The sequence below is a fragment of the Plectropomus leopardus genome, chromosome 23 (genome assembly GCF_008729295.1).
Source record: "Plectropomus leopardus isolate mb chromosome 23, YSFRI_Pleo_2.0, whole genome shotgun sequence".
NCBI lineage: Eukaryota > Metazoa > Chordata > Actinopteri > Perciformes > Serranidae > Plectropomus > Plectropomus leopardus.
The window spans coordinates 16,070,131-16,181,754 of NC_056485.1; the positions used below are offsets into that span (position 1 = coordinate 16,070,131).

General features: G+C 40.0%; 3 protein-coding genes across 5 annotated transcripts; 1 reads left to right on the forward strand and 2 right to left on the reverse strand.

Annotated features, from left to right (window-relative positions):
• Nucleotides 1–34,934: 34,934 nt before the first annotated feature.
• On the reverse strand, nt 34,935–44,392 carry rbm14b (RNA binding motif protein 14b). 3 transcript variants are annotated; one of them, XM_042512151.1, is made up of 4 exons: nt 44,280–44,392; nt 40,373–40,725; nt 38,629–39,670; nt 34,935–38,282 (listed from the first exon to the last, which is right to left on the reverse strand). In XM_042512151.1, exons 2-4 carry the CDS (start codon nt 40,719–40,721, stop codon nt 37,961–37,963), a joined length of 1,713 nt encoding a protein of 570 aa, XP_042368085.1. In that variant the 5' UTR covers nt 40,722–40,725; nt 44,280–44,392; the 3' UTR covers nt 34,935–37,960. The 3 variants fall into 3 exon arrangements, with proteins under 3 accessions (XP_042368085.1, XP_042368083.1, XP_042368084.1); XM_042512149.1 differs by having other exon boundaries at nt 38,629–39,691; XM_042512150.1 differs by lacking the exon at nt 44,280–44,392 and adding an exon at nt 44,210–44,230 and having other exon boundaries at nt 38,629–39,691.
• Nucleotides 44,393–47,530: 3,138 nt separating this feature from the next.
• LOC121962185 (copper chaperone for superoxide dismutase-like) lies at nt 47,531–55,845 on the reverse strand. Its single transcript, XM_042512399.1, has 8 exons — nt 55,711–55,845; nt 55,408–55,480; nt 53,405–53,542; nt 52,010–52,184; nt 49,765–49,825; nt 49,322–49,399; nt 49,072–49,175; nt 47,531–48,205 (listed from the first exon to the last, which is right to left on the reverse strand). The coding sequence occupies exons 1-8, from the start codon at nt 55,843–55,845 to the stop codon at nt 48,136–48,138; spliced, it is 834 nt and encodes a 277-aa protein (XP_042368333.1). The 3' UTR covers nt 47,531–48,135.
• Nucleotides 55,846–64,597: 8,752 nt separating this feature from the next.
• gal3st3 (galactose-3-O-sulfotransferase 3) lies at nt 64,598–101,574 on the forward strand. Its single transcript, XM_042512541.1, has 3 exons — nt 64,598–64,867; nt 98,477–98,579; nt 100,094–101,574. Exons 2-3 carry the CDS (start codon nt 98,497–98,499, stop codon nt 101,430–101,432), a joined length of 1,422 nt encoding a protein of 473 aa, XP_042368475.1. The 5' UTR covers nt 64,598–64,867; nt 98,477–98,496; the 3' UTR covers nt 101,433–101,574.
• Nucleotides 101,575–111,624: the final 10,050 nt, after the last annotated feature.

The window sequence follows — 111,624 nt, forward strand, 5'->3', positions numbered from 1 at the left end:
AGGGAGAGAGGGGAGGAAAAGGTGCTTCTGACAGAAAGAAACTACATGAGTGACTGAGTGAGAGCCAGCGGAGTAATACAGCAAAGAAAAAAGTGCGCTACACCACATCTCTACATGCCAGGGCTGTGTGTTGGAAAGAATCTGGTGCTACGATACGTGTCACGATACAGTAGAGTTGCAGTGATATACCAATTTCAAGGTATAAAGTGTTATGAAAATTAATGGTTATCTTAATAAGTAAGTTTGCTTATCTGTGGTATTGAAAAAATGCATACCTTTGTTTTAGTTATTTTCAAAAGGGAGACTTTTTACTCACTTTTACTTTAAAAAAAAAAGGTATACTTAGCCAGCTAGACTTAATCCGATTCTGTATGAAAAGAAAACATATGTTTTATAACCATAGCTGAACTTGTTTTTTTTTTTTACATATTTTTTTCCTAATTATACTCCTATTTTTTCTGTGTCATCTGTTTAATGTTGAAAATAATAAAGACATGATTGAAAAAAATGGTATAAAGTTTCATTTATAGAAATAAAATGTGAAATTATAACCCTGTAATAGTGAGATACCCTGACACTGTGATATTTTCTGAGGCGGTTATTGTACTGTGAAAATCTCATACCGTTGCAACTCTACGATACAGGGGTTACGGTTCAATATTTTGTAGTATGTTGTTATACTTTATTCAAGGAGAAACGTTGTGATGATTTTTTTAATCTAATTTTAGGACCTAGAAATTTGCCCTTTATGATTCTGCCTGTTTCATAAACCTTTGTTCTTCAAGTTCATGCTCGTGATTAGGGATAGACATTTGAAGTAATTTTAATATTCGATTAGTTGCATTAAATTACTTGAGTGGTTGCAATTAAAAAATCTGACATGTAAAAGCAAATTGGTCAACAACATAAAATAAGTAGAATATAAAATTCATTTATTTGGTAACCATGCTTGAAAATTCAAAAGTTAATGTAAGAAAAATTACTTTCTGTTGCTGCCATTACGGCAGACTCAACACTGAGAGACCGTCTCTGGAGCCGCTCTCCTCCTGGCCAGTTCAACATCAGCTCCGTTAGCACAAACTAACACAGCTACAGCAGCTAACATCCAACTATGAGCCGGTCCCAGAAAAACTAATTTAAAGGCCAAAGAAAGACACTAGTCGGAAGAGAAAGAGCGAGGCAGCGAAGTGGAGAAGTGAGAGGAGTGAGTGGAGAGGCAGGAATGCCCAGGCCCCGGTGTAATTTGATGTAAGGGTTTGGAGAGGAGAGGAGGCCGCCTGTCCAACCAGCCGGGGTCCCAGCAGGTGCATGTCTCCTTTGCCATGCATGACCAAATTTAGACAGGCTCCTAATCCAGCACACACAGGCCACAAGGCCGAGCCGGAGAGGAGACAAGGAAGGAGGAAGGAGGTAGGGAGCTGAGGGAGTGGGGAGGAGGGGGGGCTAAATTAGGTAGAAGAGGGGGGGGGGGGGGAGAGGGGAGGAGGGGGGGGGGGGGGGGGCGCGGGAGGCTAAATCGGGTTGCTATGAGACACCACGGGACAGCTGAGAAGGCAGGATTCCTGAGGTGAACTGTAAGCGTCCAAGACGGAGAGAGATAAGAGTCGGAGGAGGAAGAAACGGATCGAAGAATATGACGATGTATAAAATAATAACTTGAGAGAGTGCGGGTAAGACGAGAGGGGTGAAGTGTCGCCGACATCAAAGGAGAGCTGTTAGAAACTAAACTGTCGGTAATTGAAACTGAAGATTCGCTTAACCTAATAAAGCCGGAGATACACACATAATCCAGAATTCATTAAATTCAATATGATTAACAGAGTTCCGCGGGATAAAAAAAACAATTATCTAGAAAAGCTATTATTTCTTGTCCCCTGCATGTAATACTCCACTATCTCATCCCTTGGGTTTGTTTAAATGCCTGTGGTGTTCTAAACAAGGTTACTACAGCTTACGGCAAGTCAAATTTAAGACTTTTTTGGACTTTTTTGATGCCACTTGAAATGAAATTTAAAACCATTTTGAGGTCTTGGTGGCTTAGTGGATTAAGCAAGCGCCCAATGTCTAATGGCAATATCTGTGCCACAGGGGTCGCAGGTTCGAGTCCAGCTTACAGCTCTTTGCTGCATATCATCCCATCTCTCCCCCTTTCACACTGTTAATCTGTCCCATCTAACAAAGCAAAACAAAACATGCCAAAAAAAACTATTTTTAAGACCACTTTAACAGGTGTAACATGAGTTATTTATGAATTTATTTACTCTGAATGTTGGATTCCACTGTTTTGATTCCCATCATGCCGAGAAAACTCAGGTCATGTGTTCATCTCCTAGTACTGGTTTCAACAATACAAAATCTGCTGTTGTTGTGGTTTTATTGTGCGAAGGGTACAGTGACAGTCAAAACTGAAAAATTAAAGTCTTATTCTTAGATAAAGGAATTCACAGCTTTTAAAGCATTCACAGGACCCCTATAGAGTCCAGTGGCATGAAGTCACCCTCCATCCTGGCATCACCCCCCTCCCTCCTGTCCTCTCTCCTCTGTCTGTCCACACCTGTCGGTCTGGCCCGGCTCAGCTCGGCCTTTTTTACAGGTCCTTCTTGTAAAATGAGGTCACGGTGGCCAAGCGAAATGCCTGTCATAACTACGCCCCCCCAAGGGGAATTAGGGCTGCTGACCCTCAATACAGCTGACACGCACATGTTCCCACACACACACACACACACACACACACACACACACACACTCTTCCCATCTGAACAGGCTCAGAGCTCTTAATAATGTCGGCTCGCTCGGCTGTCCGTCAAAGAGCTGATGCAACCGCGGCGCCGCCTGGAGTTACCGCAGCTGGCCTCAGAGGGGAAGCCATGAGCAAGATACAAGTCCTGAACCAATCTGTTCAATATCTGCACTTCATATTTCATTTCAGCACAGCCTTGTTGGAGTTTGGTTAGAGTAGAAACTAATAATATCTTAAGGTGGGAGGAAGTAATATTCTGCACCATGGAGTTTTTCGAAAGGGCAAATGCTGCCTTCTGATGTGATTTCAAGAGACTTTGGCAGAGACATATCCTCCGGTCATGCAGTGGTTAAAGGCGTTTTAACCTTTTGAAACATAAAATGACAAAAGTTTTCTTGTGTTCAGACACCTTTTCTCATGCATTTACACAGAGGGAAAAAAATATTTAGAAGATAATTGTAAAAAAATAGGTCAAAATGTCCAGAAAATAGTAACTTTTTCTAAAAATAAATGGGTCTTACATGGTGTCAAATCACTGAATAAGAATCTTTTGAGTGTGCATGGTTTAAATTTTAAAATAAATTACTATGAAGTCAAGACTGCATCTCCACTTGGTTGGCTGGCTGCTTTCTCACCAGGGATTACATTTTGTTTACCTGTGACATAACCTTCCCCACAGAGTATAATGGCCTCCTGCAGCTGACCGTCTCCCTGTCTCGCCGCTATATTACAGGTTATGCACCCCCCTCCGCCCTCTGTGGTGCCAGTCCAACACTTTTCACACATACACACACACACACACTGTCAACACACACACTTCAGCTGTGGCTGACCTGATGATTAGCCAGGAGTGAGTGTTACTATGTTGCTATGTCAAGGTGCTCTTTACACGTACAGAGCTCAGTTTCTCTGTCTCAGACCGTCTTCTGACACAGATATAAAACCCACAACTTTACATCTCAGCTAATTAGGCGGATAATTATATTAACCTGCAGGACAATCTTCATTTACACCTAAATCTCTTTGCAATACTTCCTCACTGGCGTCCAGTCTGCCGCCATAGAGGACTGTGCAGATGTAATTACATAAGTAGCTGATTTCCCTAATTAGCACCTTCAAATCAGGGACGGACGGTCTAATTAGGGAAATATGCTGGTGTAGTGTTTATCTGGAATAACTTTCATACTGATCTAGCTTACAGGGAACGCTGTTTGCATGTATCCATCTACAGTTTCCCATCATGTCTCTATAGTTTGTGCATTTTCTGTCTTTTGACACAAATACTGTTTTGGTTTTTTTAATTAAGTTTAACTCCAATTTTCTAATAACCCAAATTGAAGGAAAACTGCAGAAATGTTTAACATGACTTTTGTGTCCAGTGAAAAAGTTAGATTTTTTAAGTCAAATGTTGTAAAACCAAGATTTGGAACACATGGAGGACAGTTAACATATTATATTACTTTAAAGTATCTATTTAGTTTACCAACAGAAGTGTAAAATATCTGGCATTTCTGGCCAATTTTCTGTCTGATTTTGTGTTTGGCAATCTGCATGTGAGATTCCTCTATTTGGATTCCCATTATGACGAGTTTAAATAAGGGACTTACTAAATTTAACACAAAAAAGAAGCTATTATCACTTACTTTTAGATTTTACAATGAGACATCAGAAAAAAAATGATTCATAAAATCCCACTTTCCATGTCTGAGGATTTTTAAGAGCTTTAAAAGATGAACTTAAGTCAATTTAATACCAATTAAGGTCTCATTTTTAGATGAATGAATTCAATGCCTTCTAAGACTTTGTAAGGATCAGCGGGAACCCTGACTTTGGTGTTCTGCTGTTGCAGGAAATGATGCAGAAAACAATCAAGCTTATAAAACAGCTCATTCTTAAGCACCCGGGGGCACAATTGTACTCTAAAAATATCTATTGTCATTCTTTTTATGAAGCCTGTATTATCCGAGATAAGCATCTTAGAGTATCATGCTGTCAGCCAGTGATGGACTGAGACAGGACATTTTTATTGAAGCTTTGAACATTAAGCCCACAGCCTCTTTCTATCAAGTCTAGTTAGTTTAAATAAAAGTCCTGATGTATACTTAGCATGCACAAAGTGGTATTCTATTTCATTGTCTTCTACTTGTGTTTATTTCTTTTGTCCTTTTTTGTGTTTGAGCACAAATTCTCATTCTTTTAAGCCTAAAATTATATTTATTTTACTATTAGTAAGTAACAACAACACATTGTATATCTACATGTATGTCTACATTGTTAAAAATGCTTGAGAAAGAATAAAAATAATAAAAAAAGGATCTTTATTTGTGTTGTATCGGCATCAATGAGCTGCAGGAGAGTACAACAAGGGTATAAGTCAACGCACAGCTGGTATATATACTGTTTATGTGCCTTATCTCAATGTAACACAGGTATTTATGTCTCACTGCCAGTGTAAAAATAGTCTGCCAGCAAGGTTGACATGGTTGACTCAGTTCACACCTGTCCACTACAGCCACCTTGGTCACGCACCTGTTCAGAAGTCATGTCCTGGACTCTCTCTCTCACACACACACACACACATACACACAAACACATCCATGCATGCCACATAAACAAATGACAGCTCACTCACATGCACTGACAGCGCACACAATAATAGCAGCAGCACATAAAAACTGTGCTCTTTTGTTTATAAGGTCACTGTGTCTGTAATGCACGAGGACACACGCTATTTGACTCGGAGCAATAGGACCACAAATAGATACACATGCAGAAATGTTTTCAGATGTATATCAATGAATTGTAAGAATGATAATAGAAAAAATTTTACTTTAGACTCAGAATCATAAAATATCACATACGATAAATGTGGATATAAAACTATAACCCTACTTTCAACACATACTCCCAAAATTTCTTCCGATAAAGTGGACTGTAATACTTTTAAAATGCGTGCTACATGACCAGAGAAAACAGAGAAAATTGTGGCATTTGCTTTTGCTCAAGAGGTAGAAAACCTACAACTACCAGGAAGCACTGCGCTGCAACAAACCATTAAATGCTCCTGCTGGTGGTTGATCTAATGTGAGCTTGGCTGGTTTTCCACAGGAAAATAATAAACAGTAATTACAGTTAAATGCTAAGCTAAAATATGTTCATAAAAATATTTTGGGAAAAAAACAGGCAACACGGTAACAGAATTTTGGCTTATATTTGATCAGAACTGCTTAGTTTTACAGTCTGATCTCAGTATTTTCAGCCTCCATTTTTATGATACATAAAACAGTATGGCACCTGCTTTTTGTTTATAAATTCTCATGTTACAGCCAAACAGTCACTAAAATATGTTTTTTAAGACATTTCAGGCAAGACATGGGCAATACTGACAGAATCTTGGTCTGTATTTGATCAGCACTGCCTGGCTTTACTGTTTGATCTGAGGTTGGTTTGAGTAAGAGTGAGACAGATCTCCACTGATCCACGTCTGCGCTCTTTGTATCTGTGGTGGAGGGCATACACAAATCCAGAAGCACAATCTGTACTTCTAGCAACAGCCCTAGAGCCAGAGAAAATCATCTTTCAGCTGATTTGAGCTAAGAGATGAGCAGCGAGATCTGGCTGCTGGTACGATGGATTCATTTACACATACTAGCCACATTGCTATAATACAGAGTTGGTTGAAAAGACACACTGTAATAATAGCTCCATGATATTGAACCATGGCTACTTCAGTCCACGTGCCTCTCAGTATTTGTGTACACAGAGGGGGAGATGTGCACCCCTCCCCCACAATGAGAAAAAAACTGCAGCTCCCAATGTCAACAAAGCACAGGTCAGGTGTTATTAAAAACACCGACAAAAAACTCAAAGGGCTCCAGCTCCCCTGTACGGTTATGCCTGCTCATCTCAGTTATTGGATTTTTTCCAAGCCTAAGTCTTTGAAATAAAGTGATACTTTTTGCACCATCACATATTTGTGTATGTTTTATAATGCTATTAGTTATTGTCATTTAAAAAACACATAAAAGTTAACAGGACATACTGTAGGTATTTCTGTTAGTAATGATGGACTACAGACCATCCTCTACAGACACACACTGTAAACATTATTACACATAATGTTTACTTTAGATCTTATTACGTTTACTTATAATGTAGCTATATTTACTTCATTTTGTGACATTACTGCAACTTAAAAAAGTCAATTCAATAATTATCTTGTTCTTTCTAAGTGTTAGCAACTTCAATAAACCAAGTTAGTCTGACTTAACTTTATCATGAAAAAGAGGATTTTGCCAATGATGAAGTTAGTTCTATTGTGTTAATATGTTTAGGAAAATACAAACATGATTGACTTGCACCGAGCAAAGTACAGACATATAAAATGAGGTTAGATTGATTTAGTTAAAATTGTCACTTTTAAGTTGCATCAACTACAGAAAATTAAGTAAATCGAACTAATTCCATAAAGTTAACATAAATTAAGACTAAGAGTTACATTTACTAACATTTTTCATGGTAATGAGGTTCTTTTTAAGTAAAATCAAGTTGTAAGATTGCAGGGAGGTAAACTTTTAGTAAGTTTTTTCATTTCAAAATTCATTAAAATTCTGTAAAGCCTCCCACTCTTTTAGTGTCATTTACATTGCTGGCTGACTTCCCAGGCACTGTCAATGGCCACTCAAAGTCTCAGTAGGACTCCATGAACTGAACAAAGCTACCAGACAGTGTATGAAATGTAACCGGCTCTGTTCATCTGTCAGCACATAACTGAGTGGAGGAAAAGAGCATAATTTGCTCATCTGTCAGGGCTGATGGAGTGAAACTGCTCCACTGCTGAGCTGCTCACATCAGTAAAATCTCAAACATATCAAAAAAATATCCAACATCGATCCATCTCAGGCTTACACTAAAAGAGGGATGTCAGAAATATTCAAACATAGATGCCAATAACTGTTCACATCAGAGAAAAAAAACACCTCCAAAAGCTGCTGACATTTTTACAGATTTGCAAAATCTTGTGCAGCACACCAACACTGTGACAGCACTTATGTAAGTCCTCAACCATCACGCTTGTGACAGATTTAAACGCTGTAAAACCACATCAGGTCTGAGCTGACAAATACTGGTGGACTCCCATCAACACTTGTCATTTCAGAGCAAGGAAAGTTTGCTGTGTATGTGACTTTTTCGGATGATTACAGCCTCAACTTGTCGTGATGGCTGATGTTCCCAAACCAAATCCACAGTGAAGTTTAAATGTGAAGACACAGTGTCGGGCTGAATTTTATGCTGTTGGACCATTGAATCTAGATCAAGTAGTTGATTCATGGATTAGTTAAACGAAAGAAAATTAACCGTCAACTATTTTGATAATTGATTATTTCAAATTTTTTTTAAGCAAAAATGTCCAGGACTCGTAAATGTGAGAATTTGTTGTGTTTTTTGTCATTTATGATGAAGGGTCTTTGGGTTTTTGACAGTTGGCTGGACAAAGGAGGCAATTTGAGGGCGTCACTTTGGGCTCTGGGAGACTGATGAGCATTTTTCACAGTTCCTTTTGACATTTTATAGATTAAACAACCAATTAAGTAATCTTGAAAATACTCGACAGATCACACAATAATGAAGTTCAAAAGTTATATCATGACTTCAATTATAGCTTTTATATTGGGCTTGCTATATGTTAAATCTTTTGCTACTAGTGTGGATACGTCTGAGTTTCTGAATTAATACTTTTTTGATATCTTGCCTCAAGACAGAAGTTTTTCGATAACACACTTTTTCTATTTTATGGAAGAAAGAAAATCTATCAAATGCTAAACATCTGAAAACAAAAAAGTCTAAAACTGGCAGTCCAAAAAAAAAACAACCAGAAACCATCTGATCAAAGAGTAAGTTCACTTCGGCGGCAGCTTTTAGTGCTTGTATCATTCACATATCATGTTTGTTTTTTTTGACTGACTTCATGTCTGACATCACTGTCTTGCGTCAGGGGTCTCTGTAAACAATAATCACCCTAAATTCCTCCACCGAGTTTCAACAGCCGATAAAGTGACAGGACCATCGTGAAGGGAAAGGGGAGAGGAGTTACAACATACAACAGGTGTCGCTGATATTTAAGGGCCATCACCCCCCACCCTCTCTCTCTCTCTCCCCTCCAACTCCTTCTCCTCTTCCTCTTGTGGCCTTTAAATACCCCCGAACCTCAAACAGACCCGGAGCCCTGAAGCTGGGTGCCACAGGAAGATTTGATACAATGACACAAGAGCCAAGAGCTGATCTCCCGACCAAAACCAACACACACACCTCCAACGGGCCGAGCTGAACTCTCTGCCCCGTAGACTCTCCTCTAATCCCCCCGTAACGTCAAAACAACCATTAGGATCTGCTGCAAGTAACTTACAACTTCCACTGTGCACGCTAGAAATAGATTTGGTGATGTCACATCTGTTGCGTCATATAATTTTACAGTTAATCCTCATCTTTAAATAATTAAACACTACATCTGGGGTCTTACAAACCAAAATTGCTCATAGACATTTTCACATCTGTGAAAACTGAAACATTATCTTGAGATTGTTTAGAAAAAAAGTATATTGTGGTTTTCTAGTTATGAGTCAGCTAAAGTCTGTGGTTTCCATCCACTAAATCTTGTGCGAGATGATCACAAAGATCTTTCTGTAGTCTTAGTTTTATTTTTCATAGTTTCAAATCTTTATGCTCCAAAAATCTATACAAATTAAACATCTAATCTAATATCAGAATATCACTTTTTGGCAGGGATTACCGCAACCTATATGTATGCTTAGGTTTTGACTGAGAGCTGATAGTAAACACTGGTTGTCCAAAACACCATTTTGGGGGCGTCGCTATATGCAAAGCAAGCGCTTTCATTCAGTTACCAGCCTCGGAAAACTGCCTGCAATAGAGTGTACCAACGACTGCTGCGTTGAAGCATTCAGTTCTGCCCAAGATACGACTTTGCGTTAAAGGATCACAAGGGGTCTGGCTAAGATTTCGTGCTGTTATTTGTATTTTTTTTTTAATGGCTTAAGATTTATCAAAAAAAGTGTTACAAGGAGGATTCTGTAGTGTCTTAAAACAAAATTAATAAAAAGGATTCAGACATTTCTGTAAGAGTATAAATGAAGATCGCAGTGCAAAACTTGAGAATGATGATACTCCCGGTGACAAACCTGTTCGTAGAAAATGCTGCAGCAAAAAATAGATTTGCTATTAACAGCAGGAACTACGTGCAACAATCATCAGCTTCATTGAAATAAACACAACACTGCACAAGCATGGCAGTGCATGAAACTGAACTGACTGAGCCTGAGGGGAATATAAAGACAATTATTTAACTCTTATTTAAGTAGGAGGAAACTTGGCAGGGGTGAAAATGGAGAGAAAATCGGGCAGCTTCTCCATATTCAATATAAATAGTCAAGTCAATTCAGAAAATATTTTTCTTTAAAACTTGGTGAGTAATATGTGAGCAGTTGTTTCAAGTTATATTTTCAGCAGGTTGAACTGTGAGTGAATAAATCCCCAACATCAATTTATCAGCTTTTCTTTCCGACCTCTTCTCTATGAAGGATTAACGGGCTAATATCCCAGAGACCCTGCTGACAACAGGGCCACCACCGGCCTCCAATGCGAGGCCCAAGTCCAAACCCACGGATTTATGTCAGTGTTTAGAGGATAAAAGGCCTAGGACACCTCTTCTAGTCAAAGCATGTGTGTATGTGTGCATCAGCTCTGTGCCAGATGCCAGTGAGATACACTGTAGGCACAAGGGATTTCGGCTGGTTAGAGAACAGGTGGAGCAGGTGGTGAAACACGACGGTCCTCCACCCACAAACAGCGAGAACAATGCTAATGTTTTTAAAGATTTAGGGATGAGTTTTGCACCAACAGAATATTAGGCTCAGTTCTGAAATGTGTACACAAAGCCATGCTGTGTTTACACATTAGATTTCCCGAAAATCACCTGCAGCATTTTAATGTGGACAACTACTCTGATTTTGATTCACAGCACACAAGCAAACCCACAACCACACAGGGGAGTATCACTGTGCTCTAGGGTTGTCAGAGGAGAATCAATACCGGGATGCTAATCCATACCAAAAAGCAGTATTGGATATGATATTCATTTGCAACAGTATTGACACCAACAATGTCTTCTCCACCTCCTCATTGATACACAACTACACACACAGGAATTCTAAAAGTTAGTAAAGCTCGCATTCAATATTATATAAGTTTTATATATTATATAAGTATTAAAAATGTATCATAAACTTAAACTTGGCCGGCGGCACGCAATAACTTTGGCCTTTTATCATTAGCCACATTAGCCGTCTGTTACGCTACCTTCAAGCTAACGGCTAATAATGAAATGACTAACGTTAATGTGCCAGCTAGTATTAAGTATTCATTTCCTTGACTTAAGTAAAAGTACTAATACCACACAGTGAATATACTATGTTAAAAGTCCTACATTACAAGTGTTACTTAAGTAAAAGTGAGAAAGTACCATCAGCAAAATGTACTGAAAGTATGAAAAGAAAAAGTATTCAAACCAGAAAAATCTAGAAAAAAACACACACCGAAATTTGGAACGATCAAAAAAAAAGAGAAAAAAGAAAATGTTAAAATGTTTGCAGTAATACCCTAAAGTGGTCAAAGTTACACCACTGGTTCTGCCATCTATAACATTAATCAGCAGTGTTCATTTAACAAGTCGACACATTTTTTTTGTGTCTGAAAAGTGTTTTGTTTCTCTCAAAGTCCCAGACTGAAGCTGAGAAAAGTCGACCTGCGACTAGACAGAAACACCTACACTACCAACTCTATTCAATCAGCAACAAAAATATGGTGCCAAGTCACCAGAAGCACACAACATAAGCAGGGCTGTAGCTGAGTACGTATGCATGTCATTGTTGCTGTTGTTTTGTGTATTTTTTTGTTTGTTTGCAGTACCTCAGACAACCTAAAAATACTGTTTTCATTTATATTTACTATTTTAGTAAACTTGCTGGGGGTTTTCCGCACTACCTGAGGCAATTAAAATGTATTTTACTGTTCTTATCTTCATTTAAAATATTTTTGTACGCCTCTTCATTTTGAGTGTTTTTCCACCCCATGGTATTGAAAATGGCATTGAGCGTGTATTGTGACAACCCTACTGTGCTCTGAGAAATAAGGTTATGACAAAAACAAAATGACTGGTGCCACATGGATACACAGGTACTGCGCCTGACAATCCTGCACCACATTATCTACAACTCAGGTACTTCATTTATTTTCCGTCCACGACTGAACAACTCATGGGAACGGATGGCTAACCTGGTTCAGTCAATCACTTGTTTTGACGCGACCATCTGTCTGCGTCATCATATTAATTGCTTCGCCTCAGTGCGGGGAAACATTGCGTCCTGCTCTGCTCCATTATGCCGCCTCACATTGTGTTCCACCTCGTTCCAGGTTGCTGTGCTACCAGATTGAAGATGCCAGCCAGAATTGCAAGCCAAAAATTAACAATGCCTGCTCCTCCAGCACTGTCTCTGTGTGTGAGTCTGTGCAGGTGTTCTCTTGTCAGAGGTGCCAGAAATGCTGACAGCGATCGAAGAGCAGGAGCACAGAGGCGCAGCTTTCAAATTTTGGGATTTAACGATTGTAAGAAGTGAAGGCTTTGGCAATTATTTAAAAGGAAACAACTAACCGATTTTTGGCTTCACAGTGAAAGAAGTGGCATTTTGTTTCTTTTCAGAGATGTAATTTCAGTTCACCAGGAACTTTCTGGAGTTCAGTTTGGGGGCAGCTGATTTTGTTTGGTAATGTGATGTTCACAGTAATATTGTGTTCACGGTGACACTACACCACCTGGCTGAGGTACATGAGATACAGTCTTTCAGCGAGACAGGGATAGCTGCAGGCACAGGCCTCGGTTAAAAAACAATGCTGCTGCTCAGGTGCTCGTCTCGTGATTAACTACACAACAGAAACATCACACTGGTGACAAGGTTATTATTATTAAGGTGTAAAAGTTTGACACACAAAACGTTGAGACAGACACTGCTGTTTTGTCCGGTAGATAGTGCCGGGAGATAGACGAATATGTCAGCTATCAGCGGTTGGCGGAGTACATCGCTGGTTGCTTTTTGTGAGGGATTGGGTGATTTCTGTCATTTTACTTTGCTAATTTACTCATCTGCCTCCAAAGAACAAGTGGGAGCTTCTGCTCAGTGAGCAAAGAGAGACAGATGAGACAAAAACAGACAGCATAATTTCACATCTGACTCAGTGAATTCTGTTTTTTTTTTTTTGGACAATACCAGAGTTGTTGATTGTCGAACAGTGGAAAGATGATGTTTGTGGGTTTTAACTTTGTTTCTGTCATGTTTGAATAAAGAGTGATTTGCAAGATGTTAACAAGTATTAAGCTAGTCTTAGTTCGGTAAAAGAAAGAAACTTGAATTCAGAACACGTACGGCTGTATTATTATGTTTAATAAGGAAAATACTGTAGGTGTAAGCAGGGTGGCCAAGTGGACAAAAAAGTAAATTTTGCACCCCGGGTGTAAGAATATTTCCTATTAACATGTTGTAGGTTTGTTTATTTATTGGGCAACATAAATAATTTCATTAGCTTATGGGACATGGCTAACTCGGTGATCAAATACATCTTCCAGCTAAAAACCTTTATGAATACATTGGCAATCGCCGTTTGTTGGTCTGACGAAAATTTTAACACATCGCTCAATGCTAAAGCCAAGCTAGCTAAACTAACAAAGACAAACGTGAATAGTAGTCGGCACACTGCAGCCAGCACGGCAGGAAACACTGCTGCTGCCCTTCTGCTTTTTGACACTTCAACAGACCCCTGACTCTGGAATAAATAGATGCAAAGGTTTAAAAATTGCACCACTGCAAGCAAAGATGCTAGCAGAGATGCTAGGCTTTAAAGCACTATTGTTTCACTTAGAAGGAGAACATTGTCAGGAGCAGCAGACAATGGCAAATACGCAGACACGAAACAGAATTTATCTGGACATTATCAACATCCAGTATTAACTGTAAATCTTCATAAAAAAACAAACACGCAGGTACCTAAGAACATTTGTCCACCCAGCTGACTGCATGTCTCGCTGCCTCATTCCATCTCAGACAGGTGCAACAAAAGCTGCAGATGAGTATGTGAACTTCATCACAAGTCATGGAAAACTTAAAGCTATGACACACACTGAGATAAAGACAGACGCTTAAAGACCAAACGCTTCAAGAGGTCAGTGCTCAGGTCAGACACAGCACGTGGCACAAAACTGACAAGTCATGATGGACTGACATTAAAACATCTCAGAAAAGTTAGCAGCAGTTGCCAACATCACATGCATGAGACATTGTACTGAAGTAGTGATTCACTGTCTCCTACAAGATAAAGTGGTACAGCTGGTTCATGAAGGATGCCAGGTTATTGTCAAAGTAAAGCAATACTCAGAACTAAGGTTTGGTTTCCAAAAATCCATTTTCTCTGGTGTAGAAATGTAATTTTCACCGGCATCTGTTTACATTCAAGGCCATTATTTGTGATCTTTCCCCTTACATCTGCACACTGGTGAACTGGTCCTCTGGATCTTACCATACATTTACCATATAGTTCCAGTTAACACCGAACTTGGGAAGTTCAGTTTTAGCTTCTCTGTCCCCAACACAAGTTACAAACCAGTCGAAAAATCACTTTACTGGTATCCATTGGTCATCTCAGTTCTCATTTTAAATTACAATTATCTTGATTCATTTCAACTGTATGTTTAAAATGCTTTAACCCGGTCAGATTATTTTATGACTCTTCTCTTCTTCTTCTCTTTTCACACAAAGCTCTCTTGCATAAGCATTAGCAAAAACTTCAGTGGACCATAGAGCAGCTGAAGAGTGCTTGCTTGCCATCATGGATGCTTAAACCTTATATTCTACTGTAAAACACTAATAAATGTAACGATAATGTAATGTTATTTATGTTACTGACACTGTAAAATAACAGCAGGATGCTGGCAACAACAGCTGACAGTAGTTTACTGTAATTTTACAGTGCAAAGTTTTCTCACTGTTTGGGAACCTCAGAGTGATGACAACTGATAAAAGTCTCTCATTCAACAGCAACCAGTGCTCCCAGTTTGCACACTATCTCGAATTTCATCACACCACTCAGGCCTCAAGCCGAATCCAGAGCTGATAGATGCGCACACTTCTGGATGCTGTTGATGTGGCCAAAACACGAGAAATTCCCCGGAAAAAACTGAAGATCTTCTAACGTGCGTACTGATCCGTACCTGACAGCACAACAGAAAGTTCACCTGCCAAACTGTTGTTCCAACACAATGTATACAAAAAATTCCTTTATTCGCTCAAACTGCAAATGACAGTTCAGACTCTGAAGTGAGAGCGATGGATAATAATATCATGCTACATCATACACTCTCACTCCAGGTGACAGAGTCGTTCATCATCAAACAGAGCATCTGACAGCGCTATGATGACACGATGCGTCGCGTAAACAGAGAATATAGAGGCCAGGTTGCTGGAGTGTGGCTGTTTTTTTTTGGTTTTTTTTTGTTGAGATAGACCTCTGATAGTAAACAAATTTAAACAAATCTTCATTGCCAGACCAGTCTACAGGGACTGAGAGGCGGTTTTATTTATTTTACACATAGACATATATGGAGTGAAATATGTCATTGTCATTAAATTAAAATATATATATATATAAATAACTAAGAACAACTACTTTTTGCGATTTCCAGTACATTGCTATGAATGATGAAATGAAAACCAGCCAGCAAGGTCAAAAGTCATTTTTCATGCCACTGTAACTTTCAACTGTCAGTGAGGTCGTACATATAACCCTGATTTTCTGCTTGTACTACATGCACACAGTCACACACACACAGCACCCGAATCTTTCATTGTTCACTCTAATACTGCTATCACCAGATTTCTTGTTACACGAGTCAACAGATGAATTGACTGACTGCATGATCGATGGCGGAGAATGAAGTTGAGCGTGCAGGTTCATGGTTGACGGCAGCAGCATGCCGAGTCATTTAATGAGCTCTGGACTGCAGAGACTGACATGAGAGACATAAATTGGTGTAAGTGGTTGCGGAGGATTTATGACAGTGCGGCTGGCCTGAGAAGGAGGACAGGGTGTGGGGGGGGAAGGAGGAGGAGGAGGAGGAGGAGGAGGAGGAGGAGGGGGGCTGTGTCTAATTTCAGAAGGCAAGTTCTTTCTCTGAAATAAGACGCAAAACAGTCCAGGCAGATCTAGGGTCAGCTAATTCCTCAACAGGAACCATGACCATGAGGACCTACTGTATTTAACTGATGTAAGGCTGGCTATAGTAACATGCAAACATTTCCTACATTTCCCAGCATTCATTTAGCCAAAACAAAGTTACTGCCGAGCTTGTGATTCTACTTCTGCCTCCAGTGAAGAATCACATAAACGTTATTTAATTCTGATCTTATTACTGCGATGTAATTTATGAAGAACTGAAGTAACTCCAGATTAACCATGTTTGCTGCGGTACGCCTCGTCAAGCAGGAAGTCCTCGTTTAGCTGACAGCACAAAGCTGATAACATCTGAAGCTCGCCTGAGGCGACAGCTAATAAACATATCTACCTCTACATGAAGCAGCTCAAACTGTAACGATGCCGTCATCGACTGCACATAACCCAAAACAGGACTGTGTCACGCTGAAATGCTCCATTTACAGGGTTCCTCCAGCTTTAAGTAACTCAGACTGAGGTCATTTGAAGACTTTTTAATGCCACTTGACGTAAACATTAAGACCTACTTTAAAATTTTCTTTTTTTTTGGTCAAGGTAAAAACATTGTCTGATCTGCTTCAAATGCTGAAAAGATTTAAAACTTTTTAGAGTGGATTATGAAAACAAAGACTATATTATGCTATGAACATTTGCCTTGAAAAAAAGCATCATTTTTTTATTCGACTGGATGTTGTACATGTATACGAGTGCCGTTGGTGCCTTTATCCTGATCTGTGTGGTGTCAAATTTGGTAAATTATGTTAAAAAATAATTACATTTCACGAATTATTTTTAGATTTCCCAATGCAATGACAGAAAAAATGATTATAATATCCCTCCTCCAACGTTTCAGCAATTTGAAGACTTTGAATGATTATTTTAAGACATTTTAATACCAATTAAGGTCTTATTTATTGAGAATTTAAACCCTTTTAAGACTTTTGAAAGATCTAGGGAAACCCTGCCTTTAACTGTGAAGTCAACCTAAAGTTAGATAAAGACAGCTATCATTTCAGTTTTCAGCCATTATAAAGTACATAATATCGTCACGACCTCAGTCCTATTATAAGAGACCCATCGTCTCAGCAGACGTCCAACTGATGACTGTAACTTCTGTTACCAGCTGCCTATAAATATCTACTGCATGCAGCCAACATTCAGCTCCAACATTATGAGCTTTTTTTTCTCCCCATAAGACAGGTTCAGTTTGTCTCATTACTCCAGGAGGCCGGTCAACATAAATGCAGCGTTTGAGTCTGGCACCGTTAAGACCTGAGGTGACATTTCGGAGGTGTTCGGCCGTGTATCCACTGTGTGTCATTTGTTACTGAGGTCACAGAGTTGGCAGCTCGTGGCTTCCTCATAAACAAGTCTCCATTTTCAGCCCCGGCACTGAGCCTACAGAATAATAACTAAAACTGTGACAACGTTGTGTATTTGTTGACGACAGATTGCTGCACAAAACTGCAACTGCGTTGGAAGTAACGCCACTGTCAACCGTGCAACCTTTAACTAATCCAACCTTTTATTCCATTTACAGACCCTCAGGATCACTCTGATCTGATCAAGATGGCTGCTCACACCCCATCAATCGTCATTTCTACTTTCGCCCGCTGGATCCTGACATCGCCGTTATATCGTGTGTCTGCTTTCGCCATTACAGCACTCTGCAAGAACTTGTCTGTCTTCAAACTGTGTCCCAATGCTCTTAAGAAATCACCAACGGCACTCAACGGAAACACACTTTCAAGCTAATAAAATACAGCATGTAAAGAGTGTGTCACACACACACACACACACACACACTCCTCAGCCCCCCCACGGCCTCTCGAGGCTCCTGCGCCTGCACTGAAGCAGTTTATAGAAGCCTCCCTACATGGACACGGCTTCTGGAATAGCAACTGCTATTTGATCTGACTGCAAGTTCTCTCACCTCTCCACTTACGTTTAACCCTCGTACACCTACTGCCCACATAGATCACACAGCACAGAAACTGCACTAATTCATTTCACTATGTTATATGCTGAGCAAATGCGCTCTGTGACTTAAATGTATTAGTTATTTGTAAATGAGATCCTATGAATTGAAAGTTATGGAAGCATTTTTTCCTGTTTGAAAGCTACATATATTATTATTTTTATTTATCCATTTATTTTCGTACTGTATGTTTTGTTTTTAATTTTTAACTTTTTGTATTTTTACTTTTTTTCTTTTCTATTTGGATTGGTAACTCCAGTGTTATTATATCATATAATTTCTTAAAATGCAAAAAAAAGAAATCTAATATTTTGACACAATTCACATGGGAAAAACTTCAAGGGGCTATTTTGTTTTATCAATGTCAAACTAATGCCAGACACTGTTGTTCGACTTTATTCAAGTGATCAATCATTTTTCATAGTTTATTCAAGTTTCAGACGGGTTGCATGTATTTTTAAAACAAGTAATCTTGTCAAATGGAAAAACAAATTTTTCTCCCTATTGTTCTATCAATTTTTATGTTCCTCCAGCACAGTGCTCCCTCTAAGTCCTGTCTTTTGTTGTGTTTGTTTACAAATATTAAAAATATCAAATATTAAAATCAGGAAAAAATCAAACTTTTTTTCTAGGTGGTTTCATTTTAGCTCGAAGAAGTTAAAAATGCTCAACCGGTCTGGTGAGTATAAAATATGCAGAGAGGTCTGGAGATCAGCTCGGCAGGTTCCTGCACTGGGATCACATGACCCTGACAGAATGAATCATGGGAGAGAATCTAAGACCCCCCCACCTCCCCCTCACCTCCGCCTCTCAGAGTTGCATCTTGGGATTACTGTAGCACAGGCAGTGAGTACAAATCAGTGGAGCAGGTCTAATGCGGAGAATTACAGATTAGTTCTGCAATTTCCTCACTAATGGTACAAATTAAGACTGAGAGGGGGGATATGTCCCTGAGCTTTCCCTCGTGCCCTTTAAAAACTCCTCACTTTCTTCCTTTTATCAGCTTACGTTAAAATGATGTGATCTAATCCTCTAAAAAGAAACTTGGATGAATACATATCATCTCAGAAAAGAGAGCAGCTATATGTGCAAATTCATTTTAAATGGTAACATTATGTCACTGACACAAGTATTCAAACCTTTGAACCTTGAGCAAATTGTTGTTTATTTTCCAAAAAATGGGGGAAAAAGGCAAACAGCAAGTTGGCAAGACATTTGCTGCAAATTGCAAGAAATCAGAAAATATAAAAAAAAAATTCAAAAGCTAGGGAAAAAATAATAACAATAAAATAACAATTTATAATATTTACAATGATCTTACTAATGATCATTTCTGTGGGATGTTTTTAACTCTATTTTTTTAATTAAATTTCAGGTTGGGTAATTTCCTGTACTTTTTTACTAATTTCTTGCAAATTTTTGGGTCATTTCTGCTTTTTTTGTTCATACCTTCTTCCTATGTTTTTTAAAAGACTTAAAGCCATTTGCTCAGGTTTCAAAGGGTTTAATGTAAGATTGATTTGATAATGTTTTAAAAGCACACCACAGTGTCTAATTGAGGACATCGGGAGGATGAAAAAGGGCGAAGACCTCCACATTGCCAAAGCAAAGTTTTTATGTAAAGCTACAGAAATGTGGATAACAGTATCGGCTCCTCAAGGCAAAACTTTCTTGCACATGGAAAGATTTGAAACCTCTTCTTCGAACAGCTTTTTCCTAATATGACATTTACAAACAACATCTACAGGCTGCTCTTACATAAAGCCATCAACCTGCGAGGAAAGAGATCCTCACAAAGCTACCCTCGAGACAAATCACTGCCCCTGCACGTCCTGAAAGACAGCCAGTGTTTTAGCATTGTCTCACGAAACATCAGGTAGTAGGTGGGGATCAATGACCCCGTCTGGCTGCTGCACTACTGGCTGAGTTGTTAAAGTGCAAAATGAGATTAGACAAGAATAGATTCGATTACGCAGCACCCTAAGATCTCTCCTCGCCCACACAGAGGGACATTACATTAGGTTGAGTGGATAAATATCCCATTACTGAATGTAACTTTATAACTCTTGAATCTGACGGTGATCAGTCTTTTGGCCACTTCATTCATTTTGCACCCTGTGGAATAAAACAGAGTAGAATTGAATAAAACTGATGTTTTACTGCAGAATCAGGATGTATGATGATTACTGCGGAACAAATGTTCATAATGAGGTCTTATGCAAAAAATGACCTAAAGACTGACGCATTCGTCACATTCACCGGAATTTTAACATCTACATAATACTTAGACGAAAACTGTTTTTTGATTTAATATTTTTTCTATGGATTTGATCGTACTGTAAGAAAATTCTCAAAATTTACAGTATATTTTCTGCAAAATAACACAATTTTGTGAAATAAAACACAAAACCTAACTATTTAACAAGGAATTTTCACCTCTATAGTATATAACATTTCATATCAATGTTGTCACCCCTCCTTACAAAGTTTAGAGCATATACAACAATGCATTACCAAGATAAAAACACTGGGTGACTATTTTTACACTTACTTAGACAAACGTCAACTTAAACACGGGAGCAGACATCATTTTTTCAGTGCGTTTGTGGCTGTGTGTATGTACAGTAGGACTAATGAGTCAGCTGCACCCATAAGCCCGTTGATAACCCTATGTAATGGGTATTTATAGGTTATTGCTAGCATAAGCTTCACTGAGCAGCCACTTAATCACTCCATCAGTTAGCAGCTGAACTCTTAAACTATGTGAAACAGAAGATGACATCAGTCACTGTGGTGAACTTTTGAGATTTTCTATTTACTTATATATATCATACAAAAAGAAAAAAGTAGCCAAACCAAAAAAAAAAGGATGCAAGTCAAATCATCAAGTGTCCACAGAGCACCAGCACTCATGTGTCAACTATAGGGCTGCATACTGCAAAGATTCGGGTGATACGATACAGGGGTTACAATTCAATATAGTGCTATATATTGCAATACTGCAAGCGAGGCAATTATTTTAAATCTAATTTTAGGAGCTGGAGGTGCCCTTTATGACTCAGCCTGTTTCACAGACCTGTGATCTTTGTGTTTAAGCTAGTGATATGTTGTTAAGTTGGAGAGGAAGAGTCAAATGGCTAAAGGTGGATTACGACACTGCTGCCTAGTGGTCGGAGGTTTAAACCACACCAGCCCACAAAAATGACTTGGCCCCTGAAAATATCCAGTGAATGGGTCCCTAGTCCGCAGGAGAGCAGCTCAGTCCTCAATTCAATTTTTCACAGTGGCCACATGCGGTATTGCAACAAAAAAAAATCCCCTGCGGCCCAAAATTTCTTTTTCCCACAGACCACCATTGTAAAAGAGGCATCAGTAAAACTGAATGAAATGGAGGTTTTGTATTTTCAAATTTTTTCTCAATCAGCAAATCGGACACTTAATAACAATGTAAAGTCTATGAGCCGAGCGGGAAATCACAAGCCGAGCCAACATGAGAAGTACTACGGCGCAAAAACTTTCTATATAACTCTTCACATCAGTGTTACTCATAAATGCATGTGCATGCTCTCTCTCTCACAGTTCAGATACGTATATTTCTGCAGTTTTTTTGTTTTGTTTTCAACAGTGATGAACAAAAAGTACATATTGAGATATTGAGTGATAATGAGTTTTCATTATGCAACAGGTTACTTTTTACTAAAGCAATAATCAATACAATGTTTACGCCTGTTGTTTTTAAAAGTAAACTTGAAGTATTTGTTCTTAAATTGCGGATATCATGGCTATATTTAAGGATGATTATTGCGGGCCTTTCCCCTTTTTCCCCCCTTATGGGCGGCCCTGTTTAAACACAACAAAATGAACCACTGCCACAAATATTTGCATGTGGACTATCAATTAAAAAAAATTTTGAGAATCAATGCAGTATCACACAAAATAATATCGTGACACTCAAGTGTAGCTATATTTCCTTATGCTCCTAATCGACTACAACATATAGCAGTATTCCTTTTCCTTATTAGTAGCCATATGCTGAGCATCACAGATAATCTTGCGAGTGCTCTGAAGTGAGATTTAATCTTTGACAGCTATTGATCACCCGTGAAATGATCACAACTCTTTTCTTATAAGGCCCCTCTACGCCGCCTTGAGCAAAGCAGACGTCAATGCGCTTTGGGAGTTCAGGGAAACATCTACTTCTGGCCTCTTTGCTGACTTAAACTGACAACCCGGCCCGTCTTATTTCTAGAATTACAGTTGCTTTGAGGAAATAATATCACCAAGACAAGATGAATCTCAGCGCTCTGTCCTTTCATATCTTCCATCTGATACCGTTTGCTAGATGCAATATCTAACACGATTTCTGCCAGCTCCTATTAAATAAAATTCCTGGTCCAAACCGAGCCATGAATCATTTAGCTCGCAATCTGCAAGAGCTGCTCCATGATAAATATAAACCAATGTGTCAAGATGCACAATTCAGACACGCACACAAGGACTCGACACACACACACACTAGAGCACACCCTATTTCTAATGTCCAGTATCAGATTCGGCATCACTGTGTGTTGACAAACACTTTACAACTGCGTCAAGTGGTGAGCGGCTTTTTCCACTGAAATTTCAAAGAGAGAGAACAGGTGGCGCAAAGTTTTCCTTTCATATGCATTACATGGCAAAATGATGCACTGGCTATATTTATGGGCTGATATCACCTCCTTAAGCTTGATTTTACATGCCGTGAAGAGCAATGGAGTACGATGACCTACTCCCCCGGGAGGTTGAGAGGTGAGGACTAAAAGAGAGGGGTTCGCTTGGCTGTGCGAGGTTTTTCAAGGCCTAATATATCGTCTTACATCCTAAAGATTGACAAGTGCGTGCCACAGAAAAAAAACTCTTCTTAGACGAGAAAAACAAGACAAACAGGAATAAAAGAGAAGGTGCAAAGGGATTTTTTATCAATAGTGGCAAGTGGTTCGACCTAACTGGAGAAAAAAACAGAAAGACCGCAGGAGATGACGGCAGGGGAGAGAGGGAGGGAAGTTGAAGCCGAGCAAGTTGAGAAGTATTTTTAGGAAGATGTTTATTTGCAGGTCTGTGAAACCAACCCCGGGTGTATATCTACCAGCCTTGCCATCTCTCTCTCTCTCTCTGTCACCATCTGTTGAGGTCTCTCAGCCTGTCACAGCGCTCTGGCTCTATAGGTGGGGGACATTTCGCACTGACAGAACAATTCTGCAGATTCACTACAAAGTAACATAAAGTGCTGCTGTCGTGCACCACAATAGTGCAGATTGGATGTTATTAGATTAGGTTAGATAAAATGAGATTAGATTAGATTAGAGTAGATTATCCCTACGTGGAAATCGTCTTGTGGTGCCAGCAGCACACAAAAATAGAACACAGCAAGGAAAAAAAGAAAACAGAAATTGCATTCATTTATCACTATACTTTTGAACTTTAAATATGTTATTAGTCTGATTATTTTCACTGCTAAAGTTTGACCCATTGACAAACTACCCTTTCTGATGAGAAGCATGTAAATTATAATTAATAATAGCAACTTTTTTAGAGTTTTAAAAAGGTAAAACAACTTTTGTTTCTCTCCAAAAGACTGTAAAAATTACATATTGGCATCTGTATCATTTCAGCTTTACCCAATATTAAAAGAAACAATAATTTTACATACAAAAGCATGAATATAGAGGTACACTCTTTGGCACTATTTATTTTGAACCTGTTTTCCAATTTGTGGCTCTTGTTCAGCCAACAAAAGATGGCAGAATAACAGGAAGTGACTGTTTTTACAGGTATTTTTAAAGATATAAATCATAACTTATATTTTTGTATGTCAGGGGGGAAACCAAGGAGGAGGGGTTATATTTAATCAACTGTAAAGGGCAGACAAAACAAAAAACTGACATTATTTCTAGATTTCAATACTTAAAATTAAAAACTTCAAAAACCATGTTAATGGCAATATACTTAATTAACAATATTTGGACATGTATTGAATATAGTCACTCTGTTAAATGATAAGTTGTTTTTTTTATTAATTTCTGGATTGGTTTATAATTTACAAGTAGCCATTTGTCTGTAAAAACAAAACAAAACATGAGCTTTCCTTTAATATGTATTACTGATTTTAGTCAAAAATTTCACATACACTCCTTTGGTTCACCTTTCAATATATTAATTTGTAAAATCTTGTTTTCAATCCTCTTTACAATCTAAATTTTCGTGTTTTTATTGCACAAGATGCCATCTGTGTTTGGTTAAAGTCACAGTTGTAACTTTGATTTTGTTGTGCCACAGACTGCAAAAAAAAGCCTTTAAATTACTTTAAAACGCACAAAATAATGGGAAATGTTGTCAAACGGCCTGTTCAGATTATCTTTTCCTGTGTTTTGGATGTAAAATTGCTAACTAATAAGCTAACTACTAAGCTAACTAATGATCAGTGTAGCGTTTTAGCACGATAACATTGTTTTTATCGCTACTTACCGGAGAGTTTGAAGCTCAGAAAAACATGTAAGTTAATGGTTCTTGGAAACCAAAAGAAATACGTCACCGGACAGCTATTTTCAGCTTCAGCTTTGGGATTTCTGCGGTGGAGGACGGCGACTCTGATCTGTGAAAATAGTCATCCAACATGGCGACTGCGGCTAAACAAACAGTAAAACTACCGTTAAACTAACAAATATCTTTCCACGTAACGAAAATATGGCGGCGGAAGAACAATGTGTGTGTCGGGGTGAATCTTTACAAAGATAATAAAAGTTATTCACGTTTATGGATGTTGATTTTGTCGCCGTTTTGCGATGGCGGACGGCAACTGTGTCCATTGACTTTTAGCTTTGACAGCTTACACGCACCTGTCATACTCGTCCTCCGCGAGGCCAGGCCAGCTGGTCGCCTAGGCAACGGCTAGCACTGCTGACAATTTCCGGCTGAAAAAAAAAAACTATTTCCGCAAAAAAAAATTTAACTTGTATTTAAAAATAATGACAGAATTAAAACATTAAAATCAAGAATTAGTAACGTAAACAAAATACAGAATTTTATGTTTATAATTTAAATATTTTAGAACTGCTTTTAAACTATGTTTTTTATTGTAAATTTAACTGAATGTAAAGAATGGCAACTTCATAAATAAAGGTATTATTATTATTGTTGTTGTTGTTGTTGTTGTTGTTGTTGTTATTATTATTACTTATCTCTGCCTAAATAGATATAAAATAATAAAAATGATTTAAGGTAATTTTCTCTCTCCCATTTCTTGTGTTTTAAATTGACCCAGGTTCTCTTAAAGGGGAACTATACCCATTTTCAAAATTCATCCATGTTATTCATATGGTCTAAAACAATGCAAAATATTAATAGACATTAACAACTCTATCCCAAATCCTAAAACTAGAGTACTAAAGCTTTAAAGTGCTAAACTGTGTGATGTCATTGGGTATAAAGTCTGGATCTGCTCCATAGACAATGAACTGCGAAAGATGACACCTAGAGAGATGTTATGAGTATATAAGTACATTTTCTGTTTTATATCGGTTCCTTTTTTGTTTTCTGAAATATAATAAAGCTCATTTTGGTATCACAAATGAAAATAAACATGTTGGATCCACAAAGTCAGGCTCCCATTAACTGACTATGGAGCAGCTCCAGACTTTATACCCAATGACATCATACATTTGAGACTCACTTCTCTGGTTTCTAGCTTTGAGAGGGACAAGTTCATGTTCACAAATATTGATTGACCTTAGGCTATGGAATTAACGTGTTGGAATTCTTAATGTAAGTGGTTTTCCTCTCATGTTTAAACCTTGATAAAGTTATGTGTATTTTATAAGTTATGATTCAAATGTAGGCAGAAGACTGGGGAGGGTGGTATTATATTTAGACAGTCTTCGCAAGGCAATCAGGGGTAACTGAAAGACAACACTGAGAAAGTTCCACGGCCTAAAATATCTGCCCACACAGCTTCCAGCAGGACTGAAGTGCCAGGTGCGAGGACAGCTAAGGCGCAGATGCCCAGTTTCATGTTGGGCTGTTATAGATTTAACACAATCGAGGGGAAGATCAGTGACTACAAAACCATTTATCATGTTAAAATGCATTAAAAGTCACTCATTAATAGTGTGAGGGCGCGGGTCATTCTGTGCGTAATTACGCACGACGGCACAAGCCTCTGGCTCCAAATCCAAACGTACCTTTCTCTGCTGCTTCTCCCAGGCAGGGTCCAACAGCAGGTCCCTGTCCCAGTCCTCCTCTTGGGTCATGTACGCCTCTTCATGGTGGATCGTGTAGGAGTTGCTGTATGTCATTTGGGTTTCGACAGCTGTCATCTTGCCGCCTTTGTCAGGACTTCACGTCCCCCTCAGCTTATAGAAAGAAAAAAATAATCAGCAATAGACGACGCCGTGAGGGCAAGAACCACCTTGAGACGAGGGGTCTCGCTTTCAGGGGGAGAGATAGTAAGGGGCTGCAGAGACCAGTATCCACTGGTGCGAGGTGCCTGTGCGGAGGTGGTGCTCCCACTACCAGAAAACCCTGCTGGCCCGGTGCTCCTTTCCTGGTCAAAAGTGGCACACGTGACCGCACCCCAATAAGTATGGGAACCGACAGCTTGGGTATCAGGTTCTGAACCTAAAAAGGTTTAAAAGGCGGGGTAGTCCCCCGCAGGCAGGGTTAACTGGCTCCAGAGTGGTGTGGAGGGATGTCAATTACGCCCCCTCGCAGCAGAAAGGTTTTTATGGCCTGTGCAATGCACCTGTTGCTGTTAGTGATCCTCAATGGCAAAACCAGGTCCCTGTGGTCACAGCTACCTCTCCAAGGAAACAGGATCGAAGAACTAAACCTCAGATTCTCCAAAAAAAGAGTTAAAGTTTCTAAAATGTAGTCGTTTATATGTGTGACATGTAACATTTAACATCTTACACACATTGTGAGCTATATTATATATATCCTTAATGTTCTTCTTATGTATTTATCTGTTGAGCATTGTAGCATCGTGCACATATTTTATATTTCTAACTTAGTTTTATACATTGCATTGTAGCATAAGGCACATAGTTTTATATTTATACACTCTTCACACACTCAGCACATTATGCATTTTTGTTATTTTCCAATATTCATATACTAGTGCTAATTGTTTCTTATTTCCCTATTTATATTTATATTTTTACACACTCAGAACATCATGCATATTTATAATTTTAAATATTCACACAATAGTGCTAATTATTTCTTATTATTCCTGAATTTATTTTTTACACACTTTAAATGGTCAGCACGATATATATATTTAGAATTTTTTAACATTCACATACTAGTGCTAATTGTTTTGGTTTGTTTTTTGTTTTTTTTTTACTGTATTTCTATTCTATAATTTTACATAGTTTTGCTGTTACTTATTTCTACTTTCTATAATTCTCTCTGTTTGGCTTAAGAGTGATTGTAATGAACCACAATGTCCCCCTTGGGATCAAAAAATTGACCATGTTTTTGTGTCTAAGTGAGTGATCGAAGCAACATTTTTTTGAAACTGGTCCAGTGTTGCACAAGACCGGCACAGCCAGCGGTGGTGAAACTGACTGCAATGAGATCCTTGAGGGCAATTAAGCAACAGCAGCTTGTTTTTGACAGTCTCAGATTGATTTATGTTATCTGACAGCATTATAGAGAGGATCCCTAAGGAAGAACTTTTTGTTAAAGAGTAGGATCCTTTTTTGTTTAACCAGAGACAGCCCCAAAATCACCATAACCAAGCTCATCAGACTAAAATAAATAGTAATTTTAGTGTGTATAGAGCCAGCATGCTTTCACATCTAACTCATTGAATTAAGGGTTTGTTTCAAACTAACCAGAGCTGATGATGGTTGGGAAAGAGTTGATGAGTTACATTTTGCTTCTGTTGACTTTGAATTAAGTGTGTTTTATGATGATAAAATACTATTTATTTTTGTGGAGTTTGATGGGTTTGACAAGAATGATTTTGGCGCTGTTTCTAGTTGAACAAAATAATCTTACTTCTTAAAAGAGGTCTATTTCTGTAGAGATAATGTTGTCAGACACTTACCATATTAATATGAGCCTGTCAGTGGCAAAGTGGCACTTTTAGTGGACATACATTGATTGGCACCTGTGTTCCCACTGCAGCACTCTCGCATAGTACATAGTCCATCAGGGACTTAAAATATGGAAAAATGGGGCCAGATTGAAAAAATTCTGTCATAAACTGCACTGTTAAGTATCCCGTCTATAAAGAAATATTCACGGCATTCTGTATTGTCTCAGTAAATAAATCCCAATAAAAGACACTGAGGCCCTGTTATGAGAAAAAAAATGATTTTATTCATATTTTGCATGCAGACTGAAAAATGTCTCAGTACATTTTTAGAAATACAGTTAAAAGGCATATATATGCATACACAACCTTACAGTATTATTTGTGTTTATATAAGGATTTGTCATTCACAGTAAACATGTCGACGCAAAGATTTCATCAAACATTCATCAACTAAAACCCCCCACCCGCCCCTTCATCCCACTCGATATTGTGCTGGAACAGATTTTCCTTGAAATGAGCAGATTGCTATTCTCTCGAGGTGACACGTTATTATCACCCCTGACGTGTCTTTGGAAACTAGAATAATGTATATTATAATTAATCAGCATTTACATGTAACTACACTCGGCTTGGTCCATTAACCTACTTGAGGACGCTTAGCTACTGTGTGACTATTTGTGGTTATCATTAGGTACATTACTGTGCTACTGCTGAGCTGAGGGGATTGGATGATCACTGTAAACATAATATGAGAGTTTTGACAATAAGATGGACCACGAAATAATACTGACTTGGCTTCTGGTGGTTCTTAAATGGGGGCTGGACAAAATAACATGAACACCTTAGATTGTAATGCAAGTCAATACGCTGCAGCATCAAGAGTCGATGTTTCTGATACCAAATCTCAACAGAAATGAACCCTTTCACACCTGAGCAAAGTGATTTGATTTCTTTCAAAAACATGGGAAGAAGGCAATGAGCAATGGAAGAAAAAAAATGACCCAAAAATTTGCAAGAAAGTAGTAAAAGTAGATGAAAATCACAAAATTTGTAAATAGAATGAGGGAAAGAAAGAAAGAAATTGTAAATGACCTGCAAAAAAAGCTTAAAAAATAAAATAATTTTATAACATAATTCTAAATATTTACTTGTGATAATTTTAAATATAGTTCGAGACATTTCCCTTCTTTTTTAAAAGAATAATTTTCAAAATTTACTAATTTCTTACAATTTGTGGAGCATTTCATTCAAATAAATTAGTAAAGAGTATGAGAAAATTATCTGAAAATTAGTACAATAAAGAAATTAATTAATAAGAAAGAAAAACAAAGTAGAAAAAAACAATCAAGGCAAACAAGACAGGGAGAGATGTTTGACAAATGATCATAATTTTGTGACATAATTTTAGATATGTAATTATGATCATTTAAAATATTTTTCCCTAGCTTTTTTCTCTTTTCCCTAGACATTTTTCTCTTGCTTTTTAAAAATAATTTTCTACATCTAATAATTTCTTGCAATTTGTGGGGTATTTCTTAAATGCACCAATTTGCTCAAGGTTCAAAGGTTTAAATACTTGTGAAAGACGTCTTAAAGCAGCACAAGAAAAGTCATGTTCCTCTAAGTTTTGAAGGTTTAAATATTTTAAGTTTATTTTTTTTTAATGTGGGGGCATTGCATGGAATTGCATTAAATTCTGCAGGTGCTGATGTTGTGTCAGTCCCCTGTAGATGAGGTAATGGCTGAGGTATGACTGTGCTGCTATCGTATTTATGTGAAGAGGGGATGAGCAGCAGCGGAGTTCGATACCTGTAATTCACATCTGTGCTAGAAGAGCTAGAATAGTCAAGGTCACATTGGCTAAACCTACTGAATCTCAGCTCGCAAACTAAAAAAAGGCAATTCGGTCAATGGTGTTGTGCTCAAACCAAACTGGAATGTGTTCCACTTGCACAGACGTAACCTGTGGGATCCCGTCAAAACAACACAATACAGAGATGTGTGCATGAAGAGCATCAATAGTTCTTCAGCTGCCCAAACCACAGAAGGCAGGGGTGGGGAGAGTGGGTGAGGAAGAGGGGGAGGAGGCTGCAGCGAGCTGTGGCTGTCAGTACAGTGTGACTGTGAATTCATAGCAGGGGGTTTAAGAGATGCGAGGCTGCATTCACCCAAGCACGGGAAGCTCAGACTCGCAAGCACCCAGAGAAGCTTAAAGTGAGGAGCTGAGGGAGTGGGGGATGAGGTGGCTGGAGGATAAAAAATCTGGAGCATCACACGCCCTGATCATGGAGGCCGGGAGGGAAGTCGGCCATTTACCTACTCATTTTAAAGGGTCGTCCACACTAAGAACAATAATTTATAAATTATTCTAAATCAACTGAATGGCAGAGTGCATAAAGCAACTACAGCGACAGCGGCAAATGATATCATTGAGATAACTTTCAGAGCAATTTCACAAATGATAGAAAAACTTTTAAGTTCCACACAAATTTACTGCCGACACATCTGGAGGGAGCAAGCACATGATTGGCACAACTGTTTACAGAACGTTCACCAGTGTGGGCGTTCACATCCTCATCCTTACGGCCCAGACACACCAAAGTGACATCAAAAATAAGTGGTAATGAACGCTGACTGCTGACTCACGTTGCCTGTGTCTTAGCCAAAAGTTGTACTGAACACAGTACAAAGACTACAGCTAACGGCAAACTAGCATGTGTGTTTGCCATCTGTGTGAGAGGAAATAACTCCATACCAGCAGGTGGCGGCTGTCTGTATTTGTCATTCAGAAAGGAAAACCAGAAGACGGAAAAGGATGGATTGAAGATGCTAGTTAGCCAGTGTGCACAAGAACAGAGGATATTCAAAGTACACTGGCAAACAACAACACAAACAATTATGAGTTGAATTTGTTTGTTTTGATCTCATATCTTCTTGACTTAAGCTGTTTATTTGGTTTCCTTATTTCAGTTTCTTTTATTAAGAACAAGCTGAATTGCCTATCAGACTGATTTCTGTCACTGCCGGGCTCTGCAGTCTCTGACGCCAATTCAGCATGCTAAATATGCTGAAAAAACAGCCAGCAAGGGCCAGCAATGGCCAACAAGGGCCACAAGGGCCGATTAGTTCCTGTGGTGCAGGACACACCGCAAAACAAGGTAAACAGATGTTCAACAAAGGCACGGCATTGACCTTCGTCAGCTTGGTGTGTCAGGGCTCTTATAATTGTCATTATCCTCATAGTTCTTGGTGTGGATGACCCTCGTCAATATAGTTCACCATTGTCATTGTCTTATAGTTGTGGTAAGGGATGGATTGCTAATCAGACCTACGAGGCACAAGGCCAGGGGCCCAAAGTGTCAGCCCCTCCCCCCCTCTGGCCTTCACCAGCAAAATGCTACTCAAATGAAAATGTACGTAAAAAATCACAAGTCTCTTCCCAACCAGGGAGAGACACAACATAAACACTAAGAGACAAAAGAAGGCCAAAAAGAGATGCAAACATACAAAAGAACAGCAAAGGGACATAAAACAACAACAAAAAAGGGACTAAACAACCACAAAAATATACAAGATGACCAAAAAATAGACACAAAATCCCCTCAGAGACATAACCACAAAAACATGTCTCATAATCCACCCATGGTTATGGTGTGGACTATTCCACTTCAGTTAGGACAATTTGTGAAAAAAAAAAAATATTTATAGTAACTGTTATCATTCTTGGTGTGGACGGGCATTTAATCAAACAAAAAACAGGCCTGTAATTGAATGGTTTTTCTGATTAGAAGGAAAACATTACATTTTCTTTTATCTAGGGCTCATTCGTATGTAAATGCAAATCAGTTTTGGTGAACACAAATGAAGTCTACCCCAGAAATGGAAATCTTAGCATTAAACCTGAATTATCAGGATACACTATGGACAATACAAGATGTCCAGTGTATAGAAGGTCCTTTTTAGAATACGATTATGTCCATCTATTACAGCAATCAAGAACAGGGTCCTCCAAGATCAGGAGGGTGAGCAGCTTTGGACAGGGGATCCTTCCACTACCTACTCACCTTAAAATCAATTCATCTATTCACCCCTCTCCTCCTCCTTTGCCCCTTTCCTTTGTTTGTTAGGCAGACAGAAGGCAACGCCCTCTTTGTGTCTGACTCCATCTTGCAGCTGCCGGACAACTCGTTCGACAAAGTGAAAGCCCGCAAGTGAGGGTTAAAGCTCTCTATCTCAGCACATGGACAATCGTAACAGTAAGAGCACATACAGAGCACGTATCCAGCCAGTGGTGCTGGTCCCAGTATTAGAGGAACAGAGCTGCCGTACCAGAAAAGTCCTATAGGAACCCTGAGATTGAGAATCTACAGGTCAGACTGGCCTCATACCTCGGCCTATCTTATAGGACGTTTCTGATTGGCACACAGGCTGCAAGGGACCCAAAAGTACGGAAATTGAGCTTGATTTAAGATTTTGGGGGATCCCTTCCACAGCCGTGTGGCGCAAAACCCAACAGTTTTAGCAAAGCGACTTGTCCAACAATGAAGTCTCTCTGTGTCATGTTACTGAGTCCGGCGGGCGAGCCACCACACATACACTGTCCATTGGCACACCCAGGCCTCTACGGCAACACAGGAGGGTGGGGAGGTTGGGTCAGGTGGGTGGTTCTGGGAAGTTGAGTCCGAGCCAGAGCCACGAACCCAGATCCAAGGTGGCGACGGCGGTGGCGGCGGAATAAATAAAGCGCTGTGTGTGTGTGAACGGCGGAGAGGAGAGGCGCATAGGGACAGTAGGGGGGAGGAGGAGGAGGAGGGAAGAGGTAAGGGGTGAAAGAAGGGAGGGAGAAGGGGGTGAGGGCGGCGAATACGGCGGTGGAGAGGAGTTGACTAGCGGGCAGGGGAGGGGTAAGGGTTTGTCCGCATGTGCCAAGCCTCACCAATCAATAAAACACCACCCAAAAAGTTCCTCAGACATCCATGCTCTCTGTCGAACACACACACTCGATCACACTTCCCTTTATTTACTACACTGTCGAATCTGACAAGTTTATCTTACTTTAAAAAATCTGGGAAACCGATTGCCTCGAAAAAATAAAGCAATTACAACTGTTAATCTTAATATGTTTACTTTATATCTAATTGTTAAATTTACTTAAAATTGAGCTGTATTTACTCAATTTTGTGAAGTTGTTGCAACTTATAAGTGAAATTACTTTGTTAGCAACTTCACGAAGTTTGACTTAACTTGATCATGACAAAGTAAATAATAAAATAAATAAAACTGTCATTTATTAGTTGCAACAAATTGGCAAAATGAAGTAGGCAAAATCTAACATCATTATGTACACGTAACTATTAGATATAAAGTAAACATAAATTAAGTCTAATAGTTATATATACTTAAATTTTTCAAGACAATTGGTTTACTAGATTTTTCTAAGTAAAATCAACTTGTCAGATATTTCAGAGTAGTTCAGACACCAGCGGGACAGAGAGGGCCTTGTGTGCTGATGCGAGACAGTCTAGTGGATCTTGAGTCTTGGGCCTTAGCCCCACCCCAACCCCACCCGCCACCCCCCACCGATGGCACTGCCATTGCAGCAGAGGAGGAGTTACGGAGTGGGGAGAAGAGGAGGGAAAGTGTTGATGGCGGAGGAGAGGAGGGGGTGTTTGGTCAAGGCACAGTCAAAGGAGGGGGCGGCAGGTGGGGGAGAGGAGAGGTCAGTGCTTTTGTTGTTTTTGTTGTCGTTTTTCATTTACCTTGGTGGTGAGGAGAGAGAGAACCACTGCGGTGGCGTCGCGCTAAAAGTCGTCCCCATGGCTCACGCCGCCACGCTCACGCACGGCTGCACGCTGGCCGATCCAGGTGGCCCGCCGGTGACCTAATTCAGTTGAGATAGTTAGTTCAGAGCTGGACTGTCGCGGGGCTTTTTTTTTGTTTGTTTTGTGCGGCAGAGTTACAGATTATCACACATGCAGGTCTGAGAGTAGAGTGGACACAGAGACACACGGAGGGGGGAGAATTTGGTGCAGCAGGGGAGAGACCAGACCAGACGCACACCCATCAACCCCAGAAACAGGACTGCTCCACAGATCAAAATGCACCCAGGCCATTCTATCTGTGTGCCTCTCCCCAGCTCTCAACATGATGCCACAGTGTAAAAAAATCAATTTAAAAAGATAAATGCCAAAATTAAATACTGAAGTGCATTTTGGTCAAGTGCAAACCTCTTTGTGAGAATTTTTGGTTTGCACCCAGTTTGAGAAGCTGGAGAGAGAAAGGAGCACCAACCCGCACTTACCCTGACCAAAGAGAGCAAAGCTGGGCCAGCATCTACACCTGTGTCCCCCTGGGTCCCCAGTCAAATGGGTCTGGTGGTCATTTTACACAAGAGAAACAGATAGTGGAGAAGAACATAAACAAGAAGGGGAAATGTCCAAACCCTTTGCTTTTCTTTTTACCACAGTAGTCAGCCAAACATTCTTTATTATAATAATGATTATAGTATACATATTCTCAATAAAAAGCATGCCGATTTTTTACTTTTTTGTCTTTTTTCTTAAAAAAAAAAAAGAGGCAAAATTAAAATACTTCTCTAAAAAATACGGTCTCAAACATGGCAAACAAGACATTTCGCAAACCACATAATTCTACAAAGGATGCAACTGGTATGTGTTCGTATATACAACACAGAGAGATTACACTGTGAGATGCAAAAGTCACTTAACCACTAAAAACCACAGGGGGAGAGGGGGAGGAGGGAAACAGCGAGGCAGTAAGGTGATTTCAGAGGGTATGTCTGTGTGTGCATCAGACCGCTGTCAAATAGTAGTTGCAAAAAAGAAAATACTCCCAAATGATTGTTTTAAAGGTACTGTATGTAACTTTTATGTGCATACAACAGATTGTAACTCAAAAACTGAGACCTTTTCTTGGGTTCTCAGTTGCCTAAAACAGCCTGTAAACTGATTTCTACATAACGGACTACAAACAAATTTTTCAGGGAAAATCCAAAGAAATCTCTTCCTGGTAGAAAACCGTCTATGCAAACTCCCAACAGTGTGCTGCATCTCTCTTCAGCTTCCCTACAGCGCTACAATGTGCAACAGGAGCTAATGTTAGCTAAGAAATGGAATCTGCTAACATCAAACTACTGGCCCCCCACCTTGTCCCATCTGTGGTCTGAAAACAGTAAATTCATTAAACTCCTCCATATCAAAAATTCAGTGCCCCGGTGCAAAAAAAATAAATGGAAAAAAAAAATCCCAGGGCAACGCTAACGGCTAACCCGGCAGCTAACCAGGTAACCGTCACATAAGCTAATGCTAGCTGTAAAGCTACACTCCATGGATCTGCTGTTGGTTGCTATGCAACATCAGCTAATAAAGTAACTTGTGAACCTTGTTAATACCATGGAGCAAACAGTCCAAATGAAATATGAGAACATATAGTAGATAGCAACTTTATTCTAAATAGAATTTCAATTTATTTTTCAGTTATCTATTGGCAGGATGCCGGTCAATTATGGTCAGTTTCTTTAGTCACTGTTGTGGCCGATGCAGGTGCTTGCTTGCAGCTATGGAGGACTCAGAGGCCCCTTTTATGCTGCCTATAAAGGCAAGACTGTTGTGCCATTATGTCGCCTTGCTGTTCTGTGTGAGTGGTTAATTGTTGAATGGGGGAATAGAGTTGTCTTGGTTTTAAGCCAGCAACCAAGGTAGTAACAGCTCTGAAACAGTGTCTGTGTCAAAGGGACTGCAGCAGTGTGGGATTATTGGTGAGACAGATCTGTGTTTTGATGGCCTGTTATGCATGCAACCCAACATGGGGAAAAAAGCACCTGATAGCAGTTAGTGGCTACATCAAAGATGAAAAACAGCAGCCAAAAGTGTTTGCAAATTGAGAAAACGAGATTCAGGAGCTCCTTACTGTTGTCTCTTTACGCCTCTTTTGATTCCGCGATGCCAGCATGCTATCTTATATCACATACTGGAGCAGCATGATGTTGCAGTTGTTTGGTTCTGTGTAAAAATGCAAAGGTGGCATAAAGAAGAGACTTCAAGGCTGACCTACAGCGCAATCTAAAAAGGGCAATAGAGAGGTATCACTGAGGATTTTTTGAAAGTTACATACAGAACCTTTAAGTGATTGTAGAACCAAATGGGCAGAGTTTGCCACTCGGGACAAGCTTGTAAATGTCGAAAGGTACCATACCTTACAAGTTTTGCCATCCCGATGCAGCAAACCCCACCTACCACATCCAATAACCAGATTTAGACACACAGTAACATTTCTTTGCAATTACAATCTGAAGCAGGTCTGGTATTTGGAAAAAAAATTAGGACAGTCGGGGCAACTGGAAGACACTTCCCCATCTCTCACTTCATTGGTGCTATCACTGTCGTTCCTGCTTTAAACCAGCGGCTAATTATGAACCAATGAGGCTCAGTTTGTGGCTTTTTAAAAACCCTACGATATGAAATCTAACACGAGTGCAAGTCCACGAGAAAGCTTCACCACTCGTAGCCTTCTGGATACTAAACTCTGGAGGGCTCCTGTTAACCCCCTCCTTGAAATGATTAAAAAGCACTTAAAAACGGGAGATCCCTCCACTTAATGCACTTCACTCAAAGCTTATAGGCACATTATTGAGCTTGTCACATTTCATGATTCCTAATAGGACGCAGTGTAAAGATCCCTTGTAAACAGCTCATTCAGTAGTCACACATGGGCTTTTTTTCTCAATTAACCATTCATTACACCCCAGGCTGACTTGTATCACATGTAAATACACTAAAACAAACAAAAACACATACGCTATTTTAAAAAAGGCCTCTGGATACATATGAGGACTTAATACAGAATATCTACAAAAGTCATTGTCACCGAAATCCGGCTCCTCCCTCCCTAAACTGCTGATGCTGTGCCTGTACGAGGAGCAGGAACTCAACTGCTGACCGGGTGAAAAGTGGAATAGACTCTACGCTGAAATTTACTGTCAGAGGTAGGCAGCTGTAGTTAGAGAGAGAACGAGAGGTGAGGCGGTGTCTTCCAGTGTTGTAGTTAGAATACAGGTGGGGATAAAGGGTCAAGGAGAGATCCAAACATACATTACAGTACGTATTATGTGTGCTTTACGTTTTTTTTGTTTTGTTTTCTGCAAAGCGCAGTCTTAGCTGCTGCGTTTGTGCGCTGCAAGGTCAGGAGCCCGCACATATCTCTTCACACTTACTACATCCATTCAAGACAAACACCCCTCCCCTCCCCCAAAAAAAACCTTGGTTCTGTTGGACACAATGCAATGCAGCCTGGACACAATATGTGTTATCTCACCTCCCCATCTGGTTACATTACAAACTCTCCAACATAAGGCAAAAAAGGTTTCAAATTAGCTGCCCTAAGTGATCATCTAGGCCTAAGGAGGATGGCTGATAAAACCAATGTCTTTTATCGAAGGTTTGGCCGTAGAAAATCATAACTGGGTTGCGGAAATAAAGGCATATGAAACGACCGACTGGGTCAGTCTAATACTGGCACAAGTGTGAGACTGGCACGATAAAAAAGAAGTAAAACTGCACAAAGAATGCCCGTGCGACAGATGAGAGCCTCCCTTTCATGGCTGCGCTGCGTGTGTGCAAACAGGATCAAGGTTCGCTGTCCAAGTCCCTCGTAAAGCAGGTTAATAAACCCCCAGTCTAAACCCCCACCCACCAGACACACATTCACATACACACACATACAGCTGCTGTAAGGTGGTCAAGTTTGGGGTGGAAGAGGAGATGGGGTTCAGGGCAAAGAGGGAGGGGGGGGTGGGGCAGAGAGTTGTGTGCGACTATCGGAAGGGGGGCTCAGGCGTGTGAAGGGAGAGTTCGGGGCGGCGGAGGATGGCCTCCTTGCGCGTGGGCGGCGGCAACGGCGGCTCATACACCCTTGGCGCAGCCATGGCGGCTGCCACTGCCGCAGCGGTGGGGACCACTGGCCTGAGAGCATCCAGCGCGGCGACTGACTGGGCGGACATCGCGGAGACGGTGGGGACCGCTGACACAGCTGGCACTCCCGGCATGCCAGGGATGGCAGTCACTGCGCTTGGTGGCGGGTAAGCATACTGGAACTGGGGGTACTGCTGCAACTGCTGGTAGTACTCCGCATAGTACCTAAGAGAAGGGAGGAAGGAGGAGGGATAAAGAGGGATGGTGGGGAGGGGAGGGTTTTGGTAGGATGAGGGACAGGATGGGCGACACAGTGGGAGTAACAGGAGAGTGATAAAGTGGGAAAAAAAGCATGAAAATGCAATAAAGCATTCGCCATGAGAGACATGCCGACAAGACTGCAAAAGTAAAACCTAAAGGACATTTGAAAAGTATGCGCATGTTTTAACTGTGGCGGGCTGCCACAAATAAATAAATGTGTGGGAAACCCTGGTAACAGAGAAACTGAACCTCGACTCTGGGAACGTCTCCTTGGAGCTGCATAACTGATGGTAAGGAGATCATGTCCTACCTGGCCATGGGGTCCTCTGCAGCCTCCACTGCCTCTTCTGCCGCTCGGCCAGCTGGCGTAGGGAGCAGGGGTCGGCGCGGCTTGGCTCTCTGGTACATGAACGGCTTCATCACAGGGTCTGGCAGCAGAGGTACTGACCTCCGTAGGGGACTCCGGTCCCTCTCGGACTTCACCACAGCCGCTGCTGCCGCGGCAGCCACTGTCTGCTGGTCAGCCACGACCTGCTGGCCCTGGGCAAAGTAATGTGCCTGTCTGGCCGCCTCAAAGATGGCTGTAGTAGGGTCCGCTGCTCCCATGGCGCTTATGTGAGCGTACGCTGGTGTGGCAGCACCATAAATTGCTGGAGATACAGTGTAGGCGGGGTTGACTGCAGCCGCTGCTGTTGGCATTTCTATCCCATGAGCCGCAGTCAGATAGACGTGGGAATTGGCCACTGTTGGGGTGTAAACTTGAGATGAGTAAGCAGCGGCGGCAGCAGCCGCAGCAGCCGCCGCTGGTGTTGCAGCCATCTGGCCATAGATGTTGGGGGTCATTGAGCTGTACATTTGGGTGGCGCCAGATGTAAGAGCTGCCTGATTGGCCATCGTTCCATAAAGCTGACTGGCGACATTGGCACCGTACACCTGGCTGGCAAGGGCACCATAAACAGCTGGATTCACCGGGTTTCCATCAGTGCGTGTGCCTGTGGTGATCCCAGTGAGAGCCGCGTATGTGGGATCGAAGGTGGAGGTGTTGTAGACTGAATTGTGCACGCTTTGTTGGACCTGTAGTGGCAGGCCGGCGGCTGCAGCAGCAGCAGCAGCCAGGACCGCCGCCTGACTCTGGTACTGCTCCAGAGAAGGTTTCCCCACTGGACATTCTCCAGCATAGTGGCCCTGCTTCCCACAGTTTACACAGGGGATTTTTCCTGTAGGCGTCTGCTTGCTGGGCTGGACCTTGGACAGCTCTACAGACAGCGGGCGGCCCTTAAACGAGGTGCCGTGCAGGGCCTCGATGGCCTGGAGCGCATCCTCCTTGTTTTCCATGTGGACAAAGGCATAGCCTGCAGAAGAGGAATGCCTGGCTGTCATTGAGCGCAGGGACAACAGTTAGGATCACAGTGGCATGGCCACCAGCACTTACTTATTAGTTAGTTATTAGTATGATTTGCACCAAAGGTAACAACCTCGTTCATCTTTACAACAAGAGCGCAGCAGATTCTTGTTTTGCAAACAGAACTTTGAACTGGTGCATCATAAAAAAAATCACATGGTTAGATGAACTTAAGCAGTAAAAGTCAAAGTCTCTCAACAACTGGAATAAGGGCTCATTTATGCTCAATGTTAAGCCTCATTCACACATGCTGCCTTTCCCAGTAATGTTCTAGCATTTTCCTAGTAAGGGGTCATGTATGAATGAGAGTCAGAATTGATTTTCTGGTAAATCTGCACTGCAATTTCCCACCTCAAGACCTAGTAAAATCACAGGGAATATATCGGTAAGTCTGTGCTGTGAATGAAAGCAGGAATGTTACTGTGAAGGGCATGTTAAGTCTGGGACAAAAGACGGGTTGTTGGCGCCGCACATCTAAACCATCATATACCCTATACTCCGGTGAAATTTCAGGACATTACGACGGTATGAAGTAATACATACTGCTCAAGCCTACCAGCCATACAATTTCACTAAAATCATGCCCAACCTGAGGGGAATACATCTGCAAAAATTAACTAACACTCTAAATGTTACTAGTGTCTTCACTCACCTTTGACTTTATCACACTCGAGAACTTTCCCAAACGTCTGGAACAGCTGCTGTAGATCCTCTGTCGTGCACATCCCACTCAGATTACCCACAAACACCTTGGTGGAGTGCAACGGCCGTCCCCTCGACTCCTCCACCACCAAGTTCCTTCCACGAAACTCTCGTCCATTGAGCTCCCGGATGGCTCGCTCGGCGGCGCCTTCGCCCTGCAGGTGGACAAAGGCAAACTGTCGCAGCACACTGCAGCTGACCACCTGGCCGTAGGGTTCGAAGATGGCTGACAGCTCTTCTTGGGTGGTGTCCAACGCCAGGTTGCCCACAAAGAGCTTCACTGTATGGCTCTTGTCCATGGCGCTGCAGAGGGACAGAGGAGTGGTGTGCTTGAGTATTGTTAGAGATAAAAGAAGCGATTAGCTACAAAAAAAACAAAGATCAGCAGCCACAGATGTAACAACTACTGAGTGAGTGAGAACAAAGCCACACCTTTGGCTCTACAGCAGTCTGATGAGGAGAGGGAAGTATTGGAGAGCAATTATCTAAACACAGGGTGGACTGCAGTACAGAGGCACAAAGCTGACACAGCTATTTAGTTTCTCTTTCAGGGATGAAAAACATCTGAGGAGGAAGAAGGGCTGCTGACTTTAAAAGCTCCGTTTCTTCTCTGAAACTTCTGCTAATCATCCTGAAATAGGGAAATAAAACACTAAAAATGCAAAGATGAAGCAAACAACGTAATAAACTAATGTAGTTATTTACATAGAGGAAACGGTTACACATGCATTCCTGATAAAGAACCTCAGTGCGTGACTGGGCAGCCACATTAACCCTTTAAAACCGGAGCAAACTGGTTGGATCTCTTTCGAAAACATCAGCAAATGAGGAACTTAGCAAGAGATGTGCAACAAATTGTAAGAAATTAGGAAAAGGTGACAAGAAAATGACGTGAACATTAGTTTACAAAACAAAGAGAAAGAAATGATCAGTTTAAATTAAATTATAAGTTAATAGAAAAAAATAAGTAAAAGTTTAAAAAAAATAAAGTCTGGAAAACTATATTAAGAGATATTACTGTAATTATTTATGAATATTTAGCTACATTTTTATATATTTTGCTTGTTTGTTAGAGAGAGAAAGACTGAGAAATTATTATCATTATGATTATTTGTAAATATTTTATCAATATATTTATGTGTTTTGAGAATGAGAAATTATTAGTATATATATAATTATATTATAGTATATATATATATAATTATTGTTATTATTCTTAAATCTTTTTATCTATAAATTAACAATCTTGTTTGTTTTTCTTCTTTTTAAAAAAAACAAACAAAAAAACCCTTTTGTTTCCTTTTTTCGTAATTTTGTCGTCCTGTGTTTTTTTTAAATACATAAAGCTGATTTGCTCTGGTTTCACAGGGTTACCATTCAAATATCACGATTAAAAAACCACACAGACTTCACATTTGCATGCAAGCTGGCCACTCGAGTCATATAAATTCAGATTATGTAAAGCAGAGCGGGGGAACGCGTGTCTTTGGGGTTAGAGCAAAATATTTTCAACATATATCATGGAGCAAAGGCAGTGTGAAGGAGGACCTCATTAGAGATCTCTGCCTCACTTGAGAGGAGGCTGTAATTACACATACAGCGATGACTCACACTCCGACAGCCAGAGAGGAACATTCACACCAGCACCTTCGAGTGAGGACACTGTGTATCTATTCACATGGCATTTATAGTGATGATTACAGATACAGAAAAGGCCCTTTTGTGTTGAAAAGGGTGCCTTAAAGGGACAGATCACCCCAGAATCCAAAACTGTGTGTTTTTACTCTGACCTACCATGCTGTTTATCAGTCCAGACTGTTTGCATTGGAGATAAATAGATGGCACTTGGCTTGTGGTGCTTAAAGTGCCAAATAAATACATTTTATAAACTCCACAGCGATGTCTCTCTCCAGAAATCATCACCTCGTTGTGAGCACGTAGGAACTATTTTCTATCGACCAAACTACACTTGCCAACCGTATCTCCATGCAGAGGGAAGGGTGCATCTACTCATAAACAAGAGGCTCGTGCTTAGGATATTGAATGGCGTCCACCATTCGCACACCAAACAGAATTAGTGGTGACGAGGGTGGACTGTTGCGTTGCCTCACGTCGCCTGTGTGTGCAAAAAGTTGTGCTGAACACACATCTAAGATTGCACAAAAAGACACCAAGGGGGGTGACTACTTTTGCAAGGCACCAAACATAATAAACATATATGTCTGTGACTTTCTCTCTCTCTCACACACACACACACACACACACACACGCAAGACTGTCTCACTTCCCAAAAGAAACGCAGCCACACTATATCTCTCTCACACACACATACATGTCAATATCAATAACAGGGACTATAATTCTTTACTATTCAAGTGGGAATTTTATTAGCAAAACTGCAATGGAAACACTTTTTTCTTTGCCTTTTATTGGTCTAAAGATGTACAACAAAGAATCATAACTCTTCAAATGTTGAGTGGATTATCTGAAGTTTTGAATCCACAATTCCTCTATGAAATCGTGGACTATCACCTCCCAGAAACCCCTCGTACATGGCCTTTCCATTATTGCTGTCATAACAGGCCTACGTTGCCTTCGATGGGAAATAATGACAGCTAGTGTGGTGGTAGAAATAAGCATCCTTTGAATGTTATCGTGAGAGGAGAAGTCACATAACATCATTCAGCGCAGTCATCTCGCAATTGTGTTTCACTGACATTTCAGAAATATCGCCTAAATTTTGGGCAAATCTTGGGTACGAAAATCAAATAATGTCAGCAACAGGAAATAAACTTGATGAAGTGGATTATCCATGGAAGATAACTCAAACAATTACAAGATAATTCAACAACTTTTCCAAAACTTTTTTTCCAGGCCTGGGAAATGAGATTGTGAAATCCTATGACTTTTCTGGTTTTCCATGACTAGAAAACACTGCAGCTCAAACTGAAGAATCTCTACTAATAAATAGCACAATAACAGTAAGAGAAAAAACGTGAAATTTTGATTCTTTCCCTTTAACTCTTCCTTCTCAGTCATTTCTAAATGTACACGTAGAGCTGAAAGTGTTTCTACAGGCTGGTCAACACCTTCTCCTCCTGAACAACCCTTATAGCTGGCTGTAAATCAAAAGGGCAAACTGGAACATGACACCAGAGAATGACATTTCTATTTTTTGGTTTTGACTCCAGTCAGCTGCTACTGACTGATCACCTCTCGTGCTGCTCACAGAGAAAAAAAAACAGATAACCATCCTGAGTATTTGCACTGTATCTGATGAACCCCTCTGTTACATATGGCTGCTGCATTAACACTGGGTTCATGTGAGGCATAACAAGGGGGAAGCTGGTTTTCTGATGACGCAGCACGACGCTGAGTCAACACATTTTCACAGCTCGGGTCGTTTAAGAGCGAAAAAAATGGCGAAAACACACGAGTTAAGTTGTTTTTAAACGGCTTAAATGTCTTTTTAAAACAACAACAACATGTGAATGAAGAGACGGGATGCGTGTTGGTTTCGCTCGGGTGTCCAAAGCAAACAAAGGCGAAAACAAGCACGAGGACACACAATAAAACACTTATTTGAGTCGGAAATGCAACAATGTTAAACACACAATACACAGCTGGCTCCTAATAGATCGATAGTGTAACAACATTTTCCCGCACAGGAATGAATACAGTGTAACACCGAGAGATTCCCGTGCAACAACACGGTCTAATAGTCTTTGTCTCTTAAATAAACCCGTTAAAAAACACCTGAGCTTTAAAGCGAATTGGAATTAATTACCTCCCATGCGGCTCGGATGACAATAATACTGCAGAAAAAGGCGATTAAATAAAAGGATCTACCATCTTACCTAGGCGGTGCTGTATTTCAAAATGGTAGCGCCTGCTTCCGTTTGCATGTCGGGCATTCTGCTGGAGAGAGGCTGCAGAGGGGGAGGGCTGCTGCTGCCGCCGCTGCAGCACCCGGAGGATGCTCAATCCTCCCAAAAAAACACACACTCACACAGCACACTAAGCCAAGGACAAGGCTGTTTAATTCATCAGAGCCACTAAAGCAGAAAACTCAACTCAACTCACTTTGCTTATAGGGGCCACTTTTGCAAAAAAGACAGGGGGGCCAGGGGCCAGAGCAGAAGCCCCATGTTTGTAGGATTTTAGCACACTTCTAGGATTTAGGACTTTTTAAAGAATTTGCAATGCTTCTAGGATTTAGGATATTTTTAAGATATAAGTAAGTTTCTAGGATTTGGCACCTTTCTAAGATTTCAGGACATTTCTAAGATTTTAGTAAGTTTCTAGGATTTAGGATGTTTTTAAGATTTTGGGGTGCTTCTAAGATTTCAGGACATTGCTAATATTTCAGTAAGTTTCTAGGATTTAGGACGTTTCTAAGATTTTGGACATTTCTAAGATATTAGTAAGTGTTTAGGATTTAGGATGTTTCTAAGATTTTGGGACGCTTCTAAGATTTCAGGACATTTCTATGAATTTAGTTAGTTTCTAGGATTTCAGGACATTACTAAGGTTTCAGGACATTGCGAAGATTTTAGAAAGTTTCCAGGATTTTGCATGTTTCTAAGATTTAGGACATTACTAATATTTCAGTAAGTTTCTAGGATTTAGGACGTTTCTAAGATTTTGGACATTTCTAAGATATTAGTAAGTGTTTAGGATTTAGGACGTTTCTAAGATTTTGGGACGCTTCTAAGATTTCAGGACATTTCTACGATTTTAGTTAGTTTCTAGGATTTAGGACATTACTAAGATTTCAGGACATTGCGAAGATTTAGTAAAGTGTTTAGGATTTAGGCATGTTTCTAAGATTTAGGACATTACAATTAAGGAATATTTCTAAAATATAAGTACGTTTCTAGGATTTAGGACATGTTTCTAAGATTTTGGACATTTCTAAGATATTTTAGTTAGTTTCTAGGATTTAGGATGTTACTAAGATTTTGGGACACTTCTAAGATTTCAGTACAGTTTTACAATTTAAGGACATTTCTAAGATTTAAGTACGTTTCCCAGATTTAGCATGTTTCTAAGATTTCAGTACATTTCTACAAATTTAGGATAGTTTCTAGGATTTTGTACTTTTCTAAGATTTTGGGATGCTTCCAAGATTTCAGGACATTTCTAGGATTTAGGACATTTCTAAGATATTAGTAAGTGTTTAGGATTTAGGACGTTTCTAGATTTGGGACGCTTCTAAAATTTCAGGACATTTCTAAGATTTTTAGTAAATTTGTAGGACTTAGTACATTCCTAAGATTTTAGGACGTTTCTAGGATTTCATGACATTTGTGATTTTAGGATGTTTCTAGGAATTTTGCACGTTCCTAGGCTTTCAGGACATTTCTAAGATTTAAGTACATTTTTAGTATTTTAGTACATCTCTCAGACTTGAGGACATATCTAGGATTTTATGGCATTTATCAGATTTTAGGGCATTTCCAAGGATTTTGATGTTTCTAGGATTTTTATAGTTTCTAAGATTTTGGGATGTCTCTAGGACGTTTCTAGGATTTTAGGAAGTTACAGAATTTCAAGGTGATTTCAAGATTTTAGGACATTCTGGGATTTTTGGACGTGTCTGCATTTTAGGACATAGGGGGCTCAGCTAGGACTATTTTTATTATGAATTAAAAAATGTTTGGGGGCCACCCGGCATTCTATCATGAGCCAAATCTGGTCCCTGGGCCATACTGAGTGTTGCTGCACTAGAAGAATAAAAGGCTGCCTAAAAGCTACAGGGTTCAGCTTCAGAGGGGACAAAAAATAACTGTGAGTTCAAGTAGACCTCTGCAGATAATTCTGATAAAAAAAAAAACAAACTCCTGAACGTCTGGATCTTCAGTTTCAGAGACAAAAGTTGAGCACACATTGAGCTAGTAGCCCATTGTGACGTGCCAAACAGCACTGGAAAAACACTGATTTGTAACATCAAACTGCTTTATTCAGTCTAATTTCTGCTTTAAATCACCGGGTCTGCTTGTTTGGAGACGAAGCGACCTCTGCGGATAATTCAGCTCATGATAGAGACCTCCTGAACAATGAACTCAAGAAGTTTCAGCTGGTTGTAATTTGCAATCCTCACCACTAGATGCTACTAAATTCTCTTAAATCTTACACACTGTTCATTTAATGAACACCTCCTGGAAACAAAGAGGTTTCCAACTTTTTTATATTATTAATGACAAAAAAAAAAGAATTTACACATCAGTCGATAACAAACACACGTGCTGCAGCCCTACAACATTCACCACCCTCTGACACTAATGGAAAAAGGACACCGGCTGGACATTTGGGGGAAAATTCAATAAGCTTATTCAGGCATCCCCAGGACATTACAGATGCCCAATTTGCAAAATCAATACAAAACTCGTTGCACGCTCTCATATGGTCAATACGGTGCACACACTGCCCCAATATTAAGGTCATGAACAGGAAAGAAATGTGTGTCATCTACAAGTGTCAGCAGCTAAAAGTTTGGTACATTATTATATTATTTACAATTTGTGACAGGAGACGAAAACAGAGGATTTGGAGTTGAAAACTGTCAGTTTCCTGTATGGCTCTAAAGTTGGCTGCAACAACCATGAAGGAAATGTGCACTCAAACTCCATGTTGAAAAAAACAGCTGAGCACACAGTCCTTCAAGGAACCCCCCCCGCTCCAACTTTTAACCCCCCTCGGCCTTTCACTCCGGAGGGAATTTGACTCTTCTCCTCTTCGAATGTCTCTTGCCCAAGTCGCTCACACCACCTCATGGATTCAAAATGAACACATAAATGCATGGGGAAAAAATGTCCAAATGCATGGTTCCCAAACTTTACCCGTACATTGTATCCCTTTACATTTATATATTTTCAACCTGGATAGTATTTTCTCATGATTTTGTGCCCAAGTGAGTAAAACAGGTTGCAATGTAACCGCTGTGGACTTGTCACAACCATGAATTTACGACCACTGAAAGCGCTTGTTTTTTGCCACTGACAGGCTCAGATTATGATTATTAGTATATGAAAACATTATGGAGAGGATCCCAACGAAATATCCCTTTAATTTAAGAGTAAGATCCATATTGTTTAATAATCAGAAACAGCCTCGAAATTTGCACATTCACGTTACATCCACTGATGGCATTTGTTTTTTGCCACTGACAGGCTCCGATTGTTGTCTTAGTCTGACATTACTGAAAATTAGATTTAGATATTTTTAATACTGAACTACAGCACATTTATCCCACTCAGTGCATCAATTATGAGACAGCCGTGTCAAAGGCGCCTGGATATACAAACATATAACAGAATAAACAGACATCTAGCTAATCAAAGATGACTTTCACAAAGTCGCAGGCGGTTTTCATCGGCTTTAGTGCTTTTAAATCCTCAGAGGGCAGCAGCTGCATGGGGGGTTTGATTTTGTCACAGATTTTTTTTTCACAAGAAAATAAGGCCATATTTCTTTGGTCGTCCCTCCAGCTGTGTGGAAACATATTCCTCAGTGCTCTGTCTACCTCGCTTCTGCTCTGACCCTCTGTCGTCTAATCTTCTCTTCACTGTGCCCTTCCTGGTCACCGTGTCCGGCGCAGGTTAGAGATTCGGCTGCTGGTGTCAGAGGTTTGCTGCCGGTGTCTCTGTGCCCGCTTTGCTTCGACCTTTCCCTGCTATCGGCCTGTCTCTCTCCTCCCACAGCGTGACCCCGTCACAGGCAACAGATCTGTTTGGGGTTTTGGAAAAGACCCGCTGATCGGGCGATGATCCCACAGGCCAGTCTGTAGAGGAGAGGGGAAAAAAAAACATGGTTGAAACAATGAAGAAAGTCAGCTTCAAAGTGCCAGTCTTGTCACTTGACAGCTGCTTTTGGGAGCGCTCATGTGATAATTAAGCAAAACATTTAACTGTAAGTTTAGTTTTTTCAACCTGGACCCCATTTTCCATGTTTTTGTGCCTAGTGACTTATGGAGACGACTATTTTGGAAATTGTTCCAGTGCTGAGAAAGCTGCATCTAGCAGCTGTGAAAAAAGTTGCAATGTGAACACTCAGTGCATGTTGAATAAAATTAACATTAGAGTTTATAGAGCATTTTTTTTCTACTTAATTGAGCGTTTATTTCAACCAAACCAGATTACAGGACTTTTGGAACATTGGAAAGATGAACCAAGATGTTTTTTTTGTGAGTTTCACCTATTTTACGATTATAAAATTTCTCTCTTCTCGCCGTTCCTGGTTAAATAAAAAGGATCTTACTCTTTAACAAAACGTTCTATCTCTGTAGGGATCCTTTCCATTATGAGTTCAGACACAAAACCAATCTGAGCCTGTCAGCGGCAAAAACAAGCAGGCTGCAATGTAACCACTCAGAGCATGTTGGCGCTATCAGTTTACATCCACTAAAAGTGTGTGTTTTTGCCACTGACATTTTCACATTGTTATTTCAAAAGGTTGATAACACCATGGAGAGGATCCCTACAGAGACAGACCTTTTAGTTTAAACAGAAAAATCCCTAAAATCGCCATAACAAAACCCACCAGACTCCATTTAAATCAACAGCAATTTTATCATAGTCAAATGGTTTAGAAACAAACCTTTAATTCACCCAGTTAGATCCCCATCTTAAACCACTGATGTTTACCCACCTTTCACCAGAGTTCCCAGTCTGTTTGGAGAGAAGATGGTTGCCTCGACCCAGGTCGTCCTCGCCTGCATCCACCACCAGCGATCGGCCAATCACATCCCATACCTGCAGCATGAGCACCAAGGTAACAATGAAGAGGAAATTAAAAGCTGCCGTTATTTGAGAAATTAGATATTAATATACGACATCTTTGCTTCCTAAAACCAGTGTGTAGATGTGTGTGTGTGTGTGTGTGTGTGCACGTGTGTTACCTTCAGCTGACTGTCCTCTTGTCTAAACGAAGCTCTGCCATCTGGTCCCGCCACAATATTCCCCAGATCACCTACATGCTGAACGATGACACACAGTGAATAATAACAGTGAACCAAACAGCATGAAAGTCAGGAAACACCGGCTTCGACTCGTAGCCCCGTCACACACTCCTCACTGAAAAATGTAGCACCTGAAGCAGAACTGCTCAAAATGGCTCCTGCGGGACATATTTGGCAATCTGAGAGGAGTGTCACATCTTGGCTAGAGTTGAATTTCTTTATTAAATCTCAGGAGAGATTTTGTCAGAATTCATTATTTACTGACTCCATTTGCATCTCAGTGTCCCGGCACAAAATGATCTACAACGTGGAGCCGTCTCCAAGAAACGTAAAAATGAAGGATTATCTGGGAAGTTAATTTAAAGGATCAGATATGACTGTACCCTCTCAGAGTCCCCTGGACCACCGTGTTGACTTCCAAAGGGGTTATAGTGCTCTCCACAACTGGAAAAAACAAAAACAAAAAAGTAAAGTAAGTTTTTGTAAGATTAACTCTTGGTGCTGTTACCAGATTTCCCACACAATTTTATGGACAAAATTTTAAAACTTTTCCATGACTTTTCCTGGCATTTTTCAAACATATCACATCACAACTCAGTTCTGAGATAATTTCATCTAGCTGACATAAATGTAAGGACAGACGAAAGGCAGGGAGAAAATAAAAAACTGATGTGATTGTTCACAAAACGCCAGAACAGAAAATACATTTTCCATTATACTGCACATTGCACATAAACATTATCCATGGAAAATTACTATAACAATTTCAATTCACACACAAAAAAATTCCATGACTTTTCCAAAACTTTCAATGATTTTCACTAATTCCATGACTTTTCCAGGCCTGGAAAATGTGTTTGTGAAAGTTTTTCATGACAGTTGGGTCCCTGTGTTGCTGTTCAGTATAAAATGGATCATTGTTATTGTTTTTAAAACCCTGGATGAGTTTTAAAGATCAGGGTTTCCACATATTTTTACTTTTCATTTTTTTAAAATAATATTTGACCTAATTCCATGACTTTATTTAAAGGTCTGGTGTGTAGGGTTTAGGAGAATATATTGTCAGAAATTAATATTATATAATAAGTACATTTTCTTTTTTGTACAATCACTTAAATTGTAAGAATAGTGTTTTTGTTACCTCTAAATCAGCTGTTTATATCCACACGGGGAGTGGGTCCTTGTTTATGGAGAGCGCCATGTTGCTACAGTAGCCCAGAACGGACAAACAAAAACTGTCTTTAGATAGGGCGGGCCAACATAGTATGATGAGCAGCAACAGAGTTACACAGATATTTAATATTAAATTGCTTTATTCAGTGTTTCCATGGGTTTAAATGACCTATTCTGTTTGTTCTGGAGACAAAGAGAACTCTGCAGATATTTCGGCTACTGGTAAAAACCTCCTGAACGTCACACAATAGCGTGAGGTGGGTTTAGTTGGAGATGACAGTGTGATGCTGCTGCACTGTATGACTGCACTGCAGCAGCCTCTCACTCACGCGGCCGTCCATCAGCAGTAACTGTCACCAGCATGATAGGATTTACACACTGACAGTAAATATTCATGTTTCTCATGAGCCTCACGTCTCAGTGTGAAAGCCTTTGTTAAACGCTGCACGGCAGCTTTTCAGCATTTTCCTGTTTCTCTCCTGATGCGACAACAAGATGCTTTTCCCTAAAAGAAAGCGCGAGCTATGCAATGCTGGTATGATCTATGTGTATCACATTATACAAGTGACGTTTACTGACGCTCATTTTGTAAACATGATGAACTTCATTTTATATTTCTCTCCTTTTTTAAAAAATCTTAAATATCAAAAACAATGGACAGATCAGGAATTTCACTTCTTTGCAACCTCATATTAGTTTACTCTTTAATCTCAGGGATATTATTTGTTACTGTGATTATCCACACAACAGCGCTTCTGAGTATATAATTAATTTTGCCATTTTAAATGCTATATTTATTTACAAACAGAAATTCTCTAAATCACTAACTTGATTTCGATCTTTCCTCCTATAATTAAAGGGTCTTCTCAAATCACCTTTCATTAAAAAAAAGGGTCAAACTTCTTCTGCAATTTTTCTGCAAATTATGCAATTTTCTTCCCCAAACCCTTTTAATGATTTTCTTTTTTTAGCGGTTATTTTTCTTTCCTTTATTTTTTGCTATTTATACCCTTCATATGTTCTTATATAATGAAATGTGCTTTTTTTATTATTATTTTTTTTACAAGTACTGATAACATTTACATGATGTTTTGTACATGTTCATTGTCTAAATAAATAAATAAAATTAAGATAAAATAATAACTGTGATTTTTCAATGTCACACAGCACAGCACTACATTTTAAATTACTAATACAAGAAGCGTATTTAACATTATGTCTGACATGTTTTGGGATTTTTATGAACTCATTTTAACCAGTAGCCAAACAATGCATATTCAAAACTTTTTTAAAAACCTTTCATTTATTCCAAACCATTTCCAGGCTTTGAAAAGGTTGGCAAATTTCATAATTTTTCCAGGAATTTCATGACTGTGAGAACCCTGAATGATGCTCGTATTAACCCTAACAGTCTTTCCTCTCCCTTCATGCTCTTGCCTGATGCAGCGGTCCTACCTGAGGCAGTCCTGTGTGAGGTCCCCCAGCGTGTGGACATGGAGGCCGTGGGGTCCGGGCTCCAAACCATCAATGGTCCCGTCGATCAGGCAGCGCTCCTCAGAGAGCTGCAGGAAACGCACCACCCCCTGGATCTTCCCCTCACCTGCCAGCATGGCCACCGCTGAACCCAGATCTGTCATAAAAACACAGACATCCGAAAATATTCGCATGTTTATTCTGTGATCTTCTTCCTCACATCTGGACACGTCCACACTGAGTTCAGATGTGACTGAAGTCCGCACACTGAATAAGAATGCATAACAAATGTGTCTCCAGTGACTGCCGCTGATCAGACTATGTTTCTCAGCTCACATTTGATTTTATCTGAGCGACCTAAAATCCTTGTCTGATGTGTTCTGCGGGACAAATCAGCTGTAACCAGCTGTGTCTGAGAGGTTCGTCCTACCAAAAATGTACTACAAGTTGTTATCTTTGCTCTGCAGGAAGATCAATCACAGCAACATTAAAAGTTTTAGTATCTGACTTTTGTTTGCCAATTTATCCTCAATTAAAAGCAAAATTAACACAGAGTGTATATGAACCTTTGACCTCTTGTAGCACTACGGAGCTGCTTTTGGTTAAGTGGGTGCCCGTTTTTAATGAGTACACAAATTCACGTGATATTCCTGTTTCGATCCCGTCAATGGTTTCCACAGGCACCAAGGAAGGTAAGGAAGAACGCTGCAAGAAATTAAACTTACAAAAATTGAGTTTTTTTTTAAAGAAAAGACTTTTTAAATGTGTCATGAAGAAGAAAATGCATTAAACACATTTGATAGACCGTAAGGATGCACACAATACATTGTGTTAAATGACACCATTTTTTTGTTCATTAACAAAAGAGGTATACATGCACAGTCTTATGTAACAGCCTACAGTTTATATTCATTAATCAATTTCTGATTGTAGAAAAGGCAGACAACTCTCCTGATGTGTCTAATTAACTAATTAGTTGCTTATATATTAGATTATATGTGGTGGTGCATGTGAATTAAGGAATATGCATTTGATTTGTGTGCTTTTTAAATTGTATTTATTTATAATTGTTTTTACTTATTTTTGATATAGGAGCCATTTGATTTGTGCACTTTAAAAAAATGTATTAATTTATTTACTTATGCATTTTATATAGGAGTCATTTGATTTGTTGACCAAATGTGACTTTGTTTATTAAAAAAAAATTTTAAAAAATCAATAAAATCCTATTTACAAAAAAATAGTAAGGGCAAAGAAAATTACAAATCCGACCAGACTTTTGGGATCTGAACATCTGATGCTACAGAAACTTTTTTTCAGTACTTTAAAGTCTTGAGGTGTGATATCCGGTCTCAGTGCTCTGCAGAGGTTTCTCACCTTGCTCTGATCCTCCGATGCCTTTCAGCACGGCCCTGCGTCCGGTGCTCTCTATCAGAGCCTGCAGCTCGGCGCTGGTCAGAGTCGATTCCACCAACACCTGCTCCTTCCCCACATCGATACTGACAGACTTCACTCCTGCAAACACAGAAACAGCGATGAAAATGACCACACATGCAGGCAAAAAGGAAAATCAAATAAAATGTCAAATCCTTTTATGAGGCATTCCTGTGCCTGTCTTTGTTTGTGGAACAGATAAAGGATTCTTTAGATGAGCTTTAGATGATGTACTGAAGTCATTTTTTCAATATTTTTGCTAATTTGTCTAGTAAAGAAATATAAAATTTAGTAGTAGATGTTAGAGGAAAAAGAAACAAAATTCTGAGACAGTTATTTTACTTGCAGATTTCAAGCTGCTCAAGTGGCTTTAACCCCCATTAAATATTTATTCCACCATATATTAAATAACGGAGACATTACTGATATATTTAAGCTGCATTTAACAGTATGCTTGCCTGCAGACATACAGTGTAGTTTTGCTTGTTCAGCTGACCTCTTTTGCATTGAGTTTTAGGGTTTAGGTTACAATAGCTTAGCAATCAAGGAGAATTAATTAACTGGAAATGTGCCTATTGAAACGTGTCTATATTTAGCCTATATGCCGGACTTAATTATTATTTTATCTTATTCTCACTTCTTTTTTTGGTTTAACTCGTGTCTTTATTTTTTTATTGGTCAACTGTTATTTTAGTGTACTCATACTTTTTAAACAGTTTTAATCTAACTCTTACTGTCTGGTTGTTGCTGATTTTTATTCCTACTTCCAAATGGCTTTAACTCATATATATACCATTTAGGTTTCTCTTTAAACTGCGTTCAGATCTGTTTAATGTTTTATCTTTAAACTGTCCATATGGTTCGCTTGTGGCTGCAACTTCTGTGGTAGCGTTTTGCAGCACATTGTGCTCCCACTTGTGATGAAATGTGCTTTATAAATAAAGGTTTGCGTGCCTGCTTGCATTAATTTTTGCCGAATTAAGTCATTTTGAGAAACTTTCCAGGAAACTACAGGATTTGCAAGTGCTGTATGAGTAAACCTGCCTCACCTTACTGAGTAATATGACGAGCTACTGTAAACTGTTCACTGGAGTGCATGAAGACCGACCACAGACCAGAGACAGATAAAAGCTGGCTGACATTATCTGCTGAGTCATAGTCCTCATGCTGTGTCAACTGTTGTTGATACACTGACTGTTAAAAAGGGTGGAGGAATTACTCAGATCCTTTACTTAAGTTAAAGTACTATTAGCACAAAAATATACTTCATTGAAAGTAAAAGTCCAGTTTTCATGGTGTCCAAAAACATTTTTTGTCTTGCGATGATGCATTTTCATCCTTCAGTTTATCAAAAACATTCAGCATCAACACATCTGAAGAGGTGTGTGTGTGTGTGTGTGTGTGTGTCTATATATAAATATATATATAGAAAACATATATGCTTTCTGGTTCTTATTTGAATTAGGTGTTTGACTTTTTTCTCATAAATTATGACTTTTGTCTTAAAAAATTGTAACTTAATTCTCATAATATTGCCAGTTTATTATCATAAAATTACGAATTTGTTTTCTCATAGAACTATGACTTAATCTTCATAATATTACAACTTTTTTCTCATAATATTACGACTTTATTCTCGAAATCTGACTTTTTTTCTGTAACATGGCCCTAGTCCTCCATTGTCAGAGCTGAGACCATAAATTTTTTTTAATTTTTTTATTGGTTAGAATATTATTATAGTCTTGCACCAGAGAAACATGAGCGAAAGTGAAAAATGTCCCTACTTACTTGATTAACTGTAGTCACATTTACAGTTCGCCACATTAAACAGTTGTCAGTTACAGGTGACAGACAGCAGTTAATGCATAATGAGCTGTTTCAGACCGCGTGAATGCGCATTAAGAGCTCCTTTTACAGTCCTGGTCCACCTTTAAAGGCTTCATTACCTGGTTTTCCCTCCAGAGCAGCTCTGACTTTAACTGCGCAGCTCTCACATGTCATCTGCACCGCAAACTCCAGCTGTGGAGGCAAAAACAAACACCTGTAGCTCACAATAATTGAGGATAATATCATGTCTGTGGCTGCAACTTAGCCCGTTATCTAACTGCGCAGTCCCTCATTTTCACTGTCAGACAGCAACAACAGCGGCCAGGAATGTTTCTGTTTTGACATTATTATTGTTTTGGGGGAAATTATCTAATGACGCTGCGAAACACGAAGCTAAAACGTGCATTGAATTACTGTCAAACCTTTGCTGGTCCCGCAGAGTCCATGTTGTTGCCGCACGACGCCGCCTGGGTGATGAGAACCGATTTTAATGCATAACTTCCCAGTTTTCTACAAACGGAAGCGAACCAGCTGTACCTGTTAACGGGCGCCGCCATGTTTGTGAGGTCAGAGTGACGTTGTCGCACGTTACTGCCGCCACGTGCTGAACACCTGTAACTGCAGGTACTTGTTTTGACTTTTGGAGAAGACCATGACCAATGCCCTCCCTAAATGTCTTTTACCTCGGCTTCATTAGTTTAAATCCTTTTAAAGAAAAAATAAATAAATGGATAAAAAGGAAAATTGCAAAGACATAAATAAATGCAAAAAATAAATAAAAATAAACGCTAAAATTAATTAATTGATAAAAAAGAAAAACAAAAACAACAAATAGACACACTAAAAGAGAAACAGCAATGACATAATCACAATCACAATAATAAGAAAAAAAATAAAATAAATACAATAAGAATAATAATAATAATAATAAAAGAATCATAATAATAATAACTTAAACTAAACAGTTATGTAAAATATTTACAAGCAGATGTTGGAGGTTTGAGACAACGTTTCTAAAATGTCCAAAAAGTATAAATGAATAGATTTTAAGATATTTTGTTTCCATGAGTTAGGTGCATCTAAAAAAAAGCAGTTTTTCCAAGTTCAGACCAAATAACTTACAATTTTTTCTTTCTTTTTCCCCTAATAAATAAATAAATGAGCTTCCTTTCCAATCTTGAGATGTGTGGTTTTTAACCAGGTGATGTACAAAATTTTCTGCTTTTGTTTTTTACGGTTAATATAATTGCAGTAAAGACTTTTCAAATCAATCTGCACAAGCAATGCAACAATAACATCACTTTGACAACAGCTAATACAGCAGCTGTCACGTTAATGGTGATGGATTGCTGTTAAATGATAAATCTCATTTCCTGGTATCATGGGATGGTTGTGGCTCTGGAGGAAGAGCAGTTGTACGAAACGGAGGGTTGGTGGTTTGATCTCTGGCTCCTGCAGTCTTCATGTGGAAGTGTCCTTGGGCAAGACACTGAACCTCCGAGGATTTCCTCAGTGTGTGAGCGCACGTGAATGTTTATTTTATGAGCAGGTGACCTTGTATGGAAGCCTCAGCCATCATTGTGTGTGAAAGGGGCGGAAAATGTCTGTAGTGTCAAGAGCTTTAAGTGCTCGCTAAGAAAAGCAATATATATATATATGACATTTACAATGTGTCCTTTTTACATACATACATACATACATTTATTAATGTATTTTGTGACCAAACTGGTGGGCTAAATGACATACCTGAGAATTTAAGGACATTTTGTATGTCTTTGTTGTGATTTTGTGTCTTTTGGAGATCATTTTGTGTATTTTTTTGACATTTTGTGTATGTTTGTAGTGATTTTGTGTCTCTTACAACTCATTTTGTGTCTTTTTTTACATTCTGTGAGTCTTTGCAGTGGAGCTTCTGTTTGTAGTTATTTTGTGTCACTTGGTCTTTTTATGATCTTTCTGTCTCTTAGCAGTCATTTTGCCTGGTTGGTACAAGTTAATTTAAGTGACATTTTGATGACGTAAAGTGGGCTTATAAATGGGCAAAATCATGTAATGCACTAATGTGATGGTGTACGTGCACATGGGATAAGTTCAGAAGCAGCATGTGATGTTTTCACTATCAGGGTCAGAGGAGGAGGAGGAGGGGGTTGTGTGTACACACAAGATTGTAGCGTATGGATAAAACTAAACCATCATGAAGGTTGAGGGCAGTAATGGTGATTGCTTCCTGCAGTGTGTGGCATTGGCCTCCAATTCAATTTCATAATGTGTATAGATTATTGTTACAAAGTCGATCTGCAGATTAAAGCTCTATGGAAGAGACCACCACTAAGCTGATGACTGCTTCTCAGAGACGTCCAGTGTGTGTGTGTGTGTGTGTGTGTGTGTGTGTGTGTGTGTGTGAGTATCATCTATACATCCCTATCATACCTCTCTTCATCTTCTTTAACCGTGGAGATAAGCCACAGGAGTAGGGGCGTATTACGAGAAAATGGGCCCCTGAGTACATATGTGAAGGGTCCCCACCACCTCTCCAAAAAAGGAGCAAGACACATGGATTTCGTGGTGGTTTTGCGTCTCTCTGAAGTAATTTTGATTCCTACTGAGGTCATTTGTAGGGTTTTTTGGTAATTTTCGCATTCAGATTGTGTCTCTGTGGGGTTGTTTTGTGTCTCTTTATGGTTGTTTTGTGTCTTTTGTAGTCGTTTGAGTCTCTTTGGGGTAATTTTTACTCTCATTGAGATAATTTTTAGTATTTATGGGTTGTTCTGTGTCTTTTTGTGGTTAATGTATTTCTTGGCTGTTTATGTGTCTTTGTAGTTGTTTTGTGTCTTTTTGTGTGTCTTTGTGGTCATTATGTGTCTTTTGGAGGTATGCATCTTTGGTAGCATTGTGACTCCTTGTGTCCGTTTTGTGTCTCTTTGTAGTCGTTTGAGTGCTTCTGAGGTAATTTTTTGTCCTAATGAGATAAATTTGTGTATGTTTTGGTTGTTTTGTGTTGCTTTGTTGTCATTTTGTGTCTCCTTGTGGTTGTTTTGCCCATTTTTGCAGGTAATTTGTGTCTATTTACAGTTCCTTTACATCTCTTTTTGGTATTTTGTGTCTCTTCGTGGTCATTTTGGCTTTCTTTCTGGTCAGTACATGTTAATTTAAGTAATATTTTGCAAGTGAAGGCCAGGGGCACTCCTGACACTTGGGCCCCTGGGCCAGTGCCTGGTAGGCTGGTCCAGTAATCCATCCATGCACAGGAGGAAGCAGAAGACCGTGATGTGGGATAAAAAAAAATCTGGGTCACAGGTCTAAAATAAAAGCTTCCAATATGAAACCTCCTCCAACTAAATTTGGGATGATAAGTATAGAGAGTGACACATATTCGCTACTGTGCACGTGCGCCCGTCTACCATGGGTGTTGATCCAGAAACACGTCTGTCGTTTTCGTCAAAACAACACCAAGAGGCCGGTGTTTTACACAGAAGAAAGCCGAGTGGCAGCTCAGCTCGAACACAGCTCCTTCTGTTTGTGGTGGCTCATTGGCTTTGACCTTTGACCCCGTGCTCAGTAATATGACCACAGGCTTTAAGAGGGCTGAGCCAGTGCGCACGAGGCTCAAAACACTGCTGTGTGTGCACTGAGCAGTCTTTTTTCTCTCCGTCTCACACAGACACATCGCCCACACAGCAGCAGTTAATTTATTTGGTACATGGGAAACTGTCTAAAACCTTTGCCCTTATGCTGATCCTTGGCTCTGAGCTCTCCGTTCAAAGGAGTGTAGGTAGAGCTGCGGTGACACCTGAGCCCAGGAGAGGGGGGGATTTCATTAACACACACACACATACTGTACATACGTCCAGAAACACACACACAAGAGAGACCACAGAGCTGGAGAGCAGGGTGAAACATAATCAGTACTCGGACCCTGTCCAGAGCAGATTCAGTGAGGAAAGAAAGGAGGAAAAGAGGAGAAAGTAGGGATGGAGGGAGCAAAAAGATAAAGAAGAGGTATGAGGAAGCAAAAGAAAGAAGTTGACAAAGGTGTGTGTGTGTGTGTGTGTGTGTGTGTGTGTGTGTGTGTGTTCGGAGGGCAGTGTGTAGCAGTGCTGACAGGAAGTGTTGACAGCCCTGTTTGGAACAGTAGAGGTTTTATCTGTACTAAATGAGGCACTCCCCTCACCCCCACCCCATTTGCACTGACCTGGAGTCTGTTATATTTCTCTTATTAAAAACATCAAGAAGGTGAAACAGCTCTTGTTTCAGTGACCAGTGCAAAGAAGCAAAGCAAGCAAAACTTTATTTTTAGAGTGGGGAAGATATGTCCTTCACACAGAAGCGTGTATGTAAGTGTATGAGTGATGAATAAGTAAATAAAGTTTGTAAAATGCTCATGAGAGAGGGGATGCTCTCTGTCCGATGCTTCAAGACCTTTTTAATGTTGCCGAAATGCACAGGTGAGTCTACAAGCATTTATAGGACAATAAAAACGAAAAAAAAAAAAAACTTTGGCGATGTTTAACCCCCAGTGTAACCGCAGACGACCTACAGTATTAAAGAGCTTCTTGTATGATAAGCAGGTCAGTGATGTAGGTCATGTGGAGCTTTGTGGACTTTATAAGCAATTATTACACAAAATTTACCGCCCTATTGTTGTACATTATGATGTCACAGCGATCTTGACCTTTGACCTATGACCACCAAACTCTAGTCAGTTCATTTTTTGAGTCCAAATAAACCAAACAAATTCCCTTGATGTTTTCTTGAGATATTACATTCTTGAGAATAAGACAGATGAGGTCACAATGACCTTGACCTTTGACGGCCAAATTCTAGTCAGTTCATCATTGAGTATGAGTTGACATTTGTGCCAAATTTAAGGGAATTACTTCAAGGCCTTCTTGAGATATGACCCTCACCAGAATAAGACAGATGCAAAGTCACAGTGACCTTTGAACTACCAAAATCTAATCAGTTCATATTTGAGTCCAAGTGGATGTTTGTGCCAAATTTGAAAAAGATATTTAAAAATTCCTTAAGGTGTTCTTGAGATATTGCGTTCAAGAGAATGAGACAGAAGAAGTCACCGTGACCTTGACCTTTGACCACCTAAATCTAAGCATTTCATATATGAGTCCAAGTGGACGTTTGTGTCAAATTTGAAAAAAATCTCCAATGGCACTCTTGAAATATTGTGCTCATGAGAATGAGACAGATGAGATCACAGTGACCTTGACCTTTGACCACCAAAATCTTATCCGTTCATGTCTTAGTCTAATTTTGCGTTTGTGCCAAATCCCTTAAAGTGAAATATCGTGGTCACAAAAATGAGATGTAATAGTTTGAGATGAGGCACGATTCCTTCTGCTCAGTGATATTATTGGTGGGTGAAGTGTGGTAGAAAGAAAATAGTTCCTACATGAAACAGCTCACAATAAGGTCTGTGGATTGTCTTGAGTAACTCGGGTCATTATTCAAAATCGGGTCAAACTTTGCCAATCCACACAAGAGCTTTTGATTCATCGAGTATATCAAACATAACAGGGACACCAAAGTTTCTTTTTCAAGAATTTCTCAAAAAGTCAAGGTGTCATATGAAATAAATGAAATTTAATAAACTGGAACCCAACAGATGGCAGAGGGCAATAAAATTCTGTGATAGAAATAGTTATAAACACACAGTGTGCATGGACGTTCAGCGCGCCTCACTACTCCACAAGTGCAAATTGTTTATAGCTTGGCTGATCCCAAAGAGAATCATACCATTTACCCTGCCCGCGCTTTACCGGTGACACCGTCCACAACCTCATGACGCTGAATAATTCAGCTCCTCCGCAGAGGGGCGGTGGGGCCTGTTAGTGGTGCGAGGGACCCCGCAGAGGTCAGAGTAATGTCACAGCCCAGCCAGAGTGCTCTCCATGTCTGCTGATTGCACCCTGACAGCTCGAATGGAAGATGAAGCCAAGCGTGTCCAGGGGACGGCGTCTCGCAGCGGAGCCCCCCCCGCCTTCTGCAGGCATACAGGGAGCAGGGGCCATGTTTGTAAAAATGCATGGTCTGTGACTTTGTCCTGGTTTCACTTCTTTTCAAACTTTAGACAAAATACAGAAGACAGGCCTGTAACATTTACTCACTGGAAAAAAGACGAGTCATTTGCTTCGGCTTTTGCTATATTGTAGAGAAATTGAAGGCATTTTGTCAGTCTGAGAGCCCAAGAAGCTTTTCAATAAAAATCCTGTGTGTAAACTGAGATGAAGTGAAATGATCATAAATTCTTGTGAAAAATAATGAAACTCCTTTCGCAGAAAGCTCATAAAAGAAAGAACACTTCAGGATAAGACACATGACTGAAGGCAACCATAACAAATACAGTTAATCATGGTTCTGGATTGTGTGCAGTCACTCCTGCAGTTTCCCTTGTGCCATTATTGCCGGATTCCTGAGAGCATGAAGTCAGTAAAAGTAACTTTTCCTTTTTTTTCAACGTAGACCCTATTTTCCCATGTTTTCTATCTGAGCTACTAATGGGAGTAACATTTGTTTGAAACTGGTCCACAATTAAGAGAGTGGGCTGCAACCAGCAGCCATGAAACAGGCTGCAATGTAACCACTCAGGGCACATTGTAATGTGGAACACTCAATCCTAATTTATGCCTGGACCGTGTTCAGTGATTCCCAGCCTTTTTCCTTCAGGGACGTCTTTACTAACATTGAGTAAACGGAAGACATATTTTAGGGATTTTATTCACATCATATTATATTCATAACAATAACAGTAGAGAACAACTAATAAAATATACAATTAATCCCAAATTTTTACTGCAGGAAGTTTGTATTAGATTAGCAATTATGATGAATTTTGAGCAGATTATTTGCTGTGAAAAATGCATCAGGCATGAATTTTTACAGGATTCTTTATACCTACAATCATACATTCTTTACAGGCTTATATCTTCTGAGAAATTCCCTTTTCTTGGCCATCTTTTCTACAACAGGACGAGGCTGTTTAGCAGAGAGTGAAGACTCTGTGAATACAGCTTGTGTCGAGGTCCTAACTTTGCCCCGTGAGATTAAAATATCTTAAACATGAATCTAAACTTAAAAAAATACAGTTGCATTTAGATATCTTTGCAGAAATTAATGAAATACTGAGATGAACCTATTGTACTTTTATTTAGTTATTTATTCATTAGGGGTTGTTTTTTTTTTTTAAATCCCTTAAAATCAAGAGGGCCTCATGACCCCCTGGGAAGCTTTAGTGACCCACAGTGAGGTCGAAACCCCCAGGTTGGGAACCAGAGGTGTATGAAATGCGTTGTTGCGGTTCCTATTTGTCACTTCCCCACAAAAACGTGAAAATAGAGTCCAGATTGAAAATACCAAAATGACAATTTAACATATTAACACATTAGTTTTCAAGTGCAGGGAGAACTGTTACAGTAAGCACATTACATTGACAAGAAAGCAAAATCTTTCTGCATTTTCCAATGAAATCAGCCGAGAAAAAAACGAGAGGAAACAAAAGAATCCATCCAATCAATCAGTGAACAGCCCCTTAAACAAATATTGCCCATTCAGCACAGCGGTGTCATGCATTATTGCTGACCCACAAACAAGCTAAAAAACAATGAATTATAATGCCACTGGGGCGTTGAACAAACTCTACAGCTCATCACAGAGAGGATCAATAGAAAGAAGAGACAGCATCGCCTAATCAGAGCCTCCTGTTCCTCCCTGGAATAATGACCCATATGGAGGAGGCAATATGCTGCAGAGTGGCTACCAAACACAATACCTCATTTAATCATTACACCCCAGAGTCCAGATCATTACTCAAACAATCTGTCTGTCGTGATCCGGCAAGGATCTGGGAAAAAAAACCATCCAGCAATTATAGCCAGGCACAAATATAACATCAAAAAGTCGTGAGATTTAATGGGAGGTAAAAGCCAGAAAGCACAATAAGGTCACCAGCTATAAATTGTCTTTTAAGTAGGCTACCAGTGACTCATTATGAGTCTGTACTGGAACAGAAGAAAACTATGATGATAAGGCGACCACTGAGTCTGTCAAAATGTGCTTTTGAGCTGCAGTAACTCACCACGAATCATTTTATGTAGAAAGACACACAAAGGAGGTCAAATTAATCTATACAGTGTAGTCAATATATATGTAGATGAGTTTCCAATAATACAGAATATTCTAAGAGAAATAAAATGATGTTAACAGACACAACTGGGTCCCATTTTCATGAAACTGTGCACCAGCATCATAAAATGAACCAGTGCCAAATAAAAATGAGCCTTTTATTTGATAGTCTGCAGTATCGCACTTACTGGATTTAGAGGATTTGGATAGGTGACACTCTGCAACAAAGGTCATCAGCCCAGTCTGGATTAGGGAAGTTTTCATAGTGTTTTAAACCCCTAAACTAAGAAAGAAATGGTGTAATTTTTAAAAATATTTTTTCCCAGGTAAGCTCCGACAGTTTCACGTCCTTCTATATGTTAATCCAGAACGAAACAGGGAGAAAGGAAAACAATCTAGCAACACTTGAGTCGCTACAGAGCTGCTAAATACTTGCAAACATAACAATCAGTATCCTCAGTAATAACAAAAACAGTTTCTGTTAGAAAAGGGGTGAGAATATTGCTGTTTAGTGATAAAGGGGCCCGAGGCAAAACCGGCTTGGCCCCCTTTATCACTAAACGCACCCCTGTCCTGCTGAACATTTACGTATTAGTCGGCTATCAAGTTCCAGTTCAGATTCAAATCAGCTTTATTTGCATGACAGATGCTTGCATATTGGAGCACTACATGTAGCTTATGTGAGAGAACATGGAAATAAGCTAAATTAAATGTTGCATGTAAAAAGAGGGTGAGCTTATAGAAGTATGTAGACAGACAAAACATGTATTTAGTGTTTTCTGTCATTTTCTTATTTATTTATAAATCTGTTTGGTTGTTGATTTGAATATATCCTGACTGAACTGCACTATAGGTGCTGCTTCATGTTCATATAGCATTCATGCCAATAAAGCAATTTGAACTGAATTGGAAAGAAAGGATACTACAGGCACAGTTATAAGTCAGAAGTGTCCATGCGCGTTAATGTGCTCGTGTGCGAGAGGTCCATATGTGCATGCTGTGTACGTGCGCGCCAGCCAGCCCAGCAGCACTCATCCCGCATCAGAGGCACAAACGCGCGCGCATTGGCTGGAGAGAGCGAGAGCGAGAGAGAGAGAGAGAGAGAGAGAGAGAGAGAGAGACGACCGTCTCCCGTTTTGTTGCACGAGGAGTCGCGAGGAGCCTCTGATGACAGACAGACAGCAGATCCGCTGCCTCACTGACTGCGACACCTTAACAACCACCAAACAGCACCGACACCAAACAGATGAAGGAGAGCCAACTGTAGGCGAGGAAGAGGAGGTGGATCGGAGGCTTTCCTAAAAATATAGAGAAGAAAAAAAATATCAGGAGAGGAGGAGGAGCGGGGGCAGTGAGCCGGGTGGCCGGGACACGGAGCCCGTCCAGCGGGGAGAAATCACCGCCGCGACCGTCACATCACATCAGTGCTCGGAGATGACAAAGGTGGGTGACGGTGTGTTGCCATTGTGTAATATCAGCATCCCTGTCCTACATGGCGCCTTTAATCCCCGCTGTGGAGTAGTAGTAGACATGCACGGTGCTGTAAAAGAGAAAATGTGGCACATTTTAGAGGTGTTTGTTGTGCCGGCGCTCCGTGCTGGTGCTGGGGACAATTACGCACCGCCGTTTTTTCTATAGAAGACACTTAAGGAAATATCCACATCCCAGACATGTGTGCCATTTGATGCGCCGCGGAGTGATTTCACCCCCTTAAATCTGATGTGGCCCACATTTCGTGGACCTCTTTTAGGGAGATTTTTTTTGGTGTTTTTGACTGTTAGAAGCGTCGTGTGTGTTGAGGAAGATGATGAAGGGAAGAAAGGAGGAGGAGGAGGAGGAGGAGGAGGGGTATTTGTTGTCTCCTTGAGCGCCCGAGGCTTGTCTGGATGATTGATTTCGCCCGTTCGGTCAGATTATGAGTGTGTGAACACCTATGCCGGCAAATTAATTAAACTGCACACGGAGATTAACCGCGCCAGATTACTAGTGTGAACCCTCTTTGTGTTTTAGGAGGAGAGAAAGCGGGAGGCAACAATTAATGACAAACTATTTACATGTTTATTGGATGTAGTAGCACCACACTGTAAAATCTGACCAGTTGATTTTACTTTTTGAAAATGAAAGTAAATTTAATTAATAATCTGGATTTATGCGTAAAATGTGAAAATGTCAAGTTGATTTTACTCAAAGTAATCTTTGAAACTGGTCACATTGAAAAAGTTAATATAACTGTTACTCCTAATTTACTTCATATTTAAGTTTACATAAAATCTACTTAATTTTGTGAAGTTGTTTCAACTTAAAAACGAAAAGTGAAATTACCTTGTTCTTTTGTAGTGTTAGCAACTTCAGAAAACCAAGTTAGTCTGATTTATTTTGATGATCACAAAGAGGATTTTGCCAATAATGAAGTTGAATATCTGCGAGTTCTGTTTCGTTAATATGTTAATTAATAATACTATATGGCTGACTAGTCTGAAATCAGCTGAATGCAGATATAGTGTTCAGTTAACTTGGTTTCCTAGAAGATTTTATTAAACGTTTAATTTTTAAGTAAAGTTTTAAGTAAAATTATATAAATATAACTAAACATTAGGTAAACGTAACAATTAGATATGAAGTCAACATAACTTAAGACTAATAGTCATATTCACCTATGTTTTTCAAAATAATCGGTTCTCTAGATTTTGTAAGTAAAATCAACTTTTCAGATTTTACAGTTTAATTGTTAAGTTTACATAAACTGTTATCATATCTACTTAATTATGTGAAGTTGTTGCAACAGAAAAAACTTCAATCCTCTTTGTCACGATTAAGTTTTGTCATACTAATTTGGTTTATTTAAGTAGCTACCCCTTAGAAAGAACAAGGTGACTTCACTCGTCATTAAGTTGCTGCAACTTCACAAAGTTAAATAAATACAACCAAATGTCAAGTAAACTTGGCACTTTGATATAAAGTAGTAAAGTTACATAAATTAAGACTTACCGTTGTATTTATTACCTTCGTCAAGGCAATCAGCAGCATCAGCTTGTCAGATTTTACAGTGTGATTTTTGCATGTGTTTCACACAGATTTGCTCTCCATTAGTTGATTGCATGCTGAAGTTTTTTTTTTTCCATCTGCCCCGTTTGGTGCTGCAACATCAATTAAATATTTTGTCAATATGTAATGCAGCTTTGTATTTGCAGCAGATGGCAGGCTGGATCTGGCAGCAGTGAAGTCACTGATAATGATGAAGAGCCACAGTGCAGGGAGATAAACACAAAAATGGTTTGACAGTGACGAAGCTTGTTTGATGAAATCTGTATTGAGCATAAAACAAAGATAATGGGTCAATTAATTTATTTGCTATTTGACAGAAAATTGGGGCCATCAGTCAAGTCAAGTTAGTTTTATTTATTTACCACTAATTTATTGGAATCCATGATATCTTTAGACACTCAGTTTGGATCAGGAGAAATTCCCCCAAAACACCCAGAGGGTAAAGAAAGAGAAGAACAGAAAATATGTCATAATATTGCATAAATAGCGCAAAATTGTTTAGCTTCTCAGATTTGACAATTTTGCTAATTTTCTCTATTTCACGTCCCTGTAAATCGAGTATTAGGGCTGCAACTAACGACTACTTTAATTAAGTTCATTAATATGCTGATTATTTTCATGATTAATTGATTAATTTTTGAGTCCATGAAATTAAAAAAAAAAAACAAAACAACTTCCCAGAGCCCAAAGTGACGTCTTAAATTTGCTATCATACGTATATGAGAAAGAAAAGCAGCAAAGTCTTACATTTAAGAAGTTGGAACCAGCAAATATTTGATATTTTTGCTTCAAAAAAGGCTGAAACGAAAAATGTATTATCAAAATAGCTGCAGATTTATTTCTTTCGATTGACCAATCGATTAATTGACTGATCGTTGCAGCTGTATTGTTGGGTGTTTGACTGTTTGTCGGACAGAACAAGCAATTTGAAGACGTCGTATATAAGGCTACAGGAAACTGTCATGGCAGAGGAGAAGATTTTGGGGGTGGTTGGGGACACGCAGGTGACACCTCTCCTTCAATATTAAGAACATGTCCTAGAACTGCCCCTTAATATTTTTTGACAAAACCAAAGACATTAACACTATAAACTGATGTAGAGAGGCACAAATTAAAAAATCACTAAAATGCAGGAAATTAAGTGTTTGATGCAAAAAATACTCTGACGGAGAACCCCCAAAACCCTGTTTTATATGTGCTCTTGTGTAATGTCTCTGTTAATTGAGTGTCATCAGGTTTTGACTGTTGGCACTTTGAGGACGTCACTTACAATAAGGCTCCAGGAAACTGTGATGGTGTAGGCGTGGATTTTTGCAGAAAGTGCAGGGGACACATTCACCTCAATATTTAGAACAAGTGCATTTTGTGATCCCCAGCGCCAAAAATAAAAACATAAAAGCAGCAGAAGACTTATCTGTCTTATCTTGTTCCCAGTTGTTCTTTTGTTTTACATGACCGTGACAGTTTTAACATTTCTGTCACTTTTTAAAGACTACACCATTAAATACTTGATATCAATCATCATTTTTACACTGATTCAAGCATAACCTGGACTTCATACCCTCCTCCTGTTCTGTCTGTCTTTCTGTCTCCTCTCTTTGTGTCTGTCCCTCTCCTCCTCTGTGTCTTCAGGAAGTAGGTTAGGAGAAGGGAGGGGAGGTGACTTAATAAACCCTTTTGCAGCAGGTCATTTACAAGCACAGACCTGAAAAGGTTCCTTTTTTTTTTTTTCTTCTGGCATGTCCACAAGAAAGGCACAAGACCGAGTGATGAATGTGTGCTCTGTTTGGAGAATGGCAATGCAGTGAATAACAATGGAGGCAAAGGGGGATAGAGGAGGTTAGAACAGTGGCGCACACACGCACACACTCGTAAATAGAGGCACGCACACACACGTACACAGAGCGTCTTGAAAAAAGTCAATATGATAAAGTGTGCTGACTAAGATTCACTGCATCGTCGTGTTAAACCTCATCAGAAGAGTCTTTTCAGTCTGAGGGCGCCCTTTAAAGGCGAACGCTCTGTGAAAGGAGTTTATTTATACAATATTAGACTATGATATACAGCTCTGTGGCTGCTCGCTGCACACTACAGCGTTCCTGAAGATGGTCGCTTTCAGGCCCCGAGCCAAAAAGGCAGCACTGTTTACAGCCCCCCCCAAGAAGCGAAGTGACTCAGAAATGTTGGTATGTGACATAAATTCCTCCGTTTGTCCGAGTCACCGTCAGGCTGTCTGCAGATGTTGCCTTGAAGTTGGATGTCTGACAGCTCAAAAAGCACATAAGTGTCTTCGAGCGCAATAATCTGGACTTATAAGTAGATAAATAGGAGCTTGCTTAAAGCCTGGGTTTGAAGAGAAGTACAATCAGCACAGTAATAAAAGAATATGTTACTTTCTTAATTTTCTCAGATCAATAGATAATTAAATGATCATTTTTTTAGCTCAGTTGTTGCATTGCACGTTCCTGCCAAACAGGAATATGTTTAAATTTGTACGTTTCATACATTCAACGTTACTGAAGTGATGAAGTATATGAGCTGACTTTTCATAGTGAGGACGATGCGATGGTGGACAGCGAGACCCCAAGGCACCTGCTAAGCTGCAAAACAACGAACAACAAATCAGATCTGTTTTTTGGCAACTCATTGCTACGTTTTTTGTAACCAATTGCAGGTGTTTTTCAGCATCCTGCCACTTTTTTTTTCAGTGGGCATAGTACCACGAAAAGTGGTTGTTTTTTACTGAAACGTTAAGTTTCCAGCCACTTTTTTGTCAAGAAATATGTTTTAGTGACCTGTTGAAGTGTTTCAATGTTGATAATGCCACAAAAACAGTTGTTTTTTTTCTCCAAGACATTGCAATTCTAGCGGGAATAATTCCACGAAAAGTGGTTGTTTTATACCAAGACATCATTGTATTTCTAGCAGGGGAACTGCCATGAAAAGCAGTTGTTTTGTCTCAAGGAATCTCTGTTTTTTCAGCTGGGATGGTGCCACAAAAAGAGGTTGTTTCTTGGCGAGATATTGCTGCCTTTTCAGTTAGGATATTGACACAAAATGCGTTTGTTTTTTACCCAGACATCACCTCATTTGTAGTTAAAAATAGTGCCATGAAAAGTGGATTTTACTGAGACATCATTGAGTCATTGAGTGAAAAGCAGTTGTTTTTTTACAGAGACATTGTTGCATTTCTTGAGGACATCAGGTTTTGCATTTTCAAGCAGGATAGTGCCAAGAAAGAGGTTGTTTTCTTACTGCAACATCCATGGCTTCTCCAGCCATGATTGTGCCACCAAAACCGTTTTTATAAGGCCAAACATGATCTTTTCCTAACCGTTACCACATAGTTTTTGTGCTTAAACCTGACCTCATCTTCCCTGCAGCTTTGTTGAAAGACAACGTTTCTATTAGCTACATAATAATGTACATCTACACCACGTGATGCATCTGTAGTTTGCAGAAATGTGGTTTGCAGAGAGTGCTTGAAGTTTTTGTTAGATAAATGACCTAAAAGATGATCAAATTTGTTAGAAATTCATTTTCTTTCAGTAAATTTACCTAATAATCAATTGTTCACTTCTGTTCGGGCTTTCATCATTGATTTTTACATTTTACAAGTTAAAGTTGATAGATATAAGAATAATGTTATAGCTGCAGCAGAATCAGAGTCAGATCATTATCATTTTTATGTTATTTAACCTTTATTTAACACGGTAGTCTATAAGATGATATTCTTATTGAGAGATGTTGAGGTGAAAACCCTCCTGATGGTGATTTTGAAAAAAAAAGGCAGCAGAAAACACAACAGTAGCAGTAAAGCTTGGAGTGAAAGAGACGGTAAAGCAGCGCAGAGCTCTGACTCTCATGAGAACGTGCACAGAGAAAAACAACAAACACCAGCAACCCCCCCAAATAAAATCATACAGGAGCTCAGGTAGTGTTGTCTCTCTTCTTCTGCTGTAGACAGGAAGTGCTGTACGGGCACAAACATTTTGGGGTGTGGGAGGATGTGATGTTTGTGACCGAGGCCGCCGGGATCAGCACGTTGTCTTGATGTGTATTAGTGGAGGTCGTGACTGGTGTTTAAGATGGACCTGAGTGATTAGAGCGCTTGTGATTAAAAATTTACTTGCGGGCATCTCAGCTCGCCACAGAGAACCGAGGGGATGTGTGTGTGTGTGTGTGTGTGTGTGTGTGTGTGTGTGTGTGTGTGTGTGTGTGTATTTATTTTGCAACGTGTGGATGTAAGCCAAAGCTAGATTAATGCTCCATGTTAACAAACCTCTTGGTATGACCCCGGGTGGCCTGCGGGAACATACAAATACATTCTCACACACCATCCACTTGATCCCCTGCTGAGTTAAAGCAGGCCATGAGCTACTTGCAGGAGAAATAAGCACACACATACACACACACACACACACACACACACACAAACAAACAAACATTGAACAATGGCCAACTTTCAGCCACTTTGATGCATTAGTGCAAAAGTGCATTTTTGTCTCATTGTGGCTCTTGGGAGCAAATTGATTTTGATGTGCAGGCGTGCCCGTGCACACAAAAACGTATTTCAGATAAGAGGTGAGATGAGAGGTGATACATACATAGAGGGAGTGTGTGAAGTAAAAAATGACCTCCTGTCCTTGCTTATAATCGAGTCAGATTGATCCCGAGCTGAATAAGAGACACCAGCAAGACTTTGTTCTCAAATGTTAATGATGAGTCAAGTGCTTAAAATGTTTTCTGTTGATGAGAAATTTATTCAAAGCGCTCTTTATCCCTTGTCAAAAAAAAGGCTTTTATTGTGGTGCCGGTTGTCAGCCGTGGTTCTTACTGGTGCCAGATGAAAACAGATGGACGAGGGTTTTGTCAGGGTCTGGGCCTGGCTCCAGGGAGCTGCCCTTGGTGCGAAGGTTTTCATCTACTTGTAGATGTCCGACAGCCAGATTCCAGCAGACCCAGGATTAAAATGGTCTGGGCAGGAAGATTACGGGGAGCAAAGTCCTGTATCTGGATGGCCCTGCTGTTCCGTGCAGCACGAAATGCATTATTTATTATTAATACCGAGAGCATCTCAGATTGGTTGTTACGGCTGGACAAACTTCTCTGTGGCAGAGTCTCCCCCAGGTCACCACCCGGACAAAGTCTGAAGCTTGAATTTGATTTTTTAAAGACTGTGATTATCTGATCTCCAGTGTTTTAAAGCCTAGAGGTGCACATCATGCTCTGACATCTGAAATCATATTTATTTTTCTGTATGAAAATTGTTGTATTTGTCTCTTAATACTGCCTTTACTGACATTCAGTTCAAACAGCTGAAAAAAGTTTAAAATATTGCAATATATTGCAATATATGTTATTGCAATACTAAGCCTGGGGCAAAACATTTAAAATTGCAGTAATATTGTATCGTAACCAAAGTATCGTGATAATATTTTATCATGGGGCCTCTGGTGATTACCACCTTTAGTATGCATGGTGTTTTAAAAACAAAAAAAACTTCAGTGCACACAGGAAATGTGCAGTTTCTGCTTGTTACTGTAAGCTAAGCATATTTTCAAAATAAACTTCCAATATAAGTTTATGTCATTTTAGATTTACTGTGTTAGGTTTACCTGACAAAAGTACATGGCTAGGCAAAGGCATCTAAAATATTCTGCTTGGTTTAGAAAAAGGATCATGGCTTCGGTGAAAGAAAGTAACAGTGTGACGTATGTTATTGTCACTTGTCACATATAAACATCACATACTATGTGACCCACGCCACATACTTCGGTAGTTAAAAAAAACTTAGTGTTGACTTTTGGTTCTACACGGGACATGAACGGCAATCTGCTGGGTGAAAGTCCTGTGTTTGACCCATCACGACCACCTCCCAACATGGACTTTCTTTCTCTCTATACTACGTTAGTACCTCTTAGTGTCTAATAATGATGCAGCCCAGTGTGTCTCATAGAGATGCTAAAGGGTGCCTTGCTGCCTCAGCACCATCACCAAGGGCCACTTATCAAGCGGCTATTTGACGATTTGGGAGTGAGAACAGATTGTGATATAAAGTCTTCAAACTGCTTAGTTTGAATATAACTGTGAACATTTTAAATACCACATCAATTAGGCAAACTAGGAAAATCATGTGAAGCTCCGGAAGAGCTTCTAAATGGACCTCGTAGTCTCAACAAACTCCAGTATTGAGCACAAATGTTGCCAGTTGTTCCAATCAATTCATGATTATATCTATTCTGATTTAGGTAATCGGATTAGAGTTTTCACGTAACCGTTCCCATAATAAGATTATTCTATAACTGGGATTAGAGTGGATTATTGGTGTGCACACAAACCCAATGTCGTGTTTACTGTTTTAAAATTTGTTCCTTTTCTTTGACAGATTGGGTTTCTTTTAACTTTGTCCTGCCTGAAACCTTTAGTGAAATAAGGGCAGGTACCGTTAGAATATCCTGGTGTTGATCAGAGCTCTGATTCGAAAAGATGGGCGTTGTATTTACGTGCTGGCGTTGCCCTCCTAGTGGTTCTGTTCCCATGAACTCTAAGGAAACACAAACCCCTCTGAGGAGAGAAGGACAAGGTGTATACGGCAAAGAAAGCCACATCAAACAAAGCACAAACGTCCAGGAGAACAAATGAGACTGGTCAGTAAGGACATACTGTGTTGGCTATCAACGGCAGGGTCTGTAACAACGAGCCACTCGATACGTTATCTATAGAATCCAAAATAATCACGAAACCAGATACTCAGAACTGCCTGTGCCTGTCTTCAAAGAAAGGCTTCAGCAAAAAAGATCTGGGTTCGACAAATGCACGACACCACTGACTTTTAAAGAAAGATGTGCAGTATACGATAAGGAACACTGTTGTCTGGTTTGAAGAGTGTCTTTCTCTGTGCCTCTCCTGAGCAAACCATTGCAGAAAGTCTTTTTATCACAATGCATCATATTACTTCTTATTCAACAGCACAAGGTGAAAGCAGAAAAACGTGGACAAGGATTAATAGGGACGCCTTCAAGGCCTGAACACTGCTGACGAATGCATTCCTATATTTTACTGGATGTTGTCATCTTTAGATGAGTTTGGCATAAATGCAGACATATCCATTTTTAAACTTCCTTTCTTCTTAAATTTCAGAAATTTGCTTTGGGGCTAAAGGCAATGCTAATTCTAGGCCTGTAAGGGTTACATTGAGAAAAAAATTGAATAAAATCCCAATATTACGAGAATAAAGTTGTAATTTTGAGAGAAAAGATGTAATGTTATGAGAAAAAGTCATAATTCAATAAATGAAATGATACTATTTCATGAATAAAGTCACAATATTATGAGAATAAAGTCAAATTTTTGAGAAAAAAGTCCTAATATGATGAGAATGAAGTTGTAATTTTGTGAAAATTAAGTCATTTTCTTAAGTCATTTTAAGAAAAAAGTCAAAATATTACAAATGCAAAATAGTAATTTGAGAAAAATTTATCTAGAATACTGTCATATTATGTAAAAAAAGTAAATCATAATATTGAGAATAAAGTTGCGATTTCAAGAAAAAAGTCATAACATTACAAGAACAAAGCTGTAATTTAATGAGAATAAAGTCATTAATTCAAGAATGAAATGCTGTGAGAATAAAGTTGTAATTTTGAGAAAAAAAGTCGTAATGCTATGAGAATAAAGTCACACTATTTCAAGGATAAAGTCATAATATTTAGAGAATATGTCATAATATTTCAATAATAAAGTCGTAATTTACAAGAAAAGAGTCTTAATTTAATGAGGATAAAGTAAGAAGATTTCCAGAAAAAAATCAAACACAATTCATGCTTTTGAGTTAGATTTTTGTTCCGTTTCCAGTTGTTTTATTTTCTTTTATTTCCTCAGTTTGCTCGCACACTTTTTCATCCTGAAACGATACGTTTGGTCTAATAAACTGGAGGAACTTAATGAGTGCGTTGAGCTGCGCAGGCAGGTGAGTAAAAGCCTCTCTTAAGTGCCAAAGGTGTTTCCTCCGGAGCTGCACAGACCCTGCCAGCATTAGTTAGAGAAGGACTTTAAACCCGCTGGGGCAGACAGGAATGTTTTGAACCTGCAGAGTGTGCGTGTGTGTGTGTGTGTGTTCCCGGGGCACGCTTACCTGTGTGTATGTGTGAAAGTGATTGCCTGGCTATGCATGTGCACATGTGCTTTATTTATTCACACCGGTGTCTGTGTGTGTTTGGTGGAGGGGAGGTGCAGAGGGCGCCCTCCCCTGGGGGTTCTAGTCTGGCCCCTTAATTAATCCGTTTTCTGGCCGCAGGGTCTCTGTTATCAGACCATTACAGAGAGCCTGGCTGCGTCCTAACAGCACGATCCCACAGAGCACAACACAGGTACACACACTCACAAACACACACTGCTATAGTTGTGAGGACACTCAGTGAAACAAATGCAGCTCTTAAAGACTGATGTGTGTGTGATGTGTTTGTGCCAGAAAAACTTGGTTTCTTGGTTTTTGTAGTTTTGGCATTGGATCTGGAGTTCAAAAGAATTCATGCAGGGCAGCAGTCGGGTGATCAGACCCTTAATTAGCCCTGTAATACCTGAGAAAATTGATTTCTCTCAAAAACAACTTGACAAGACATGGCCCAAAAATGTGCAAGATATTATTTAAGAATTACAAGAAAATTACCCGAAAAAAGCCGGTACACAATTGTGTGGCATAAACACCGAATAACGAAAATCGTCTGATTATGACCGACAAATTAACAACATTGAGTAAAGACACACACTGCATATGAATACACACAAACCAATGCAAAAGCATGACCAGAAATAGGCAAAAATTAACAAAAACTGAACAGCATGACCAGTAACACTGCGTAAAGTGGCACAATTAAACAGCGGCATGGCCCAAACCATTGCATAAAGGCACCAAAAACCACAACAGCTTTGTTTACACTAGCCCAGCCAGCTGATCATTGGCAAAGAAATACACACACAACACAGAGAAACAACACCATAATCTACAGCAGACACAAGATAAACCCGAAAACAGTCGACTCACCCTCCCAGTCAGCGCTGCTGTGCTTCTTGTTGATGCGAATAAAGTTGGAGACGCCGTTTTTCCATGGAGAGGAATCTCCTCAACACACAGTCCCTCCACTCATCCTTGCATTTCTGGGTCAAGTCCTTTTCGAGTTGAGCTTTGTGCGGATAAAGTATACTCCTTCGGTGATCGCTGAAAACGTTTTTCAAAGCTGAAGATGAGTTTGCACGTGCAGCTTCTCGGCTAGCGGCTGCAGGTGCACGGTCGTCAGCACTAATATGACTTTGGTTTTTAACCATAAAACAGAATACTGCCACTGGGAGTTGTTTTTTAGTTTACAAAGCTGCTCCAGTTTCTACCTGTTTAAAAACTTGCATGTTAAGCTGGGCGGGCAGAGACGTGCTCTTAATGCCAGGCCTGTGTTGCACCAACTTTAAAAGTATTTGCATCTTTCTGCATAGATGGCCTTGTTTTATATAAAGTGAGGGCTTTCTTTATATCGGTGATGCACTTCTTTAATGTGTAGAGACCAGAGTTTCTGGCTGACAATGTCTGCTTACATGAGGTCTGCTTGAATGCCCTGAGTGTTTCTTCACCTCTCTTAAGCCCTCAGAAAGGGCGTCGCCTCACTCTGATTGGTCGAGTGGGGAGACGCACCAAGCTGTTCTCAATTCATACTTAGGAGTGAGTGCCCACAACCTGTGCAACAGGTGATCTGAATCACCCTTCAAGCAACAGAATTGTGACATCCAGCTAAAATGAACTGGAATAAAAGGAAATAACAGTAAGTACCAAATATTAGGGACACTGTGACCATCACAAGTATGCTACATATCTTACCCCATTAACACTGTGTTTGCTCACACAGGTCAAAAGATTTTCTTCAGGTGTGTTTTCATAATTTCACAGATGTCTACTTTTTGCCCAGCATGAAAAAATGTATAAATCCTACAGAAATTGTGTCATTCAGCTCTCCTTGTCTTCTGTGCTGAGATTTATATTAAATCTGGAATTCGCATGTACAGTCAGGTCACAAACAGCACTTTATCCTAACCTAATTTACACTTAAAAATTAACATTTGAAAACAAGTTTTATCCCTCAAACTGCCCTTTAACCTTTCAAAAAACCTAAGCAAATTGGCTTGATTGCTTTCAAAAACAAGAAAATCAGCAAGAAATTAGTAAAAAGATACAATTAAATTACCTAGAAATAAGTAAAAAAAAAAAAATTAAAAATGAAAGTAAAAAAACAGACAAAGCAGAACAATAAATGACCTGGGGAAAGTGCTTAAAAAATATAAAATATAAAATAATTTTTTCCCCTAGACATTTTCTCTAACTTTTTTAAAAAAACTAATTTTCTAAATCTACCTATTTCGTGCAATTTGTGGAACATTTCTACAAAGGTGCCCCCCCCCCCCCCATAAAACAAAAGGCACACCAACTTGAAATGTGATGTCACTCCAGGTTTCAGGGGCTTAAAGAGGACCGTCCAAAATGTCCCTATTTTGCAACGTCCTCATTCTCAAACACCATGGTCCTCACAAACATAGCAAAGCAAGAACATACATAAAAAAACACACACTATAAACACAAATAGAAGCAAGCATGGCACAGAAACACAGTAAATACAGGTGTGCAAGCAGTCGGATATATGCACATTGGCACACCTAATTGTACACACAAACACTAAATGCAAAGATACTCAAACACACGTATATACACAAATGTGCACATAAAAGCTAAACACAAATACACAATCTCTCTGACAAAAAACACGCTCTCCTTTTCTTTAACTTTACCCGAAACACACTTTGGTATCAGTTTGGTTGAGATGCTTGAGCGGCCTGTGAAATCTGATTACAGTCTTACACAGCTTCCCTCAGCGGTGGGAGGCCGATCGCTGTTACTGCCGCCTCACCTGCCCCGTCTGGCTGCACCTCCACCCGATAGGCTGTTCCTCTTCCCCCGCGGGTCTCCGTCTCTGTGCAGCACTACCCTGTATAATGATGCTACAGGCTGGCTCAGTGGTTCAGCGGATTCTCCTGTAGCTGAGAGGTCGCATATTTGATCCCTGCCGGCGCCTGTCCTGCTAAGGTTGTCCTGATTTATGGTGCCTTTGTTTCGATGTGTCATATTTAGCATCGACATTTTTTAGTAATTTTTAGAAATAATGACAGGCAGAAGTAGAAAAAGGCTTCGTATTTCTAACTGGGGACTGTTCATTTTTGTTGGTGGAAATGACATTCGTACAGCAGGGTTGCTTGAAGGGTGATTCAGATCACCTGTTGCACAGGTTGTGGGCACACACTCCTAAGTATGAATTGAGAACAGCTTGGTGCATCTCCCCGCTCATACACAGGCGACGCCCACTGGCACACCTGTATTTACTCTGTTCAAATTTGCATCAGTTTCTTAATTACGCTATTATGAAAGTTGGTAGAAATGCTGTGGCTGCATTACTAATGTTTCCAGCTTATAAACTACTGAGTCGGACATGCTCATGTTTTCAACTTATGTAAGAGCACATTAATGCAATGTTTAATCAATTTTTACACCTTTAGTTGTTTGTTTTGGGTGCTTCAAAAAGAAACCACCACCCAAACTCTATATGTGCAGAGAATCGCTTTTAATGCGGCCACAGACACAACACTTTATTACCCTTTGAGCAAATCTAAAGCTTGCCATGTCAAGTACAGCTGACAGGGAATTAATTGAAGTAGACGATGACCACAATACATTTGCCAGTATTTGTTTTCCTTTGTCGTCGTCTGAGCAACAAAGCTTTATTTAAACCTCATTGTGTTGATACAAAGCTTTGCACTTCTTCCACATCTGCTACAGAAGGAGGCGAGCAAATTACTTCAACTTAATTGTAGAAGCGATTTAACCATGGTAATAAACAGAGACACAAGATCACCAGGAACAGCAGTTGGCTTCTTTGCTGTCAAACCGAAAGTAAACCATGTGGACTGGCACATTTGTTCGACGTCTGGTGTTTCTGCAACTTTCCGTGACCTATTTTCTCTTATTTCAACCCATTTTCTCTATTTTTCTTTTATCTGCTGTCCGAATATCTGTTTTTTTTTTTTTTTTTCACCTGCTTTGTTGCTGATGATGCGGTGATACATTCAAATATGCACCATCACTTCCAGTGTGATTTTTAGCTGTAAATAGGAGCACAGACTGTTGTTTTTTTTTCATTGCAGTTTTATCTTTTACTTCTATGTAACAAGTTTGCTCTCACCTCATTTACTTTAATCCTTTTTTCTTTAAATTTTAAGGATGCACTGATAAAACAGCTGCTTTTTTGCTTGCCAAAAGAGAAAAAAAAAATAGCATACCCTTCAACTTATTTCTTTTTTTATCTTGTCCTCTTACTTTTTTCCTTCTCTCCCCATCCTCGCCTCTCTCGCTTGACACCAAAGTTTCGCTGCAGGCAGCGTGCCATCTGCTTTTGACATTTTTAGAATGAGGAGAACTTGTGAGAACAGCGTGTTTATTATTCCATTGTGGTTAATTATTCAGACTCCGGCTCTCCGTTCGGAGCGGTCAGTTATCTGGAGGCTTTGCCCCGACACAAAGCGGGACTCTCTGTGAAGAATCCGGAATTTGGAATCCATCGTTCCGATTCCGTTCTGCTGCGGTCCGGAAGTGACAGTTTGAGCCGACACCAGAATGCTCCTATTGTCCAGTCCAGCAGTTATCCTTTGACCTCTCGGCCGCTGCTGAGTGCCAGAGCCTCAAAGCCACTGGAGCCACATGGGAGCGAGCGACATATTCACAACAAGCCATCTTGCCTGTTTTATTCATAGCAAAGGGACTCTTTGTCAGTGATGATCGGACAATAGTGAGTGCACGTACAGTGCTCCACTGGACACAAATCTTCATTCAGAGGAAGTTATTTTAAAGATAAAATTAGCAAATAAATATATTTTAACACATTCTGATATTACTGCAAGTTACAAAGCATGGAATTAAACACACAAAAAACAAGTCTCTTCTCTAACATCTCAGCAATGCTGAACTCTTTTTTTATCAACTTATCATCACCAGAAACACAACTTCAACTGAATAAGTGAGAGAGTTGGATGAGAGTGGGGTTTCCCATACATTTATATATTGTGGCGGCCCACCATTAGACCATTTGATTTTCTAGTTTTGGAGCTGGACTGTTCATTAGCAGCATTGTTGGAACATTACACCATTTGGTTATTCATTGCACCAAACTCTTGGAGCACAGAGCGTACCCTGGGCACAGACGGAGCAGCCGAATGTCAGGTGCAGTGAAAGTGAAACTTAAGCCTTAATTGTGCAGGATCAAAAACTTTGCTGCCACTCGCTGCATCAGCAGTGATGCAGGTGTTGCTCCAGACCATCATGGTGAAGAAGGAGCTGCTATTGAAGGCAAAACTTTAGATACACTGACTTTTACCCATTGTCATGAACTTTGGGTGGACCAAAAGAAGGAAATCATGAAATCTCCTCAGGGTGGCTGGGCTCAGCCTTAGAGATAGGATGAGGAGCTCACGCATCTGGAGGGTGTTCGAAGTAGAGCCGCTGCTCTTTCATGTTGAAAGGGGCTAGTTTAAGCGGTTTGGGCATCTGATCAGGATGCCACCTGGGTGCGAATTTATGAATTGTGAATCTGATTCTCTTACCCTAACATTATTTTCTTAACCTATGTAGTTTTACTTGCATAAACCTAACCACCCTAAATTTACACTAAAAACTGTTCTATGTGCGTTTTCATAAGATGCCATATAAACTGTTGCATGGCAGTACGTTGGCGTGGGTGGTTGCAGATTTAGCGAAATTGTGCTTGTTTTGCAACTACCATGTGTAAATTAGCTGAATAAAGCTTTGGACACTTAAAAACAGGTTAGGACACTGTTTTGCTTTTAAATTGACTGACTGGTGTTAATACAAGGAGTAATTTTAAATATATGAACTATGTTTAAGATATTAAAGTTTTCTTATACTGCTGAAGCTATATTTGCATTGGTAATTTATGTAAACACAATAGTAAAATGGATCAAAACACTGATAATATCTTAAAAGTCTTGCATGCATAGCTCAGTGTTACTGTCCTGCCCCTGGCTGTATTAAATCATTCTCCCTTGAATTTTCTTACTCATTTTCTCTATTTGGTAACCTACTTTTTCTTCTCCCTTTTTTTTAAATGACATGATTAACCTGAAGTTGTTCACCTGAGTATGTTGGGGCCCTTGGTACTTCTTGCCACTATTTCCCCCCATCTACACCGCTGGTTCTCATTACAGTTTGTGCTTGATAGCAGGAGTTATTACAAAGACAACAGATAAACTGAGAGCTAGACATGTACGGTCATTTGCGATGAGCAGATTTATGCAGTTAGGAAATTAATACTTTAACCAGGAGAGTCATAAAGCGAAAAAAAACAATAAACCTAGAGCAGAAAGCTATAATGCCAGACCTTAATTAGTAATTCTATGCAAACATGATTGCATTTATGGTGTGTTAAGGTGTTTTGTGAGGAAAAGTGCATCGACCACACTGGAAAATACAGTTCAATGGCAAGGAAACAACATTCAATAGACAAGATGTGATCTTGAAAACAGATGCCATTACCCCTGAGGCTAAACCCCTAACCCTTGCCGGCTTTGCGCCCACAATGCTGCATTTACAACCACAGCATAGGCTAATGAGACGATAAGCCCCCATGCAAGCAGCAATAAGCAAGATCAATACACGCTAGATCAATAAAACCTTGCTCTGATAGTGGAAATCCTGCAAGCAATTAGAAAGCGCTCGAGAGGGCGGCGTTCTCGTTCATGCTCAATTATGATTGGGTCAAATGGACATAATTGGGTGTCTACTCTGTTGATTATCGTTGAGGAAAGTGAATCACCCCGTTTATCATGCTGATAGGAGAGAGGTCCCTGGTTAATTCTGGTTGTGTCTGCGGTGATAATTGGGAAATAAAAAGCAAGTAAGCCATGATATTGTGGTCAGTGTTTCAGGAGAAGTTGTGGAGTAATTAGTGAGAGATATAGGCAGGGAGGATGTCCTGTTCTGATTAGATCTGGTAAATTGATTCAACAAGGATTGGTAGTGCATATTTATCAAAGACAAAGAAAAACTTAAGTTTTAGGGAACAGTCAGTTTAAGCTGGACTGAATTAAGTCCATCCATTTGGATGTGCTAGTAAAACCTTTATCAGGTGGCACCCAGGTGGCGAGTTTACAAATCCTAGGATGGCAACAAAAAACGCACACCGTACTCTCCCTATGAGTGGCTAGTACTCGTTGGTTAGCTCAGTCAGCTTTAGGTAAGTACAGTTATGTAGCTTAGGTTTAGGGAAAAAACATGGTGACTAAGTATCTTAAAATAACTCATAGTTTACTTGTTTACATGGGACATGTACTGGTAACCACTGGTATCAATGGGGAAAAGTCCTGTGTTTGTTTGACCCATCCACCACTCCAGTCAGACTCTTTACATGTACTTTCGGTATAGTACTTCCTTATTTGCTCTTGTCAGTGCATTAGTCATATGATTGCAGCCTTTTCTTTAACCCAGGCATATCCAAAATCTGATCTGATGGCCAATTGTGGCCCTCAGACAGATTTTAAACTTTTTTTTCCCCAAAGTATCTTATGGCCTGCGACATAATATTGGTTTATGCAATACCTCTTTGCATTTTTTAGGTCATCTCACAATGTTAGGACTATCATACCTATTTCGAAGACATGCACCAAGTAAGAACTACTCAAATAATGTGTTTCACACACGGGCAGGTACAGCTGTGATTGATTTTATCTGATGACTTTCGTTATTAGTGCGTCCTTAATCACTCGTCACTGATCGAGTGCTTGCCTCCTCCAAAGCTTTGCACACCTCTCATCCATTCAGCAGGTGTTTCGATATACTGATCACACTGTGTGTCCGTCCACTTCGGCAGCATTTGCAGCCCGCTGATGAAAGTCGACAAGCTTTTTTATACAAGCCTTTAATGTTCTGTCTGTCTCCAATTGTGACAGCGTCTTTGCTTAATTGCAGCATACAGGCAGCTCTTTTGGTTTCCTGCTCTGGTGCTGGCAGAAACAAAGCTCTCCAGGTTGAGATACTGAGATACTCTCGGTGGGGGGGATGCAGGACGGAGCGGAGGGGGGGGTGTTCCGGTAAGGGGTTATTACTGAAAACATACAGTCACTCTAAGAGGAACTGGCGTGTTTGGATTCATAAATCTAGTTCGTTTGTCATGCTGATGAAGTGGAGCTGTCTCTTTTATCTTTACTGAGAAAAAAACTGCAGCAGAATAAACTGTCATCCAATAAAAGCAGGAACACAAAATAGGCTGCGGTCCAAACGAACCTGCTGGATGGCTCAGCTCCCTCGGCTCTGCACTAGTAATTGGCGCCGAGCTTAAGCACAGAGCAGCGGCACATGGGGGCTTTGTGGAAAAACCTACAATTACGTTTCTGTAACAGAAGCAACAAAAGCAAAGTGTTTCCGACACCCTGGTTAGCTCAGCTGATGTGAACTCCGCAGGTCGGAACGGTCGGACCGGCAGGAAGCTGTGATTTCATGTGGTGGAGGTGCTTTAGAGCTTCGCCCCGGAACATCAAATTAATTTGGCGAGGAGGAAGCCTGCGTCTTATGTAAATGAACAGCTGAGTTGCAAAAGCACATTGAGTTCCCTGAGCAGAATATGAATGCAGATAAATAAAGAGGAGGGAGTGATATTTTGAAAGAGTGCTTCCCTCCCTGAATGTACACACACACATCACCCCCCGCTGGATTCAAGTATACACATAAACACACACACACACACACACACACACACACACACTCACACACACAAAAGCAGCACAACAGCAACCTTTTCAGTGTTATGGAGTTATTATGATTCAAATTGCTTTTTTATTTTTCTGCAGTGAGTCTGGAGTCGCTCGCATGAGTGACAAAGCATAGAGGCCTGCTGGAACACATACAAACCTCTTGATTGTTCATTTCTGGCCGAGGACTGGAGAAAATTGAAGCAGTCGCCTCTTGTTGTTTAAAAATTATTAAGGTACCTCTATATGGAATTGATTTTCTTTTGTGAAAAACAAGGATGTCATCATTTCCGCAACAAAACACTTCAGTTCAGATAATTTAAAGGTACTGCAAAGGTTTGTGTTGTTACAACTGTTTTGCACATTCGTGGTCCCCAGAGGATAGAAGAGTCGAATCTGATGTGGTTATATCTGAAATATCTTGACAGCTGTTTGATGGATTGGTATGAGATTTGTTAGAGATATTCAGGGTGCACAGAGGATGAACCCTACTGATTTTGGGCTGTCACACAAGTCATTTTTTATTTGTTATGTATCACTGAATTTCTATAGTTAATGGCATTTTTTAAAATTCCATTATTTAGCATTACAATACAGTTTTAAAGTCCATATTGACAGCTGTCTACTTCAATGACAGCTAATAATAAAGGAAAATAATCAAATATTAAAAAATAGGTTTTTTTTTCAGGGCCAATACCGATTATTAGTAGTTGAAGAAACCAATAAACGACATTTGGAACAGATATGCATTCACTCAGATTTTTTTATAAAGTCAAGTGGAAATTTAAATAAAGAATTAATGAATAAAAAATAGTTCCCTAAAGGGTTTTACAAAGTAGAATTTTTGATTGATTGATAGATTTATTTCGTGTGAAAACAGCAATGAAAAATTAAGTAATCAAAATACAAAAAAAGAAAAGAAAATATATAGATTTATATTAATGATTAAATAAATAAAAAAAAAAAACATGCTCGAAAAAGAGTAGGAAGAAGTACAAACTTATTTAATCCCACCCCCTATTCTCTATTTCATTAGTTCCTCCCACTTTTTTTTTCACTTTTTAATCAATTGGTTTTATCGTTGATTGTTAAAATGAAACACTGATATAGATAATCCGCAAAATGCCAAATATCAGCCCCAATAATCAGTCAGGTCGATAATTTTTTGACCCCTTATTGAAACTATATGTTACCTTATTTTACAAAACAAATATTATATCATGATATATACAACTCTATGATACAAGATGACATAGCCTGATAGAAATTTTGGGCCATATCGCCGAACCCTGCTGCTTTTTAAACATACTGGCAGCTTAACCTTCATTGGAAAATATCCTTTGTCTGCTGCTATTATTCTTTCAGGGCAGTGACTAGCTTTCCTTCACCCCTAGCCGCTGTTATTATTCAGACATTATCACAAAAACGTTGTCGAGGCAAAACACAACACATCCCAGCGAGGGTATTAAAGCTGCGGAGAGACGTGGAGCGTGTTTGTATGCAAAGAGAAAGAACAGAAGATGCGCTTGTCATTTGACTTCGCCAAAGGGAACATTGTCTCGCTGATGTTTTCTGTCTCTCTCCCCCCCTTGTTCTCTCGCTGGATTTGGCTTAAGGCGCTTGCCGGTAAGAAATGATCTAAAAGGCTTTCATCAATAAGCACACAAGTACAAGGCCCGATGTTGATTCTGCCCGCTCAATCACTCTCAGGCCTCTTTCATTTTCTCCCTCCGTGTTCTCTGATTGTCTTTCGTCAAATCTCATTTTCCCTCCCCCCTCCGCCTCACCTCACCCTGTCCTTCACTCACCCCATTTTCTCCCCGCTCTCCCCCTCTCTGCTGCTGCTCTCATCACTCTCTCTGGGGGGTCATTTAGGGCGAGATAAAGCCTGTATCTGTGGGTCCACGGGGAGTCTACCCCCGCAGACAAGTAATGATCCAGACACACTCTCAGGCGCACACATTAACATACATGTTGGAGACATACACTCGATTTGATTTCTCTTTTCTCTGCGTCTCTAACAGGTCCAGGAACAGGGTGGGGCAGATGCTTAAAAAGCACCATAGGGACGGTAGCCAGAGAGCCCTGACTACCTTTACTGTAAAGATAAAGGGTTGGAAGATAGAGTGATGGAGAGAGGAAAAGCCCAGTGGAGAGGAGGAGGAGGAGGAGGAGGAGGGAGGGAGTTGGTGAGGTGCAGTTCAGATTAAAGTAATGAGGATTGGAGGGAGACTGTGGGGAGACGGAGATAAGAGAAAGAGTCTTTGCAGAAGCTGTGATGTTCTCCGGCTCGAGGCTCCTACAAAAGTAAGAAGTGTTTGATTCGCGCTGATGCCGCCGCCGTGTTCACCGGCTGCTCGTATTAAAGCTCCGACCTCCCAGTCAGTAAACTCTTTGCTTATCACACACTCAGCTGCTTTTTGGTTATAAATAACAACATGTTTGGACTTGTAACAAATTCAGATTGTGGTTTAAAATTAGCCAGCTGCTTTATGCTGCAGAGAGACGGAAAAAAAGCATTTCACGGGTGTTGGATGCTAATCAATTTATTTTTGGGATCACTGCTCAAAAAAGGCAAAAACAAACGAGTGAATTAAAACAATTTAGAGGTTTTACCAAACCGTATCTGCCTTTGTAAATAAAGAATAAGAGTGCAGAATGAGAAAGCATCGATAAGGTCCAGCTCGAGTGCACAAAAGCACAGGATTTTACAGCTAGTTTACAACGTTACAAACTAATCTACCGAATTACTTTCATGCACCTGATTTATTGGCGAACACAGCGATCGAAAACAGCAAAATAACAAGAAAACAAGAAAATACAGTCAGGGAACAGGGTGATGATTGAGAGGGGTCGCTTTTGTATGAGTTTATAGATTGTTGTTTTTCTTTTTTTTTAAGGAAAATCTTGCACTGCACTTCATAAACATCTTACTCTCTACATCATTAAATATTTGTGACTCACCAGCCCTGAGAGAAAAGCACAGACAAAACACAAAGATAACTGTAAAAAAAAGTGGAAAAAAAAAAAAAAAACAGGTTTTCAGGGCTTTTAACTCTGTGATCCACTCAACGCTGCAGCTTCTATAGACTCATTTTATGCTGCTCGGAGCCTCTATCTTGTTGGCCGTGGAATAGCTGACACAACTTCCCGATATTGCCTTGATGTACCCCCCCCCCAGTATGAAATGGCTTTAAAATAGGGATCTCGGGCTTCAACAAATGGCATGAAGTTGAAGGGTGGAGCAGTGGAGGGGGGTGGGGGGGGCAAGGAGGCACAAGTGTGGAAAATAATTTCAAGCCTCATATCTCAGATTGATTTTGAGGATTTCAGAGATAAAACCTCAGACGTAAGCAAACAGCCCTCCTGGAAAATGAACAGATTTCTTAGAACAGCCTTTGAAGGATTTCGTAAAACTTAAATCCCGCTTTTTTTTTTTAAATTTCCCCACACATACACACACACACACACACACCCCTCGGGATTTATACAGTAGCTCTCAACAGTTTCCTACTTTAAAAAAAAGTCTTTCACTGTCCTACTCTCGAGTAAATCCTCAAATCATTAAGAAAATAAAGTCTTTGTCCCTGAGCTTTGACACATTGGCAGCTGCAGATGTTAAATTTCTGCAGCTGTTACCGGCGCAGCCTCGACTCCACAGCCTGTCCAGTTGTTCCTTTTTCTTTTTTTTCTCCAACAAGGTCACCTTGTGAAATTGTACACCTTTAAAACAAAGTCAGCGCCAGAGTCACTGCACCTTGTAAATAGTAATAATCAGATGTGATACCTATTGATCCCTGCAGGGCAGAAAATTTTCTCCGAGCTGCAGCTGGGAGGTCGGACCTCAGGGTCAGCTGCCCTCGAGCCGGGAGCGATCCGATGTCTCGCTCAAGGACTTTTCGTCAATAGGAGCGCTCTTTCGTGACCTCGGGGGATTTAAAACTTAACTCTAGTTTTACCGTATCCAAACATGCCAGGAGATTTGGCATTCTTACACTATCATGTGGAATATAGTGGCGTCCCAGGAGCGTGTGTGTAGCAGAGATAGTTTGTTCGCTTGTGTTTTAAAGTGTACTCATTGTTTCTGGAAAGAGTCGCTGCTGCTGAATTTTTTAAAGGAGCACTTTACAAATTTTATGCGCGTCAAAGTCGATTTACTAGTCACAGGGAGCACTTACTCGGCCCTTGAAAACAGTTATGTAATGTTTTTTGCACTCCTGAAGTCGCTTTGTTAAGTTTTGGAGGTTAGTGATTTTGTAACTGGAAGCGTGCGTTTAAAAGACTTGGGCTTTTTGTAGACACATTTTCACATAGAAGTGAGGGCAGAGATGGAAAAATGTCAGTTTTATTTATTTTTACTTTTAAATAAATAATTTATTTATTTTATTTATTTATGTCTTTATTTTTATTTATTTATTGTCTTTATTTTTATTTATTTATTTATGTCATTATTTTCTATTTATTTATTTTTTAATTATTTATTTTTATTTATTTAGTATTTATTTATTTGTTTATAGAGATAAAGAATCCCTTGCCATGTCAGTGAAGTCAGTTGATTTTCTAGCAGTTAACCCTCTCTATCCACTTGTTCAGATTATTTGTCCTGTCACCTTTTACATTTTTTTAATTAATTTTTTTTTTCCAATTTGCAGGGTGTTTCTTGCCAAGTTGCTTGTTGCCTTTTTTCCATCTTTTAAAAAGAAATTAAACCAATTTTGCTAAGGTGTCGAAATTCTTGTGAAAGGCTTCTGAATGCAGCACAAGAAAATGGATATCTGTCCTGGTTTCAGAGGGCTAAACAGACACATAAGCGGAAACCATCTGCATGACTATAAACCACCAGAGCTGAAAGAAGGCCAGTAGTTTGAGATAACTGCCCCTTTAACACCTGGTTGTCACGGTTACGGGCAGCTCTTTTGTCAGTGGAGCTTTAAAATGCCGTCAGACCGACCGTGTTTTTGCTTAATTCTACCGTACGCAGCCTGTTTGCCCCCAAATCACTCACTCTACATAACCGAGCATCTTCCACGTTTCTGTTGAAGGGCGGCACTGACGCTAATGTCCCCCTCAGGTCTGAGAGTGTATCTGTTCTCTGTGTCGGACCGTACATCAGGCTCTGACCTTGGTTTCCCGCGGCAACAGTCATCCTGTTACTGATGGCCGCACTGTGGGTTGTTTCCCTGGTGGCTCTGAACAGCTGTGTGTGTGTGTGTGTGTGTGTGTGTGTGTGTGTGTGTGTGTGTGTGTGTGTGTGTGTGTGTGTGTGTGTGTGTGTGTGTGTGCGTGCACGCGCATGCGTGTGTTTTTAGCTGACATATGTGCATAAGCTATCATTTGTCATGGCTTGGTATGTGGGCTGGTTTGGACGAAGACACACACCATACCATAGCAAAACACGGAGCTTCAAGTCTAAAATGTGTGTGTGTTTGTGTGCGTGTGTGTGTGTGTGTGTGTTATTTTTGCGAAACCTTACAGATCATTTGAGGTATAACAGTCCCTTAGGAGAGGTCAAAGGTTATCATATGAGATCAGAACAGATGACAAGATCATAGAGCGAAGCAGCTGCTGTTGCCCTGGAGAGCTGAGGCTACCTTCATACGCTCATTAGGTTCAGCTGTGTGTGTGTGTGTGTGTGTGTGTGTGTGTGTGTGTGTGTGAACATCTGTGTGTGTGTGTGTGTGTGTGTGTGTGTGTGTGTAAAGGGAATAGAGTTGTTATTTTTTGTTCCTGTATCATGGAGTGAATGTCGGGCTTGTCTCGTTACTTGTCTGTCCATGTGTGTGTGTGTGTGTGTGTGTGTGTGTGTGTGTGCATCACATGTCTTTGATTTGCAATTCTCTATTTGTTTGTCTCGCTGCTGTTTTTCTGCAGAGCCACAGACTGCGACATTCACCCTGAGTTCAAACTCAACACAAGTCTAAACTCTTTCAAAACTTCTTCCATTCTTTTTCATTGATTCATAACAGCTGACATTTTGGAGATACCACATTTTCACACTGCAGCAGCAGAAGCAGCAGCAGCGACATTAAAAAAAAAAAAAAAAAAAAAACCTCTGGGAGAGGAGGAGGCGAGCTGACAGTAAGATAGAAGAGACAGAAAGAAAATAAGTACAGGGGAAAGAGGGGAAATAAAGTTTGAATCACCTGCGGGGGGAATTTAAGGGAGATGTGAGAATAATTCCTTCACACCTCCTCCATCTAAAGTCAGATTGTGTTAGTAAGCAGGCGAAACCACACATTGACTGGCAAAAAAAATACCTGCCGCACAGTCAGAAAAAATAGATCCAGTGCTCTGAAATAAGCTCAAATTGTCACACAAACAACAGTCACTTACTCATGACTTTAAACCAATAAACTGCCATTTATTCACTGAAATTTTGAGATGTTAACAACAATATGTACATTAATATTGTATTATTACACCATAGTGAAGATTAGTTTGTAATTAGTAGGGTGTAAACAATTTTAAAAGTACAAGAAATATACCTTAAAAAACTATATATGTTAGAAAAAAGAAAATGTGCTTAAAAATGTATAATATTTAAAAATAATTCTAATAATTTAGGTAATTATAAACATATTTTCCCCCAGCTTTTAAAAAAAATATATTTTATTAATCTAGCAAAGTTGCTCACTGCCTTTTTTCCCCCATGTTTTCAAAAGACAGCAAGCTAATTTGCTCAAGATTCAAAAATTTAAATACTTGTAAAGGCATCTCAACGCCAAAAATGCCGATGCTGATCTGAGTTTTAAAGAGTTAAATAGAGCATGACTGATATACTAGCAGGGCAATAAAATCTGTGGATACTGGCTCATCACAGATACAAATAAATATATCTGAGCACACAAATGTTACATGGGCTTCCTTTAATGTGTTCCCCACAAATTAATTATACGCTTTATAAAAGTACTAGGGTCAGGGATAAAAGAAAATATATAAGAGGAGGAAGAAAGTCTTTATATTTTGTGTTACAACCTGGCTCAAAGGCAAAAAAAGGAGACAAGATACGTGTACCAAATGCTAAAAGCATATGTATTTTTAGAGTAACAAGAAAAGAGATTAAATGTCAGTAATTAGTCATGTATGCATGTACAGGTGTGTGTAAACGTCTGCAGCAGCCTAACAGCAGCTCTGCCTGCAAAAGCAGGGAGGTATTTATAGGAAGAGCTCACGGGTGCAGCTCCATCAGCTGACGAGCCTCCTCTCAGCAGCTTGTCTTGTCAGGTGTAACCACCGATACCTTTGCATCTGCCCATTAGCAGCTATTTCAGTTTGTACGAACGCGACCGCCTCCTCCAAATTCGTTTGGTATATCCCTCTGGTCTCCTTCGGCACAATCAAACAATGCAAAGTCCAAGTAATTAGTACGACATTGTTTTGTATGTGCCAAAAGAGAAACAACTTCCTCATACTTAAACCTATTTTGAAGTACAATTTTAACAGTTAATCTACGCAAGGCAGTTTGTAGACACTAGCATTGCTAGTAGTTTGATTTATTCTCAAAAGGTCGACTTTAACATTGAAATATGAAGTTTTTTCCCAACATTTTGACTTTATTCTCAAAAGACAAAAAACTAAATAAAAACATTTTTTTTAATATTTATTTTTTGTATGCCTGACACTAACATATAATATATATGAAATATAGAAATGTAATATATGAAACATGTATTTTTAATATACAACTTTAACATATGAAACATGCAAATTTAAGATATCCATAGTTTGCAGAAACGTACAGTCTCAGCGTTTATTGAGGCAATTGGGTAAGTTTGACCTTTTTGTGCACTATAGTATATTTATTATTATTATTATTATAATTAAACATCATTTTCAGTAAGGTGACATTCATAATTCAAGTAATCATTGTATATTTTGTATGTCTTATTAACAATTCACTTCGATTGGTCTTTTGCCAGAGTAGGCCTAATTATTCTGAAGTCAGTCATGAACTTCCAACCCTAAATTCATCAAAATCCATATAAAAACATAAATTGTTTGTCACTCTTTTATGTTAAACAACACAAATATCGGCTGATGCTTCATCTGCAGATCTTAAAGTATTTTCCAATATCAATATCAGCCCCCCAAAAATATAGCTTTGGTTGGTCTTGAAACTATTAACTGGACATGTGCTCTGGCTCAGTTTTAATTACCATCATACAATATGCTGCTAAACTAACTTTTGCCTACCGACCTTTAACTTCTGAGTCCAGAACATTCAACAATTAACCACTGAGTGCTCCTAATTTTAATCTTTGGCGAATGACTGCGATGTAAAGCGGATAATCCACTCCACGTTAAAGGATTAGTTCTCAGTTTCTTTACCTTCACGTCATGTGTTGAAATCCTTCACAACACACACCTCTTGGAGGATTATCCCTCATTTAATCATTAAATCAATACACAGATGGGATGAGGTATCTTCTCTCCCATCTAGCCCCTTTGTCGCAATCACTGTCCGCTAAAAGAAGGATCAGGTGTCGCCTTAACCGCGCTTTCATATGTGCAGCGATCGTAAGAGAAACCTAATCAGACCTTTTTAATTAAAGAGGCCGGAGTGTTGATGGGGAAAGAGGAGAGAGGAGGAGGTGAAGGGAGATGGCAGCAGATGAGGGTGGATGAAGGAGAGAGGACGGGTCCGTCTGCTGAAAGCCACTTAAATCCCTTTCTTATTAACTCTCCGTGACACTTGATCTACCTCCATCCCCTCACACACACACACACACACACACACACACACACACACACACACATACAAACACACACTCAGAGGTATGAAGCAGCTCGTCTTACCATAAAGAAACAGCCCCCTGCATCTCTGCTACATGGCTTCATTTTTGGCGTCCCACTACTCTCCGAACGAGGGTGGATCAGCCTGTGCTAGGTTTCATGAATGCTTCATTCAGAACAGGTATAACAGTGACATTTTCTTATGCAAATGGGACCTAACCTCGAGCCGAAGAGGCCGCTGTATCTAAATGTAATTGACCAACCTGGAAGAGGTGACATTTCTTAGGATTGCAATGAAAAGTTCATCCTGTTCCACTCCACACAAGTGTTTCTACCACATATAAGGGTGTTAAAGAAAGGTTATTATCACAATTTTGTTTTTTTCCATAGTTTTAGAGTCATCATTTCTAGAGATTACAACTGCACCAAATATGATAAAAAAAATTTGGACGACTTGTTGAACAGTTTAGTCAGCTTATCTAAAACACTGGAGGTAAATCTAAAATAAGACCCTTCAAAATGTAGTTAATGTTCCTTCATTACACAGGAAACGTATAGAGGGTTTTTTTTTTTGCACAACACGGGACACAAACAGTGATGTCCTGGTTTTAAGTCCTGCTTTTGTTTGACCCATTGATTCACCCTGACTGTAGCTGTATGGCGATTTTGTCACTCTTTATACTACATCACCCGACCTCCTCCTTTGCTGCAGTCATAATAACTATGGCAGGGTTTCCCATGCATTTCTCTGTTTGTGGCCTGCCGCAATTATTCATTGCCCAGTGTACTCTGGGCACAGATGGAGCAGCAGAACATCAGGCACAGTGAAAGTGAAACTTAATTGTTAATGGTGTTGCGTCTTAAAGTTTGCATATATTCGCAGCAGCTGCTCCTCTCATCCATCGATCTGATCTGATTCATGCAGCGCATTCGCATGAGATAAATCTGTATTTTACTCATATTCACTGTCATTATTTCCTGGATATGATATCAAGGCCATAAAAATAACTTGACCATATAGAAAGCACGAAAAACGTTCCTCACCCCATGCCGTCGTACATTTCATCCAGCTCATCATCTTTTGAGATTTTGCTCCTCTGATTAATTCGAGCTCACTCTTTTCTACAAACGAGTCTCCATGCTGTGCAGCGAATGAGCCTACTGCACCCAAAATACTGTCAAAACTTCCATCTATAATTGCCAAGGCACTCTCTATAGATCTCAACCAAGAAAAAAAGCAGGTTTTCAGAGAACATAATATCAAATATCTTCTGTGTCTGCCCAAATATGGGCTGGAATTTGTGCTGGAAATTTTACAAATGACTGACATTGCAGATTTGCATGGGATTCATATCACAGATGATCTCTGCAATTATTACAAATTACAAGACATCCCCTGTGCAAAAAGGCTTTTGACTAGATTGTTTTAACATACTTTGTTTCTTTGCTATAAACACATCATCTCTTTATTTTTCTTGTCTCTGTACATTCTTTAATTAGAGCCCTACGTCTTCCGTCTGAGCGCAATTTTCACACAGATTTGGGCCACTGGGAGTGAATTTCCCTTCTGTTTGTACACAGTCATGTCACCTCTAATATTCACTTCAGTCTAAACACACCTTTAGGGCTTTCTTTGCAGTTTATAAAATTCAAACTGCAGCCCCATCCCTTGCTAAATACAAAGAGATGTGACAGTAAAGTTGCTGAGGTAAAATATTTTCCAGAGAGTATGTCCTGGCAGAGACTATTAATCGTTTCCGTCTGTGTCTGGTGATTAACAATAAGGAGAGGATGATGTGACGAGGGCACAGATATGAAAACACTCGACTCGGGCACACGGAGAAAGAAATAAAACACAAACTGTGGCAGGACCACATTAAAATGTCGTGTTTAATGCGATGGATTATCCAGCTCTGGCGATTTCCAAGTCACTGGAGGTTGTTTTTCATGCTGTATGCCATATAATGGCTTCTTCTGAAGGGAGGAAAACACAAATATCTCCAAGTACTCAGACAAAAACGGGATCAGACAAAACTTAAACAATGTAAAGGAGAGAGGAAACATGCTTTTAAAAAAGAACATTTTATTTATTAAAGGCACCTTTTTTCAACCCTAAAAGTGCTGCGAGTTGCTGAATCTTGCCAGAACATTCTCTAAAAGCTGATGTGTACTTGTAGCAGAAAACAATTTGGGAATGCTACATATAAAAGGAAACATTAGTTGAGGAACTAACCCTTGCACTTAGAGCCAAAAGGTACTTTTTTTAAAGGGCTTTTTGGGTGAGTGCTTCCGATGTGATAGACAGTTGGTTGCATCAACCCCTTAAGTCGTCTGAATTTGACTTTCTTGTGCTGGTGTCTTTTCACTGGTGTTCCCAGTTTCTCTGAAGTAATTTCACTGGTAGAAATACTGAAAAAGTTCTTTTCTGTCATCCAGTACATTTACCTGCACAGTTAAGTGGAGCTACAGTTGCAGCTCGATTAGGCCATTTAATTGGACTATTGTCTCTGTCCCACCATACAAACACAGCGGGAGAATTGAGTTATTGGAGAAAGTTTGTTTGACTCCGCCACAGTAGGTGGCGATATGTCCTCTTTCAGCTAGTTGCGACTGGACCTTCTTCTAGCTGACACATACCAAACAAGTCCTCAAGCTGCAAACAGGTTGCACATTAAAAAATTAAAATATATATAAATTCTTGCACTGTATATTTCTTGCGTACTCTGCACTTTACTTGATACCTCTGTCTTGTTTGTCCCAATCCCTTAAAAACAAACACCCATTGCTCAAAAGTCCCGTTTCTCCGAAAATACACACTCCCTAGAGGTTAGTTTCTGATTCCCAACCACAATTTAGCCACCACTTCCGAGCGTTTCTACCAAGTAGACCAACTGATCACAGGCGTTTTTACCTTCCCTTTGTCGTACTTCCAAGCAACATTTGAGCCACCGAGCCACTGACCCTTCATGGCCTTTTCCAGCCTCCAATCCAAGGTGTTTTACCAACCCTTCAAGATGTTTCCAAGCAACATTTGAGCCACCAATCAAAGGTGTTTTTTAGCTACACCTGGTAGCGTTTCTAAGTGGCCTTTGAGCCACTGGTCCCAAGTGTTTTCACTGTCTCTTTGCAGCATTTTCTAGTGACATTGTAGCCACCAATCCGGGTGTTTTTCCGATCTTTTGCATCATTTTCTGGCGTCATTTCAGAGTCCAATCCCAGGTGATTTTACCACCCCTTCATGGTGTTTCCCAGCAATGTTTGGGCCTCAGATCCGAAGTGTTTTTCCTGACCCTTTGCTGCATTTTCCAGTGGCATCTGACGTTCTCACCAATCTTCCAGAGACTTTTGTGCCACCAAATGTGGGTTTTTTAAGCCAAAACGTGATTTTTTCCTAACCATAACCAAATGGTTTAAGTACCTAAACCTAACTACATGTTAATCATAATGTGGTTTTCAAAAATGTTCAGTGTTTTTTTCTGAAACATACAATGTTTTTTCTGGCAACCGGACTTAGGAGCAGTGGGTGTTTGTTTTCGGGATAACGGCCTGTCGAAGAAATGGGCTTTTGGTCCAATTGGACATTTTTTCAAACTAGCAGAGCTTTGAAATTTTTGGCTGCTGGAACAACGGGCAGCCCCCTGGGTTTTGGACTGTTGGTTGAACAATTTGGATATAAAGGAAATAATTAAATAGATTCCACTTGGCTAGATTCTGCATCATTATTTGTGCTTCCAGAGTCTTTGAATCCCTCAGTCTTTCATCAGTTTGGAGGATATCAACTCTACTGACTTTTGCTGAAAGACATTATAAAAAAGGAAAAATATAAGCTGCAGAGGTGGTCTGATTATTGGGCCATCAGCTGGGCAGAGGACATGCTGTATTGACATCGACAAAAGATTAACAAGCCCAAAAAAACAACCAAACTGTGTCTACAGCAATCTGTGCATCAATTAGAGAGAGAGCATTAGTGCCTGTTTAGTGGAGTGGGCTTAGTGTTTTTGTGCATTTCTGTGTGTCTGCACATGTGTGTGTTTACGCACATTCCTGCTGAGCCAAACCACCGAAGCAGCACAATCCCAGCTGTTTTGGGATTGAAGAGAATGAATGTCAGTTTTCGCGTTTCTCTCTTAATCTTCGACAACTCGACACAAGGTCAGCTGTCAGTTCTTTGCTGAACGCTTAATTACTGTTTGGGAAACAAATCTTGATTGTACTCAGATCTCAGAGCTCACTTTTCCACCACAGTTGTTTAATTTGCACATGAAATGATGTCCCATCTCATGCCTATTTATGAGCGTTGTGTTTTTGCACAGAATGGTGACTCTTTCTAGCATGGTGTTGAGCTGAAAAAGTGCTGAAATAAAGTTTTGGCCATTTATTTAAAAAAAAGTAGATTGATAATTTAAGTTATAATTATAAAGCAAAAAATGCCAAATATTTGCTGGTTATAGGTTTGAGCTATTAAAAATTAGGCATGCAGCCTGCATAGTTTTTGTTTACTGCATTTTTACTCTATCTTGTCCCAGTCTCAGACAAAGAGGACTCTGGATTAAATATATTTTTAGCGGTCAAGACCAAATCTGCAGGGATACCACTAAAATGCATGGGCAAAAACGAGCATTCATAAAATGCAGTGCCTTTTTACTCAAATCACTTTTAGGAAGGCCTGTGGTTGACATGCACTGGTCTGATCTTTGTCTTGACTCAGTCCCCTGAAGGTCTTGTCTCTGTCTCGATACACTGTGGTCTCGGTTTAGGTGGTCTTGACTACAACACTGCAGTTCATGCAGTATGATCATCTCAAACATGAGTCTTCTCCTACCAAAAAACAAAAACTATATATGCCATGTATATATGAAAAAGAGAGTAAAACATTTCTCCTCATTAATGGGAAGCGAGAGCTGGAATGGATTTATGGCAACACAGAGCATACATTATTCATGACAAGACACAGACTCTAAGGTCTGCATTTAAAAAGAAAACCAAAAAACACAGGGTAATGGAGTGAACCCGACCTGATTCAAGCTTGGGCCCGACCTGCCTAGTTGGGTACGAGCAAAGAATCAAAGCTCATCGTTTAAAAAATAATAACAATTACTTACTGCCATAAAGGCATAAATGTTACATCTGGCAGGTCGGAGCTCAAATATAGCCTTTGGATTGTGATTGTATATGATCACTTGAAGAGGAAACCACAGCACTCCGATGTGAAAAAGTATGAAACAAATTACTTGAATCCACAATTTTGTTATTTCTTCTTATAGGAGTGATCAAATAAACTACAGTAAGAAAACCATGTGGCTTGGTCCTTAATTGAGCCTCGACTTTCTGAATTCACCTCAAAGAAAACTAGCTGAAAAACTGAAAAAATGTTACTTTGCATTGTTCCTATCAAATAAACTGTAAATAAAACCTTGCATTTATTTATTAACTCAGACATACAGCATATGAATTCAGCTTGGCTGCTACAGTAGGGGGGATGCAGGGAGGCTGCATGAATCTAACTCAAAGCACCAGTGTGTTTGTCCAGATTTAACACATTTCACTCTTACACCAAAATCCCTGTCTGTGCAGCAAACCCTTAATGATCCCATTTACTCGAGTGGGTGGCAGCAACACTGCCATGGTCAGTAGTTCCCCCTGTGGGACCATCCATGCTTAAAATTGATGCACTCATACGCCTCCGCCACGATTTGGATAAAAGCCTCCACCAAATAGCGGCGTGAAAAGCCGCCGCTTTGAGTAACGTGAGCTGGCTTTCGGTGACTGTTGGCATGTGCGCTAACAGGACAGTGTAATCAAGGAGAGAGACGTCGGCCATTGTTATGCAAGTGAGATGCCGCAGAGAGAGGCTTGGACTCCGTCCCAGGTTCCATCGCTGTTTTTGGCGGGTCAAGTGACACGGGGGGGTTCTGCCACAGAGCGCTCTCGCTGTGAAGTGCCGTTGGTTTTTCACATATGCGCGTCCCTCATTACTGACAGGACCTGATGCACGGGGCCATCTGTCCTCATTTTGAGCCAAGAGAATAAAAAAGAGTGTGACTATTACAGCTGCGGAAGGTAATGAAGGTGTCATTCACTGTATTATTACAGAGTGACAAAAGCCAAGCCTCACTGCCCGCTCTCGTTAATGGATCCCGGCCATTATTTGCAGAGTAAATCCTCCTCACCACCATCGTCTCTTCCTCTTGTTCGCTCTCTTTATTCCCTTTTTCTCCGTGTCCTTTCACTCCTCATTTCTACCTCCTTTCATCTTTTCTCCCCGCGTCTCGTTTTCCCCTAATTTCCCTGTCTCCCATTTTCATTCTCCCTCCACCTCATCCTCATTTTCACGTTCTCATTACACCTCCACCTGCCCTCTTCATGTGCTTTCCTGCTATACCCTTACACATGTTCACTCTCACTCTTCTTCTCTGCCTCCCGCAGGCCTAGTGAAGCAGAGCGAGATGTCGCAGAAGAAGATATTCCTGGTCTTCGTCGCCATCAGTACTGTCAGTCTGCTGCTGCACCATGGGGGCCACTTGAGCTGGTGAGTGATTGAAACATATGGAAACACTCACATTATACATCTCTCTATAGGTTCAAATGGTGCTAATTACAATGAAGACGTCTGTCTTTTTCTTCTAAAGTAAAATTAATAGCGAATACCGGCTTATTATTATACTCACAGAGACATTTGAGTGCCGACGCAGTGGTCCAGGGACCAATTATAAAAATGGAGGGATCGTAGATCTTTGACAGCCGTGTATCTGCTCTCCTTCCCTTTTCAACTTAACGTTTTGCTCATAAAACCTTTCCCACATTCCTGTCTTTACTGTCTCCGTTATTGCTCTGCCCTTTGTCTCTGTACTTTTTCACACAGTTTCCACACCTTTTAAATATCTGACCCTCTGAGACAGCCTGCAGTTAAAAGTATATGCTGTAGTCCTGCAGACTATTCAGTGTGTATGCATCCAATATGAACAAGTGATTGGAGTTTTTGGTAATTTTGTAGTGAGCTGTTTTCTCTGAGGCATTATGAAGATGGATGTATTGTTAATAACTGGACATTTTAATGGTGTTAACTTAGTCTGTGGGCTTCAGCACAGCAAAGTAGGAAATAACAACAATAAACACACTGAAGCAACTGAAGCTGTTCACTGTAACTGCTTTAGGCCAAATGTATACATATTACATAGTTTAACCCTTTGATGCCGGGTTAGTTTGCTTGTGCTGCACTCAGACTCCTCCACAAGTACTTAAACCTTCAAAATCTTCGTGGATTTGTTTGATTTCTGTAGATGACACGGGGAAAAAGGCAATGGCCAACCTAAAAAGAAATGTCCTGCACATTATAAGAAATATATTAAGAATGACAAGGAAATTACAGAAAAAATAGTTTTAAAAAGGAGGGGAAGGTTATTAGAAAATTATTCAAAAAATTGGAAAAACATCCAGAAAACTAGTTTTAAAGATTATAATAACTTTATATTCAGAATTATATACTTAAAAAATTCTAAAATATCTAAAAATAAAAGTTCTTTGTCAGGTCATTTCCTTGCTTGTTTTGTTGTTTCTTGTTTTTTTTTACCTTTTATTTTTTGTGCTTATTTTCAGGGAGGTTTTTGCAATTTTTTTGGCCCAGTCTTGTTAAGTTGCCTTCTCACCAAGTTTTTTGAAGAAAATTAAACCAATCTGCTAGGGTTTTAAAGGGTTCAAAGCGTTTTTGTCCTGTTTGTGCAGATTTAACAGATGCAAAAACCATGCGATTCTTTCGTGAATTCACTCGTCAGTTTCTGATACTCCATCCGTAGTCGCTTTATTCTGCGTCATTGTCTGTCCCCTTTTCTCTGTCACCTCTCATTTCAATTCCCCACATGAACACTGATTTCTACTTTAGTGTTGTACCTCTGTCCTATCCTACACCTCCGTCTCTTCCATTATCTGTCCACTGTCTGAGTAATTACGTCTATAATATCGCCAAATTATTTGAAGTAGCTGCTCCTTTTTCTGGAGCTAATGTAGCTTCAAATAAATCATTACACTTTCTTTCCTTTTCTCCAGGACCATGGAGGCCTTCCACCTCGGTTGTCCTGCCCTCCGCTCTCACCCTGCCCCGGGCCTGAAACCTAAACACACCAATGTGGCCTTCCTCAAGACCCACAAAACGGCTAGTACCACCATGCAGAACCTGCTTTTCCGCTTCGCAGAGCGCAACAACCTCACGGTGGCGTTGCCCGTGCAGGCCTGCAGCCACCAGTTCTGCTACCCACGCTCCTTCACCTCTCACTTTGTCCACCCACACACGCTGCCGCCGAACATCATCACCAGCCATATGCGCTTCAATAAGGCAGAGCTGCAGCGCCTGATGCCCAACGACACAATATACATCACGATCCTGAGAGAGCCGGGCTCCATGTTCGAATCCTTGTTTAGTTACTACAACCAGTACTGTCAGAGCTTTAAGAGGGTCCCCAACGGCTCCCTGGAGGCTTTCTTAGAAGAGCCTTGGCGCTACTACCGACCAGATGAGAAGGACTCCATGTACGCACGCAACACCTTGACCTTTGACTTGGGCGGAGACAAGGATCGCCCAGCGACAGATGTGGCATATGCCCGGGCCTTTCTAGCAGAGGTGGAGCGAGTTTTCTCCCTTGTGATGATTGCCGAGTACTTTGACGAGTCGCTGGTTCTCCTTCGCCACCTCCTCTCTTGGGATCTGGACGACATCCTGTATGTTAAACTCAACATGCGAACACCAAGCTCAAAGCGGAGCCTGACGCCTGGACTTCCTTCAAAGATCCGTGCCTGGAATTCCTTAGACGCACGTCTCTATGACCACTTCAATGCCTCCTTGTGGCGCCAGCTGTCAGCTCTGGGTCCAGCCTGTGTGGCAAGAGAGGTGCGGCTCCTTCGGCGAGCCCAGGAAAGGTTAATGAGAAGCTGCTTTGGTGGGCGGATGCCACTTCTCCGATCAGCTGCGCAGATCAAAAACAAGGATCTACGTCCCTGGCAACCTAGTGGGAAAGTCGATATCGTGGGCTACGACCTCCCGGTAAATCTCAGCCGTGGGTTCTCGAGCCAAGCTCAGGAGCTCTGCCTCAAGCTCATCATGCCAGAAGTCCAGTACACTCGGGTGCTCCTACGTTCCCAATCACTGCGGTACCGCCGAGGCTACCAGCTCCGGCCTCCGCAGCAGCAACATCCCCTCCAGCAGCCCATACGCACAGTCCTGCCACGGCATGCTCAAGTGCAACGCAGCCAAGTCCCCCCTGCCGCCCCGGGCCCTGCATCAGGGACAGGGTCCACCTCCACCTCGAAGCCTGCTGCAGGAAGTCAAAGTCGGACCACAAAGTTAGGACCTAAATCCTTGCAGACCCAGGCCTCACAGACTGAAAAATAGACTTGAATATAATAGTGCCCAACAGACTGCATTGTCCTACCCATCCTGACCCTCGAGACAATGGTGCTTGGTTGATTGGGGGTGTTGGGAATAGGGGCGTCCTTGGAAAAAAAGTCTGGGTTGTTCTTGAATCAGTGTCTCTCCTAACCCTTCCAGAGAGAGTTTAGGATAAATATTAAAGAGGAACAACAGAGGGGAAAGGGAGTTGGACATATCTGGACTTGAACTTGAATCTCTCCCCTCTCTGGTCTGTGAAACAGCAGACACAAGGGCGGGAGAAATCCACACAAGGACTCGGCTTGATTGCACGCCTCTGCACGCCCAACAACGGCGGATGGGAGAGGGTTTTAGGTGAAAGTGGATCGTTGAAGCAAATCTGTTATGTGCGCCCGGGACTCAATGGGGAAGTGGCGATATCGGGGCCTATTGTGAGGCACAGAGTAGGCATTGTGTGTATCACACTGGTAAAGTATCATGTTACTTGCTTTCATTCTCTGTTTCTCGAGCTCTCTCTCCCCAACATATGCCACTTTAAGTCCTTGAGAGAGACATAATGACATAAAGGGATCAGCTGTCAGGCATCCAAAGAGCCTCCTAAGAGGCCAGACAGACACTGAGATCACCTCCAACCATTAATACAACAGCACAATCAGCAACTCTTCTTCTCGTATGAACTCTAGAGCATGAGTTATACTCAACTTACGGCACACGGGCCAAATCTGGCCCTTGATAGGGTGCCGGGTGTCCCCCCCAAATCATTCTAATTTCCTATAAAAATAAATTGATGAACACTGGGAATTGTTTTTGTATTTTTAGTATACATAAGGTGCATAAAGTGCATAAAACAGCATCAAAAAAGAGCCTGTTTATCAAAAAAAGTGGCAGCGGAGGATCCTCCTCAACCCCCAACAGAGGTCCTAGCTAAGCCCCTAATGTCTTGAAATCCTAGAAACGTCCTAAAATCCTAGAAATGTCCTAAAATCCTAGAAATGTCCTAAAATCCTAGAAATGCCCTAGAATCTTAGAAATGTCCTAAATCATATGAGCATCCTACAATCAGAGACATGTCCTAAAATCCTAGAAAAGTCCAAAAGGCCTGGAACAGTCCTAAAATCCTAGAAATGTCCGAGAATCCTAGAAAATCCAAGAAACATCCTAAAATCCTAGAAATGTCTAAAATTAAAAAAATGTCCTTAAATCCAGGATATGTCATAAAATCCTAGAAATGGCCTAGAAACCTAGAAATGGCCTTAAAATTCTCAAAAGGTCCAACATTAGAGAAATGTCCTAAAATCCTAAAAAAGTTCTTTAATACTAGAAACATTTACTGGGTTGCTGCGACTGACCCCTGGCATCCTGTTATTTGGCAAAAGTGGCCCCCAAAGCAAAGCAAGTTGAGTCTCCCTACTCTAGAGCCTGAAGTGATGGAGAAGGAGGGTTAAGAAGCCAGATGGACGGAGACAGAGAGAGACTATATCCTAAAGCCTGGATGCCATTATCGCTATGACTCACACAGAGACTGAACACATCAAGAATCTCTTCAGCTTTCGACCTCGCTGCATCCTCTCCATCCTCTCATCCCTGCTGCTTCCCTTAGGAGCAGCACAGACATCTTGTTTTCTTCACCTCCGATTGCAGTCTCCATCTATGGACTAACAGCTGAGATCACGTCTTGCATCCTAGACTCTTTGTAGGTTTCTAGATGTGGAGTTTTTGTTTTTAATCTTACTGCAATAAGATCTCCAGGCCTATACGGAAGGCGTGGATTTAATAACCTACCAGCAGTCCGCACACACTGGCACAAACGTAAAACGACTTCATCGGACAAAGACTGGAGGCCCGTGGGTCGCAGTGTTTGAATATTTAATCGGCTCCTCTCACGGCCCTCCTATGGCTCGTGTTCTTGGGTTACGCAGCCGTACATTTTCATTAGGGGCGCAAGGACCAGGCAAAAGTGGCTGAACTCGCAGGAGGAGAGCATTGATATAAGATGCTTAAAGCTTCGTACGGCTGGTGGGCCGGCTGGTTTGGCTGTGATCTTAAAATGCCATCACTTATCTCAGCTGTGATCCATTTTTAATCCGTTCTGCTCATATTTAATGTGTCATTTATGTTCTTTTATTCCTCCAGTGATCAGCAGGACACTGCTAAGTGACGGAGGGGGGGGTGCAGAGGAAGGATGTCTGAGTGTATTGGTGAGAGTGTGTGTGTGAGCCAGGAAGTGGCTCTCTCTGCTTCATGCTGTATTTTTTTTCCCAAGGCCAGCCAAGTTGGCATGGCAACAAAAGGAAATAATGTGTGTGAGATTTATTAAAGCTATGTATTATTTATTATTGGGATTTAAAGAGTCCCATCACTGTATTTTTAACTGTTATTTTTCATGAATCACTGGATATAAAACCTCATATGTTCAACATACCACTTCAGGCAACCGAGGTGGAAAAAGGCATGTGGCAATTATATAAAAAATTCATTCTATACATGTTTTACATAATGCAAAACTACAAAGACCACTTCTGAAAACCACACACTGAAACAAGTGTAGTCGCTTTAAAATGAATCTTTCATTCGGCGGTGTTTAAGTGCTCGACCACACAAAGCTTTTGTGGTTTGAGTCTGTCGCACTGAAGGTTACAATAATGAAAGACACACAAACCGCTGCTGCTGTGGCAGGAGCAAAAAAAGAGGAGCGGGTGGAAAGCAGACATGTGTTTAAGATAAACAGTTTTATAAAGTGGCTGTGAATATTTGAATTCAAAGTGTGCTTATCTGAACTTAACGGGGAACCTCAGCTTAGAAAGCACGAGATGCACAGCAGTTTTTATTTATTTACAGGTTTTTGAAATGTGTTCAGATACGTGTAATATTTCTTCAAGGTACATACACTGCAGAAACTCACTCTAAATGATAAGGCTGGTGCTTTTCTATATTTTATTCCTGTCAACAAATCCAACAAAAACATCACCACAGGAGGTAGTAACAGCGCCAAATCTGTGTCTGTATAAATTGGACAGCTGGCAGGATGGTACCATGGGCAGGACAGGTGCGATGTTTTGACAGCATGTGAAGCATGTGACCCACGATGGGAGATTTAAAGCAGCTGGAGGCAGATAGCAGCTAACTCAGAGAATAAGAACAGCATCCTTAAATGTCTGGAAATTGGGGAAAAATTGTTCAGATATCACTACTGATGCATATTTTATAATCACACTACAGGCTGATGCTTTTGTTTGAAATGTTACGCCCATCATGCCTCTTTTGCTTCCGCGATGGCGGTATGCTGTCTAAAATCAGACATTGGAGAAGCATGATGCTGCTGTGGTTTGTGTAAAAATGCAAAGAGGGCGCAAAGGAGGAACTTAGTATTGGTCTTATAGCACTATTTCTGTGTAAAAATGGCTAATATTTACATCCGTCTGTTAACTTCATAATGTAACTCTTAAAGAGCGTATCACAAATATGCAGTAATTTTCTTTAAACAGCCGGGCTTTTAGCAAATGTTAATCAAACAAAAGATAGAGCACATTTGTTTGGGACTATTTTCAGCTGTGGTTGAATACACATTGATAGAACATGTCACCTAGTGGGTGTGAAATATTAATGTGCTTTTTGAAGTTTTCTGACAACAGTAGATATCAATGAAGGGAGACACATGGGTAAACATAACTGATAAAATGATTTAAAAATAATCAAAATAAATCAAACAAATTGCACAAATAGGCAGGAGAAATCTTGAGAGTCAGTAGTGGAGGGAGTAGGTTTGTAGTAACATGCTGTAGGTGTGTTGTGCTGAAGAACACAAAACAGGTGCTGTGGTGAGGAGGTTTGCCAGCCAGAGAGTGATTGCTGCTGCTCCGCTTTATGTGCATGTGGCACACCAGGCCCACATGTGTCTCGTGCCGCTGATTACAGTCAATCAAGTCTGCTGCCCTGAAATGACAAAGCACAGCACCAGCAGAGGAAACAAGCAGATGGGGCATCGCATCTTTTGAAATGGATTTGTTGACATTGGAAAAATGCAGAATATCACCAGATTTAAGGCTCATTTATGCTCCATTTACGTACAAAAACATGTTAATTTCAAATATTGTAAACGTCATCGCCTACGTACTTCCATGCATCCTTTATGATGGCATACATACAAGATGATACTAGACATTAGAGTCAGCTCCGTCCGTGTCTGGAGCATAAATTAGCCTTTATCCATGCTGTATATTAAGGTATATTTATTTAAATTAGCTTTTTTAGCTGCCTCATGTAAAGAAAGCATTTTGGCCTTGACTGAATCTCCTTAATTGCTTCAACCTGCTGTAAGACAACAAGAAAACGCTAAATTTATGTCTGTCTATTGCTCAATTATGGAGGCAAAAATGTTAAATAATGAATAAGACACAATGAAATAAACAATCGTGAATAACTGCAGTCATATATTCAATCATAAATATGTGAAATAATCCAGCAAATGTGGGGGTTTCATTTTATAGCTTTTAAATTGATGGTTATTTATTTATATTATATCAACTGTTAAAATGCAAAGTGTTTTTTGTTTTGTTTTTTTTGCTTAAGTTGGCTTTTATTTCACAACAACAATTTTAACTTTTTACTGCAACTCTTTGTCAAACAAGGCAAAGGCAATTATGTTTCATAGGTTTGATTAAAAGAGGAAATTTGGGAATAAAAACTTTTGGAATTATGTAAAATAAATAAATAAGTAAGTGCCAGATATAAACTGTAAGAAGAAGCTGTATGAAATACAGTTTCATATCAAAGTGCTAAGTTTTAACATTTTGTTGGATTATTTCCCAATTTAATGGTTATATTACAAATTTTGTCAGTATTTTATCATATGATAATTTATTTCAAAATGTCATTTCTATTTATTTAATGTTGACCACTTTTAGCCTCTGTATACCCAGGCACAAAACTTGATTTTTTTACCTGAAGGTGGCATTTAAGTTCAGTATACAACATAAACTCTCTGACGTCATTTGCAGACAAGTTAAAGCAAATAAACTAAAAGTACAGGATCAAAATGGGTATCTGAAAGTAATTTTCCTCCCACGTCTGTGTCTGACTGGGAGCTAGCTGACGAATATGTTTTTATTTCCCCTCAACTGTTCATTTATGATCCATTTTTCCACCAGCTGTGTCTCTCTAAGTGCTGTTATGATTGTAGGAGTCGTTCGCCCGGCTGTTCTGCTTCTTGTGGGAGACTTTTAGTAATGGTCATGCTGTTGTGTCTGAAGTGTCGGTTATTCTTCTTTGAAAATGCCAGAGGGGTTTTGGAAAAACTAAAATCTCATCTTCTCCACATTAGCTGCCCATTCTTCATTTTCTTTTTTGAGAACGACATCGCAAAGCTGTTGTTTTTGGTTTACTAGAAAATGAAATTCTTTCTTGTGGCGTCAGATCAGTTTTTGGGGGGATTTCTGCTGATGTTGCAGGGAACTAAAAGAAAACTGCTCATTGACATCGGGTGAAAGTGATGATTTTCTTTCTGTATTTTCCTCCATCGCCTCTTTGATCTGCTCATGATTTACTCCCATCCTCTGTTTATGGACTTATCTGTGAACTGTGAAGAATGAGACACTTTTTTCCCATTTTGCTGATGGAGGGGAAGAGTTTGGGTGGGTGACGGGGCTCTGAACACATGCCTAACGACAATCAGAGCTAGGGGCCCCAAAGCTTTGTAACGATGGACGGTGAACGTGACGAATAAAGTACGAATGATTTCAAATCATCTGCGAGTGGACACCTCTTTTTTTTGTCTGCCATTTCTCTTTTCAATGCAGATTTATTCAGACATGCTCTGACTTGAATTATTCAGAATATTTAAGCAATGCACGCACGCACACACACACACACTCTTCATGAGCTGCGATACGTAACACACGCAGACAGTTGCTCAATTAAGATTCTGATTCTAAACGGTTTCTATTTCCCCAAAGACCAAAACCAGAATTTTCAGCCTGCAATCAGTCATTTGAAATTACCTCCATCCAGCCTGCCCGGCTAAACGAATGAACAAATTGCTTTTCACAGGGACAAAAACAAAATGCAAAGCAGTGTGTTTGATATGACTGTGACTGAAGCAATCATGATGCCTGCCTGTCTGTCATTATGGCCTGCTGTTGCCGTGGTGGCGTCTGTCTCAAGGTGGTCCTCCAGACCCGCGGCGTATGCACCTTTTTCACCTCTGTCTCTTTTGATTGCGCTTACCATTCATATAGTCATACTTCTAATCATAAGCATCATTATAACAATTATGGTCGCTGATAACGAAAATAAAACATTCACTCCTTTTTCTCTTTACTTTCTTTACTTCTCTTTACTTTTACCAGCACATAGTAGAGTGCTAAACACTTCATAACATTAAAGACAAAATTAAAAATAAGGCTAGGCTTTTAATACTCAAATTTTGCATTTCCAAGGTGTCAGATATGGAAAATTGTGGCCGTCAGTGTCTGATTCCGACACACAGGGCACCCTTTAGCTGTCAACTATCTCTGTAAACCGATTCACGGCAAAGATGAAGTATTGAGAGGAGAAACTCCAAATAATGTGGTAAGGAAGGGGTAGCTGATGGGTCGCTGATGGGTAGCTGATGGGTCGCTGATGGGTAGCTGATGGGTCGCTGATGGGCCACTGACCGTGTTGCCTAAGCATGTAATTTTGGTGACAAAAACAACATTTCCTTCAAACAGGGAAGCTTATTTTGAAAAGGCACTTTACATGTAATGAGCAGAAATGGCAGGTTTAGACACAACACCCACTTTGTAATGCTGAGGAAAAGATCATGTTTTGGCTTAAAGTACTTGGAAAATGCAGTAATGTCTCTATAAAAAAAACAATCTCTTTTAGTGACACAGTCCTGTTGGAAAAACAGCAACTGGTTGCTAAAAACAAAAAAACCACTGGAAGTGCAGCGATGACTCATGAAAACGCCCAGTTTTGGTCTTTGTTGGCAAGCCATTTATATTATATGTCACTTCAAAAACGTTGATTCAATGCTTATCAAAATGCACAAATGTCACATATCAGTGGATTGCAGAAATGCACAATGCCACCATTTGACTGAGCTGAAAAGTAACTACAAAGTTCCTTATTCAAAACCACTAATTAAATCCAAATTTGTAATGCACAGCTATTTTTCACCCCAACATGACAAACACATCATATTACATAACTGTAAACCAACATTACGTACATAAACTAATGTGTAACACTAGTAATCACAGTGTTGGGTTTGTTTAGTGGTATGGGCACTTGCAAATTGCTGTCCATGCTGCATCACATGAAAGAAGCATTAGAGTGAAAGCGATCCCTCCCTACACAGAAAACAGCTAACAAGAATGTCAGAGTGAAGAATATGCTGGGCAGTAAAACGGCCACTCATTTGGTATATCGGGCTACATGCACTCACAGGATCACATTAAACTCCCTAATAACACAAACAAACACACAGCTGTGCACTGTGCTTCGTGCACTTAAACACATTAAATCTCTTGTTAATGTATAAATAGGCTTTTACACGGGAACACAAGGGCCTCTCACACACAAACAAAGAAACTCCCTCGCGACACAAAACCAAAATGAGACCTCAAACACCAACAATGCACCAAACAAAACACTACAGTGGGTTCCATTGATTCCATAACCTTGAATTTATGTGTTGTGCACATGCTGTTCTATGCAGCAATTTATAGGATTATTCATTTTGAAAGTGCACAAGTGGAACTCTGGGTAAATTGCCATAGCTTAAACTCAAGTGCTTTGCTTTGATTGCACTATGATTGGGCCTGAAATGTCAAGCACCTTTTCATCACGGAAGAGAACGTGCATTTCCAGGCTTTATGTATTCCAACTCAGTGACTCACGTTGTCTGTAATCACAGGGAGAAAATCACAGCACTGGGGTTAAATATGTTTACACTTGCACGCCAATTTTAATGGCCACAGAGTGAATTTGGCCTTTTGAGAAAGTTTTGAAGAAAAAGAAAAGTTTGCCAAAAACACTGATGTTGCCTCTGGGCATTAGATGACTTTTTGTCAAGGACATCACACATTACCCAACCATATTTCTATGTCGTCATAGACCGGATTAATCAATCTAACAAGCAGGACTCGAGACCTAGACTTGAGATCTGAACTTAAGACTTAATTTAAGTCTTGACTACTCTACATGTTGAGCAATTTGAGACTCAGATTTGACAGGAAAAACATGCGAGACTTGCATTTTAGCTTTGAGTCTGATTAAAGCATAAAATACTCAAATATATTTCCTTTGAGACTGAAGAGCAAGATCATTTTGATTTTGTCTCATTCTGAAGTCTGAACAACTTGAATTTTATCTTTACTCAAAAGGACTTGTGATTTGACTAGTACCTATCTTAAATGACTCGCCCAGATAAACTTGAGATAGACTTTTCGAGAGGAATCTTTGAAATTTTGGTGCTTAAGTTCAAGAACATTAAAATCTCTGTCATATTTCATGTCTTCCTTAAAGACGTTCATCTCAGCTTTGCTTAGAAAGAACAGTGACAAAACTTAATCCTTGACTTGACTCGAGAGGGACTTGAAACTTATACCAAAGAAGCTTAACTTGAAGACTTGACCTTTAAAAGACATCAGAGACCTGAAATACTTGCATCTTGACTTCATTTGCTTATGAATACCAGTGACTTGACTGGAGGCTCTGACGGACCTGAGATGGACCTGTTTCAGGTGACTTATCGAGAAGGCAGAGCTATAGACTTGGGACTTGGCCTTGAGTCTAATTAATTCACAAAAAGGAGGCCCTGAAGACTTGAATCTTTGATTTCCTTTGAGATTTGAGAACAAGAACATTGAAGTGTCATTGTGAAACCTGAACAACTTGAATTTTGACTTTACTGATGTCATAAATGTGATTTTACTCAGACTTGTCAAGAAGAGCTTTTAGAAACCTTTTAGATCTGAGTGCAAAAAACATTCAAGTCTCTTTTAGAGAGAGACTTGGATCTTGGCTTTTCTCACTAGTGACAGCAGGTCACTTTCAAACGTCCTGTCTGACATTTTTCCGAAACTATAATCTAGACTAAAATTGCTCATCAAAAAGTCATGAACCAATCAGAGGAAATAATTTCCCACCAGTCATTCTCTAAAAGAGTATCAATCTCATAAACCAGACCAACCAAACCTGAGTCAAATTTCTTCTGTTTCTTTTCGTGACATTTTAATTTCTAGCTGTTCTCTCCTTTAATGCACTGCTTGAACACCTCAGCAGCAGGAGGATGCAGGCAGCAGCTCTCCAGCTCTTTTGTCAGGCTGTTATGGCGACGGATGTTGCAGGCTAAAAGTGGTCCAGCTTTGTGAGTCACGGAGAGCAAGGAGGCACAGCAGCGCCGAGGTTTCAGTGTATTTTTGCCTTTTGTGAGTCAGATCGTGTTGGAACAATGCAGGAGCGCAGGAGGCAGGCTGGGTGGGCTGTTAGAGCAGCTTATCCCTGATAATGTGCGCTCATCCCCGTCTCTGAATAACCGCTCCGCTGGGCTCAGAGGTGCCACTGACATCGAATCTACCATTTGTTCATGTTTTTCTCTCTCATCTACAGAGTAGGAATTTATAGTTGAGCATGTGTTTCTCTGAGGCAGAAATTATATAATTGAGTGACTTAGATCTCAACTGTTTTTTTCAGGCTGAAGTAAAAGTACTGAAGTTCAGAGCAAAAGGAAAGAGGATGTAGCTAAACTTTACATCGGCAAGTGAACGCTAATTATTTAGGCTTAGCTGACTGTTCAAGTTCAGTTGAACCACACGGGTCTCTAGCTGTCAGGGTAAGCTTGACATTGGTCCTAAAATTATTTTCTTTGTTGCAATTCATGTACCAGTTAGCCCAGTGAAACTTGAATATTTGAATATTATCTCTTTCATTTAATCTACCTCATGTTTGTCTCTGTCTTTATAGTCAGGTCCATGCAGACCTCACTGTGTCCATCTAAATCCTTCTGACAGGCTCTTGCATATAAAACAAAGAAAACAATTTTTTTAAAATATTTGTTTTATTTTAAAATCAATATTGCCTCTGAAAATGCAGATTTCCTCCCTCGTGATGTGCACACCCGGACCATTCTGACTTCGAATTCGTAAAATAGCACAGCTTTGTCAGTGCTTTTGAGACTAAGTCTGCTTTCAGTTTAGTCCCACAAAAGTAA

Excerpts from the sequence above, each read along its gene's own strand:
- rbm14b (XM_042512149.1), bottom strand. The coding sequence starts at position 40,721 with ATGGACAAGAGCCATACAGTGAAGCTCTTTGTGGGCAACCTGGCGTTG. Across the intron at positions 39,692-40,372 it reads CGAGTGTGATAAAGTCAAAG|CCAGGCATTCCTCTTCTGCA; the intron begins GTGAGTGAAGAC and ends GCTCAATGACAG. Across the intron at positions 38,283-38,628 it reads GCAGAGGACCCCATGGCCAG|GTACTATGCGGAGTACTACC; the intron begins GTAGGACATGAT and ends CCCTTCTCTTAG.
- LOC121962185 (XM_042512399.1), bottom strand. The coding sequence starts at position 55,845 with ATGGCGGCGCCCGTTAACAGGTACAGCTGGTTCGCTTCCGTTTGTAGA. Across the intron at positions 49,176-49,321 it reads AAGAGGACAGTCAGCTGAAG|GTATGGGATGTGATTGGCCG; the intron begins GTAACACACGTG and ends CTCATGCTGCAG. Across the intron at positions 48,206-49,071 it reads ACTGGGAACTCTGGTGAAAG|ACTGGCCTGTGGGATCATCG; the intron begins GTGGGTAAACAT and ends TCTCCTCTACAG.
- gal3st3 (XM_042512541.1), top strand. The coding sequence starts at position 98,497 with ATGTCGCAGAAGAAGATATTCCTGGTCTTCGTCGCCATCAGTACTGTC. Across the intron at positions 98,580-100,093 it reads CATGGGGGCCACTTGAGCTG|GACCATGGAGGCCTTCCACC; the intron begins GTGAGTGATTGA and ends CCTTTTCTCCAG.